The sequence below is a fragment of the Mandrillus leucophaeus genome, unplaced genomic scaffold (genome assembly GCF_000951045.1).
Source record: "Mandrillus leucophaeus isolate KB7577 unplaced genomic scaffold, Mleu.le_1.0 Scaffold150, whole genome shotgun sequence".
NCBI lineage: Eukaryota > Metazoa > Chordata > Mammalia > Primates > Cercopithecidae > Mandrillus > Mandrillus leucophaeus.
This window is the reverse complement of record NW_012101477.1, coordinates 3,647,335-3,784,765: the sequence shown is the minus strand read 5'-3', so window position 1 is coordinate 3,784,765 and position 137,431 is coordinate 3,647,335. Positions and strand designations below refer to the sequence as shown.

Genomic DNA, 137,431 nt, shown 5'->3' with positions numbered 1-137,431 from the left:
ATTACTAAAGCATATACTTTGGCAGAAGGAAAAGGGAAAGAAGAAAAACACTAAGTACAGAAAGTGTTCAAATATTGGTAAATCTAATTTCTGATTATATACATATTCAATTTTGTGATCATGGAACCAGAATTTTACACAATAACAAGGAAGTGCCCAGCCGGACACTTATTTTCTTTAACATCAGTTTTGTTAAAGTATAATTTACATGCAACATAATCACCAATTTAAGTGTATTATTCAATGAGTTTTGGTTAATATATACAATCATGTAATCACAACTAAAATCAGAAAAAGAATATTTTCCTCACCCAAAAACTTCCCTTGTGCCCTTTGCAGCTAATAATCCCCTTCTCCAGCCCCAGGTAACCATCGATCTGTTTTCTATCCATTAGTTTGCCTTTCCTTGAATTTCATATAAATGAAATCATACAGTATGTATTCTTTTGTGTCTGGCTTCTTTTTCTAAATGTAGTGACTTTTATTTTTTTTATTTTTTATTTCAATAAGTTATTGGGGAACAGGTGGTGTTTGGTTACATGAGTAAGCTCTTTAGTGGTGATTTCTGAGATTGTGGTGCACCCATCACCCGAGCAGTGTACACTGTACTGAATGTGTAGTCTTCTATCCCTTGCCACAGCCAACCCTTTCCCTGGAGTCTCCAAAGTCCAGTGTATCATTCTTACACCTTTGTAGCCTCATAGCTTAACTCTCACATAGGAGAACCTATGATGCTTGGTTTTCCATTCCTGAGTTGCTTCACTTAGAATACTCCTCTGCAATTCCATCCAGCTTGCTGTGAATGCCATTATTTCATTCCTTTTTATGGTATTCCATGGTATATATATACACCACATTTTCTTTATCCACTCATTGATTGATGGGCATTTGGGCTGGTTCCATATTTTTGTAATTGCAAATTATGTTGCTATAAGCATGTGTGTGTATCTTTTTCGTATGATAACTTCTTTTCCTCTGGGTAGATACTTAAGTAGTGGGATTGCTGGGTCAAATGGTAGATCTACTTTTAGTTCTTTAAGGAATCTCCACACTGTTTTCCGTAGTGGTTGTCCTAGTTTACATTCCCAAAAACAGTGCAAATGTTCCCTTTTCACCATATCCATGCCAACATCTATTTTATTTTTCATTTTTTTTAATTGTGGCCATTCTTGCAGGAGTGAGGTGGTATCACATTGTGGTTTCAATCTGCATTTCTCTGATCATTAGTGATGTTGAGCATTTTTCCATACGCTTGTTGGCTATTTGTTTATCTTCTTTTGAGAATTGTCTATTCATGTCCTTAGCCCACCTTTTCATGGGATTGTTTGTTTTTTTCTTGTTGATTTGTTTGAGTTCTTTGTACATTTGGGATATTAGTCCTTCATCAGATGTATAGATTGTGAAGATTTTCTCCCACTCTGTGGGTTGTCTGTGAACTCTGCTGATTATTTCTTTTGCCTTATAGTACAGTTTGAAGACGGGTAATGTGATGCCTCCAGATTTGTTCTTTTGCTTAGTCTTGCTTTGACTATGTGGGCTCTTTTTTGGTTCCATACGAATTTTAGGATTGTTTTTTCTAGTTCTGTGAAGAATGATGGTAGTATTTTGATGCGAATTGCATTAAATTTGTAGACTGCTTTTGGAAGTATAGTCATTTTCACAATATTGATTCTATCCATCCGTGAACATGCAGTGTGTTTCCATTGTTTGTGTTGTCTGTGATTTCTTTCAGCAGTGTTTTGTAGTTTTCCTTGTAGAGGTTTTTCATGTCCTTGGTTAGGTATTAACATATTCCAAAGTATTTTATTTTATTTTATTTTATTTTATTTTATTTTGCAGCTGTTGTGAAAGGGGTTGATTTCTTGATTTGATTCTCAGCTTGGTCGCTGTTGGTGTATTGCAGAGCTACTGATTTGTGTACGTTAATTTTGTATCCTGAAACTTTGATGAATTCATTTACCAGTTCTAGGAGCTTTTTGGATGAGTCTTTAGGGTTCTCTAGGTATACAAATCATATCGTCAGCAAACAGTGACAGTTTGATTTCCTCTTTACCAATTTGGATGCCTTTGATTTCTTTCTCTTGTCTAATTTCTCTGGCTAGGACTTCCAGTACTGTGTTGAATAGAAGTGGTGAAAATGGGCATCCTTGTTTTGTTCCAGTTCTTGGGGGAACCTTTCCCCATTCAGTATAATGTTGGCTATAGGTTGGCTGTAGATGACTTGTATTAACTTTTGCCCCTTCTATGCTAATTTTGCTGAGGGTTTTAGTCATAAAGGATGCTGGATTTTGTCAAATGCTTCTTCTGTGTCTATTGAGACGATCACGTGATTTTTGTTTTTCTGTTAATGTGGTTTATCACATTTATTGACTTATGTATGTTAGACCATCCCTGTATTCCTGGTAAGAAGCCCACTTGATAATGGTGGATTATCTTTTTGATATGCTGTTGGATTCAGTTCGCTAGTATTTTGTTGAGGTTTTTTGCATGTATGTTCATCAGTGTTATTGGTCTGTAGTTTTCTTTTTTTGTTTTGTCCTTCCCTAGTTTTTGGTATCAGGGTGTTACTGGCTTCATAGAATGATTTACGGAGGATTCCCTCATTCTCTATCTTTTGGAATAGTGTCAATACAATTGGTACCAATTCTTCTTTGAGTGTCTGACAGAATTCACCATGAATACATTTGGTCCTGAACTTCTTTTGTTGGCAATTTTTAAATTACCATTTCAATCTCCGTGCTTGTTATTGATCTGTTTAGAGATTCTATATCTTCCTGGTTTAATCAGGGAGGATTGTATGTTCAGGAATTTGTCCATCTCCTCTAGGTTTTCTTTGTCTTTTTTTCTTCTTCTTTTTTTTTTTTAGATGGAGTTTCGCTCTTGTTGCCTAGGCTGAGGTGCAATGGCAGAGTCTCAGCTCACTGCAACCTCCACCTCCCAGGTTCAAGTGATTCTTCTGCCTTGGTCTCCCAAGTAGCTGGGATTACATGCCCCCACCACTACGCCCAGCTAATTTTTGTATTTTTAGTAGAGACAGGGTTTCACCATGTTGGGCAGGCTGGTCTCGAACTCCAGACATCAGGTGATACATCCATCTCAGTCTCCCAAATCTCGGCCTCGACTGGGATTACAGGCATGAGCCACTGCGCCTGGCCTCCTCTAGGTTTTCTAGTTTACATGCGTAAAGGTGGTTATAGTAGCTTTGAATAATCTTTTGTATTTCTGTAGTATCAGTTGTAATATCTTCCATTTCATTTCTAATTAAGTTTATTTGGATCTTTTCTCTTCTTGGTTAATCTCGTTAATAGGCTATCAATTTTATTTATCATTTCAAAGAACCAGATTTTTGTTTCATTTATCTTTTGTATTTTTTTGTTTGTTTGAATTTCATTTAGTTCTGCTCTGATCTTTGTTATTTCTTTTCTTCTGCTGAGTTTGGGTTTGGATTGTTCTTGTTTCTCCTTAGATTATCTAGGAGACCTTATAATCTAAGTTGTGACCTTAGATTATCTATTTGTGCTTTTTTAGACTTTTTGATGTAGGCATTTAATGCTATGAACTTTCCTTTTAGCACTGCTTTCGCTGTATCCTAGAGGTTTTGATAGGTTGTGTCACTATTATCCTTTAGTTCAAAGAATTTTTTAAATTTCCATCTTGATTTCATTGTTGACCCAACGATCATTCAGGAGCAGGTTATTTAATTTCCATGTATTTGCATGGTTTTGAGAGTACTTGATATAACTTCGATTTTCTTAAATTTACTGAGACTTGTTTTGTGGTCTATCATATGATGTATCTGGGAGAATGTTCCATGTGCTAAAGAATAGAATGTATATTCTGTAGTTGTTGGGTAGAATGTTCTGTAAATATTAGTATCTGTTAAGTCCATTTGTTATAGGTGTCATGCGCGTCCATGTGAAGAGACCACCAAACAGGCTTTGTGTGAGCAACATGGCTGTTTATTTCACCTGGATGCAGGCGGGCTGAGTCCGAAAAGAGAGTCAGCAAAGGGAGATAAGTGTGGGGCCATTTTATAGGATTTGGGTAGATAAAGGAAAATTACAGTCAAAGGGGGGTTGTTCTCTGGAGGGCAGGAGTGTGGGTTACAAGGTGCTCGGTTGGGGAGCTTTTTGAGTCAGGATGAGCCAGGAAAAGGAATTTTACAAGATAATATCATTACAAGATAATATCGCTTAAGGCAAGGACCGGCCATTTTCACTTCTTTTGTGGTGGAATGCCATCAGTTAAGGTGAGGCAGGGCATTTGCACTACTTTTGTGATTCTTCAGTTACTTCAGGCCATCTGGGCGTATACCTGCAAGTCACAGGGGATGCAACGGCTTGGCTTGGGCTCAGAGGCCTGACAATAGGGTATAGTTTACAGTCCATTGTTTCTTTGTTGGCTTTCTGTCTTGATGACCTGTCTAGTGCTATCAGTGGAATATTAAAGTCTCCCACTATTATCATATTGCCATCTATCTCATTTCTTAGGTCTAGTAGTAATTGTTTTATAAATTTGGGAGTTCCAGTGTTAGGTACATATGTATTTATAATTGTGATATTTTCCTGTTGGACTAGTCCTTTTATCTATGTAACGTCTCTCTTTGTCTTTTTTAACTGCTGTTGCTTTAGAGTTTGTTTTGTCTGATATAAGAATAGTTACTCCTGCTTGCTTTTGGTGTCCATTTGCATGGAATATCTTTTTCCATCCCTTTACCTTAAGTTTATGTGAGACTTTATGTGTTAGATGAGTGTCTTGAAGACAGCAGAAACTCAGTTGGTGAATTCTTACCCATTCTGCCATTCTGTATCTTGGAAGTGGAGCATTTAGGCCATTTACATTCAATGCTAGTATTGAGATGTGAGGTACTATTCTATTCATCCTGTTATTTGTTGCCTAAATACCTTTTTCTTCATTGTGTTATTGTTATATAGGTCCTGTGAGATTTACGCTTTAAGGAGGTTCATTTTGGTGTATTTTGAGGATTCATTTCAAGATTTAGAGTTCCTTTAACAGTTCTTATAGTGCTGGCATGGTAGTGGCGACTTCTTTCAGCATTTGTTTGTCTGAAAAGGACTGTATCTTTCCTTCATTTATGACGTTTAGTTTTGCTGGATACAAAATTCTTGGCTGATAATTGTTTTCTTTAAGCAGGCTAAAAATAGGATCCCAATCCCTTTTAGTTTGTAGGGCTTCTGCTGAGAAATCTGCTGTTAATCTGACAGGTGTTCCTTTATAGATTACCTGATGCTTTTGTCTCACAGCTCTTAAGATCCTTTTCTTCATCTTGACTTTATATAACCCGATGACTATGTGCCTAGATGATGATCTTTTTGTGATAAACTTCCCAGGTGTTCTTTGAGCTTCTTATATTTAGATGTCTAGATCTCTAGCAAGGCTGGGGAAGTTTTCCTCAATTATTCCCTAAAATACGTTTTCCAAACCTTTAGATTTCTCTTCTTCCTCGGGAACACTAATTATTCTTAGGTTTGGATATTTAACATAGTCCCAAACTTCTTGGAGGCTTTGTTTTGAGGAAAGAGAGAGACCCTCTCATACTGTTTTATACTCAGTACCTGTTTTAAGAAAAAACAAGGAAGTGAAACCAAAGACAGGCAGCCTGGTGTCCGGTCCAAAACCGGGCCTGGGTCTGCCTGGCCTAAACCTCGTAGTTAAAAATCAACTCATGACTTAGAAACCAATGTTATCCATAGATTCCCGGCATTGTACAAAAGAACATTGTGAAACTCCCTGCTCTGTTCTGTTTCACTCTGACCACTGGTGCATGCAGCCCCTGTCATGTACCCCCTGCTCGCTCAAATCAATCACGACCCTTTCATGTGAAATCTTTAGTGTTGTGAGCCTTTAAAAGGGACAGAAATTGTGCACTCAGAGAGCTTGGATTTTAAGACAGTAGCTTGCCGATGCTCCCAGCTGAATGAAGCCCTTCCTTCTACAACTCGGTGTGTGAGAGGTTTCGTCTGCGGCTCACCCTGCTACAGTTTATTTTTTAAAATTCATTTTTCTTTGTTTTTGACAGATTGGGTTAATTTGAAAGTCTGGTCTTTGAGCTCTGAAGTTCTTTCTTTCTTCTGCTTGTTCAATTCTATTGCTGAGACTTTCCAGTGCATTTTGCATTTCTCTAGGTGTGTCTTCGATTTCCAGAAGTTGCGATTGTTTTTATTTATGCTATTTCACTGAAGATTTTTTCTTTCATTTCTTGTATCATGTTTTCGATTTCTTTAAGTTGGACTTCACATTTCTCTGGTGTCTCCTTGATAAGGTCAATAATCGACCTTGTGAATTCTTTTTCTGGGAATTCAGAGATTTCATCTTTGGTTTGGATCCATTGCTGGTGAGCTGGTATAATCTTTTGGGGGTGTGAAAGAACCTTGTTTTGTCACTTTACCAGAATTGTTTTTCTGGTTCCTTCTCATTTGGGTAGACTATGATCAGGGATTCAGGGGCTGCTGTTCAGACTCTGGTCTCACGGGATGCTCCCTTGATGTTGTGCTCTTCCCCTTCCCCTAGGGATGGGGCTTCCTGAGAGCCAAACTGTAGTGATTGCTTTTGCTTTTCTGGGTCTAGCCACCCAGTGGAGCTCCCAAGCTCTAGGCTGGTATTGGGAAGCATCTGCAAAGAGTCCTGTAATGTGATCCATCTTCAAGTGTCGCAGCCATGGATACCAGCACCTGCTCCTGTGAAGCTAGCAGGGGAATGAAGTGGGATCTGTGAGGGTCCTTGGTTGTGTTTTTATTTAGAGTGCTGGTTTTGAGTTGGTTGGCCTCCAGCCAAGATGTGGTGCTTTCAAGAGTGCATCAGCCACCGTCTACAGGGAGGAAGCAAACTTGCCCTAGAGACAACTGGTTAAGTATTCAGGATTCTCAGGCAGTGGGCAGGGCTGCAGAGCTCCCAAGAGATTATGACTTTTGTCTTCGGTTACTGGGGCAGGTAGAGAAAGACCACCAAGACGGGGTAGGGATAGGCATGTCTGAGTTCAGCTTCTCCTTGGGCAGGGCTTACTGAAGCTGCTGTGGGGGATGGGGGACTGTTTCCCAGTCCAGTGGAGTTATATTCCCAGGGGGATTATGGCTGCCTCTGCTGAGTCATACAGGTCATCAGGGAAATGGGGGAAAGCTGGCAGTCATGGGCCTTACCCACTCCTATGCAGCCTGCAGTCCTAAAGGCTGGTCTCACTCCCACGATGCCCCTCCAACAGCACTGAGTCTATTTCCAGGCAGCCGGTGACCAGGGCTGAGAACTTGCTCTAGACCCCGAGCCTCTCTGTTGAGAAAGCAAGTGGACTCATAGGTTTTTGGCATCTCAGGGAGCCTGCAGCAGTGATCCAGTTCCTTTAAAGGGTCTGTGGATTCTCTCGGCTTTCCTGGTATGTTCCTGTGGTAGTTCTTGGAGCAAAAGTTCACGATGTGAGTCTCCACTGGCTGCTCTGTCCATCTGAGCGGGAGCTGAAAGCTAGTCTGGCCTCCTATCTTTCATCTTAATCTCGTCAAATGTAGTGATTTTTACATTAATCCATATTACTGTGTATATCCATAGTTCATTCCTTTTTGGGTAGTATTCTGTTGTATGGTTATGTCACAATTTTTTAATCCATTCTTCTATTGATAGACATTTGAATTGTTTCCAGTTTGGGCTGTTATGTATAAATCTGCTATGAATATTCATATACAAGTCTTTGTGTGGACACGTTTTCATTTGTCCTGGGCAAACACCTAAGAGTAGGGTTGCTGGGTAGTATGGTAAGTATATGTTTAACTTTATAAAAAACTCCCAAACTGTTTTTCTAAGCAGGTATACCATTTTGCATTCCCATCTGCAATGTATGAGTTCCAGCTGGGGAGCAGAAGTTATTTTTAAAGCATGAACCCAATGCCGTCTTGACTGGAGGTGATGGCAGAAACACTTTAGAATAAAATGCTAGGAATGGTAATGAAGGCTCCAGGAGGGCACAGACTCCAAGCGTCCTGTTTCCTGCTGCATCCCCAATGACTAGCACAGGGCTTGGCTCCTGGCACCCACTCAATAAATGAATCAATGAATAAAAGATTTGCCTCTGACAGACATTAACAGCTTATACGGGTTGGGTCAAAGCTTGGACCTACTGTATCTTATTTAATCAAAGGAAGTTTTAGGGGCCCTGGTTTTTCCTTCCCCAAGTTTCACAAGACACTTAATTTTCAACTTGTTGGCATTTCTACCTGGTTACTACAATATCTGCTGACTCTAGCCTGGCTTTCCTTCACAGTCCAAGATGGCCACTCTGCCTGCCATCACTGAGTATGCACTTCAGCCAGCAGAAAGGAGGAAATGGGAAGAAAACACACCCTCTCTTTACGGAGACTTGGCTGAAGTTGCAGATCATTTCTGCTTATCTGTCATGGGTCAGAACTTGGTCACATGGCCACATCCAGCTGCAGGGGGAACTGGCCACATCCAGCTGCAGGGAAAACATGGCCTTTATTTGGATCAGCTGTGTGCCTAAATACCAGGACCCCATTGCTAAGAAGGGGAGGACAGACAATGGAACACTTCCATTGAATGAATGATAATAATGGCAGGCCCTATCCTGAGCCTGGCTTTGTCCAGAACTGCTGTAGGGACTTCGAGGTCAATATGCCATATTATTCAGAAAACATGTTTATTTCTCAACTCCAGGGAGAATCCTTTCAATTCATACACAAAAGAAAGCAAGGCTGGTGAGTACGGAAGGTGTCTCACTCAGCACTTCTCATCCCTGCCCCTGGCCACGCAGGCCAGCCACTTGGATTCCTCCTCAAGGTGGTCTGTTTCAGCTACAAGGGGCAGGGAGCATTTCAAGGATGGTACATTCAAAGAAGGGGGAGCTAGTGATGGGATGGGGACATGGACATATACCACTGGCCTCTCTGGGAACCAAATGGCTCCCTCTGAGTGACCTACCTTAAGAAGCTCTGGTGTGCTAAGCAGACCCCAGCTGGGCCACCATGGTCTACAGACACACTTGGTAAGGGAAGCAAGTGAGAGAGAGGAGGGGATCCAAGCAAGGGTAACTAGGATGTAGAAGGGGCTTGAGATATATCTGTGTCTTGTTTCCAGGATATCTTATCATGAGTTCCTCCAGAAGCAGGTACTGAGACGAAGATTTGACGGCAGGTAGTTCATTTGAGACCTAATTCCAGGAAGCACCAGTAGGGACATGGGGAAGGGAGACTGCGAAAGAGTGCAGGGTCAAGGAAGTTACACCACTGGGCCCAAGTGGGGCTCAGTCCTGTGGGAGCCAGTGTAGAACACACACCTTGAAGTTACCCAACCAAGAGGTTGGGTGTAAGAGTTTAAGAAAGAGGAAAGAAAGATGAAATGCGGCTCAACATTAAATTGGCCAGAAGCCCCTCTCAGGTTTATTTCTCTAAAATAAACCTGTCCTTGACTGTTGAGCCACATTTCCTGTTTCTTTTCTCTTTCTTTAACTCTTACGTTGGGGAGCTGAGATTTTTACACATCAGTTATTGGCTACAGGTTGCTCCCAAGACCTGCTTAATTCACCAGGACTTCTGGCCTGTCAAGCGTGGAGAGAGAAGGCCTTCCTTACCTGCAGAAAATCCTTAGGCAAAGAAATCAAATGTGGGGCAGCTGGAAGTTGGCTGGAGCACACTGAGGTGGTAAGCCCTGAGGGATGTGGAGTGGGCACTGGGTACTGTCTGCTACAAAGGATGAAGCCAACATCAATCACACATGCTCTTGCTCTCTGACACACACACACGCCCCTTGCACACCTTGTACACTGGCTTTTTTCCTCACACCGCTCCCTCTCAACACAGGACCTCTGCATATGCCATTCTGGATGTCTGAGCCACTCTTCTACTCTTTCTGTTCCCCCTTCCATGAGTTAAGTTCTACTCACTCTTCAGATCTTGGCTCAAATGCCCCTTCCTCTTGCCCCCTCCCACCCCAGGACAAGATCAGGTCCTCCTGTTGCATATTGTCTCAGTTCCCTGACCTGTAAGTGTGTCATTATAGGTAAGTTTAGGTGATTAATGCTGTCTCCACCATCAGACTGTGAGGAAAGGATTCTCCCTGTCTTGTTTACAGTGACACACAGTAGGAACTCAAAAAATGTATGTTGAATGAATGAAGGAATGCCAGCTTGATTGACTAAGGCCCCCTGTAGCTAGAGAGAAGAATTTACCAGCTAAAGATCCCAGGAAGAGGAGGCGGCTAATTAGCAATTCATTAGGATCCATTTTCACGTCTATAGTCAATGCTAATCACTTGTTTGTTTAAAACAGGAAGTTCTGCACTCATTAAATCCATTACTAAATGAAAATGTTTCTCATGGAAGTCTGGCCTCCCACACTAGAGTGTAAACTCAAGGACTGCACCCTCTCTTTTGGGTAGACTTCCCAGAAATCAGCAAAGCCGGTGCTTACAAGCTGGAAATACCCTGGGTTAGGACCCTAGTGCTTGCTGCCAGTGGGACCTTAGGAACCTGGCCCTTCAGCTCTGGCTGGGAGTGGCCTGGCAAGGGTGAGCTCTGCCCATCATCCCTCATCCACCCTATTCCACCCTGCAGAAAAGCCCCAGAGAAGAACTTCCCTATGGCAATGCTACCCACCCACTACTCACGCACCTATTGGGTGCCCACCAGATGTACAGCCCAGGCCAACCTCTCGGGTATTGAACAGACTGGCCTCCTTTCCTGAAGTTTCACCTTTTTCTTTATCTTCATTGCCCACTGCCCCCACATTACATCAACACAAGCAACACCTTAAATGTGTCGTTTGAGCCTTTGTACCTGCTGTTCCCTCTGTTCAGAGGGGACTTTCTCTGTGTGTACTTGATGGGCAAATACTGCAATGCCAGCTTGATGGTGTCTCCTCCATGAAGCCTCCCAGTTGCCTTTTGGTTCAACCTCTGTGCTGCCATTTATCCTCTTGAATATCATCATCTTCGTGGTGGCGACCAACTCTGATAGAGCACTTCCCAGGGGCCAGCCAGTCCCTGAGTCTATCACTCTATCACTCTGGTGTCCCATGCTCCCAGGGAGGTACTGTTTTTATTTTCATTTCGTCAAGGCTAAGAGTCCTGAAGAGACTTTTCCAAGACCACATGGCAGGGTCAGGATTCCAACCTAGGCCATCTTGTCTCCAGAGCCCATGAGCTTAACTGCCGCTCCCTACCTCCTCCCAATGCAGACTTTTATTGCTGTCTTCTCACACTAACTTGCCTTGTTTAGCTCTCCTGTAAGCCTAGCTCCTAAGAGGCAGTATACATGTCTTTTTATCTCTGGGGCTGGCATGTAGGAAGCCTCGAAAAATACTTGTTGAAGTTTCCAACCAGCAGATTTCAGATCCTGTTTCATAAACCCTGTTGTAACTGATCATGCAACTGATCAGTAGCCTCCCGTTAGAATCCTGTCTTTGCTCTTAATGCCTTTGGATCAGTCACTGGATATGTCAGTCATCATGACCATGAGATGAAGCAGCAAGTCATGACCCTGTCGTGTGCCTGTCAGGTGCTGAAGATGCAGAAAGGAATATGACTCCTACATGAGAAAAAGGCCGCAAGCCCCAGGCAGAGCTGTGGCGAGGGCTGCGGCAGAGGGCGGCATTGCAGTGGCCCGATTTCAGCATGGGTAGTCAGGAAAACCTCCGAGGCCTGATCTGCCTCTTTTGGGGTTCTGAGGGGGCTCATATGAGCTAGGGCATGGGCGGGAGATCATCTTCCTGTATGCCCACAGGGATACAATCCATCCCCTGAGAGGCATCCTCTCCAAGATTCCTTTGCTTATTTTTTTGCTTATTATTGCTTATTATTATTATTTTTTAGACGGAGTCTCATTCTGTCACCCAGGCTGGAGTGCAGTGGTGCGATCTCAAGCAATTCTCTGCCTCAGCCTCCTTAGTAGCTGGGATTACAGGCGCCATGCCCAGCTTTTTGTTTTGTATTTTTAGTAGAGACGGGGTTTCACCATCTTGGCCAGGCTGGTCTTGAACTTCTGACCTCGTGATCCACCCGCTTGGGCCTCCCAAAGTGCTGGGATTACAGGCGTGAGCCACCGCACCCAGCTGCTTATTTGGATTAAGCATTGATTTCCCTTCTTCCAGCCCTGGTTCCCCTTGAGAAACGCAAAGCACAAGCGAGGGGTCCAAGATGACGTTAGGCCCCTAACACCAAATGTGAGTTTGCCGTAGGATTATAGACCCATAAACACCTTCTATTTTGATAACTTTTTTTCGTGTGAGTGGATAAGATACACATTAATAGGGTTTAAAAATAATATCAAGGGTATATGGGGTACTTGTGAGAAGATTTCTCACCATTGATCCTGTTACCCTTCCTAGAAGCTAAAGGCTGCCACTTGGGTGTCCTTTAAGACAGATTCCACACATTAAGTATCCCCCTTCCCCATATGTAGCAGCATTGTTCTGTTTGTCGTTTTCTTTTTTTCTTTTGAGATGGAGTCTCGCTCTGTTGCCCATGCTGGAGTGTGATGGCACTATCTTGGTTCGCTGCAACCTCCGCCTCCTGGGTTCTAGCAATTTTCCTGCCTCGGCCTCCCGAGTAGCTGGGATTACAGGCGCCTGCTACCATGCCCAGATAATTTTTATATTTTTAGTAGAGACGGGATTTCGCCATGTTGGTCAGGCTGGTCTCGAACTCCTGACCTCAAGTGATCCACCCACCTCGGCCTCCCAAAGTGCTGGGATTACAGGTATGAGCCACAGAGCCCTGCCACTGGTTGTCTTTTTCTTTAATAATGTATCTTGAAGCTATACAGAGAACTACCTCATTATTTTGAAAGGCTACGAGGTACACTACCCGTGTTTATGAGGCACTTATTTAGCCAGTACTCTCTGGATGGACTTTTAGGTTGTTTCCAATCTTTCATTAATGCAAACAATGCATCAACAAACACTTTATTCATCATCTTTGCTCGTGGCAAGTAAATTCCTAAAAGCAGGATTGCTGAGTCAGAGGGTATGTGCATTTAAAACTCTGATAGCTATTGCTGTTTTATTTTTTATTCTTTTAAAGGGAGACTACCACATGTAGCACCTCATTTGAATGTGTCCGGAGCCTTGGAAACTTGACTACCCTATGTTCTCCTACAAATGGACCTTGAGAGCTTGTTTGAAGGTTCTAGCAGGGGGGCTCAGCTACTTATATATCCTTGACTGAAGACCAGTCTTCCTCTATTGGGGATGGTTGTCCTCTTCAACAGTGTGCAGCTTCAGGAGGGACACACATGGAGCAGAGAGGGAGGAAGGGGACACCTGCCTGGCCAGCCAGATCAGCCGAATCAATCCTGGCAATCAATGGGGTGACGGATGTTGCAGCCAGATCGCTCTCCCATCTGGTTTTATTCTTTTAAAGTGTTGCACAGTATTTTGTTATATGAATGTACCAGAGATCATTTAACTAGTCCATCCCTCCCTCCCTCCCTCCCCTGTTCTTTGTAATTTTCTTTGTCTTTTCTTTTTTTTTTTTTTTGAGATGGAGTTTCACTCTTGTTGCCCAGGCGGGAGTGCAATTCGATCTTGGCTCACCACAACCTCCACCTCCCAGGTTCAAGCGATTCTCCTGCCTCAGGCTCCCAAGTAGCTGGGATTACAGGCATGTGCCACCACGCCGGATTAATTTTGTATTGTTAGTAGAGACAGGGTTTCTCCATGATAGTCAGGCTAGTCTCGAACTCCTGACCTCAGGTGAACTGCCTGTCTCAGCCTCCCAAAGTGCTGGGATTACAGGCGTGAGCCACCACGCCTGGCCTCTTTTTAATTTTCTATTTACTTTGAGGAAATACTTAACAGTAACATTTCAAGACTTTGGAGTGCAGTGGCACAGTCAGCTCACCGCAGCCTCAATCTCCTGTGCTCCAGCAATCCTCCTGCCTCAGCCTCCCAACATGTCGAGATTACAGGCATGAGCCACCATGCCTGGCCTCATGACATTTGATGTATCACTCTTCAGTATAGCTCAGTAGAATTTCTGTGTCGTGGGAGGCATTTCAGTCTCTTCTGGATGAAGAGCTCAGCACTGTGATTAGGTTATTTCCTATATTTTGCTTCCAGTCTTTGGATACTGAGAAAAAGCATCAAGCATAAAGCCTGGCACATACTAGGCATTCAATATTTGCGACTTTTTAAAAATTTGGAACGATGTCACAGTGAACTGCCTACGCATGTACATCTTTGTGCACATGTGTGAGTAGGACATACTTAAGGGGCAGAATTACTGATCAAAAGGTGTGTCCATTCAAATTTGGTCGATACTGCCCAACTGACCTCCAAAGACCTTGTGCCAATGTACATGCCTGTCTCCCTATATACTTGCCAACATTATATTATCAAATTATAGATGCTGAGGAGGTGGAACAATGCTTGGAGACTGATTGGTTCAAACTCTTTACCTAGTAGATGGGGAGGCTGAGGCATAGGGAGGGGAAGAGCATGCCCAAGGTCACCCATGAGCTGTGGCACAGTTCGATTCCCTCCAGGGAACTGGGGCAGGGTCTGGGGTGAAACACGTGACTGCACCCTGTGGGGTCCATGAGACAATGAGAAGATGGGCTAACAAGAGGTGGGGTGCGCCGAGGCCTATTCCTCCCCCACACCTACGCCCGGGGAACGCAACATGTTTTATTTCATGAAGGAACTTCTGACTCTTCTCCACTACTTCTCCCTGCCTCCCCCCGCCCATCTTTTCCCTTGGAAACAGTCTCAGAGATTCTGAAAGGTGCTTCCCTTACTTCTGAGCCTGCCTGTGTGGGAGGAAGCTGAGGGTGGGAGGAAGCTGAGGACGTGAGGGTACTGATTGAGAGGGCAGGTTGAGACCCAGGAGCTGTTGTGCAAAAAGAATGGCAAATTATATAAGGAGGGGAAACGGAAGTGGGTGGTGGAGGCAGCCATTCATCAGTGTTTTTTAACTCTTTCCTGCTGCAAAAGCAGGCAGCCCCAGATGCCGGGATAGGGCCGCAGTGAGACAGACATTTTCATAAACGGCTGGTGCTGAAAGCTTTGAAGCGAGGAGGGCACTGCTCCCTCCTCGTCCTTTGCAGACTGGCTTTGTACTCTGGGTAAAACTGTCGGAAAAGGTAGAACAGCTCCTAATCTAGGAGATGATTCCTGTGGGAAATCAGGCTGCTTTTCAAGCGTAATTTGAAAAGCCGCAGCCTCCAAACTTCAGTGGTGGAGGAGGGGAGACTGGGGGGGAGATGGGGGAGCGCAGAGAGGAGAATGCCATTTATAAAGCAATCAACGCTTCCACAGAGTCCACCATCACTCAGAATTATTTTCTGAAATTTGGCCTCTATTCCTTACTCTGGAGGAAAGGCAATACGGGCACCTGGCTTCCAATCAAGCCCAACGCACAGGACTGGGTAAGCCACACAAAAGGAGAGGGACCCTGCATTGCTCATCACAGCTGGAGTTGTGGAAAATCATTTCTAGGGCTCCTCAAATCTCCGGAACCAGCCGGAGGAAGCCTCATCAGAGGTTCCATTCATCTGACTTCTTACTTTTAAACTTTAAAGCACATATTTATGTGCCTCAAGTTGCCCATGAACCACGGCATGTCAAACAGTTTGGGGTTGATGGAAGAGGTACATTTTCTCGTCCTGGGACTTTCAGAAATACAATTTCATTGCCAGTCTCTCTCCCTTCCAATTTCTCCCGTATGCTGCCACGAGATGAATATTCCTAACATCCTGCTTTCAATACATTATTCACCTGTTCAAGAACCTTCCAAGGCCACTTCTTGATCCCTTAAGGCCGGGATGCTCAGATTGGCATTCAAGGCCTTCCATAAATGTGGCCTCAGCGCCCACAACCTCCTTACACTCACTCTCCCAGACTGCCACACCATACGTGTCACAGGCCACAAATACAGGGTGGTGAGTGCCTGTCACATATGCCCTCCCCAATCCCAGCATCTCTCTTCCTGGTAACCAAATACAGTGCTTTCTTTTAGGGGAAACCACTCCACCTCAACTCTTTCTCCATATGGTGTGGGTGTCTCCAGACCTGTCCCCGAGAATGCTGCAGTTCAGGGGTTGGCAAACTAAGGTCAGAGGGCAAAGCAAAAACAAAAAAACCACCAATGAACAAAAAAACAAAGTCCACTGGCTTATTTTTTGTGAGGCCCTTGAGCTAAGAATTTTTCTGTTTTTTAAAAGATTGTGGCCCGGCATGGTGGTTCACACCTGTAATCCCAGCACTCTGGGAGGCTGAGGCGGGCTGATTACTTGAGTCCAGGAGTTTGAGACCAGCCTATTTCGCAATACAGCAAAACCATGTCTTTACTAAAACCACAAAAAATTAGCTGGGCATGGGGGTGTGCGCCTGTAATCCCAGATTACTTGGGAGGCTGAGGTGGGAGAATCACCTGAGCCTGAGAGGTTGAGGCTGCAGGGAGCTGAGATTATACCACTGCACTCCAGCCTGGGCTACCAGAGTAAGACCCTGTCTCAAAAAACAAAACAAAACAAAACACATTGTAAGAAAAAAAAAAGTCAAAGAAGATGCCACAGAGACCTTTATGTATGGCCTGTAAACCCTAATAGATTCACTCTGGCCCTTTACAGAGAAAGTCTGCAGACACCCATTGTAGATGACCAAGTTTGGTTTGAGGCTGGGCAAAGCACCGGCTGAGCCAATGAGAGCAAATCCTAGGATTTAGGCTGATGTGGGAGGATCTCTTGAGTTCGGGAGTTCCAGGTCAGCCTGGGCAACAGTGCAAGACCCCACCTCTAAAAATCCAACCCAATCCTAGGCCTTTGGCTGGAGCTGTTAGGAGGTGCCCATTCACTTGGGTGTGTGATGCTGAAGGAACAGGAGCCTGGAGTCAGAGTGGAGCCACCACTGGGGAAAGCAGCATCGGAACACAGAGACAGCCTGGGGGAGCTGTGCCAGCAGGGCCTCTTCGTTCTGTGTGCCAAGATATTTTTTTTTGCTCAAGCCAATTTTGAATTGGGTCTCCTGTCACTCTCAACTGAGTTATGATGTGTACAGATACTGGCAGGCATGCCCGCAGGTCTTTGGGCATGTTATTTTTCCTCTCTGCAATGCCCATTATTCTGTCTGCTGAAATCTACTTGTCCATTAGGAGGTCACCTCCTCCTAGAAGCCTTCTTTGATTCTCTCCCTCTACTGTGGTTCTATTTTAGTTTCTGGGTGGTACATGCTGAGACCTAACCATCCACTTCCTCAGCTGTAACCGTCAAGAGGTGTGTATTGCAGCCATAACAAAGAAAAGGGCAGCAGGGGAAAGACGTTGCTGGAGCCCCAGGCACAGTGCAAAGGCCTAGGATTGGGTTGGATTTTTAGAGACGGGGTCTTGCAGTGTTGCCCAGGCTGACCTGGAACTCCCGAGCTCAAGAGATCCTCCCACCTCAGCCTAAATCCTAGGATTTGCTCTCATTGGCTCAGCCGGTGCTTTGCCCAGCCCCAAACCAAACTTGGTCGTCTACAACAGGTATCTGCAGACTTTCTCTGTAAAGGGCCAGAGTGAATCTATTAGGGTTTACAGGCCATACATAAAGGTCTCTGTGGCATCTTCTTTGACTTTTTTTGGCTTTAGAAACACTACTGCATTCATCCCCTCTGATGCAGCTGCCTGAAGAGGCAGAGGCAACAGCTCTATTTCAGAGATGGGAAAATGCAGTTCAGAATTAAAATGACTTGGCCAAGGTCACACAGTTACAGAGAGGCGGAGTCAGAAATGAAGCCCAGCTCTGAGGAACTCCAAATCATCCATGCTCCTTCCGCAACACAGTGCCTCCTGAAGACCACAGCCACCCCCGTCCAGCCATCTCCAAGGATCCCCTGGGTCCAGGTCTACGCTTTCCTGCATCCTCCAGGAGCCTTCTACTGCCTGCAGATCATGACTCAAACATCTCAACCTGAAATTCGAGGCTTTGCAGTATCGACCTATCCATTCTGTACCAACTCCTAACCCCAGCCCAAACAATACTTGAAGTGCTGGTGCACCCTGAATGAAATAAGAAGCCCCTATTGCTCCACAAGTTTTAACAGGGGGAATGGAGTATTTTGCAAAGCTTATGTTAACAAGGACTAGACTGAGTCAGCTGGACAGGTTCAAAATTAAAGTTGCCTGAATATCATCATAACTGGAGATGCACTCTAATGAGATTTTTTTTTTTTTTTTAAATCAAGTGCAACAATCTGCCTGCAAGAATCTGAAAACAACTTGAGATAGCTTAACTCTTTGAGGGAAAAGTGGGTTTTCGGAGAGCCATGGTGTATCCTGTTATGCCGATTATCTCCTGGAGAGCTTTCCCAGAGCCCAAGTTTTTATCAGGATGCGTGTGCACATCTTCCTGGCCTCTCAGGACAGCATCGGGCTTGCCACACCCAGGTGCTCTGTGAAGACAAGCTACTTTAATCTCACCGGGAGAGCTAAGTAATGCTCGGCACGTCACGCCACCTCCCTGACCTGTTTTTCTCATTTGTCAGAATCTGGAGACTGAATTAGCCTGTCAATTTGGGTCCCCAGTGGAATTAGGAACAACGCTGTGAATCCTTTTACCATCTCCGCAATTAGAGGCATTTCCCTCCCTTTTTCCAAAGGAAATCATCCCAGAATTTTAAAGCTCAAAGAGAGTTTCAGTGATTATCTTGCTCTTTCAGGGGGTTCTTAGCTCCCCCTCTGGCCCAGTCCCTCCACTTTACAGGCTGCAGAACTGAAAAAAGTCCCAAGGGAAGGGTTCCCTGAGGGCTCAGGAGCCAGACCAGAGCCAGGCTGCTGCCACTGAGACTGGAGCTGGACATAACTCTGCCCTTGCAGGGTGGAGTGGAGATGGGAGTGAGTGGGAACTCTCCAGAGCTGGCTGCGGACCCTCACACCAATATGTTCCCATGCCAGGCGCCCTCTGGGCTTTTTAAGAGTTTGGGAATTATCTATGTCACTGGAATTGTGATCTAGCCGGTGCCTCACTATGCACCTGTGAGGAAGCATTCATCATCCCTGGGATCCTTCAGCACACGTTGGGGTGCTGGGGTGGGATGTGCGCCTGAATTTACATAATCTGTGTGTTTTAAATTTCTCACCTAGAAAAAAATCAAGTATTTATCTTGCTTTTTCTTTTGAGACAAAGTCTCGCTCTGTCATCCAGGCTGGAGTGCAATGGCACAATCTCGGCTCACTGCAACCTCCGCCTTCCTGGGTTCACGCCATTCTCCTGCCTCAGCCTCCCGAATAGCTGGGATTACAGGCAGGTGCCATCTTGCCTTTTCTATACAAACTGTACCAGTAGGTTACCAGATGGCTGATGAAGGGAAGATTCCCCTTACACAGGACTCTGGCTAAAATCAAGCCAGCATGGTGGAATTAGAACAGCATTACTCTGCAATCGCTAATGAGCGTGTGGATCCCAGTGAGATCACCATGGTTGCTAGCGACACAGTAAGAGATCAGACAAACACACCTCCCGATGGAAGTACATAACACCACCTATGGAGAAGTGCCAAAAACAAAGCTAGAAGACCCAGACCTGATCACGACTCTTACTCTGCCTCCCAACGGCCAGGAAACACAGGTGATAGGAGGTGCCCATGAAATGACCTCCATAGGGATGCAATCAATAAATCCAGATGGTGGGAAACGCTATAGGAGAAATGACCATGTTTCCCCACCAAAACACTTACAAGGAAAATGAGAGAGAGGTGGAGGGGGAATCTACATATTAAAAGAGATTTATTTTTTATTTTTTATTTTTGAGACGGAATTTTGCTCTTGTTGCCCCGGCTAGAGTGCAACGGCATGGTCTTGGCTCACCGCAATCTCTGCCTCCCAGATTCAAGCGATTCTCCTGCCTCAGCCTTCCTGAGTAGCTGGGATTACAGGCATGCACCACCATGCCCGGCTAATTTTGTATTTTTAGTAGAGACGGGGTTTCTCCATGTTGGTCAGGCCAGTCTTGAACTCCTGACCTCAGTTTATCTGCCCACCTCAGCCTCCCAAAGTGCTGGGATTACAGGCGTGAGCCACTGCGCCCGGCCTAAAAGAGATTTATTAGGGAACATACTGATACCAGCAACGTACATCACTTATTTGGATCCTGATCCAAACACACTGGGGAAATTTAGACACTGACAATATCTGACAATATTAAAGGGTCATTGTTAATTTGGTTAAGTGTGATAATGGTATTGTGGTTTACATTCAAAAAGTTTCAATGTAACATATGGGATTTGCTTCAAAAAAATACGGGGTGTGGAGAGAGAGGTACATGGGCGGGGCACAGAGGAAGCAAGCCTGGCCACATGCTGACTGCCGGGGAAGTCGGGTTCATGGGGACATGGGACTTCATTACACTATTACCCATAGTAAAAAGTTAAAAAAAATTAACCTCCTGCTTAAAAAGTATCCAAAACTTTGTTATGAGTGTTTGCCTTTGGAGAGAGAAACCAGACGGCTGGGAAATGGGGAGGGGAGATTTACTCTTTATTGTTTTCTGTTTTGTACTGCTTGGATTTGGATTTTACACCATGGTTCTATATTAACCATTCAAGAATATAAACTCATTTAAAAAAAAGAAAAACCACCCACCCAGTTTAAATAACAAACTTCAAAGTGAGCTCTTGATCATACTTTTCATCCAAGAAGTGTCTTTATTTCCGTTTGTTTCCCAAAGAACAGGTTAGGTACAACAAAATTAGTTCCATCTCATTATTTGAAGAGAGGGAGGTGTATGCAGACGGAGGGGAACTGACCTCTTGTGTGTGTCTGTGTGTGCATGTTACCTGTGAGGGAGCTGGGGCTATGGAGATGGTAGGCTAAGGAGTTAAACCCTTAGAGCCACCAGACAATGTCACTTGAAAACACAAGGTATGAAATATAAATAACAGTCAGCTACTTTCCTTCAATCCATTTCTAAGCAGTTGTGTGACTGATCAATTTACAAATCGATTGGCTGACTAATTCACCTTCTCTGCTGCCACTGCCACCGCCTATGGCCAGGGTGGGCTCAGCCCAACTTCTGGCTGGCAGGGGAGGAGGGATCGGTGGCCTCTGTAGTGGGGGAGCAGGGTCACTGCAGCTCTGTGAGCAGGTGGAGCACGTTGGCCGTGTACAGGTTTTGCTGCCCGCTGGCCCCGCGCAGCTGCACGGGGTGGAGGCTGGGGTGGGGAGGTGTGAACTGCATGGGGCAGTAAAGCTCGTTCAGGAGGAACCAGGTGGAGTCTGGGTCCACCTTCATCAAGTGGAGGAAGACGCTGTGGAGAGATGGAAAGGAGTGAGTAGAGGGTACAGGCAGGGAAGGTGGGGAGTGCTACAGCCCCAACCAGGAGGCTATTTACCGGGCTATTTGAGAAGAAACCGGTAACCATATCAAGTCACTTCAAATAGTAGAAATAACCCACTTGAATTCATAAGACAAGACCAGTAGGATGGTCCCAAAGCCCAACAGAAATACAGGTAACAGTTTCATATCCACTGACATACAGAAAACCAGTAATTAGTGTAAGCAGAACAATATTGACAGCAAACAAGCTCTTGGCAAAGAAAGAGGCTGAGTTCCAGAGTGTAAAGCAGGAGTTTTCATAAAGAAGAAAAATGACAGAGTGTACCCTTTCTTAAAGGCTTTGCTCAGCTCACAGGCCCAGCCCAGGGTCAGGGGCAGGCCCAGGGCAGGGTTCCCTGTCCTGCTCGGGGGCCCTGAGCAAGCCTCATTATTATGGTCCTCCAGCATGGTGCTGAACTTGGCAGTTGGAGCCTTTCTGGCTGAGAGCCATGGATACTTGGTGGTGCGAACAGACACTCATGGCTCCCGTGTGAGGAGCCCGTTTCCTCACATGGATCAGATCCACAGAATATGCCGCCTTTGGCAGGCTGGCAAAGGGCTCCTTTATTCTCCTGGGGCAGGACTGGCTGAGCCCTGCTCTGTAACCTTTGGCAGGGATAGAGCACTGATGTCCTCTGACACGTGACAGGGACAGAGCTCAAGGGCCCGCGCTACTGAACGCCACACAGCCACCAAGGGTGGTTTTTGCCTTAGTCTGAACTTTGGGGTCATGACCTGTGCCTCTTAGCTGCTCAAATACTATTTCTGAAAGATCAGTCATGTGCCCAGGGCCACTGTGTTGGGCAGTCCAAGTGTAAACTTCATACGCGGTGGCAATTCAGTCTGGCTTGGCAATCTCTGGAAGAATGGGGCCCTCCCACAGTGGGCGGGGCCTCCCAGCCAGTCTGCCCATCTCAGCTCACAATTGCCTGCTCAGAGGCTGGGCTCCCCATGCCATTTTGCCCATACCACTGTGCCCCAGTAAGGCTGCCCCTTACTTTTCTCTTTCGGGACACCTTTCCCAGCACATATTGACTATTGATCATCTCCCTTACAACACAAGCTCCCCGAGGGCAGGGACCAGCGACCACATCTGTTCTGTAGGTTGCTGTATTTCCGGCACCTGGAATGGCATGTGGTCAGCATCCAGTTAATGTTGACTGAACAGGTTCTCATTTCTCTTTTATCTTTTTTTCCCGTGCAATATGTCCATGTAACAATGAATGAGTTCTCATTTTAATGAGGACATGGTGAGTTACTACATTGCAGATGAATGACTTTAGACGACACCCCTCTCTAGAATACTTAAAATTCTACAAAAGGATCTGAAGGAGGGGTTAAACTCTCACCATCAAGGAAGGAACAAGGAAGATTATTAACAGGATTCAAATTATTGGAGGCATTACTAACCATGTGGCTTTGGGAAGTTATTCAACTTGCCCTGTTTCAGCCTCCCCATTTCAAAAATGGGGGATGTACTTCACTCAGGGTTTTGCTGAGGTTTAAAGCACAGATCAAGCCCTACACAGTCTAGCACATGTGACCCCTATTTACCAATTAACAATATGTAGTATCTATTTGATAAATTACATTTTATTCTTGGCAATTATTCTGAGGAGCCTCTTGCATACTGTTCGGCATTAAACAGGAACTTCAATGCCTGCTAAGTGGGAGTAAATTCTGGGTTTTAATTTCACTAATATGAAAGACCGGCACCCTCAGGGGATTTGGGTCTTACCATGAAGCCAGTCTTGATATCATCCTTAGGTGTAATGGACACACACTAAAGAGGCCAGGGAGGCAGTGGGGGAGTGGGGAGGGTGGACAAGGGCACTGAATTAGCTTTTTTTTTTTGAGACAAGAGTCTTACTCTGTTGCCCAGGCTGCAGTGCAGTGGTGCGATCTTGGCTCACTGCACCTCCACCTCTCAGGTTCAAGCCATTCTCCTGCCTCAGCCTCCCGAGTAGCTGAGATTACAGGCACCCATCACCATACCCGGCTAATTTTTGTATTTTCAGTAGAGACGGGGTCTCACCATGTTGGCCAGGCTGGTCTCGAACTCCTGACCTCAGGTGATCAACCCTCCTCAGCCTCCCAAAGTATAGGATTACAGGTGTGAGCACCGGGCCCAGCCTACTGAATTTTTTCCTGGCCTGTTCTGTGCCCAAACAATTTAAGTTTCCTTTGCTTAGGATAATTTTGTGTTTATAACCTCCACAGTGGTTGTTGGAGAAGTGATTAGAATATTCTAATTCATCGTTTCCACTTCACCGCAGAAAGGAGATGAGGCCTGCGTGGGAGACAATTTTTGTTTAAAAATAAAAATATCTTTGATAATTAGAGTGGCAAGGGAAATTATGAAAAAATGCACCAAAACCGGTGAGCAGATTTCTGTTTACACGTGACACAGTTGACAGTTTTCCCTGGTGCCAAAGACTGTTAGAATGCAAATGGTTTCATTTGATTTTTTTTCCCCTTTCAAGAGCTGGAACAATTTCTCAAGCTACAGCATGGCGCTCTCCCAGCTTCAAGGAATATTTTTATCTGGGCAACACCCAGCAAAGTGGTGCCACGCGACCCAGTTCAGTCATAGCTGCGCTCTGACTTACACAGCATGAAAACGCTGCAATGTTCATTTTCTGAGCTCTTTTTTAACATGCTAAATATGAATGTTGTATTCATTGGCAGGAAAGGAAAAGAAAATAAGCCACTCTCTTTGCCCTGCAAGATACCCACATAAAATATTAACAGAAAAGCAAAGGGAAAACATGTGCAAAGTTCACCTTCTTTTATTAAGCAAGAGCCAAACTCTTGGAAGGATTGTTTTGGGTCTCATTTCCTTGCTCTTAAAGGGGCAGATGCCCCAGAACGGCAGGAATGCACGTTCCGTCTCTCACCTCTGTGGCTTGGAGCAAGTTATTTTGCCTCATGAACCTGTTTCCTCTTTCTCCAAAGATGATCACACCTGGCCCACTCTCCTCACAGGTTTGTTCTGAAGCTCAGAGGAGAGGGGGTGCAGGACAACACTTTGAAGTATGTAACGAAAACAGTATTCCTTCTTTCCTTCCAGAGAGAGACAGAGAGAGAGAGAGAGAGGGAGACAGAGAGTCTGAGGTATAAGTATCACTACCAACCTTAGCAGCATCGCCATGCCATGGATAATTTTCAGACACCCTGAAAAGGGCAAAACATTTGTCTTTTGTTTCACTCGTAACTTTCTCCATACTGACTTGGTGGCAGGGCCGGGGGTGGGGGGGTCCCAGTTCTCAGTCAGTGGTGTTCTAATTTTCCCCATTATTTTCAGGAAGAAACAGATGCAATATACTCTGTCCTCTGCATGCCTGAGGTGGGGAGCAAATGCCATGCCATGCAACCAGGTGGCTGGCAGGCGTAGCTGTGCTCTCCTCCCTGAGAGGCATGTGGCCTGCTGAACTCTAAATGCGACAAATTCCAAACCTACACCCTTGTTGGCTTTAAGCCCCCGGGAGCTGAGCCTGAGGCCCAGGAGGTCTGATCTAAGTGCTTAGTACCAGGCTTTGTTCCAAACTCTGGTGCCACTTTGTCCTGGGGCCAGTTCCTGCCTAGCCTTAGCTGGGAAGAGGGACCCCCGAGAGTGAACAGCTGAAAGCCGAAGTTGTTGAAAACTCCTTTTGCATAAGCCAAAGCCAGAAGACAAAGACAGGACCTCTGCTTTGAAGTGACTGGGGTAACTGCCTGGAAAATGTTCCCAATACATCTTGCGATGCGCAGGGATGGCTCTTGAACACGCCAAATGGCCAGTTCCATCTTTTTTTCAAACCCAAAGAGAAACACTTTTTAAAAAATGTATGTACACCATTTAACTCCTGAACAAAAATTTCTTTCTCCTCCCCCAGGCCCAAATCAGTGGCTCCAGGGAGCACAGTTATCAAGAGATTATCTGGTCCCCAGAGTATCGGGAGGCACTCAGCTGTGCCGCATGCCTCCGAGTGTCCTGAGGCGAGTGATTATCTCTCAATAACCTGTAGGGCCATGTAGCTTAAATGATAACTTGACTTTAAAAAATTTAGAACTCGCTGTTAGGCAGTTTCTAAGCAACCTGTTTCCATGGCAAAGAAGCCTGGTGTTTATACTGATTTTTCACTTAAAATGCGGTTTTATTGAATTTCACTCCATGCAGGCAGCCATTTGCCTGCACTTCAGCCCTATCTACAACTGACGGCTATCAGTAAGTACCTAATAAACTCCAGATGCCAAACCAGAAGCGGCTCCTTCCTTCATGATCAATATGGGGGTGCTCCTAGTGAGCAAGCTGGGGGCAAGGAGGCGGGAATGGGGAGGGAGGAAACGTGCTCCTGGAATCTGGTCAGCTGGGTTTAAGTCTTATCTCTTCGTGGTTCATGAAACATTTACTAGAGCCTGGTCCAGCCCAGGCACTAACTGAGGTGCCTGTGGCACAAAGACAGAGGGACAAAAAAGGCTCTGCCCTCGGGGCTCCCTGTCTGCTGGGGTAGACAAGGGATCACAGAGGCCCATGGCGCACTGTGGCAAGGGCCATCCTAGAAGTGATGTGCGGGGTGGCACCAGGCATGGCTTCCTGAGAAGGGGCACAGCAAGTTGCTTCTCTGTAAAGAGCAGGTGGACCAGATCAGTTCTAAGATCCCTGGCAGCTCCAAGAGACCACGAGAGTTTTCAATCATGGGCACTGGATCATTATCCACCCCCACCCTCCCAACATGGCAAAACCAAAAAGAAACCCCTCTGCTCTGCTGCAGGAGCGAATATTAGAGTATGTTCTCACCATCTCTGTCTAGACAACATCTGCTCAAAGGGAGCTCTAGAAAACCGCCAGCCAATGAAGGCCCAGTGAAGCTAAATAAACTGTAACTGAAATGCGGGGCTTCCCGCACTCCTGGGTGACACGCTATTCTTCCTCTGTCAATTACTTGCTTGAGGGATCTGCTGTTCTCCGTCTCCTTCTGGATTTATAAAATGCTCTCATGAGCCGTCAGGGTAAATGCCAGTGGTAAAGAACATGTGGCTTTGTGATCTGTTTGTTTGCTTATTTATTTGGGGCTTCTAAAGAAGTTACTCAGAAATGTCTCCTTAGGAACACGACAGGCTCTCTCTATGTGGGCACCGCTAAATGCAGTGGGAAAGTAAGCTCACTTGTGGGAAAGCAGGCATATCCACTAAGTTATTTTGGTGTTCCCGTTGTTCCTTCTCTGGCAGCACAGCCTCCACACTCTCCTTCTCTCTGGCCATCTCTTCTCCCATCACTCTGTACATGCTGATGCTGCAGATGAGGCCGTGTGTTTCCTTTTAAACAAATGGATGCTCAGGGTGTCGATGCGTCCTAGCCAGCAAGCAGTGGGGCTATGTTTCTATACTCAGTAATTTACTCTAATGGGTCTTGGTTCATTGGTTAACCAGTATTTCAAGCCTGTCCTTTCTTGCTATTCCATTTAGCTATCTTCCCCTGCACGGAGGTCGTTTTTTGTTTCTAAATGTTAGAAATGGAGGATTATGACTTGAAGCAACGAGTTACTCTCCAAATAAATACTACCAATTACCTTTGCAGCTATACATGCTTGTTAGACTTAACTATATTTACCTGTTCAAAACCATTCATCTATCGATCTAACACCAATATGCGTACTCACACAGAGACTCATATCAAAAATATTTAAATGCAACAAGGGCAGGCTTGAAAACCATAAACACCAGTAGAAGCAAATGATGCTAACCATACCCCTGAAGTGCCACAAGATAAAGTATCATAAATGCAGAGGAATGACTCCATTGCTTTGTGCATATTTAAAAGGATATGGCACTGAGAGGCCCAATCTGTTATAGACAATTCAAAAATAAGCCAGAACCTAGGAGGCTTTAAATCCCACTAGGGCGAGATTTAAAAGTGGCCCTTTCCATCTGGCCAGTTCTCCTGCCTCCAGGAACCCTGCAAGCCTAGATCCCACGACAGTGCTGTTGGGCACAGATTTCAAAGTGGCATTCTGTGCTGAGCACTGTGAGGGCTGACTCAGACCTTTCCCCCAGCTGGCTGCACTCAGTTCCTGCCACATTCAGTTTCCTGCACCTCCCTGGAAGGTATGCACCCTTGAAGATAAAGACATCTTCGTAGCAGCCTACCTATCTTGCCCCCCTCCTGCCTGAACTGTTTTCCTGTAACCTGTGCTTTGGCACTAAGCCAGTAGTCTCCACTCACGGATGCCTTCGGAAACAGCTCTAGGAAATGTACTTCTGTATTTACTGCAAGGACGTTCAGGATATTACTCACGATAGTACCCAGTGTTCTTTTAAGATGACCCATGGAGAAATTTTCCTCAAGCCTCAGTAATAAGGAAATCCATGCTTCTTTCTGAAAAGCTTTCTTTCCTTTTCTTTTTAAAAACTCTTATTCAGGTACTTCCTGTACCATTTTCCTCTTTGCTGTCTGTCAGTATGCACACAGCCACTCTGAAAGCTCCTCTCTGGCAAGAGTGCAGGGCTCTAACTGGATTGTCTATATTAACCTCAACTGGGTCTCATCTTGCTTTTGCTGTTATTTTTCCGTTTAAAAAATTTCTTTGCTTCCTTCCTCATTTCTTTGTTGCAAACAATTTATAAGACGTTCCAAGTCATTTTTGGAATAAGAAATTTAAATAATGATTAACAAGTACTATTTAGTGACTTCTACTCTGTGGTGGTATTATGTGCTACCTGACTTTACTGAATCCTTGTCATCGTTGTAGTAGGTGAAATAAGCAAAATAATATATATGCTCTTTTCAGTCTTATGGATGAGAAAACAGAGACTTTGAGAAGTGAATTAATTTGTCCAAGGCTATCTTGCTATCGAACAACAATGTGAGGCCTTGGTAGTTACCTTTGAAAATCTTCAACTCTCAACACAGCACTTGGCTCATCATAAGAGACCTAATAAGAATCTTTTAAAATACACACATACAATAAGACAATAGAGATCATCTCCCTGGCTACTTTACTCAGTACTGAGACAACATTTACTTCCGCGCCTCTGAGGTGTTCGAGAGGGATGAGAGCCTGCAGAGTGAGGAAATGACTACCCTGTGGTCGACCACAGCCTCTGACGACCGAAACCCACTTTGTGCCGGCAGTGCTGCGACCAGGCTCTATCTGTCATCGAGAGTGTTCTGCTCCCAACCTGGCACGGCCTGCACTGTGCACACACACCCCATGCTTGGCTTTCCTACTGGGTGGTAAGATGGTTGACCCCGGCAGGTTATCAGTGACATGACAACACTAAGGAAGTAGGGACAGAATTGGCAGCATTGAATTTAAGTAGATTTAAGTAGCCCAGAGGTCCCTGCCTTCAGTTCTGAAACCCAGCAACCCACTTGGTTTGTAATCTGCCTGCCAGATGTCTCTTATCTTTGACACCATGAAATCAGGCCTATATATGCAGAGTGAACAGCTTCAGATCTGAGTGTATTTTTAGAACAATGGGACTCAGAAAGAAAAGCAGCAATGCCTGTCAAAAGATGGATAATACGAAAGCTAACTACTTGGGTTTGGATTTGTCAACTATTAATCAAGTGTCAAAAGGAAAAAATATTAGGTGTGCCCTCATTTCCATGCTGGGTGCAATCCAAGGGGGAACAGCTTTGCAGTCCAAGCTCAGCTAAACTGCCCACACCATTTAAGGCGATGAGCTACTAATTTCAAGCTCAGCTGAACTAATGGATCACCTCTGTGGCTCCTCATCCGTTCAAATATAATAGGCTCATGTGTGGGTAAAGAGAGGAGTTGGGGCTCTGACGGGGATGAAATGGATGAGCCTGTGCCAGTCTGTGTTCGTCCAGGGTTTGAAGGCACCAGCTGGTTCTTTGATGGGTTGGGATCCTACTGCTAGAAAGAGAGCAGGGAAGTCAGTCAGTAAATGAACCTTCAAACCTGGTCCTGACTTTTGCAAACCGTGGTGGCACAATTAACATGAAAAAGACCTTTCGAGGTGAAATCTCCAGTTCAGATTTTAGTAAAGATGAAGCAGGCTTACAACTAGAAATTCTGTGGCCAGTGTCTATGTGTCTATGTGTAACATATACATCATGCATCACCTATTTGGGAAATTTACATACAATGTACCCCACATAGGTGTGTACACAGATGTAAATATACCTTCAGAACATAAGCAGAGGGCAGAGGCCCCTATCTTGTTCTCTCTAATTCCAGTCCCTAGAATAGTACCTGGAGACTCCCTGAACATACTAATGTGATTCATCCACAAGGACCCTATGAGAATGAGGTTTTCATCTCCCCCAGTTTACAGAGGAAGAAAATGAAATGAAGCTAAATCATTTGCTCAAGGTCACATGGCCAGTAAGATCTCAACCTCAGTTTGTCCAAACCAAGACTGCTGCTTTTTCTCTCACACACAATGGCGAGGCAGAGGGAACTGGAATGGCAACCTCCCCAGCGCCCCATCAGGGGCTACAGCAATAAGAGCATCCAGGACTTGTGTGGCCAGAAGGTATACCAGCTGGTCACCACTTGCTGGCACCCTGCATCCCTATCTGGGCTCTGGGGTTAGCAGGTGGGGGTAAGACTAGGGGTGGAGGCCAAGCATCCTAAAAGCTTTGTTCCTGTATTATGAGACTTATTGGGCACTGTCTTCATCCTTTTTTCTTTTTCTTTGTTTTGAAACAGGGTCTCACTCTGTCACCCAGGCTGGAGTGCAGTGGTGTGATCACTGCTCACTATGGCCTCGACCTTCCAAGGCTCAGGTGAACCTCCTGCCTCAGCCTCCCAAGTAGCTGGGACAACAGGTGCACACCACTGCGCCCGGCTAATTTTTATATTTTCAGTAGAGACAGGGTTTCGCCATGTCACCCAGGCTGGTCTGGAGCTCCTGAGCCCAAGTGATTCTCCCACCTCAACTTCCCAAAGTGCTGGGATTACAAGTGTGAGCCTCATCACATGGCCTGACTTCATCTTTTCAAAAATAGGTGTTGTCTAGTTTTGTTTCCTTTTAGCCCAGGGTAAAAAGGTTCATTGGATGATGTAAAGCCTCACTGCAAAAGCCAGGGAATCTCAGAGTCTGCTAAGAGACTGGCCCAAGGAGTATGGTTTTAATAGAGTTCAACTAGGCTAAGTACATGCATGGACTTCAAGGAAAAACAAATTTGGGATGTATGCTCTCTTTTCAAATTCCTTTCATGTACAGGAGGGAAAAGCTACATGGCCAGAAAGGCACAGAACTGAGAAGGCCCAGGGCATGCCAGGAGACATCTTGGAGGCTGAGAATTTCAATCAGCAAAGTTTGCCACTGCAGTCGGCTGAGATGGGGGCGTGGCTGATCTGACCTGTTGTCTGTAATCCAATGCCTACCCTCAGGGACACTGTCTTATTTTTAGCTCCTGGTATGCTAAGCCCTCCTCCCACACCACAAAAATGATTGGCACATTTGTTACCCATTGAAGTTACTTAACTAGAGGGACTTTGGGGGAGCTGGCTTTTTTTTTTTTTTTTTTGCATTGCCAGTTAACAGTGACACCTGGTGGTAACACACAGCAAGGTCACACCCTGCCCTCACCTTCCTGCCCCTCCCCCATGCCTCCCCCAGTTGGAAGATTTATGACCCCTCCATACAAGGCACATTCACTAGATAAAAGCATTAAACTGGAATGGCATCTCTGTTCTTAGCATTTACAACCTCGGTTATATCAACCACCCCCTGATCAATTTCCATTTCTAGAGTTTATAGCCTGGATGTAAAAGCCTGCCACAAAGGCTATATTTAATATGACAAATTAAAAAAGCAAACACTGGTTTGGTCATTCTTTGGAGCCAGGAAAAGCAAACAGGAGCAAGGAAAAACCCAAGCGTGATGCACATAAAGAGGAACTCTCATGGGGCTGCTAAGTCTGCCTCCACCCAAACTCGATGAAGGCGCTCCCTTAGAGGTCCTAAGCCCACCTGCCAGAGGGGCCCACAGACATGGCTGCTCTGCAGGGCCAGTGCATATCCATCTCCTTCCAGAATGCATAAGGCCTTGCACCAGTCTCCTGCCCTGAGAGGTTCCCTCACCAGCCCTCTGGCAGACAGGAGAGCCATTTCCAAAGCAAGCTGGTCATCTGCCCAGGGTTGGAAACCCACTACCTCTGGTCTTCTCTGGCTTTTCTGAATACTAAGCCAAGGTTCCCGCTTGGGCCCTTGCAAAGAACACAGTTTTCTCTTCTCCCACAAGGGTAAGCATGTGTAAGTGTGTCATTCTGACTGCGGTATGGAGAACACCTAGAGGGGCAGGAATGGAAGTGGGACTGGTGGTGAGGTCTGTCGTTCTGGTGGGAGATGATGGTAGCCTGGCCTGACCTAGTGGCTTGGAGGTGTCGTTTTGAGAGAAGTCATTTTGAAAGCAATTTTCCAAGTGAGGTAGGCAGGCTTTACTTTTGGTCATGGATGTGGGGTGTGAAGGTCAGAGAAGAATTAAGAACAAACAACGGGATGGATGGCAGGGCCATGTGCTGAGATGGGGACTCCACCTCATGCAGGGGACTTGGTTCCTCAGTACCAGTAGGTATGACTTTTCTTTGAGATGGAGGCTCACTCTGTCGCCCAGGCTGGAGTACAGTGGCACGATCTCGGCTCACTGCAACGTCCGCCTCCCAGGTTCAAGCGATTCTCCTGCCTCAGCTTCCTGAGTAGCTGGAATTACAGGTGCCTGCCACCACGCCAAGCTAACTTTTTGTATTTTTAGTAGAGACAGGGTTTCACCACGTTGGCCAGGCTGGTCTTGAACTCCTGACCTCGTGATCTGCCTGCCTCGGGCTCCCATAGCGCTGGGATAACAGGCATGAGCCACCCACCGCACCCAACTGCCAGGTATGACTTTTCAATACTAAGTGGCCAGCCCACCCACCCACCCCTCTCTCCATGCGGTAATGAGGCTCACAGAGAGACCAGGCTTCCTATTGTCTCAAGCTTCTTCTCCCACTTAAAGAGCTTATTAATTTTGGATCAAGGACAAGACTGATTTTCTTCCCCCCGACTTCAAGATAAGTTTGCAGGTGATATGTGTGAAGCAATCCACCTAGCTCTTCCTCCCGCTCCCTGCCCGTCAGGAGGGAGGCCATCTGACTCAGCCGCTGACGGAATGTGCTGGAGCAAACAAAGGGAGCTGCAGTCAAGTGGTGGGGCTGTGTGTTCCTCCACCTGAGGCTCCCTGAACACCAGCTCAAGATTCAGCAAGGTCCAATTCCGGGTTTAATTGCTTTCAGTGGCAGAAAAGAGAATTAGAAATGAAAAGATAATGAATTGAGAATATTAGCTTATTTGATGGTTCTAAACTTGAAGGAAGGGATGGGGTGGGTATAGGAAAAGTAGAATGGAATGGGGAATGTGAAAATTAGACCTTTGTAACTCTTGGTTGTAATAGGCATCTAAAAGAATTTACTTCAAGATAAACTCATTATGTTCTTGAGTTGCACTTTAAATCACAGGACAATCAGCTCCAGGGGCACCGCCCAGGAGAACTATTTTCACCCTAAGTTGATTCTCTACGGAATAAAAATGCCTGGGGACAGAAGCTGGTTAGGATGCGCCCCTGTGCTCACGAAACTATGACTGATTCTGGGACTAAGGGATGTGACAGGAAAGGGACAGGAAGAAAAAAGGAAATGGGAAATCAAGAGCAAAAAACAGCAAAGGACAATAAATCAATTCAAGAAGATATTACCATCACTCCCAGGGAGTGCAAGGTTTATAATGGGCAAGCTGGCTCTCCTCACTGCACAGTCAGAGCAGCCTTTCCGCCCCTCAGGGAATGAGGTGACTCCTAACTCCCACCCCACTGAAGAGGATCAGGGATGTGCCTCGAGAAGCTAGGAAGAAGCAGGGATTCTGCTGCAGGCATGAAGCTGGTGAGGCTGGAGGAGCTGCAGGGCCCAGAGTGGCACACAGTGCCAGGCCCAGCTTTCGCCCCAGCAGCAGACATCCTGGGATGGCAGTTGCAGGGTGCAGGCTGCTCCCGCCTGGAAGTAAAGCTGGGAGAAGAGGGGCAGAGTAGATTTTGGGTCTCACGTCTGGGGAATGCTGTTGTGCTCAAAGAGTTTCAGCTCTTAGTCCTAAAGTAACCAGCAATAGCTTCTTCTCCTAGAGGTGATACAGCTTTTCTCAAATAAGCATGGTCAAACTCTTAGAAATTGGAATCACCTAGTTTCAGAACCAGAAAAGGCCCTTTAAGCCATTAGTCTGGCAGCTCTTAATGTTCTTTGGGTCACAGATTCCTATCAGAACCTACGAATGGTTCCTATTAGAAAAAGGCACATGTGCACCTGCCTGCACACAAACAATTTTGCATGGCACTTGTGAGGGTTCATGGCACCAATGCCCATCTAAGACCTGCTGTGGAGTCGATGTATGCCATATCAGGAACCCAGCACTTTCACTTTGCTGTTGAAGGAGCCAAGGCATGAAGAAGTGCCAGGCACCTGGTCTCCAGGCCTAGAAACAGATTCCCCTCCAACCAGGAGGGTGCTGAGTCTCTCTAGCACACCGTCTTTCTGCTTCTTGACCCTCTGGAATTGTTGCTGACTTTGCAGGAGAGGAAAAGGTTACCGGCAAAGAGAAACACATCTAGTAAAAATACCATCTCTAGTGCTGGCACAGTTAAAGAAATTATCTTAACCTGGCAGGGAGAGAGAGAAAACAGCAGAGATGCCTCAACTCTGCTTGCCATTAGCAAATCATCTGTAATTTAGAACAAACGTAAAGGGACGCGGGTGATCAGGCAGACGTACCTCCTGGCAGCCTCTTGTAATTTCACGGGCTGTTTGGCGCTGAGGTAAATCAAGCAGGCATCAGCCACTTTATTCAGGTCACCCTCACCTGCAGAAAAGACAAACAAAACAAGCGTCAGCCCTCACACTTCATTTGGGACAAGCAGTGACCAACTGTGTCTGGAGAAACTGCAACAGCTAGGCAAGATGCTCTGGGCTCTCTACTCCATCCCGCCAAAGAACACATCAAGATAAACAGACAAATGAGGCCAAAATAAGACGGAAGGAGGTACACGGGTGGCGGGGGGTGGGGCACATCTGAGCAGAGGGCATGATGGCAGGGGTGAGACAGATGCTGAGTGTGTGTCCAGCTGGAACTGCCTGGTACCCACCTAGGTCCAGTCTCTCACAGAGGGGGCCCAGGCCCTGTAGGACAGCCAGCTGCAACTTGAAGGCCAGTGTGTGCGAGTAAACTGGTCCAGCCCTGGCACTGATGGGGGCCTGGGTGACTAGGGAGCCAGCCAGCTTTGGCAGGACATCTTTGCAGAACCGGCTGCGTAGAAAGTCGCCACACTTGCTTCCCAGAGTACGTAAAACCTGCAGAAACAGCCCCCAACCTGGTGAGTGAACATCGTCAAGGCAGCAAGAGAACTAAAGAATGCTTGGTAATTCAATTTCATCTAGGTCTCTGCTTGGAAAAAAAATAGAATTACTGCTGTTAATTCCTTGCCCATGGTTTGTGATTCTGACAGTTATGAATTTGGAGGTCTCTGCTCCCAAGGCATGGTTGCTTCTATCCATAAATACAAATTACACAGCGAATAATTCAAAGGAATCTTGGGTTGGATGAATAATATGATTAATATCTTGATTTCCCTCCCATTTTTGTTAAAAAAAAAAAAAAAAGAGAAGAGCTTAAAGCAGTTCACATAGATCATTTCTTGAATCTTCCTAACATCCCTTGAGAAAATACATATGCTTTTAACTCTAGCTAGCTGAGCAACCACGAACACTATGGCCCAGCTGCTGCCACATGCAGGCATCAGGAGGTTGGTGACTAGGCTGAGGTCCCTGGGCTGAACCAAGGCAGGGTCCCTGAAGTTGCAGCCGACTTGGTGTTCCTTCTGTTCAGCTGTACAACCTCTTATGCACATCACCCTCATTCTATCTTTCAGAACAGATAGTTTCTTTGCATGTCTTGTTTTACACTTTCTCTAGCAGAACATATTGAAACGTTTTGCCCCGCTGCACAAGACTGAGTATACAGGATAATAGGAATTTCTTTAAAAATTGGTAAGCAAGGCATAACCAGCACAGAGTGTTTGCTGATTTTGCAGAGAACAAGGCTCTCATTTCAGGTCCCTCAGCTGAATGGCACAGCTTCTATAGACCTCGGTGTCATCACTGTGTCTGTGCAAGGGGAAAGCAGCCTCAGTTATCGTGCACACATCTTTATATTTTTTTCATTTTTCTTTGCTTGCTGTTATTTCAGACAACCCAGTCTCACCAACCCCTCTCACCCCCCAGTACATCTGGATAAGATTTAGCAATACCTACCTCCCTCCCCCTTAATCTTCCTCTTTTTTTGGCACACATACATACACAAGCACGCGTGTCATTTTGTGAATTTTGTTTTGGGAAAAAAACATTAATTTTTAATATTTTAATTTGGTCTAGTATATGCTGAAGAATTTACAGAAGATCAAACTACTTTGGCCAACTGTATCTGGTGCATTACCAGTTTCATTTTGTATCCCTACACATCTTTTCTCTCTGCTTCATCTTACGCACCTTCTTCTAATTTACGGTAGCTTGTTGTGGTATGTATCTCTGTAGGTTGCCTTAAGGGCTTTGAAGAACAAGAAAGGATATAAATAAGCTAAAATATCCATGCTAATGTAAGCTAAACTAAGTCAGGGAGAATAATATATATACATACATATAGGACTTACATATATATAGGACTGTTAGCTTTTCAAAGCATTTCACCAAACAGTCCCATTTTATCCCTGACAACACTATGAGAAAGGTGGGCTAGGTGTTCCTAAGCCCAACCCGAAAATGGGTGGTCCCGGGTTTTGCCAGCATCACTCAGCTGGGCAGAGGACACTCACTGCTAGAACCTCGCCCCTTCACCTTGACTCCTGTGCAGTGCAAAGAACATGGAGTGAACTCACTGCTCTGGGTTCCTATCACTAGCTGTTTGATTGTGAGAAAATTCCTTAACTTCTCTGAGCTTCTTTCTTCCTTCGCCAAAAGTAAAGACAATATACCTACCTTGCAAAGTGGTTTTAAGGAGACAAACTCCTGTGTGGAGGAGTGCTGAGCTTACAGCCTGGCCTTTTCATCTACTAGTTCATCTGCTTCAAATTCAAAAGGAGACTGTTACCTTCTTCTTTGTGCTTTTCTTATGTTTCTATACTTTCTTCACAGTATGTGACATTGCAATCAGGTGAAGAGAACCAATCCAAAAGGCCCCAGGGAGCTCTGCGCCTACTAACTCTACCCTCACAACAGACCATGGGGGATGCTGGTGCAGTACCTTGAAGGCTCTAAGCACTGCCAGGGGGGCATCCCGTGTGAGTCGGTGCACGAGTGAGGGCCAGGCCCGATGAGCCAAGGGAAGCAGCTGGTTCTTGTGGGACTGCAGAACAACCACACACAGATCCAGCACATCCAAGACCTGAAAGAGACATGATTTCAGCAGATGGTACAGGCTTGAAAACAGATACCTGGGATCAAGTCACCATTTTCAAAGAATAACGTTTAGAAATGTATCAATTGGATAATTGTTTTCTGAGTGCTGACTACATGCCAAGCACTAGCTATGTACTGAGGGGACACAGAGGGACAATATACACGTTTCCTTGCCTTCGCAGGGTTCATGGTCAGCTGGGGAAAGACCTTAATTAGATAACGCCTAAATGAAGTGATGATTAGCAATTGGGACAAGAAGGAAAGTCAAAGGTGAAATGCAAAGAAGCGAGGGGAAGGATCTAAACCACAGACTGTTGGGAAGTCTTCGCTGAAGAAGGAGCTTCTAAAAGAAGACACAAAGGATGAGTAGGAGTTAGTTCTGTGAAGATTCATGCAACTGGAAACCATGATGAGGAAGACTCAGAGGTGGAACAGAGCTTTCATAAGAAGTGAGAGAAGGGCAGCGTGGAGCGTTACAGAGAAGAGGTAAAATGGGGACCAACTACAAAGGGGTTTGTTAGGAATTTTTTTATTTTGTACTAAGTGCAGTGAGGAGCTGTCAAAGCGTTTTAAGCAGGAAAGTGACATGATACAATTCATGTTTTAGAAAGGTCATTCTGGCTGCTGAGTAGAGAGGAGACTTGAAGTGGGAGAGAGAAACAAAGAGGCCCTTTAGGATCCACATGAGAGGAGCAAAGTGATGTGGCCACATGATGGCGGCAGAGGAGAGAAGTCAAAGGACTGGAGATCTGTTTTGGAGATGACATGGCTTAAATTGCTGGAAGACTGGATACTGGGCAGGGGAAGTGAGGGTTTTAAAAGAGCTGCTTCGGTTCAGGGGTAGCAACTGAAGAGATGCACGTGCCATTGAATGAGATGGGGAGCATGCAGGAGGAGAAAGTTGAGTGGCTAGGGGAGACCGAGTTCTGTTACCACCACATGGAGAGGCCCAGCTGGCAGTTGAGGTACAGGCTAATCTCACCAGAAAGGGTTGGGCTACCCTGCACGTAAACTGAATATCAGTTACCTTCCTTGTTTCCTGATCTCTTACATCTCAAACTCACTGAAAAGAGACGGCCTGCATCAGTGTTGCAGCGGTCAGTACAACGGTCAGCGCAGGCTTCCCTCCCGCACAGACGGCCAACCTTCACAGGGCAACTTCTCGTTAGTCAGCAAGACAGAGCGAAGCCAGCCAACACGAAGCAGTAAACCCTACTGGGTGCCTACTATGTGCTGGTCCGCACTGAAACTGGAACAGAAGAGGCCCTGCCATTGAGGGTTGAATAGTTAGGCAAGGGAGTAAAAGAAAGCTCGGCTGCACAGCGGGGAGCAGGGGAGCAGAGTGGAAATGGCTGTGGTATCACGGACAAGCTTGGAATTTGAGCTCTGTTATTAATGGGACAAGTTACATGACATTTCATTCACTCAAAGATGCACGTTTCCCCTCTGCCTGGAATGTTCTCTTTGCATCTTTGCAGGGCAGGTTCCTTCTCAGCCTTGAGAAATGTTACCACCTCAGAGAGGCCTTCCCTGATGACCTCAGAAGGTAAATCAGAAGGTAAGCTAAATCAGAAGGTAAGCTCTGTCTTAGTCAGCAGGGTTTTGCACCGAGTAGGTTCCCAACACATACCTGCTGCATGGGTGAATTACTATTTTCTATCAAACAGAACCTGCCTCCTGGGCCTCTCCATGTAGTGGTAACAGAACTCGGTCTCCCCTAGCTGTTTAAGTTTCTCCTCCTGCGTGCTCCCTGACAGCCTTTCTCCAATATGTATGAATCTGTGTATTGCCTCTCTCCCCACAACAGACAGGGAGTTCCGTGAAGACGGGGATCGTGTCTGCATCATCCCCTCTACACACCCTCCACCTGACCTGCACTAGTCCTCAATAAGCATCTAGTACATGAATGAGTATATGTGTCTTTTTTAATGCTGTTTTATATTTATAATCAACAACTCTGTGAGGTAGGTACCATCATCTTCATTTTACAGATGAAGATGCTGAGGCTCAAAATAGTGAATTAAGTTACTCAAGGTCACATGGCTAATAAGAGGCAGAATCAGGATTTGAACTGACTCAGGTATGTAGGTCTGACTCCAACGCTGATGTTCTTAATAACTATGGTATGTATACAGCTGCTACAAATCCTCTACAAAAGGGAAGGTCTTGAAGGATATACAGGAGTATGTTGAATGCATCAACCAGGCACCCACATTAAAGCTGTGCAGGTAAAAGGTTAAGTGCTTGCTGAATGGAACAACAGATGAATGCTAAGAGCTGTCTCGGGAAGACTAAACAAACTCCACAAAACACAGACCCTGAGATTTGAGATAATCTGTGATCAGGGTTTCCTAGCCCATCACCCCTGAGCAAGGCAATGTACCCTCATCACTAACAGTGAGTCACCAAGGCAGTTGTGTTTCTTTTTTTTTTTTTTTTTGAGATAAAGTTTCGATCTTGTTGCTCAGGCTGGAGTGCAATGGCGAGATCTTGGTTCACCACAACCTCTGCCTCCTGGGATCAAGCGATTCTCCTGCCTCAGCGACCCAAGTAGCCGGGATTACAGGCATGCACCACCACGCCCGGCTAATTTTGTATTTTTAGTAGAGACGGGGTTTCTCCATGTTGGTCAGGCTGGTCTCGAACTCCCAACTCAGGTAATCTGCTTGCCTTGGCCTCCCAAAGTGCTGGGATCACAGGTGTGAGGCCCTGCGCTCGGCTGACAGTTGTGTTTCTCACTCCTGCCTGGGGGTAGGGAGGAATGCTGTTTCCCTTTGGGTGTAAGATCTTCTCCAGGGTGATTCGGAAAGCCCTGGCCCCCACTTCTACCCCACCCCACTGTCCTGTTATTGCAGTCACTACTGTATACTTCCAGCCCTTGCTGATGGGGGTGCTGCTTGGCAAACTGCCAGCAAGTCAGGCTATATTAGGAAGTGTTCAAGTTTTCCCTAGGATGAAAACAGAAAGAGAGATAAGGGCTAGTGTCAGGCTTGGAAGAATGATCTTTTAAAGTATTAAAACCTGCATCCTACATAGCTGAGAAAATAATATCCTTCCCAAAGCACATGGCTTTCTTTTCCTTGGAGATTCAGTGAATCCCCAAAACTTGTGGTTTTTAATGCAAGAGATTCAGCTCCCTTTGGCATCTGAGCAGACACAGAAAGATGTAAAACTGTCACCCCACAGACAAATTCCTTTGGATGCCTTCTCTTGGCCACCACACATGGAGTAGGACATAAGGGGAGCTACGTGCTCATCTGTGTAGCCACTGCCAACCAGGCCACATCTTAGTCCTACTGCTCTGAGAATGCAGAGAAGCAGCTGCGCACTGACCTTCAGGCGGATTTGCAGATTTTTATCTGACAACAAGTGGATGCAGCGTTCCATCACGTCCATGGCTATTTGGATCTGCAACGGCAGTGGTGGCTCCACATCTGGATGGGTGTCATTCTCGTCCACTTTGGGAGAGACTGACTGTTCCTCTGGAAAAAAAGCACAACTAGGGGCAGTGTTGTATGAGTGATAAAACAGAGATACCTAAATTTCTGTTCTTTATAAATTACTCAGTCTTAGGTATTTGGTTACAGCAGCACTGTAAATGGACTGAGACACCTCCATGCAAGGGGGAATGATGGGTACAGAAACCATGGTATAGCCATATAATGGCATTTTATGAGGTCCCTATTTTTTTTTTTAGAGACAAGGCCTTGCTGTGTCCATGCTGGAGTGCAGTGGTGTGAACACGGCCCCCTGCAATCTCAAACTCATGGGGTCAAGTGATCTTCCCACCTCAGCCTCCTGAGTGGCTAGGACTACAGGTGCGTGTTACCATGCCCGGTTAATTTTTAAATTCTTTTTACAGAAATAGGGGTCTCACTATGTTGCCCAGACTGGTCTCCAATTCCTGGGTTCAAGCAATCCCCCTGCCATGGCCTCTCAAAGTGCTGGGATTACAGGTATGAGCCACTACACCAGGCTTAGCATGGGTTTTAACGACAAGAGAAATGTTTATAAAATAATATTGTCTTAAAAAGACAAAAAGCACAACACAAAATTGCATATGCAGCATGAACACTACTACATATGTTTTTGCATGGGAGGAAGTACAGCAAAATATTAAAAGTGACAAGGTAATGAGACAACAGATGACTTAATTTTTTTCCCTATGCCTTTGGTCTTTTCTAAATTTCCATTAATGAATATTTAAGATAAAAACAAGATATCTGGGAGGTTGAGGCAGGTGGATCACCTGAGGTCAGCAGTTCGAGACCAGCCCGACCAACATGGCAAAACCACATCTGTACTAAATTACAAAAATTAGCCGGCCATAGTGGCAGGTGCCTGTAATCTCAGCTACTTGGGAGGGTGAGGCGGGAGAATCGCTTGAACCCAGGAGGCAGAGGTTGCAATAAACCGAGATCATGCCACTGCACTCCAGCCTGGGCAACAAGAGCAAAACTCCGTCTCAAAAAAAAAAAAAAAAAAAAAGATAGGGTTCTCCTGTGGAGCCTTGAAGCTGGGACGTTCCATGGCTGGCCTCTGCTCTGTCCTTCACTTTTTCATCTCCTCTTGGTTCATCCTTCGATTAAAAGGGGTGCACGTCTGTCTTCTCCACCAGGCTGTAAGAACTTCTGATGGCCAGAATCAAACCTTACTTATCTTTGTAGGTGAGGTAATAAGGGCAGCTTGGTGTAGTTCACAGGGCATGGAGTTTGGTTAGAGGAGGTTGGATCAAGTCTTGCCTCTACAACCTATTAGCAACTTCTTTCATCCTACATTACCTCATCTGGAAAAAAAAGGGATACAGCATGTATACCTCACATGCTACTGAAAGCACTAAATGAGATATTACCAGCCATTATCATTCTCACTGCTTAGAGTGCTGCGTTGCATGAGATAGATGTAAGTTTGTAAATGGAAACATCACAAGATTTGAGAATTGCATGAAACCCAGGCCAAAATCCCCACCCTGAAAAATTTTCCTGATCTACTTACAGCCCCAGCCTCATTCCAACCCTGATCACCAGCTGTGCTCATTTCCACTGAGCAGAGCACTGCTCCCTTAACTTTTTCCAATTTCAGTTCCCTCTGCTGGAAAGACAGACTCTTACAGTAGAGGATGCACCTGTCTCTAACAGATGCTGAAAAGATAAATGAAAATGCATTTGTAGAATGCTTGGATTTCTTGGAGAAAGGGACCTCAGATATACAAGGTGCTTTTATGTGCTTAAAACAAAAAACTCACGTCAAGCCAGCACTGAGGCAAACATTCCTTAGAATGCCAAGTGTGTGGTGTGTACTTGATGAATGATAAGCATAAAGATGATAGGCCTGTGCTTTTTTCCCCAAAGGGGAATTTGTTGTTTGAAATTCACCTATTGCAGAATGTTATTTGAGGGATGTGGATTTTCCTGGTATTGGAAGAAGGGTTTGACTCTTTCAGTCTGCTCTAAGTGAACACCAACTAACACTCGAAGATCCTAATCATGAAGGAATGGATTCACTGACAGTGCTCAAATTTTGAATAAGAATGGCAAATCTGGATTATGAGGGATCAGAATGCCTCCACTGCTTCAGCATTTCCAGGTTTGGGTGAAGGGTGCAGTTCACGAAAATGATTGGGTTGGCTCAAGAAACAAATCTGAGAAGAAAAAGCCTGATAGATTTCTGATCAGAAAACTCTGTTCTTGGGGAGAGCAATGACTCAACTCTGCATAAATCGTTATTTGGGTCCTGTGATGCTTCTCTGCTATTTAGAAGGCATTTGTTGCAGTGAGTTGTGTCGAGCTACTATTTCATGTTATTCTGCTGGAAGTACTGGCTTCAGTTCACCAGAATCTCACAGTGGAGATCACCAAAAGGAGGAAAAAAACAAAAAAAGGAAAAGAAAAGAAAAAGAAAAAGAAATCTGTTTTATTCCAACCTAACAAACTAATTTGGGACTCAGTTCGATTCAGGATGGTTCTGAGACCACCAAGCTCATTATGACTTGGCATTTTATATTTGCAGAGGAGATTCTAATAATTTATTAATCCTTCCGTGACCTGAAGCTCCAGATTGAGCTTGTGAATAAAACAACAGGCCAGAGCTTCAACTAGCCTGAACTCCCTTCTTTATCATATAAATTGGTAAGAAAAACACTGCAATCTCCTCCCACCAATAAACAAATGGACAAAGCATATGAATAGACAATGGGCATAAGGAAAAAACCTGTTAGGAAAGAAGCTTATAGAAAGATATTCAACCTTGTCGGTAATCAAAGAAATGCAAGGTAGATAACAAGAACCATTTTTCACCTATTAATTTAGGAAGAAGTAAAACTGGAAATAGCCAATGTTGGTAAGGCTGTGGTGAAACCAGTATTCATCCTGCACTGCCGAAGGAAAAGTATAAATTGACACAACCATTTTGAAAGGCAATTTGGCAAGCATTAAATTATGTTCACATCCTTGACCCAGAAATCCTACTTTTGGGAATTTAAAGAAATATGTTAAAAAAAAAAAAAAAGTCACATGCACAGAATCATCCACTGCAGCACTGTTTATTAGTGGTATTATTAAGCCAGAAGCAACCTAAATGTCCTACAGCAGAATGGACACTTAGTAACAGCTATTAAAGCATTAATTATCAAAATTCAACAGCAACAGAGTTGCTTATAACTAAACACAAACAGGGTACACAGCTGCAACCACGTAAAAACAGTTTTGCAACAGAAAAGAATGAAAAAAGATTACACAAAACAGGGGAACAGCTATGTTAGCCTGGTAAGGTTATGAGTGACTTTTCTTATTTCTACCCTTTCTGTAATGATGTTTCACCATTTTTACAATAATCTGTTTCAGAAAGAAAAAACCAGCTAAGCCAAAAAAACCAAGTTACCTTCTTCATTATCAAAATCTGAGACATTTCCATCTGCCACATCCTTCTCTTTGAGGTAGTTCAGCAAAAACTGTTCAATGTCTTCAGCTGTGGTGGTGCTCTTCTCAAGAGTTGCTGGTCTTTGGTTCAAATGACTTCCCTCCTCTCCTAAACTTTGCTCTTGGAGGTGCCCGAGATTACCTGTGTCTGGGAACCACTGGGCTGTAAATAAAGTGTTACAATGATCACCTTGGCTATTAACAGCAGGCATGAGTACTTCACACAGAATAAGCTCTTTGCCCTGGCCTGCACAGCCCCCACATGATTCAGTCCCTGCCTGGCTCTCCGGCCTCCCAGTTGACCATTAACCCATTATTTTCCAGTTCCCCCAATGCAGCAAGCATTTTCCTGTTTCAGAACTCTTGCATATGCTGTTCTGTCTGGAATTCCTCCCATCTACTTCACATCTGGTTAGCTCCAAGTCACATCTCAGAACACATAGAACTTGCCTGATAAGGCCCTCCCTTGACTACCCTGTTTAACTTAGGTCACTTACATGATATCTTATATAGCTCTCTGCTCTTTCCCTTCATATCAGTTCATCACAATATGTGATTATACATTTGCGTATCTATTTATTTGTGTGTCCTATTCAGTGTCTGAGTCTCCCATTAGACTCTATGTTCCATTGGTCACCACTGGAAATCCAATATGCCCAGTGTGGGATCCAGCATCTCTATTCCTTCAACCAACTCGGCTCTAACTGCAAATCATTTTTGTATGTCAGAGTTCCACAAAGGCTCTTAGGAGAGCAATTTGATACTCTCTCAAAAATTTAAACATAAACCCTTTAAACCAGCATTTTTTCCAGGAATTCATCCTATTGATATGCTGAGGCATGTCCAAAATGACCTACAAAGATATTGGGTGCTCAAAGTTTATGTAAAGGAAAAAATATACAAGACTGGCAAACACGTCCAAGTGACAAAATTCTGAGTACAGAATATACCACTCATTAGCAGAATACAGGCTTTACAGAACCTTAAGGATGGATGGTCTCACACTGTATTTCTGACATAAAATGCTTCAGAAAGCTGGCTGTTTTCTCTCCAAAGTCTTCCCTATTCGGTGATGCTCAAATACTTCTGATAAGTTACCACAGAATAAACTTCAAACATCACTGGGTCCCGTGGTTTTCAAATTGTGCCTTGAGGAGCCTTAGGGCTTCACAGAAATGTCTTATGGATCAACACAGGGAGGGCACCAAGAGACGGGGGGCTACGGGCATGGGTTCTAGGGTCTCTATTCCTTCAACCAACTCAGCTCGAATTTCAATCTTTTTTTTGTATATCAGGGTTCCCCAAAGGCTTCATTTCAAAAAAATCTCTCAATACTTAAAGAATAAAACAACAACAACAAATCCCACAGCCTGAAAATCACTGCTCTGGTCCAGTACCCTCCTTTTGCAGACAGCCGGGAAAAAGACTCTGATAACCTTTAGCACCTGCTAATCTTCTTTTTATCAAAGAGCATCTGCACAGAGCAAGAGCAGCAGCAGATGGGCGATGACAGGGCCAGGCAACTGGGAGTATCAGAGAGCAAATGCGTGAGGTGTGAGCCAGAGGTTCCTACACCCAGGGATCCATTATGACATTCTTCAAACCACATCCCCAGTTGTCTATCAGGTACTTAGTGCACTCTAAGGGACTGGTTCCCAAATAGTTAAAACCCGGACCCAGCATTTACACTGCTAAGACTAGACAGGCTGCAAAGATTATTTCTAGATTCAAGGCTGGTGCCAGACATTAAAATGTCTTTGCTCACAAATGGCTTTTAAACATATGAAAAGCAGCTCAATCTCACTTTTAATGCAAATTAAAACTATAATAAGGTGCTATTTTTCTCCTATTGGATTAGCAAAGATCAAAAGCTTGGTAATATACAGTGTGGGTGAGGGCGTGGCAAAACTGGCACTCTCATACATCGCTGATGGAGTTTAAATTGGTACAACCTCTTAGAGAGCAATTTGATACTCTCTCAAAAATTTAAACGTTATACCCTTAAACCAGCATTTTCAGAAATTCATCCTATTGATAGACGGAGACATGTCCAAAATGACCTACAAAGATATTCAATGCAGCATTTTTTTGTGGTGGCCAAAGACCGGAAATGACCAAAACATCTACCAAGAAAGGACTGGTTAAATACGCTACGGTGCAGACACATGATGGAATACTATGCACCCATAAAAAGAATGCAGCAGCCATGTATGGATGGACTTGCACATTCTCCAAGTTCTGTAGTATGTGACATAAACACTTATTTTCAAAGCTACCCTATTTTTTTCTTGTTATGAATAATCAGCCAACCAGCAGTTGGTATTCGCAGTAATTAACTGATGGTTCTTGCCCTTACCGTGGCATCTAATGCTTTTTTAGTCACTGCATATGACACACTATGTTAATGGTAACTCAATTTCCTAAAACTCTTACTGGGTTCTTCTAAGGCCTTTCCAAAGTTCTCTGAGAACACATTTCCACACCCATCTTAAAAGAGTGGCTGTCAGATAATTCGATGACAAACAGAAATGACAGCAAAAGGTGCTCCTCTGATTTATGAGTGACTATAACAACTCCACCTGAGCACTAATTCCTGTTCAAAAAGCAAGTGTATTCTGGGTTATTTCAAATCTTTCAGAAAAGCTAGCTCTAAGTTTGCTTCTGTTCCAAGGAAGCCCCACACTCAATGTGAACCATCCAATTTTCCTTTCTGCAAGGCAGACCCTCTCCCTCCACCGTATTTTTTTTTTTCTTTTTAAAGCACTACAAAGCTACACGAGTCTTGACATTCCTCTTTCAGAGATGATCGAAGACATCAGCAATCTAAGGCAATTCAATTCTGAAGGCCCAAATTCAGATACCTCTTGAGAGACATATTTCACAGGGCTTTTCTTAAACTACTTTATAGAAACTTCAAATTGAAACATAGCATAGGTCCCTAAAGCAGTACAGGTGGGATATACTTGGCCCATGGAAGCCAGCCTTAGTCTGCATAAGCAACCTGCCAGTCCTTATGAGGGCCTCCACAAGGGCAGGTCCAGGTGGGTCTTATTCATGGCTGACTCCCCAGTGACTAGCCCACTACACAGGCTTCCAAGTGGCTACAAAATAAAATCCAAACTCCTTCTCTCGGTCCATAAGGCCCTACCAGGATTTGTCCTTGCTCTTCTTTCCAACTTCATCTTGCAACACTCTCTACAATGGCCTCTTTTCCATTCTCCAAAGACCCATGCCCCTTCTTTCCTCTGGGCCTTCCCACCTGAATCTTTATTTCTATTTTTTTTAAGACAGTCTCACTCTGTCACCCAGGCTGGAGTGCAGTGGTGCAATCACGGCTCACTGCAGCCCTGACCTCCCTGGGCTCAGGTGATGCTTCTGCTTTTGCCTCCCAAGCAGCTGGAATTACAGGCATGTACCGTCACTCCCAACTCATTTTTTCCCATTTTTAGTAGAGACGAGGCCTTACTAGGTTGCCCAGGCTTGTCTTGAACTCCTGGGCTCAAGCAATCCACCCACCTCAGCCTCCCAAAGTGTTGGGATTACGGGTGTGAGCCATGGCACCCGGCCTGAATGTTCTTAAAAATAAAAAAAAAACAACGTGACAGCCCCGTATGTGTTGATGTGCCCTTCTCATCCTTCAGGTCTCGGCTTTAGTGTTGCTTCCTCAGAGAGGCCCTCCCTGACCACTGAACTTACAGAAGCCTGTGCCTGTTACATCGAGGTGTTTATTTCCTTCACAGTGTTTATCAGAATCTGCAGTGAGCTTGTCTAATAATTTGTTTACTTGTTTATCATCTCTCTTGCAGTGGCAGGGAAGTTCCATGAGTTTATTCATCTTGTTCTCTGCTCTATCTTCATTACCTAGCACAGTGTCTAACATATGGCAGGCACTCTTGAATGAATGAATGAATGAAAAAAGGAACATTTATGCTGAACGCAAATGCTCATGCATGAATAAACAAACACTGGAAATGGCATTAGCTACACGGCAGGGCACTGTCCCTGCCCCAGTCACCTTCCATGAGAATGCTTCTTACAAGGTCTTGGCTTTTTCAACTGACAAAATGAGGTCAGTGACCATTCCACCTGCCTCAGAGGCTATTAGCAATACTGAGATAAATACTGGAAATATGCTCTTTAAATAAAAGGGACCCAGCTATACAGCTTATTATTTTCTCATTGAAAGACTGACTATCCAGTTGAAAGATTCCTTTTCTTATAATTGAAGTCCAAAATTTTGCCCTTTTTTTTTTTTGAGATGGAGTCTTGCTCTGTTGCCCAGGTTGGAGTGCAGTGGCACAATCTTGGCTCACTGCAAGCTCCACCTCCCAGGTTCAAGCCATTCTCCTGCCTCAGCCTCCCAAGTAGCTGGGACTACAGGCGCCCGCCACCATGTCCAACTAATTTTTTTCTGTATTTTTTAGTAGAGATGGGGTTTCACTGTGTTAGCCAGGATAGTCTCAATCTCCTGACGTTGTGATCCGCCCGCCTTGGCCTCCCAAAGTGCTGGAATTACAAGCATGAGCCACTGTGCTCAGCCAATTTTGCCATTCTAATAGTGGCTAACATCTCTGGCAAGCACCCAATAGGATCAAAGGGAAGAAGAGAAACTCAAACCAACTCACATAATTAAAAGGTTAAAAGGAAGTTTCTAGACCTGCTCTGTCCAGTGTGGTAGTCGCTAGCTACATGTGGCTATTAAAATTAAGTAAAATATAGAATTCAGTTCCTCAGGTGCACGAACCACATGTGTAGAGTGGTAACTGTACTGGATAGAACAGATAAAGATTATTTCTACCATCACAGAAACTTCTCTTAGACAGTACTGTTCTAGACTATATGTGGACTGAATAATTCATGTTATATCTCTTCTTCATTAGCATAGATACTGCTAATGCTATGCATCATCAGAAGCAGTTTGATATACTGGAAAGAACAAAACTGTCATAAATCCTGATTTTTATCATTTATTAATTGTGTGACTCTGGCTAAGTAGGATGTCACTGACCCTTAGTTTTTCTTATTTATAAAATAGAAATAATATTTGCATTTAGTCTGCAGGGTTTATATCCCTGGCATAGAGCAGGAGCTCAATAAATGGTAGAGATTACTGAAAGTATAAAAGATAAACAGTGAAACTCCACCATAACCTATGGGACTGGAGAGACAATGATTCAAATGTCCCCCATAGCATCACTGCAAACAATGCAAAAAACAAGGCTAAGCAAACTAGGAGATTGAGTCCTGTCCCCCACACATCAGCATTAAAAAGGGCTCTCAATGTACCTAATGCTGCCATCAGAGCATGCAGAACACTGACAAAGGAAGCAGCTCTCTTATCGTAAAATTGGTCCAGGGTGGCCAAGACATCTTGAACCACATCTGCCACCAAAGGAAGCAGGTTAGCATCTGAGTTCCGCAGCATGACTTCCAAGACCTTTGGGGTATGAGGGTGCAGAGACAGATGACGCAGATTTAAAGAGATCCCATTCACTAAATAGTCTGAATTTTGGTTGATCAGGTGCTGCAGGGAGTTGTAGCCACAAGCATGGCAAATATTCATCATGGTGCTGGTAGCCACCTGACTGATGAGTAGGGTTTGGTCTCCAGCCTTCTCCATTACTGGATAAAGGACTGACATCAAGAGCAAACAGAAGTCTTTTCCTAGTGCATATGCAAACTGGCCAATTCCTTCCAACTGAATGCATATTTGCCAGATGTTGCTGTTCATGGAGCAAATAGTGGGACTTGGCTTTGAGAAGGCTAGAAAAGATGTAACTTGGCAGGTGTGTTCACCAGATGTGATGGCCTGGAGGCCTGGGTGTTCCATCATCAGCTCCTCTCCCATTTCCTCAGTTTCCAGATAGGTAACCAAATACCAATTTTCTTGACTTGTGTATTCTTCAAGTATAGATGTCACAATCTCTCTCAGTTCCTCTGGGTTTGTTTTAATATGTTTTTCGTGAAGATTCTCGACCTCTAGCCCAGCAGCCCCTGTAACCAGTTCATTAAGGATCATGGCAGCTTGCTTCCGGTAAACCACGGATTGACGGTAAAGTTCCATAAAGTGATCCACAAGCAAATAAAGATTCCCATAATAACCAAGTAGCTGACAAACCTGCCTCAAGAGCATGAAGATCCTCTCATCAGTGAAGAAGTGGAAATATCTCCTCTGGATATGGTTCCAAGGCTGTGTGGCTGAGGTCTTTGGAGAGGCATTCAGATCATCAGAGTTCCAACGCCGTTCCTCAACAATCTTGATGTCAGCCACGTCTAGCTCTAGAACTTGGATGAGTGCTTTGGAAAGGCGCTGGAGATGGGCCAGAGAGTTGAGAACAAAGTTTATTTTTGGACCCAAGAGTTTCAGGTAACCAAGTAACAAGGAAAGTGTAGAGAATTTGCCCTGGTCATCTTGGGAGTTCATTAGGCGAGGAAGAGATGTGGCAAGGGAATGCAGGCTTTCCGACAAGATGTCAGCAAGGGCTTTGCTGCCCACCACTACTCTTTGATCTGCAAAATGTCTCAGAACTTTATTGCACTGGGCTTGGACTTCAGAACTCTCATCATTTACTAGTCCCACTAAGGCCTTCAGAAGGGGACCAGCACATTCGACCAATGATTGACTGCACTTCAAAAGAAGGTCCTCCACAAGTTCTACCAGTTCCAGCCTCACCTTCCAGTGTGGGTGAACAGAAACACACTCAATTATCTTTTTAATAAGGATAGTCAGCTTGTTGCCAGTGTTTTTGACCCAATCTGCTTCCCTGTGAACCATCAGCTCTGCTACTCTGTGCTCAACTGCAGGTTTTGCATGGACTTTTGAGATTCTTTTGAGCTGTTCATCAGCCATAATGAAGCTCACTGTCTTGTAAAAGATCTTTAGGGAAGATACGACAATGCTGTGACCTTGTTTAAAGTCTCCTGTGATAACCCTGGTCAGTGCAGTTGAGATTCCAGGTAAAAAAGAGGCAAACAAATCCCCCAGCTGCTTTTGTTCAAGTTCATCCAACGACCTTGGATGGTCCTGACAATCACACTGCAAGAGTAGAACCTGTAAACATTTTAAGGCAGCAATTTTAATTTGCTTTGATTTCTCCTGTTCTGCAAGGCCTAACAGCAAAGATATGGCAAATCCTAAACGTGGCAGAATGGAGGGCTCATAAAAAGTCAGAATGATGTCCCCATAAGCTGAGTGCATTAATGTGCTAAGTCCCTGGATCACAGCCAATTTCAACTCCTCAGACACAGCCGCAGGTTTTTGGGAGCTGGGTGAATACAGACAAGCAGAGAGTTCTGAAAAGAGTTCCTGGAGAAGTTCTTGTTCTTTCACACATGTTGAAGAAAGGACAAATGTGAGGCATTCCACCACGCTCTGGATCAAACGCTCTCTTTTGGGACCTGGGGTCTTCAGGGTAAACCGCAGAGGGAAGAGGATGTACTGCTGAAGTTCCTGAAGGGCACTGTCACTCACAGCTTGTAGTCGAGTCTGCAGATGCTCCACATTCTCCACTGTCTGGGTCTTTGTGAGCTGAACACAGACTGGACGTAAGACACCAAAGGCCTCCTCAGGAGTATCAAAAACTGCCATTGTGCAGCAGCCTTCCCCTCACTGAGGAAACATCCTGCAGGCTGGAGGAAGGAAACTGTTCAGTAAAAACGTCAAGTTCAAAGCAAGTATAAAGTGAACTTGCATTCATTCATTCAACAGACATTTACCAAGGGTCTATGTGCCAGCCACTGCACTGGGCACCAGGGCTGCAAACAAACTGAGCCCCCTGTCTAGTGAGGGAAGTACATGTACAGTTACAATAAAGTATCTTCAGGATTAGGACAGGCCTAGGCTTCCAGTCCTGAGTGTGGAAGTCATATCCTGAGGAAGCCAGGATGGGTCTCACAAGAAAATTATGCTCGAGGCAAGACTTGAGGGAGGAAGGAATAGGAATCTGTGGACTATTTTCAGGAGTCTGGATTTTAACCTTCAGGATTTTGGATTTAAACCTTCAGGTTTTGGCCAGGTGTGGTGGCTCACACCTGTAATCCCAGCACTTTGGGAGGCCGAGGTGGGCGGATCATGAGTTCAGGAGATCGAGATCATCCTTGATCTTCCTCGATGGTGAAACTCCGTCTCTACTAAAAATACAAAAAAATTAGCCAGGCATGGTGGCGGGTGCCTGTAGTCCCAGCTACTTGGGAGGCTGAGGCAGGAGAATGGCATGAACCCGGGAGGCGGAGCTTGCAGTCAGCCGAGATCGCGCCACTGCACTCCAGCCTGGGAGACAGTGAGACTCCGTCTCAAAAAAAAAAAAAAAAAAAAAACCCTTCAGGTTTCATCTTTTTAAAACTGAGGTATACGTACAGTAAAATGCACTATCTTAACGTACAGCTCAGTGAATTTTTGCATAGGTATAGAACAATGTAACCACTACCCAAAGTAAGATACAGAATAATTCCAACAACCTAGAAGGCTCCCTCAGGTCCTTTTGCAGTCAATTCCTATTTCGCCTGCCTGGAGGTAACCACTCTTCTGACTTCTATCACTACAGACATGTTTTGTCTGTTCCTGTCATTAAGAGGTTTAAAGCAAGGGGTGATATGGTCAACTCTATGCACTGAAAAGATCCCCCAGGAGCCTGTAATACAGGAGAAGGATCAGAATTGGGTGAGACTGACAGCAACATAAAGCGAAAGGGGCTACCCAGAGAGATGGGAAAACTGGGAGCACATACTATCACAGAACACACAGGAGAAGACAGAGTCCAGCAGGATGGAAAGATGGACAGCAGGCAGGCAAGCAGGCAAAGGAGAAAGGATTACGGGAAAGCAAAGAGCAACTCAATATCCGAGAGTCTGTCTTTTGGGTCTGTCTTTTTTTTTGTGAAGAGAAATTCAAAGTCATCGGCTGACAGTGAACAAGGAGGAGGATAAACAGAGGGCTTGAGGAGAGAAATAAAAGTCTCAAATATTCCCTTTGGAGAAGCAGAGCATGCTGGGAAGACATAAAGTGTGGCCCAAGGGTACTGAGGACTGAGTTGAGTTGGAGACCATAAATGTGTATAACTGTAAAATGTCGGCATTGGATGGAGGCTTAGAGATCATCTAGTCTGGTGGTCTTGTGGTCTTTCTTTTTTCTCTACTTGCTGGGGGCTTTTGAAGAGGTAAGAAAGTGCTTGTGCTGCTTCTCTCTACCCCCAGTTCCATGAATGCTCCTGAACTCGGTGGCTATAGATTGGCAGGCAAGTTGTGCCCAGCAGGCATGAGCAAGGCCTGCTCAGTCCAGAGAGAGAAATAGATGGTGCCAAACTTCCCCTGGGAGGGGCCTCTGATACGCTGGAGAGTCTAAGCCTACTGAGCTCCCTGGAACCCTATGAGGACGGGCACTGTTCATCTCTGTGAGGCTTCGTGGGGCTGTATCTCATGCTCTCTGTGGCCCCAAGAAGCTAGAGAAAGGAAGAAGCTTGACTCTTCCCTATCTCAGGCTAGAAAAATGCCATGCATGGCAGCCACAAAGCTTGGCTGGGGACTAATGACATCCCAGGTGCACTGGCTCATACACTGATGAACCAGAGGCTGCTTTGCCACCTCCCTGCCTGAGATACTGGTAGTTGGATGAAGAAGTAGGAAGGAAGAGAACTGCTTAACGGGATCCAGCAGTCACGGGTAGAAAAAGCATTTCAGCACTCCTTGAGCTGGTGAATCTTAGATTAACAGAACCAGAAAAAGAGGCAGATAAGAATTTAAATAATAATAATAATAATAAGACCAAGTTCAATTATGACACCAAAGACGTCTCTTAGAATTAAAAGCATAATTTTCCACATGCAAAAAAGCTCCACTGATGAAATTTTTAAAAAGATAGTTAATTGCAGAAACCCAACTAGTGGCCTAGAAGATCAAGTAGACCTATCTTACCCAAAGCAGGGATGCAGAGATGCAAACCATGAGACTTGGAGGACAGATCTGGGAGAACCACCATGTAAGGGGTAATTTGAAAGGAGAAACATTTCCCTTAGCTGCAAAAAGATTTATCTGCAGACCTAAAACCCTGAAGGATACACACCTGACCACATTCTGGTAAAATCCCTTCACTCTAAATATGAAGAGAAAAATCACATATGCTTTGAGGAGGAAAGGACAAATAATATATAAAAGAAAAATAAATGGCTGTGAACTCCTCAATGGCAACAATGGATGCTAGAAGACAGTGGAATAGCACCTACTTACTGCAAATAAAGGATGTGGCCCCCAAATGCCGCTGAAGATGTTCTTCTGTCAAGATGGAAGAACAACATGCAGGAGAGGGTATCAGCCACATATCCTACCAGAAGAAGATACTTACACTGCTGAGGAGTGTTTTTTCTTTTAGTACGGGGAATTTTCTTCAAATACAATGTTTAAATGGAAGCCCAGTATACAAAACAGACAAAATCAGAAGGTGTCTTATAAAATACAGGGTGAAGGCAATGGCCTAGGGCTCTCTTATTTCACTGTAGGAGTTTCAAGAAGATAACCTGGGGTCTGCCCCTCAACAGGGTGGTGGTTCCTAAACTACATTCTCAGATTACATAACAAAAACCATAGTAGAGCTAATGAAATGGGAATACACAGTGTGTCTAACATTGACCTCATCACTTTCTGCCATATTCCCTTGGTGATTCATAGTCAAGCTAGAAACCACAGAATCTGTTTTCTTTCACCCCTTCTTAATCCCAGCATTCCCTACATTTCATCAATTCCACCCCTTTGACACCTTTCAAACCTGTTGATGACAACTGATGTGTTTAATATTGGGTCAACTCTCACAGTTTCCTCTCTGGCCCTTTGGCTTGTTTCTTGCCCTCTTTGAATTCACATCTCACAATGACACTTAAGTAATCTTTCTAAAAGAAAAATCTGATCGCAATTCTCTAGGCTTAATTCTTAAACTGTTCTCCATCCTGCATGAAGAGCAGATACTTCTAGGTAGAAACTATACCTAAGCATTACCATGGCATACAGGGTCCTCACCATCAGGCTTCTGCCTGTCTTGCCAACCTCATTTCTCACTGTTCTATCACTTGATCTCTAACCTGCAATCATGTAAAATTTATAAAACTTGCAATTTTCTAAACAGGTGGTGCTAGTTTACATTTGTCTCCTTTTTCCTACCCCTGTACACACTTCTATGACAGTATTTGGCAAGCTGTATTATTTATGTATATGTCTGTCCTACCTACTTTAGACTAGAGGCTCTGAGAGGGCAGGGACAATCCTATACCTAGAAGCCAGAAGAGCATCTGGCACACGGCAAGCCCTCAAAAACATCTGTACAGATTCCGCTTCCAAGTAGGCTCTAGTATGGTTTGGCAGGCTAATACTCCTGCCAATGTCTAGAAAAAGCCAAGTAAATTACAAAAATCATTTCTTAAAGCATCCAATACTTGTGGAAGCAACAAGGACTAGATGGACTAACAGACAGAATGTTCAGAGGGAATCAACAATCAATAGCTTGTGTGTAGGTGGGTGGGTGTGTGTGTGGGCATGCGTGCGTGAGCCTTCGGTGCATTTGTTGATCCTGGACGTGGGCTCGGGAATAGGGTGTGGTTATCACTGGGGAAAGAGAAACCACAATGCTTTTAATGGTCACCTGGGGCTGGAGAGACAAAACTGCAGCCTCGAGGGACCTGAAAATACCCAACTTCTGGAAGAAGGCTGCTGCTGGAGACAAGCCAGTAGAGATTTTGGTATTCGTCAAAGCTAGGGTAACAAAACTGGAGATCTGACGGACTTGAAATACTTACTTGGCTGGGGTCTTCCTCAAGACATTTAGTCAATTTTGAAATGATGTGAAGTAGTGATAGGCTAAATAACTAAGTTGAAAATCTTACGGGCAGAAGTGAACCTCCCAAAGGCTTTCATGTCTAAGGAGACAAACAGCCTATTAGGCTTTCAACTGAAAGCCCTGGAGGATCATACTCTAATAAGGATGAACCAAACTAAGTTTGAGGCTTACCAGGATTCCAACCCAACAGTGACCCAACTCAATCCCTGAAATATGTCAGATTAGACTGAAGTATTTAGTTAACAAAAGAAAGGGGCAAACCTTGATGGAAGATAAATGCAGCCACTATGATACTTTTATGTAATGTTTGGTATATAATAAGTTTTTTAAGCATGTGTGGAGGTAAATGCACATAGCTGGTAATCAGGAGAAAAAACAGACATTAGAAGCAGACCTGTGGATGGCCCAATTATTGAAGTTTAGTAGTCAAGCACTTTGAAATAACCAAGATTAATAAAGTCAAGAAATGGAGGAAAAGATGACCAAAGTAAAGGAAAGGATAAATAATTTTACCACGGAATTGGCTGAAATCTATTTAAAAAAATCAAATGGATACTTTAGAACTGAGAACTACAGTATCTATAATTAAGAATTCAATATAAGATATTAACAGTAAATTGGACTCAGCAGGAGACATGATTAATGATTTGGAAGACAGGTCAATAAAAAATATTCAAACTCAATTAGAAAAATGAATGGTAAACACAGATAAGAACATAAAAGACATGTGGAAGAAAAGACGTGAATAAATGAGTCTCAGAAGACAGCATAGAGCAGAAGCAATACTAAAATGTCCAAAACAAATTAAAGAGATCAACCCACAGATTTAAAAAACTCAGCAGCCCAATTATTTGGCCAATATAAAGAAAAGAACACACAGATACCATACTCAAACTGCTGAAAAACAAAAAGAGGAAAACCTTAAAAAGCAGTGAAGCAATAAAAATGACAGCTGACTTCTCAAAAGAAACGACACAATCCAGGAGTCAATAGAATGCTATCTTTAATGTACTGAAAGAAAATAACTCCCAACTTCGATTTTTTTTTTTTTTAAATCTATGGACTAGGGAACCAACTGTGAATTTTATAACCTATAAAAACCACCTCTTTCAATAAGGTAAGGCTGGGCCTGGGTGGCTCAGGCCTATAATCCCAGCACTTTGAGAAGCTGCAGTGGGTGGATCACTTGAGCCCAGGAGTTTGAAACCAACCTGAGCAACATGGTGAAACTCCATCTCTACAAAAAATACAAAAATTACAAAAATTAGCTAGGTGTGGTAGTGTGCACTTATAGTCCCAGCTGCTAGGGAGGCTCAGTTGGAAGGATCGATTGAGCCTGGGAGGTTGAGGCTGCAGTAAGCTGTAATCGTGCCACTGTACTCTAGCCTCGGTGACAGAGTGAGCCCGTCTAAAAAAAAAAAGAAGGTGAAATTAAGATATTTACGACAAACAAAACCTGAGGGAATTCATTGCTATCAGGCAGCACTAAAAGAAAAAACAATGTAAGAAAATAAACCTAGACAGAAGCATGGAACTGTAAGAGGGAATGAAGAAAATGAAATAGGTAAATATATAAAAAATGAACTGTACAAAACAATAACTATTATGTCTTCTGTAGTTTGTGCATATATAAAACTAAAATGCAAGACAACAATAATTCAAAAAGGTGGTGGGGGGGAAGGAGTTAGTGTCTAAGAGTCTAGTAGTATAATGAAGTGATAAAATAATCCGTATTAGACCGTAACATGTCAAGATGTTAAATGCATGTTGAAATCTGTAGAGTAAGCTCTAAAATAATTGTAAAAGAATACCTACCTAACAAGATTACAGGGCAGTAAAAAATGGGATACTATTTTTGATTAATCAAAGGGCAAAAATGCAAAAAAACAAAACAAAACTAGTGAGCAAAATTGAAAACAAAAAGTAAGATGGCAGAGAGAAGTCTGCAGTACAACTGAAACAGCGATTACATTTGTGCAGAGTTTGTCAACAGTAGCACTACTGACATTTTGGGTAGGATAATTACTTGTTGGTGGAGGGCTGTCTTGTGCATTGCAGGGCATTTAGCAGCATCCTTGGCCTCTGTATCTTGGCCATCCATCTATCTGCTGCCAGTAGCACTAGTCCAGGTGTAACAAACAAAAATGTCTCCAGACATTGCTAGATGTCCTGTCAAGGACAAAAATTGTCCCTGGATTTGGTACCATTGGTAGAGTCAGCATAATCCTAATCAAATCCCAGCAGGATTTTTGCAGAAACCTGAGTCTAAAACTGATAGAGAAATGCAAAGGACCTAAAATAGAAAAGACAATCTTCAAAAAGAAGAATGCAGTTAGAGAACTTATACTAACTGATTTCAAGTTTACTATAAAGATATAATAATTAAAGGACAGTGTATACTTGGCATAAAGAAAAATGAACAGAGTTCAGAAATAGACCACACATAGAATAGAGAGTCCAGCTATAGACCTACACACCTGACACAGGTGACAGTAAATGAAGGGGTGAAAATAATGGCCTTTTCAATTAAAGGTGCTATGTCACTTGGCTACTCATATGAAAAATATATATATATATATATATGTATATATATCTTGATTCCATCACATCATATTTAAATGTGAAATGTAAAACAATAAAGCTTTCCAAAGGAAACAGACAAAAACATCTTTGTGATCCTGGAGTAGGCAAAGATTTCTTAACTAGGACACATAAAGAAAAAAACTGATAAATTGGACCACCTTAAAATTTAAGAATTTCTGTTCATCAAAAGACACTATTAAAGAGTGAAAAGGCAATCCATAAAGTGATGTTAAGATACTTGCTACACATCTGACAAAACACTCATATCTATAATATACAAAAGATTTTTAAAAAATCATTTTAAAAAGGAAAGACAACCTAATAGAAACACAAAAAAGGACTTGTATAGACATATCACAAAAAAGGATAGCCAAATAGCCAATAAACATATGACAAGACTTTCAATATCATTAGTCAGGAAAATGCAATTTAAAACCACAATGCAATACCATTACACATCCATGAGAAGAACTAAATTGAAAAAAGGGAACATACTAGGTGCTGGCAAGGATACAAAGCAACTAAAACTCTCATTCGATGCTGGTGGGAGTATAAATCAGTGCAGCTAGTACAGAAAACTCATTGGCAGTATCTATTATTTCAAAGGTGAATACATATATGCTCTATGATCTAGCAATTCCATTCTTTGATATATACCCAATAGAAATGTATATATAAGCTTATCAAAAGATGTATTCTGGAATTCACTATACACAATCACCCTAAAATGAAAACTACCCCAATGCCTATCTATAGCAGAATGGATAAATAAACTGTAGTATATTCTCTCAATGAAATACTATACAGATGAAGATTTACCACAAGCAGAGATCTTCAAAAGACTGGGTTATAGGCTCAGAAATATATAAACCAGCTTTCTCTAAGGAAGACAGCATAACACATTGCTACTCTGACATGACTATAAAAGGCAATCATATAGCTTTATGGGATGGCCATGAAATCACAGTTGTGTGACAATATGTCAATTACAGAAAGAATTGTTTAGAGATTTAGAGCCTTAGGAATCCTAGATTCTATTCCTATAAAATGCACCCTGATTACTTAGAGTGGTGCTACACCAAAGTTTGATGTTTATAACCAATAGCAACAGGGGCATTCTGGTCCAGAAAGTTATACTGGGATGAGGCATTCAGAACAAACGGATTCTCTGGGTGAGCAGACAAAACCACCCAGAGCTCAGAGAGTGACTGAATAAACATGAATAAACATAAGCATGACTAAACAGTTCTTGACTGCTAATGGACATCTAAACCCTTTCTAGTTTAGTGGCCCTCCGCTGTGGTCCTGGAAAGTAGCTGGCAAGCAGCCACTGGAGAGGTAGGAGATGAGATCTGTGATTGGACAGCATAACTGAACTCACTGCCCCTGGCAAGCCTCTTCCCCTCCCCCCGACCTTTCTGCCTTGTAACAGGGGTGGGCTATATAAGATCCTTGGGCTATGGTGTAAAGATCGTGAAGACAAATGGAACAATCTGTACAGGACACGGTGTTATACTTTACAGATACTTAGATCCCAACGTACTTATTGTATCATACAATCAAGAAGGGAAAAGGGGAGGGAAAAAAGTGCAAAAGGAATTTGGAAACAGAATGAATACTAACAAGGAAGAGGGAGAAGGATCTGTGTTGGGCTAGGGCACTATACACTTTGGGCTGTGCGGGAAGGCTGCTCAAGGTTAAAGTCCTGTCACAAGCAAAGGCCTGAAGGGAGAAAAGCCATAGCACCTAATAAAGGCAGAGATGAGACAGAGATGCCATTGTGGCAGGTGAGCCAGGCCTCACACAGCAATTCAGATGAAATCATTTGTTCAGGGCCTTTGCACTTGCTGTCCTCTCCCCTATGTCCTCAGGGCTCGCCCCTTTACCACTTTCAGGGCTTTGTTCAAGTGAGGCCTGGTCTGATCACCCCTATTTAACACTGCTACCTATGCTTACTCCTCCTTATCTCCTTTCCTTGCCTTTAAATTTTTCATCCTTAGCACGTCACACCAGCTGTCAAACCAGATTATCTACCTATTTGTTTACTGTTTCTCTCCCTTCAATGGAATACTAGAATCAGTGATTTTTGACTGGTTTCTTAATTGCTTTTGGTACAAAGTAGGTATTCAATAAATGGGCGTTGAATTAGTGGTCATAATGCAAGATCTGGTTCTGTCATTTGTAGAGCGCTGGTATCAGCTATTCTGAACTGGATTCTAGATGAAACCTACCATGCTCTTCTCTTGGGGTGAGTTTTTCCTACATATAGTTGATCTAGTCTACACTGGGAAAGTGCTGCTAGATTTCATTCTCATGGGGTAATCACAGTTCTAGATTTGGCTGTACTCTAGCCCACTTTTAGGCTATTTCCAGAACTGGGACAGAGGGAACATGTATATACTCTCTCTATACATGCTTTCCCCCTTCTGAAGAATAAGTTGTAAGATGACATAGGTATTTGTTCAATAATCCATCTGGGTGCAGTGTTCAGAGTACACTGGAGGACTGATCTGGGTTCTATCCCTGACTTTTACAGTACCTGGCTGTGTGATTTCCATGAATTCTAGCTTCTTCAATATAAAATAAACTTCTGGATAAGACAATCTCCAAAATTTCCACCTTTGAATAACTAGCCTATGGAAAGAACGACTGGGTTTAGAGCCCAGAGATAGGAGTTCAGATGTAAAAATCATCAATACAAGTTCTTGAATAAGAGGAAAACATTTTTCTTTTGTTGTTGAAAAAAAACCCCATCATACATCAGGCAATGTGCTAGGTATTTAATGTATTCCTCATCCACAAGCTAAGCAGCACAAGGCTCAGGGAGGTTCAGTGATGTTCACACAGCAAGCAGGTGTCACACTTGGGCTTCATCTCGAGCCTGCCTGACTCCAAAGGCTGTATATACTCTTTCCACTATGCCAGAGGTTCCCAACCTGGCTGTTTAGCAGAATCAAGGAGGAACAATTTAAGTACAGATTCCTGGGCTCCACACCAGATCTACGGAATCAGAATCAATGTGGTGAGGGAGCAGGTATAATTGGGAATCCACAATTTTAAAACTTTGCAAGGTCAGCCCCATGGCCAGTGAGGTGTGGGAACCTTGCATTGTATATATTCTCTATGTGCTTTCCCTTCTGAAGGACAAATCATATGATGAAATAGGTACTTGTTCAATAATCCATCTGGTTGCAGTGTTCAGAGTACACTGGAGGACTACTATCTTGGGTTAAAATGATGAGTTTATTTGTCTCCCCAGCTGAACGGTATAGTGTTACAGCTTTACTTGTGGTTTCCCCAGCACCTGCTGGTGTCTGCCAAGCAGTTCCCACTCACTGTTTAATAAATAAGTAAAAGAAGCTGGATAAACATTAACCCTTCAGCATATTCTGAAGTTTTGTTGATTGCTACTCATCTTTCCCTCTATCTAGAAATGTTTCCTTAGCATATACTATTTGCCATACAGTGTGCTAAATTCTTGACAAGGGAAGAGATACAATGTTAACGAGAGAGGCTAACACTGTAAGGGAAGTGTACTGCAGAACAGGAAGAACATGCAGAGGAGGGGAATCAAGGAGACTTCCCATACATATTTCCGGAAATTACTCTAGGCTCACATAATGCTTAGTTTACAGCTGTCCCTTATAGAAAATATGTGAAGCTGTGTCTTGTATTACACTAATACTATGTGCCTGTTCCCTCCACTAGGCAGGACCTTTTTTGCTAGGCAGTACATTCTAAAAGAGGGATTCTTAACTTAGAAGAGAGTGTACATAGAATATATATATGAACGACCTCCTGCCCTCCCCCCACTTATTTATAAATATTAATATAAACAAAAATTCTGCTCTCACACACACATGAATATAAATAGAAAACTTAAGCGTCTGGGGAGATGGAGTAGGCATACATTTCCCTATTCCTTTTGTTAAATATAACTAAAACCCCTGGACATTATATATAAAGCAAACACAAGAAGAAAGCAGACTGGTTAGGGACCCCGGGACCTGGGGAGTGACACAGTGCTGAGTTCCCTAGGTTTTCTTTCTGCCTCATAGACCCAGGCCCTGGAGTTGAAGAAGCTGGCAACCGGGAAGCACCAACGGGCACAGACACAAAAACCCCAACCTGCTCTTTCTAGCCAAAGGAGTAGGAGAATGGGCACCCTCGCAAGACAAAAAACTTTTGGACAGCAAACGCTCTACTCCAGCCAAACACTACAGAAAATAAGGCAGCCTCCACCTGCCTTAAACTTCCACTCCTACTTGGCAGTAATGAGGGAGCATCAGAGGAGACCTAGTCAGGACCTTTCACCACTGCCCAGTGGTAATGATGCCACCTCCATCCACTCCAATGTTAGTGGAGACCAAGTGGGGAGTTGGGACCGCCACACCCAGCCAGCAGTATACCTCCACCCAGCAGTAATGGGGAGACCTTTTTCTTGGGTGTCAATGGAGGCTGAATGACAAACTTAGACTTCTACCTCCACCTGGCAGTGATGAGATACAGACCCCCTTCTCCTACCAGATTAGGAACGGTGTCAGAGAAAACCATCCTAAACATTAGACTAAACAGCCTAAACAGAAGACTAAACAGCCTCAACAGATGTCTCAGAACGTTATATAGAAATGTCCAGATCTCAATATAAAAATCACTCATCATACCAGGAACCAGGAGGAACTCAGAATGAAAAAAGACAATCGGTAGGCTGTGGTGGCTCACACCTGTAACCCCAGCACTTTGGGAGGCTGTGGCTGGTGGATCACCTGAGGTCGGGAGTTCAAGACCAGCCTGGCCAACATGGTGAAACCCTATCTCTACTAAAAATACAGAAATTAGCCAGGTATGGTGGCGCACGCCTGTAATCCCAGCTACTTGGGAGGCTGAGGCAGGAGAATCACTTGAACCCGGAAGGCGGAGGTTGCAGTAAGCCGAGATTGCGGCATGGCACTCCAGCCTGGGCAACAAGAGCAACACTCCATCTCAAAAAAAGAAAAAAGAGAAAAGAAACAAGACAATAAACACATGTCAACACCAAGATGATAGAGACAAAGATGTTAGAATTATCTAAGGAAGACATTAAAGCAGCATGATTAAAATGTATCGATAAGCAATTATGAATACACTTCAAACAAATGAAAGAATAGAAAGCCTCGACAAAGAAATAGAAGATATAAATAAACAAGTGAAAATTTTAGAACTGAAAATTTCAGTAACAAAGAAAAAGCTCAGTGGATGGGCTCAACAGCAGAATGGAGGGAAGAAAAAAATCTGTGAGCTGGAAGACGGAACAATAGAAATTACCCAATCTGAACAAAAGAGAAAAAACAGACTGAAAAATATATAAACAGAGCATCAGGGAACCTGTGGGACCAAGAGGGCAGGCTGAAAAAGTACTCGAAGAAATAATGGCTGAAAATGCCATAAAGTTGGCAAAGACAGAAATCTATATATCAAGAAGCTGAGTGAACCCCAAAGAAATTTATCCCAAGACTCTTCATAATTTCATTTCTGAAAACTAATAACAAAAAATATTGAAAGCATCCAGAGAAAAATTATACCTTGTTTACAGGGAAGAAACAATTTTTTTTTTTTTTTTTTTGGGACAGAGTCTCACTCTGTCACCCAGGCTGGAGTGCAACGGTGCCATATACATTCACTGCAACCTCCACCTGCCAGGTTTAAGCAATTCTCCTGGCTCTGTCTGGGTACCTGGAATTACAGGCGGGCACCAGCACTCCCAGCTAATTTTTGTATTTTTAGTAGAGATAAGGTTTTACCATGTTGGCCAGGCTGGTCTCAAACTCCTGGCCTCAAGTGATCCATCCACCTTAGCCTCCCAAAATGCTGGGATTACATGTGAGCCACCCTGCCCAGAAGGGAGAAAACAATTCTAATGACAATAGATTTCTCATCAGAAACCATGTAGGCCAGAAAGAAGTTACACAATAATTTTTGGGTGCTGAAACAAACAAACATCAATGCAGAACCATATACCCAGCAAAAAATGTTCATCAGGAATGAAGTGGAAATCAAGACTTCTGAGAAGAAGGAAAACAAAGAGAATTTGTCACCAGTCAACTTACTGTAAAAGAATGGCTAAAGAAAGTTCTCTAAACAGAAAGAAAATAAGAAAGAAAGAAAGAAAAAAAGAAGAAGAAAAGAAAAGCAATCCTGGAACATTAAGGAGGAAGAAAGGACATGGTATACAAAAATATGTGCAAATGCAATTTATAAGGGCTTTCCTTATCCTCTTGAGTTTTCAAAACCATGTTTGACAGTTGAAGCAAAAATTGTAATGCTGTCTGACGTGGTTCTAAATGTATGCAGAGAAAATGTTTAAGACATTTATATGATAAATGGGGAAAGTAAAGAGACATAAAACGAAATAAAGTTTCTATACTTTGCTAGGTAAAGATAAGTTATGTACACACAATGTAACACCTAGAAGGACCACTAAAAGTGCTACATACAAAGAGATACACTCAAAAACATCACAGATAAATCATACGGAATTCTAAAAAACATTCAAGTAATCCACAGTAAGCCTAGAAAAAGAAAGCAGATAAATGAAAAAGAGAATAAACAGAAAAAAATAAAACATAGTCATCTCTCAGTTTTCACCAGAGATTGGTTCCAAGACTCCCATGGATACCAAAATCAGACGATGTTCAAGTCCCTTATAGAAAATAGTGTAGTATTTGCATATAACCATGCATATCCTCCCATATATTTTAAACCAACTCTAGATTACTTACAAAACCTAACACAATGTAAATGTTATGTGAACAGTTGTTATACTATATTGTTTTTAAATCTGTATCATTTTTACTGTTGTATTGTTATCTTTTTTTATTTTTTTTCAAATACAGTTGACCCTTGAACAATGTGGGGGTTAGGAGTGCAAACCCCCTCAAGCAGTCAAAAATCTCTATAAATTTTGACTCCCCAAAAACTTAACTATTGACAGCCTGCTGTTGACTGGAAGCCTTACTGATAACACAAACAGTTGTTTAACATAATTTTACATACTGTGTGTATTATATGCTGTGTTCTTACAATAAAACAAGCTAGAGAAAAGAAAATGTTATTAAGAAAATCACAGGCTGGGCCCGGTGGCTCACGCCTGCAATCCCAGCACTTTGGGAGGCTGAAGTGTGCAGATCACATGAGGTCAGGAGTTCAAGACCAGCCTGGCCAACATGGTGAAACCCCATCTCTACAAAAGTCCAAAAATTAGCCAGACATGATGGCAGGTGCCTGCAGTCCCAGCTACTCAGGAAGCTGAGGCGGAAGAATCACTTGAACCCAGGAGGCAGAGGTTGCAGTGAGCCAAGATCGTACCACTGCATTCTAGCCTGGGTAACAGAGCAAGGCTCCATCTCAAAAAAAAAAAAAAAAAAAAAGAAAGAAAAAAAAGAAGATCACAATTACTATTCGAAGTATATCATTACACAGGTCTTTATCCTAGTCTTCACCTTGAGTAGGCTGAGGCGGCGGCGGGCTGGCAGAAAGGAAAGAAAATCTGCATATAAATAGACCACCACAGTTCAAATCTGTGTTGTTCAAGGGTCTACTGTGTTTACAATCCACAGTTGACTGAATGCACAGAAGCGGAACCCATGAATACAGAGGGTCAACTATAATTGTATTACGTATAAAAGGTCTAAATACATCAATTAAAAGACTGAGATTGTCAGAGTGGATTTAAAAACATGATCCGACTACATGCTGTCTTTAAGAAACTCACTATGCAGAAAGATAGAGGCAGGTTGAAAATCAAAGGATGGAAAAAGATATTATCATGCAAACATTAATCAAAGGAAAGTAAGATTAGCTATATTAGTACCAGATAAAGTATACTTCAGAGCAAAAGAAGAAAAAAATTACCAGAGACAGAGTACAATGAATAACAGGTATATCTACTAAGAACATATTGCAATCTTAAAATGCATATGCTGCAAAACGTGTGAAACAAAAATGTACAAAACTAAAAAGAGAAACACATTAATTCACAAGAATAGATGGTGGTGACTTCAATACTCCTCTCTCAACAATGGATAGAATAACCAGACCAAAAATCAGCAAGGATATAGAAAAACTTACCACCACCATCAACCAACAGGATCTATGACATTTATCGAACACTCTATCCTACAACAGCAGACTACACATTCTTTTGTTGTTGTTATTTGTTTTCTTAGACAGGGTCTCACTCTATTGCTCAGGCTGCAGTGCGGTGGCTCGATGATGGCTCACTGCAGCCTCAATTTTCCGAGCTCAAGCAGTCCTCCCACCTCAGCCTTTTGAGTGTCTGGGACTCCAGGTACATGCCACTATGCCCAGCTAATTTTTGGAATTTTGTAAAGACCGAGTTTTGCCATGTTGTCCAGGCTGGTCTTGAACTCCCAGGCTCAAGGGATCCTCCTGCCTTGGCCTCCCAAAGTGTTAAGATTACAGGCATGAGCTACCATGCCTGGCCTACATTCTTTTCAAGTGCTCATAGAACATATATTAAGAGAGATGATTATCCTGCCATGAAACAAACCTCAACAAATTTAAAAGAGCTGAAATCATACAGAGTGACATTCCCCAGCCACAATGAAATCAAGCTTGAAATCACTTAACAGAGAGATAACAGGAAAATCTCCAAATACTTGGAAACTAAACAACATGTTTCTAAATAATCCACGGAAGGGAAATTAGAAAAAAAAACATGGAAATGAATGAAAATGAAAATATAACACACCAAAATCTGTGGATACAGCTATAGCCATGCTGAGATGTAAATTAATAGTACTAAGTCACATGTTAGAAAAGGGGAAAAGTCTCAAATAAAAAAGGTAAACTCCTACCACAAGAACCTAGACAAAGTAGAGCGAAATAAAGCAAGCAGAAGAAGGAAATAATAAAGAGCAGAAACTGACGAAACAGAAAACAGAGAAGGACAATGAAATAAATAACTGGTTCTTTGAAAAGGCCAATAAAATTGACAAACTTCTAGCAAGATTGACAAGCGAGTGAGTGAGCGAGAGAAAGAGAGAGGAGAGAGAAGAGAAGAGACACTGATATTGGAAATTACCAATATCAGTAATGAAACGGGATAGTACTACAGACCCTGCAGACATCAAAAGGGTAATATGGGAATGCTATGGTTTGAATATCTGTCCCTTCCAAAACTCATGTAGAAATTTAATTCCCAATGTATTAGGAGGTGCAGTCCTTATAAGCCCTCATAAATGGATTAATGGGTTATCACGGGAACCGGCGGCTTTATAAGAGGAAGAGAGACCTGAGTTACCACACTCAGCCCCCTGGCCCTGTGATATCCCGCACTGCCTTGGGACTCTGCAGAGTCCCCACCAGCAAGAAGGTTTTTTATCCGATGTGGTCCCTTGACCTTGGATTTGTCAGCCTCCATAACTGTAAGAAATACATCCTTTTTCTTTATAAAGTACCTAGTTTCAGGTATTCTGTTATAAGCAACAGAAAACAAAGACAGGGAATATCACAAATAGCTTTACCCATATAAATTTGACAACTTTGATGAAGTGGTTAATTCCTCAAAAAACACAACCACAATATGAAAGAGATTATTTTAACAGCTTTATAACTTTTAAAGAAACTGAATTTGTCACTTAAAAACTCCAGAAAAAAAAGAAAGAAGCAAAGGAAGGGAGGGAGGGAGGAAGGAGGAGGGAGGGATGGAGGGAAGCGAGGAGTGAAGGAGGGAATCTCCAAGCCAAGATGGTTTCATTGGAGAATTCCACCAAACATTTAACGAAGAATTCACACCAATTCTGCACATACTCTTCCAGAAAAAGAAGAAACACTTTCCAATCCATTTTATGAAGCCAGTATTATCCTGATGCCAAACCAAAGGCAATACAAAAATTTAAATAATCTATAGACCAATTTCTCTCATGAATATAGATGCAAAAATCCTAAACAAAATATTAGGAAATTCAGCAGTATGTAGAATACACACACACACACACACCCCCCCCCCCACACCCACCCCATGATAAAGTGGGGTATATTTCAGAGATGAAAGGCTGGCTCAATATTTGAAAATCAATTAGAGTAGTTAATATTAACAAGATATTAACAAGCTTAAGAAAAATCACATAATCTTATCATCCTCATCTTTCAGACCTCTGTATATTGAAGTGTCCTAGGACTCAGTCTCTTTTTACACCTTATTCCCTGTTACGACTCTCGCATTTTTATCTCTAGCCCAGATCTCTCTTCCTTGAATTCTAGACCCATAAACCCAACTGGCCCTTAGACATCTATACTCAGGCATTTCCAAATGGACATGTCCAAATACAAATGCTTGCTCTTACTCCCCAAACCAACTCTTTGCTGTAATTCAGTAAATGGAAGCTCTATTCTTATAGTTGCTTAGGCCAAAACCCTTGGAGCTATCTGAACTCTTACATGTCTTTCACACCCCACATCCAATCTATCAGCAAATCCTGTTACCTCTTCCTCTAAAATATCCCAGAACTGTCCCTTACCACTTCCACGGATACAACCCTGGTTTGAGTTATCCTTTCACCGTTACTACAACAGCTGCCAGACTGGTTCTTCCTGCTTCTATCTTTGCACCCTTACTGTCTTATTTTCTACCTAATAGCCACAATGCTCCTTCTTTGTGCAAAACTGCCCAATGGACTTCATTTCATTCAGAGTAACATCTAAGTCTACGTTACCGCCAACAAGTCCCCATGTGATGCAGTCCCTTTCTACTTTTCTGAGTTAATTTCCAGCCACCCTTCTGGTTCATATCACTCCAGCTTTATTGTCCTCTCTGCTGTTCCTCCAAAATGCCAAAAATGGTATAACCTTGGTTTTCCCTCTTCCTGGAACCATGGCATATGGCTTGTTCTCTGAAACGTCACCTCATCAATTAAGCCTTCTCCGAGAAGCATAAGTAAAAGACTGCCCACCTACACATATACATTCCTTATCCTCCTTACCTTCTTGATTTTTATTGAAGTTACTTACCACTTTCTGACTTACTCTAAACTTGCATGTTTGGTTTTCTCTCTTTCTCAGTAGAAGGTAAGTTCCCGAGGACATGGATTTTGTCTGTTAGCTTAGAAAAGCGCTTTGGACATAGGTGGTGAAAAATTATTTGCTGAATGAATGAATAAACTATTGGTTCAGGAATCAAGAATTTGGGATCAGATATAAGACAAACCTAAGTTGACTCCTGCCTCTGCTATTTCCTAGCTATGTCCAAGTACATAGGGTACTTAACCATGCTTTATGTTTTCTAGTCTATCAAATAGTGATTGTAATAATAATCTCAACTCCTAAGACTGATGTAAGAATTAAATTTAAAAAGTATGTAATTTGCTTAACAGACAGTGACTTGGTATAAAAGCGCTCAGCATATGACACTGTTACTTAATATGGAAAGAAGACCTAAATGTTGACACAAAAGCCCTCAGTTATGACTAGATACTCACTGTATGATTTTAGATTATTCACCTCTTTTACACTAACTCACTTGATAAATCAGGAACTGCAGCCAAAAAGATGGCTAAGTTGCAGCCTCTTCCCTCAAATCTTAGTAAAGTGATCTTGGGTAAGTCACTTAACCTCTCTGAACCTAACCTCTCTTTACCTCTCCTAAGCTGTCAAAAGGGGGATAATATAATACCTCATAGCTTTGTTGTGAGGATTAAATGAGTTACTGTGTGGGAACTGTGTCTAGCACATTGTAACCTCTCACTGTGTTAGCTATGATTATGATTCTAGTCTGGAGGAGGGGTAAAAGCATGTAAGCAAAGAACTGCAATACAGTGCAATAAGAGCAAAAGCAGGCATCAATTAGAAGAACGTCTCCTAAACTAGCGTCTGCCCACAACTAGGAAGTTACACCACGATCACGAAATTTTAAAACTCTCTTACGTCTATAACTTAACTCCCTACCATCACCCCTGTGGCAGTAAGAAAGATATTTCTCTCCTGCTTTGATAACTGGGATTTAAACACTCAAAAAAAAAGGGTCAAGGTTTAGAGTCTCACAGAGTGTTTTGTTTTGTTTCAGACAAGGGTCTTGCTCCGTCGCCCAGGCTGGAGTACAGTGGCACGACCACAGCTCACTGTAACCTCTAACTCCTGGGCTCAAGGGATCCTCTCGCGTAGCTGGAACTACAGGTGAGCGTCACCATGCCTGGCTAATTTTCGCTATGTTACCCAGGATGGTCTTGAACCCCAGTCCTCAAGCTATCCTCTCGCCTCGGCCTCCCAAAGGGTTGGGATTACAAGCAAGAGCCATTGCGCCAGGCCTCAAATAGCGTGTCTTAACATGAGGTCAGCAGACACATTGGGAAGGGTAAGTTAGTTCCCTCCACCTTTTCCCTAAAGTTAACACCTCACTTAAGTTCGAAAAAGTCAACTGGACCCCCAGAAGGCAAGAGCAGCATGTAATAATACCCTGAGAACCCACTTAAGAGCTGAGAGCCCAAATGTGTTTCATGACGGCGCTGTTACAGACTAAAAGGTCAGAATCGGACATTAAAGGGTGCTCCGGAAGGCTGAGTAGGAGCTCACCAGGTGAGAAAGGGGATGTCACTTTAGGAATGAGAACGAGCGCCAGGGCCTGGAGGCGTGAAAAGGGCACGTGGGTGGCTTGGAAGAACCAAAACTAAGTGTTTTTGGGGACAGCCAGAGAACCGAACACGTACGGAGGAAAGGTGCGGCCTGGGGCCCGCCAGATTAGAAAGGAAACCCCCCTCCCATACCCAGATCATGATCTCTCAGCCTCAGTGTCCCCTCAGGATACCCCTCTACGGGCTCCCAGCTGTTGGGCTCCCTCTGGTTCCAGCCACTCTTCCCTTACCTCGTCTTCCAGCCTTTCCCTCACTCTCCCGCCTCCTCTGTCTCACCGGAAGTGACGCGCTAAGTAGCGCGCCGTACCGCGCCAGAAAGGTTCCGAGGGAGCGGGAAAAAGGGTTCCGGCGAGATCCACTGCGCAGGCGTGCGGGCTTGAGCGGTCAAAGCCCTTTCCGGGGGCCCGGGGAACTACGTTCCTTCCCTCGGTCTGTCTCCTTCGCAGTGGTCTGCAAGAGGTTCAGACAGGCCGTCGCCTTCAAAGGGACGGTTTTCTAGAGCTCCGACGCCTCTCGGTGCCCAGCTGCTCTGGCCCTTGCCCTTTGACCCCGCTCTCGCGGTAAGGTGAGAGGTCGCGTGGCCATCTTGTGGCGGCGGCGCGGGCGGCTGTTACTGCGGAGACCCATCCCCTCCCCCTCCTTGCCCCCCTGGCCGTCTGTCAGTCGGTAAAAAGTCCCGCAGCCTGTCAGGTGAGGTCCCGGCCTCGTGCCGTCGCTCTTCCCGCCGCACTGGGCGGCCCAGGCCGCTCCCTGCCGGGCCTCACTGCCGCCACCATGTCCTCGTTCTCTGAGTCGGCGCTGGAGAAGAAGCTCTCGGAGCTGAGCAACTCTCAGCAGAGCGTGCAGACCCTGTCCCTTTGGCTCATCCACCACCGCAAGCACGCGGGACCCATCGTCTCCGTGTGGCACCGCGAGCTCCGCAAAGGTAAACACCAACTCCCCACCCCTTGGACGGTCCCCGGGTTGTCCTCTCGCCCACCCACACGTTAGGCCCTTCGAAGCCTCTTCATTGAGCCTTGCTTTCCAGGCCTGATCGAGCTTCTGAGATGGGAGACAAGGTTAGCCCCATTTCTCGAAGAAGGAAACTGAGGTCCGGGAAGGTTTAAGGTACTTGTCTGAGGTTCCACGGACTGGGACTCAGGTGTCCAGACTTAGAGTTCATCAAGCCATTTTCCCTTCAGTTTCCGCCTGACATCTGTGGCTGTTATTATCTCGGCTGCATTCAGCGCCGCACTGGCCCTAGCATGTCAGGCCCAGTGCTGGGTATTTGGAGTAAAAGCCAGTGGGCTCCGGAGTTAGACTCCGCAGATCGACTGCTGGCTGGCTCAGCGACTTGCCAGCTGAATAATAGTGGGAGAGTTTCTTCATCTCCCTGTGTCTCTGTTTTCTCATCTGTAAGAGGGAGGCAAGGATAGCTACCCCCTACAAAGCCTTTACTCCATACCAGTCACTATCCTAAGACCTTTGTGTATATATATATATCCTCACACTCAGTCCTTAGAACAGCCCTGTGAAGTAGATAGTCTTTCCCGTCTTAGGTTAAGGAGCCACCCGACCCAGACCTTACCTCTCCTCTCCTCTCATGCAGCTGTCATTGATTTCAGGGCCTGCTCAGGTTCTGACAGACATTCATTGAACTCAGTCTGTTATGTGCCAGGCACTGGCTTGGACACTTACAGCGTGTTGCCTCTGCCAACTGCCTAGAATTTAAGTCTGACTTTGCCGCCTTACTGACCCCAGCAACTTAACCTGTCTGTCCCTTCATTTTCTTATCTACAGAATGGATAATTGATACTTACTATGTCTTTATTACATGCGAAGTGCAGTACTGATATCTTTACATACATTGCCATCAAAAAACATTATTGAAGCCCTATAAAGTGGGAACTTTGCAGAAGAGGAAAAATTGAGACTCATCTCGTGGTGAGAAGTAAACAGGATAATCCAAATGAACTTTTAGCACGGGGTCAGGCACATTGTAGGCATTCAACAGATTATGGTGAGATGAGACTTTTGATTACTCACTGTGAGGCATGGTCTTTGCCTTCAAGTTGCTTACGGTCTGGTGGGGAAAGATGGGCACCTGCACTCCCTGATGAGTTTCATAATGGAAGACTGAAGAAATGAAGCTCCGAGCTGCTCCGGACACCCTATATGTGGTAGGCCTTTATAGCAAAGGAAGTGGCTTTACAAGTATTCTCTACTATCGGTGAGTTGAGGACACCACAGATGTCCTGCTCTACAGGCGAGGAAACTGAAGTGGCTAAGTGGTATTTTCAAGGGTTTTGAACTGTTGAGGCTTAGACTACATCAGGCTGGCAAACACCAAAATCCCTGATTTTTTTTAGAAGACCCAGTTCTAGCCCTTTAGCAGGGACCCTCCAAGTATTGCGTACTGTACTAAGATAGGGATCCCTGCAGCCTTTCGGGCAGTTGCGGGGAGAGGTAGAGCCTGGAGTTTATGGGGCCTTCTTCATGTACCCCAGTGTGCCATTCAGAAATTATTTGTAGAGTCTGCTGAGATGTGAATTGCCACTGTATAGAATTCTATTGGGTGGGACCTCAAAAGGCAGTTAAAGTCCGTCTCAAGTGGATGTACGGGGTCTCGCTCTGTTGCCTGTGCTGGAGTGCAGTGGCACAGTCTCGGCTCACTGCGAGCTCCGCCTCCCGGGTTCATGCTGTTCTGCCTCGGTCTGCCCAGTAGCTGGGACTATAGGTGCCCGCCACCACGCCTGGCTAATTTTTTATATTTTTAGTAGACACGGGGTTTCACCGTGTTAGCCAGGATGGTCTCCATCTCCTGACCTCGTGATTCTCCCGCCTGGGCCTCCCAAAGTGCTGGTATTACAGGCGTGAGCCACCACGCGCAGCCAGGTGTCACTTCTTTTGTGACTCTTTCTTGATTCCTCACCTCACGCTAGTTGAGTTACTGAAAAAAAGCAAATTAGAGAGTGCATTTGAGTATGAAGCTCCGTTATCCCTAATCTTATATGGTAGAGCCTTATGTTGCAAGTAGGCCAGCATTATTATCCTCATTTTATAGATGAGACGATAAAGTTATAGAGAGATTAAATGCTTTGTCCAGAGACATATAGCTAGGGCATGAGCCCAGGGCTGCCTGATGCCAAAATGTGTTCTTTTTCAAGTACTCAGTGTCTCGGTGCATTTAATAAGTGAAGGTGGTCAGCTGACTCCAACCAAACTGTAGTGCTTTCATTTATTAGAATTAATGAGTGCCTTCCACCCCGTCATACCAGTTTAGCATTTGATTTGTTCCTACTAGCTGTTCATTTGAACTGGTTACGTCTTTGTCATTAGATTATGTTTTGAGGGAGAAACTAGACCTTCTTGTTTATTTGTAACACCACAAGATATAGCCTGGTGCCTGTTACATAGTTTAAAAATAGGAATTAAATCATGGTCTCTGATAGAATATTCATGATTGGGTAAAGGATCTAAACAGCGCTATCCAATACAACTTTCTATGATAACAGCGTAAAGGATCTAAACAGCGATATCTAATACAATCTTCTGTGATAATAGCAACATTTTCTATCTGTGCCATCCAACAGGTAGCCACTTGGCATATGTGCCTATGGAGCACTTAAAATGTGTGACTAAGGAACTAAAGTTTTAAGTAGATAGAATTGAAAATTTAGTTACCAATTTTTACCAGCTACAATTCAGGTGTTCCAGTAGCCACACGTGGCTAGTGGCTAACTTACTGGACAGTGCAGAGTTAAAAAAAGATGCTCTTCCAAGCATCAAGACCTAGCTTCCAAATATCCATGCTGCTTTCTTGAACTGAAAATGCCCCCACACTAAAGGAAAAGGATTCTGTGCCCTGATGTTCAGATTGATTAGCCCTGTAGGTTCTATCTAGGGTGAAGTCATTTTTCCTAGCTGAGATGCTCACAGACTGTCTCTGAGTTGCCTTCAAAATATATGAGATTTACAAAAATTAACTTTTTTTCTTGCTTAAATACTTCTATTCCTGATGTGTTATCTTTCCATTTTCTAGGAATAATTCTTAATTTATCCCATTTGAGCTCCGTTCTAAGTAGAATGTCTCCCCTTCTTTATGGAATAGTTTTGGTGTAAAGTGCTCCTAAATGAGTATTTTTAATGGTGTTTTGTATCTTGGCCTGAGTATAGGTAAATGGGCTTTTATCCCAGAATTACTTTAAGACTTTCTCTAGATGCCAAAACCAGTCAACAAGTAAAAAGTTTTGATTAACCAGTTGTTTAAATTTTACTCAACAACTAGTTTGACCAGTTTGGAGTGGGCATGGGTAGTGGGTGAAAGGACCTGTTTCTGTCATCTAGGAAATCTGAACAAGTGAGTTGTCCCCCAGGATTGGAATGGAGGGTGTGCATGTTGTGTGTATTGTGACTGTGTGCTCAGGAGCTCTAGGGTTTTGTCATATCACTTTGACACACATGGCGCTTATGTTGACTGTTGAGGATGTTGAATATATAAATAAATCCCCATTGTTAAGTTCTGGGGTGATGAAAATTAATTGGCATTGTAAACAGTGAAAACGTTGGCTCTCAAGGCCCTTAGATACCTTGTTTGTCTACTGAAAAGTATATCAGGTCTTGAATGTCCGCATTGACATTTTACAATATGGATTCTAGGTTTTTTAACATAAAATGTATGAAATTTTAAAGCTCCACTTAATGAAGTTTGCTTTGTTGAAGTTCTGTTTTGCTTTTGAATCAGCTAACTTGCATGGGATTACAGGTGTGGTAGTTTCACTTACATCAACTTTGCAGAGCAAGGTTTGCTTTAACGAAAAAGCGCGATTTGCCGTAATCATATCATACCTTTGTAGCAACAGTAGGTATTGTAACTACTGACACTTTCGTTCTGCTTTTGAATAATAATTAGAACAGTTGAAGAAAGCGCCAGGTTCCTAGTATTATCAGTTGGCCTTCTAAACTAGGCTATTACCAAAAGGTTAAAACAATTCAGGGTATCCATATTTAATTTTATGAGCATTTAAGACTTCAGTTTCATCAGTTTAAACTGTAATATGCCTTTAAAATCTTGTTTTTAACTTGGGTTATTCTTCTGTAGCTAATTTGTTTTTTTTTTTTTTTTTTTTTTTGAGACGGAGTCTCTTACTCTGTCGCCCAGGTGTACAGTGGCGCGATCTCGGCTCACTGCAGTCTCCGCCTCCCGGGTTCAAGTGATTTGTCCAGCTCAGCCTCCCGAGTTGCTAGGTTTACAGGCACCTGGCGCTACGCCCAGCTGATTTTTGTATTTTTTTTTTTTTGAAACGGAGTCTCACTCTGTCGCCCAGGCTGGAGTGCAGTGGTGTGATCTCGGCTCACTGCAAGCTCTGCCTCCCGGGTTCATGCCATTCTCCTGCCTCAGCCTCCTGAGTAGCTGGGACTACAGGTGGTCACCACCATGCCTGGCTAATTTTTTGTATTTTTAGTAGAGACAAGGTTTCACTGTGTTAGCCAGGATGGTCTCGAATCTTCTGACCTCAGGTGATCCACCTGCCTCGGCCTCCCAAAGTGCTGGAATTACAGGCGTGAGCCACTGTGCCCAGCCTCCTGTAGCTACGTTTTAAAATGTCAGATCTTATGCCTGCTATGTCAGACATATACATGATTTGTACATTTCAAAAACTGGTTTCAGAGAGAAATAGAGCAAGGACTACTCAGGTGTGTTAAGATTAATAAAGAGCTTGTGTTTTTCAGGTACTTTAGCGCTGGAGAAAACTCTGTGTTTTGAAACATCTAATTATGTTCTTCTTTATTTCTTTTAAAAGAAAACTGGGACCAAAAATCGTAGTGATGTACCTTTATAATTGAGAAATTATGTGCATAGAAGCCAGGAAATTCAGTAATGTTCCCCAAAGCAACTGTAACTCAGACGTGTTGCATGAGGTTTTTATGCTTTAACGTATGATACATATAAAGTAATAGTGAACATAACCACATTTCACATAAATAAGAGAGAATTACGGTTTTTGTGAAAGCCCTAATTTTGCATATCTAGATTTCACATGTGTGTAAATTTTCATTAAGAATGTAGTGTTAATGTATACTTGTATTTGAGCTAATATCTATTGGTGCACCTAGAGATTCTTCTGTATTATTGATTATGGTTATTGGAGTATCAGAGAAATTCTCAGTTTAGGAGCAAAATTGCAAGAAACCTTTTTTTTTTTTTTTTTTGAGATGGAGTTTCACTCTTGTTACCCAGGCTGGCGTGCAATGGCATGATATAGGCTCACCACAACCTCTACCACCTGGATTCAAGCGATTCTCCTGCCTCAGCCTTCTGAGTAGCTGGGATTACAGGCATGCGCCACCATGCCAGGCAAATTTTGTATTTTTAGTAGAGACGGGGTTTCTCCATGTTGGTCAGACTGGTCTCGAACTCCTGACCTCAGGTGATCCGTCCGCCTCGGCCTCCAAAAGTGCTGAGATGACAGGCATGAGCCACCACGCCCGGTGAAACCATTTTAAAATTGAAACCTAACTCAGTCTTTTTTTTTTTTTGAGACAAAGTGTTGCTCTGTCGCCCATGCTGGAGTGCAGTGGTGCAATCTCGGCTCACTGCAACCTCCATCTCCTGGATTCAAGCGATTCTCCTGCCTCAGCCTCCAGAGTAGCTGGGATTACAGGCACCCACCACCACACCCAGCTAATTTTTGTATATTTAGTAGAGGTAGGGTTTCACCATGTTGGCCAGGCTGATCTCAAACTCCTGACCTCAAACGATCTACCCATGTTGTCCTCCCAAAGTGCTGAGATTACAGGCATGAGCCACCACATCTGGCCAACTCAGTCTTTCATTCTGGAATATTTGATAATTAAAAGTGAGTTAGAAATTGCTCATTTTTGCAATAAATAAAAGCCTTAGTTTTAACATTAATATTGACTGCTTATCCTTTAGGAATTCTCTTTGGATTATCTTAATTTTTACTATCAATTAATTACCCTGGTTTAAACAACACAGAAATGAAGATGGCCCATTGTTTTTCTTTTTCTTTTCCAAAACGGTATTCCCAAACCTATTCCTTAGGTTGTCTTTTTAAACATATCTACTTGAGCCCACCAGGTAGAAAATACTTGTCTTAATGTTTTTTTTAGGAGCAGCCCAGCAAAAGAATTGTGAATTGAGAATTTCTTTGGTGTAAGTTAAATTCTTTTCTTTTCTTTTTTTCAGCCAAATCAAATAGAAAGCTTACTTTTCTGTATTTAGCGAATGATGTCATCCAGAACAGTAAAAGGAAAGGACCTGAATTCACTAGAGAATTTGAATCTGTCCTTGTGGATGCTTTTTCTCATGTTGCCAGGTATGTTGTCTGTTTTTGGATTTGTTTTTAAATTCATTACCTTTTCCACCTTTTTGGTTTTTTTTCTGTGATAGCCTTTGTAAATTGACAACTTCCTACTTTACAGAGAGTTGTGGAGGCCAAATTGTGGTTTTATGTTTTGTTGAGCCCTCAAGAACTATCGAGACATGTAAACACTCTGATACATTTAAGAGATTCAGCCTGGCATATGTTTTCTTCTAGATATATTCATTTTCATTTTTTGAATTTATTTCTTGGTTATGATATTCTCCTTGGTTCGGTTGAGTTGTCTCATTAGCTTATGATTAAAAAACAAAGCTAACTAGTAAGGGAACCTTTTAGTAATGTAATAGCAAGTGATTAATTGCCAAATGCCTTCCTTTTTATTTCCTTCTGGATTTCTAGATGTCTAGTTTACTAAAAATAGTAGTCATTACTGTAACTGCAATAATAGTAATTATTAGTGTGGAAAGTAGGTGTTTGATCTGGCTATTTTGTATTAAGCCTGATGCTATTGTGTTTTGTGGTGGAGAGGAGTGACACACACATAACTAATACCATAGAAAGCATACATTGGATTAAAAGTCTTATAAATTACTTCATATGAAAACAAAAGCTTTCTGTAGGCTCAAATTAGGTGCCCAGGAAAAGCAAAGAAAAGCTATCATTCATTAGAATATTATGTTTATAGGTAAATATATAAACATATTTGCAAAAGGAATTGGGAAACATGAATGGGGAGACTAGTAGGTTAAACATAAATTGTTATTAGGTCTAAAATATAGTGAAAGGCCTTAAATGAGAAATGAAGTCCTGCTTTCCTTACAGGATTTGAAAAGTTTGAAGGAATAAAATTAGAAATCCAAGAGAAAGAAATGACGCCTAGCTTTGTAGAGATGAAAAAGATGGTTTTTGTTGGTCAGCTACATAACTGACTCACCTTTTGATCAGCATGGACACTGAAGTAGGAAAATGTGTTATTGAAAAAAATACTGCATCTTCATAACAGAGTAAGCTTAGAACAGACTACTAGAGGAGCTGTCTGAAATAGACAGATTGTCTTGCTTTGTTGAGATTTAATTCACAGTTTCTTAGAAATTGATGGTAACTCTGCCTCAGACACTATGTGAGTGACCTGGGATGTGTTACTTAACTTTTGAACCCAAATTTCCTAACTGGCTAAAAGGGGGAGGGTACCACTTATCTCCTAAGAGTTGTTGGGAGGGTAAAGACAGACAGTATGTTTAAAAGTACATAGTACAATGCCTGTTCCACATTCTTTGCTCATTCATTAGATCATATGTTTTTTCCTATATTCCAGGCACCTAGTAAAGTGTCTGGCACAGAGCTGCTTAGTTATGTAGCTTGAAGGAATACCATTTATATAGCCTCCACGTAAATGGTGTCCCAGGAGCTGAGCAACAGTATGGTCTGCCCTGACACAGAGTAGGCGTTCAGTAAATATTTGTTAAATGAGTTAATTAATGTTAACTCATTATGGAAGAGGTTTGGTATAGGGAATTGGCTGGAATGATTTCTTGTAGCGATAGTAAACATAACAGTTTTATTTATAAATTTCAGCGTGGGCAGCATAGTGAGACCCTGTGTCTACAAAAAACTTTTTAAAAATTAGCCAGGCATGGTGGTATGCACCTGTAGTCCTAGCTACTTGGGAGGCCGAGGCAGGAGGATTGCTTGAGTCCAGGAGTTCAAAGCTGTAGTAAGCTATAATTATACCACTGTACTCCAGGTTTGGTAACAGAGCAAGACCCTGTCTCTAAATTACAAACAGACAAACAAACAATCTATAATCTTTAGCTGTTCTGAAACCAAAAAGTAAATAGAAAGGGATGGAAAAGGGGGTGGGCAATACCAGGGTTAAAAATTCCTTTTCACTTGGGAACACCTTAAAAACTAGCCAGGTTTTAGGTGTCTTGGCAGATTCAGTGGCAGTGCGGGGAAGATAAACCTGGTCCTTCTCAATAAAATAGCCCAAATTCCTTTCTGTTTGCTTTCTTCTGGTTCTTTTAAGATCCTGCTTGGATATTATATTCAGGATACCCATGTTTCCAATCTCCTTTCTTATACCCCATTATTAGGACAGAAAGTCCAACATCTCTGCTTCAACCGTGATGCAGCTTGTCCACAGTAGGAGTAGCCTAATTAACATATACTTTCTGTATGCTTTTTTTTGTGGCCAGTTGATGAACAAAGATAGTTGACCCGTCACTATTGACTAAATTGATGAGGGATATCTTTATGATAAAAGATACCTCCATCCCCAACAAATAGTAAAAAAAACTCTCAAGTCTGACAAAGCTGCCAAGTTCATAGGATAGATTTGATTTGAATAGCAATTTAATTAACCAGACTGCAAACTTTTTTTCATGCAAGTGCCTTGTTTTCTTCCCAGTGAGGAGACAGCTGTCCATGTCATTTTTCATTCAATATGTATTGGAGTGCCTTCTATATGCCAAGTATGAATCCAGACACTGGGGGAGCAGCAATGAACAAGGCAGGCAAAGACAAGTAAATGAGCAAGATACTTTCAGAGCAGGATAATACAGACATAGTAAAATAGAGTGATGTTCTAGAGTAGGATCTCTCGCTGGCAGTGTGGTTCAGGAAGGCCTCTAAGGAAATGACATTTGAGGTAATCGTGCAAAGCAGGGGCAGCTATTAAGAAAAACTTAAGGCAGAAATAATCTTGGCCTGCTAAGAGAAACAGAATGAAGGCTGGTGTGGTTAGAACATAGTGTGCAAAGGAAAAGTGGCATCCAGATGAGGTCTGAGAGGTGGACAGGCACCAGTCACGTACACCCTGTAAGACTTGGGAGTTAGGATTTTTTTCTGATGGGATGTCATTGAAGAGTTTTAAGCAGGAGAATGATATATTCCAACATACATTTTTAAAAGATCCCTCTTTAAAAGTGGCTTAGTGTGGAGGGATGGATTGTAAAAGCCAAGGGAGGGGCGAGGACGTGAGTTTGGAGGATATTGCTGTGGTGCAGGCTAGAGGTGACATTGGCTAGGACCCAGAAGCAATGGGAAGATACTAATAGCTTCCATTTATTGAATGCTTCATTTGTGGGAGGATCCCCACCTCTCCAGTGTGAAACTGATAGGATTTATAGGTGTTGAGTGGGAGCTGGTAGTGAAAAGAGAAATCGAAGACAATTTCTAGCTTTTGACATAAGTGAATGACTGATGGTGCCCTTTACCGAAGTGAAGATTGGGGAAAAGATTTGGTGGAGGAAATCACGAGTTTTGTTTTGACCAGGCCGAGTGTGAGATGGCTAGTGAATATTCCAAGGAGTGATGCCAGATAGGTAGGTGGATAAAATAGTCTGAAGCTCAGTAGAGAATTGATTTCTGGAGACATAAATTTGGGAGTTACCCACATGATGTTTATTTATTGTTGTGGGCCCCAAGACCACTCCCAGGTTTGGTGATTCCCTAGAAGGTCTCACAGGACTCATCATGTAGTCATAGTCATGGCAGTGATTCATTACAGCTAAAGGATCCAAAGCAGCAGCAGCAGAGGGTGATGTGCATGCAGTGCCTGCAGCAGACTGGAGCACTCTAGGTGTAAGCTTCTGAGTCTCCTCTCAGTGCGATTACACAAACACACTTAATTCCTCCAGCACTGAGTTGTGATGTGTATGACGTGTAACCTACCAGGAAAGCTCATTAAAGACTCCGTGCCCAGAGTTTTTATCGGATTGGTCATGTAGACACCCTCTGCCAAAATTCTAGGCTTCCAGAAATAAATCAGGTGTTCATTAAGAACTGTATTGCTTGCACAAACAATTTAGGCCCAGTAAACCACCCTTACCAGTTAGGAAATGGTAGGGACACTCTGAAATCCCAAGTTCCCAGACGCTAGCCAAGCACTTCCCTAAGGGTGGCAGTCTGGCCTTCTATGTTAACTCTTTTCTGAACCAGCTTTACATGAGGTACTGTTGGAAGTGTAGGGAATACTTAGAATTCCTGCCCTTAGTAGGCCTACCATAGGCCTGCTGTGCATGGGATAAGACAGAGTTGTACAAATTACTGTGGTTGTACTGAAAAAGTGCCGTAGAACTGTGGAGGAAGAAAAGGCCCCCAAGGCTGGCTTAGCACGGCCTCAGGTGTCCAGCTGAGACGTCAAGCAGCAATTCTGTTTGTGTGTGTCATACACATTTTTCACTCTCAAAGGTCAGTTTTGCTGTCTATATTGAAAAATGAAGGGATTGAATTTTAATTAATCAGAATTAAAATACTAAGTGTTCAGTGTAATAAGTTGTGTATGTAATTATTGCCATCTTCCACTTTATTCATAGATTGATGGCAAAGATGGTTTAGTCTTTTTTTCCATTTAAAGATTTCTAAGTTTAGATTGGAGTTATTGTATACTGTATACAGTATACTGAAAATACTGCTCTTTCTGTTATATAATGGCTTTATTACCTTGGTTGTGTCTGATTCCAGATGCCAAAGTGACTTCCATTTCACTGGAGCTACTTCCTTCAAAACCTAATCAGTAGAAAGATTTCTTGAATATTTTATTTATAACTTTGAAACTTATCTAGCAAAACCTTGATTTGCCACAATGCTCAAGGAAATATCTGTCCTGGTTAGTTACATTCACTAATTAAACTGGAACCCCCTTTTGGCCTTTAGTAGTAAAAGCCTTTTGAAAATGTTTTGCGTTTATAACAGGTTTGAACATCATTTTCCATTGTGCCTGAAACTGTACACAAAACCAGTCTTAGCCTGAATGGAGTCCCAAGTGTCCCCAGGAATGGTGGATAGTGTGTGTGTGTTGTGATACCCACCTATTTTTTAACTAAATCCTTGATAAGAATTTGTTCTCATGATAATGGTTTCTCCTTGTTTTAAGTGAATAGAGAATCTGCAGCAAACAGATTGTATGTTAAAAGTACCAGCTAGTTCGTTAACTAAGTTCTGATTAGTTGCAATTTGGTTTTATTAATTATAATGACTTTATTTTTCTAAGCTATACATTTGATCACATCAGGGACCTCTCGTTGCCTGCAGGCCACATGCTTTAATATGGCATTCGGGGCTTCCAGATTCTTCTGTCGTTTCCCCACATTCCCCCATGTACTTCAGCTACCTGAATTACTCCTTTCCCTTTGCCTTATTCGATTTTGGCGGTTCTATTTGAAGAAGTGATAGCATGAACAAAGGCACATACATGCACATGAGAGAACAAATTCTGAGTAGCAAATACGTACGGGTGGGTGTTGCTGGAATGCAAAGTTCCAGGTCGGGTAGGGAAAGGAGACTAAACAGGTCTGAGGGGTTGCTGAGTCGAGCCCTAGAGGTCAGGACCCAGGCCTTCTTATTCTTTGTATTCTGTAAACCTTCATTGATGGAGCCGAGGAGTGCTTAGTTGATTTCTGACATGACCTTGATACAGTAAGATGATTGTTGAAAGTTGAGTAACTGTATAACTTACTGAAACCCATATACATTTTTTTGAAAAAGATTACAATTTAACAGATATTTATCGTGCTTGTTCAAGGGCATATAGCAATGGGAGAGAATGACAAATCTCCACCCCTGTGGAAATTACGTTCAAATGGAAAGCATGTAAACAAAAAGTAAACTATTGAATATACAACATACCAGAAAAGTTGTATGGAAAAAAATTGAGTAGGGGCAGGGAGTGTCATTTTCAACGTGGAGATTAGGGAATGACAAGCCGAAGGTGGTGTGACTAAACATCCGCCTGAAGGAGTAGAGGGATGGAGCTTTGTGGCCACATGGGGAATGTAGTTTCAGGCAAAGCAAACTTTTCTAGTGCTAAGGCTCTGAGGCCGCGCTAGAGTAGCTGTTGAGGCAGGAGGTTGCAGGATGGGGGTGGGGAAGAGTGGGTAGGAGATGAGGCCAGGGAAATAACAGCTGGGTTGGGAAAGGCCTTGGAGTCTTTATAAGGACTTTTATTCTGAGGGATACTGGGAAGAAATGTTGGCAATTTTGAACAAAGGAGTGACGTGGTCTGCCTTAGTACAGCAGCTAAAATGATATTTTGAAAATTCGAGAGTAGATTGTAAGAGGACAAGGGTGGAAGCGGGGAGACCAGTAATGAGGCTACTGTAGTAGTCCAGGCAAGAGATGATAGTGCCTTGGGCCAGGTTGATAGCAGAGGAAAAGATGAGAAGTAACTCATTTCTGGATATATTTTGAAGGTGGAGTAAAAGTGTTTTATCACAAATATCAAGTAATTGGGTCATATTTTTAAGCTTTTTAAACTTAGCAGTAGAAATGTTTTCCTCTTTTTTTTAACCAGACCCTCACTTCTGACTTTAAAAAGTTTAACAAAAAAAGAATTAATTGTTATGTACCCTGATTGAGTCCTTTAGTCAGTGAAATTGACCACCTGTAATTCATAAGAAAGATGCTCTGACCGGGTGAGGCTGAAACCTCCGTTTGCCTTGAGTTTACTAAAGTGTTGTCATGGTTGGGTGTGAATAGAGTTCCCATTTCAGTTGAATTTGGCATGGTTTCTTTTTGAAGTTCCTACTAAAAGCCATTTAACTTAGATACTAAGATGTCGAGGTATCCCTTCTTGTTTAAAGTCATTCAATATAAGATCGTTGCTATTTAAACCCCCTCACAAAACAGAACAATTCACGGTAACAGTGGGTGGTGACTGAATTCCCTTTGCTTTCAGAAAGTCTAACCCAATCTTCTGCTTGCTGTCTGACATTTTATTGTAGGCAATTGGTTCTCAGTGAGTGCTAGTTATAGTCCTTTATGTCCTGTTTCAGGAGTTAACATGTCAAGGGAAAACATTTTATCCTTTGATATAAATTATGAAGGACTGCATTATTAAGTGTGTCCTGAGATTATCAGATACCTTTGTGTGAACCTGGACTATGGACTTAGCCTACAATTAAAATGATTATGAAGTGGTTAGAACTGGAATGAGTCTTAACATATACATGTATATGATTGTGTTTATACATGTAGAGGTGTTGGTGTGTTAGGATTGATGGGTTGCAGTGAATTTATTTCCTGTTTTAAACATCTGGTTTTTTAAAATCAGTTTTCTGTCTGTAAGAGTTCTGATCCACTTTTAATTTCCAGCAGAATGTCTGGCAGCACATTTTAATTAATGTCATCTTTAAAAAGCAAGCTATCACAATTGATAAGATGGAGTTTTGATAATTTTCTGTCTAAAAATTGGCCATTGACTTTTGGTCCTATTTGATTTCGATTATGGCATGATCCCTCCCACTACAGGAAGAATGTAGTCTGTGGTCAGGTTTTGGGTATCCAAGTTTTAGAATATGTACCTTATTCTTTTGCTTTTAAATGTGTAAATCATTTAGTCAGTTGTTGATTTCTTTTTTTTTTTTTTTAAGTAGATCTGTCCTAATTAAAAACAAAATCTTAAGCTTATATATATCTTTTCATCTTTTCTGGGCAGAGAGGCAGATGAAGGCTGTAAAAAACCTTTAGAAAGATTGCTGAACATCTGGCAAGAACGAAGTGTGTATGGCGGCGAGTTCATACAGCAGCTGAAGCTGTCTATGGAGGACTCCAAGAGCCCTCCCCCCAAAGGTAGAAACATCACCACATGTTTACAGCTCTTGGTCTTTGCCTACTTTCGAATCACATATGAAAAGCTGCAGTGGGGTTTGCTGTGAACCACCAGCGATTTTATGATTCTTCAGAGAGATGATCATGAACGATGGTGAGAATTTATGTAGTGCTCACAGCGTGTAAGCCTGGTTCTAGTATTCATGCTGTTCATCCTCTCACACCCTGACTTTTGCTCTCTGTTCTCCTTGGCTTGCTTCTGTCTTTCAGAGACTTTCCTTGCACGGGGAAAGGAACAATGAAGTTATTCAGAGTTGTGGTGAACTAGGAAGTAGCCTGGACTAAGATTTTGTCCTTGCTCTGCCATTAACTACAATAGGACCTTGGATAAGTTTCTTAGCTTTTTAAGAACTTGGTTTAATTAAATGTAGATGTGCGTTTGAAACATATCCTTATGATTGTCAGCATGGTGTCTGTCTAAAATTGATTGATTGATTGTTTTGGAGACAGAGTCTCACCCTGTCATCCAGGCTGGAGTGCAGTGGTGTGATCTTGGCTCACTGCAACATCTGCCTCCTGGGTTCAAGCCATTCTCCTGCCTCAGCCTCCCTTGTAGCTGAGATTCAGGCACCCGCCACAACACCCAGCTAGTTTTTGTATTTTTAGTAGAGATGGGGTTTCACCATGTTTGCCAGACTGGTCTCAAATTCCTGGCCTCAAGTGATCTGCCCGCCTCGGCCTCCCAAAGTGCTGGATTACAGGTGTGAGTCACCGCGCCTGGCTGAAAATTGATTTTGATCTTTATTGAACCCAGGGTATCTTTAGGAAGTGCGTCTGTGTGTGAATTTTGCAAAGCCCTTAATAAGAGCTTATATTCTTTTTCTTTTTTCTTTTTTTTGCTCTGTCGCCCAGGCTGGAGTGCAGTGGGGTGGTCTCGGCTCACTGCAACCTCCACCTCCCGGATTCAAGCAGTTCTTTGCCTCAGCCTGCTGAGTAGCTGGGATTACAGGCACCTGCCACCATGCCCAGCTAATTTTTGTATTTTTGATAGAGACAGGCTTTCACCATCTTGGCCAGGCTGGTCTTGAACTCCTGACCTCGTGATCCATCTGCCTCGGCCTTCCAAAGTGCTGGGATTACAGGCATGAGCCACCGCACCCGGCCTATTTTTTTCTTTAAAGAGTAAGATCACGTGGTGTTTAGTTGCTTGGCTTCTGGTTAGTTGTGGTTTAATTCTAGTTGGCATGACATGTTTCTAAGCTACAGGTCTGGTCTGCCTGCATACATACTTGTTTCCTGGAGGATCAAGTCCAAGTACTGATAGTATTGAAGATCCTTTCTATCTGAACTAGCCTGTTTTTCCAGATTCTTCTCCTGCCGCTTCCTCACTTAACACTGTATTCTTTGGCCAAACTGAATTGTCAACAGTTTCCCCTCTGGATGCTCTGTTGGCACTGCTTCCTTTGCATCTGCTGTTACCTCTGCTTGATGTCCTTCTACTGCTTTCACTGTGTGGTGAACTCATTCTCCAAGAATGCAACTCTCATTCTGACATCTTCCTTGGCTTGTCAGGGCTCATGTGGTCATTCCCTCCTTGTTCTCTGGTACTTTGTACATGGATCTGCTATAGAACCTAGTCACGATTAGCATGTGTGACAGTATCCTTCACTGAGCAACCATTTTGTGTACCCTTGGTGATCCTTTCCAGGTCTGAAATTATTTGCATTTTACAGTGGGTAACTTTCCTGTGAAACCAAAGGTTAGAGGCTTTCTGTGAATGACATAAGTGCTTTCAGACTGCAGGTCATTGTTGTTTTACTTGGTTTACATGTTGCTAGAAGATAATTTTAGGATCACTCAGGTAGGTAGGTAGCTTCTGAAAAGCAAGATGCTTCCTGCTTTGGATTCTGGTGTTTGTATTGTGTCCTTTGGAGGTCTTCAGTACAGCTTTGGGGAATGGCTCAGCATTCTTTACTCTGCCTTAGAGTTCATTGGTAAACAGTGCTGATTTTTAAAAACACCTTTGGGCAAGTAGGAGAGCCTTGAAAGAGGATGTTTGAAGCTAATGTTGAATTTCAATTTAATGTACATTTGCTGGACACACACTTTGAGTAAACAGCTATACTAGATGCTATAGGAAAGAGGGAGAGAAGAGTGAGGAATAGTTTTGCATTCTGGGAATGTGTGGAATTTGTGGCAGTGATAGTATTGGAAATAGCTTTGTTGGGTTTCTGATTTTTTTTTTTAGAGTGTAGACAGACATTAACAATAACAGAGGCAGTTTCCTCTAGGTAGAGGATAATGCTGATCTAAAGATAATTTCTCTTTCTCTATTCTATAAAGATGAAAACACACATCAAAAGATTTCAGCATATGTGTTAGTCCCAGCCGACTCACTCTGTCTTCACTCTCTTCTCTGGACCTGAGTTATCAGAATATTTTACCAGAGTCCTTTCAAATATTGATGAGTTCTCGAGAAGTTTATTTCCAGATTTGAGTAGTCCTTTTATATTCCAGCTTTGATTCATGGGTAATTCTTTGTCTTCAGGCAACTTCATAAAGTTTACCTCTGAAATAAAAATTTTTCTGTGGAACTTTGACAGTTCTTACAACATTGGAGAATGCATGAACTTAGGAATTCTGTTGTAGAACTGGGTATTAAGTTTATAAACCTGTCTCTCGAGGTGTTCTAAAGGTGTCTCAACGTCACACTGTACCCCATAAATATATACAATTATTATTTGTCAGTTAAAAACAAAATTTTTAAAGTAAGAAAAGGAGAGAAGTTCTCTACTCTTGAGAATACTCAAGGTGTTGCTTGACTGAATGGAACTTTTTTATTTGAGCCACATGTGACTCATGTAGTATATGGTTGTAGGAGGATTTAGAGAGAGAGGGTAGATACAAAGGAACTAGCATTTATTGAGCATCCGTTATGTACCAGCCTCTGCTGGTTACTTTTCACGTTAATTTGTTTTAGATCCTTATAACTACTCTGTGAATTTGGTACTATTTTCATACTTTAGATGAGGACACTGGCTCAAAAAGGTATAGTAATTTTATTCCGAGAGAAATAATTGATAAGTGGTGAATTCCCAGGCCTATGTGACTTTAAAGCTGATATTCTTCACACTGTCGTATTTCCTGAAAGCACATGATTTCAATATAGACTTGAATTTTGATAGGAATTTGTGAGTAGGTTACCCAGCTTTCCTGGATCTTAATATAGTTTAGCTATTCAGGCTTCCACACTATGAATCCTAGCTGTCATTCTTTTTCTTTTTTTTTTGGAGACGAATTCTTGTTCTGTCACCCAGGCTGGAGTGCAACCTCGGCTCATCGCAACCTCTGCCTCCTGGGTTCAAGTGATTCTCCTGCCTCAGCCTTCCAAGTAGCTGGGATTACAGCCATGTGCCATCACGCCTCGCTAATTTTGTATTTTTGGTAGAGACGGGGTTTCTCCATGTTGGTCAGGCTGGTCCTGAACTCCCAACCTCAGGTGATCCGCCCACCTCGACCTCCCAGAGTGCCAGGATTACAGGCGTGAGCCACCGCACCTGTCCCCTAGCTGTCATTTCTAAAGTTCTGTGACCTTGGCCATGGCATTTGATCTCTCTGAAGCTCAGATCCTCACTGTACAATGTGGCTATTAATGGTAATACCTTATAGGGTTATGATAAGGATTACTTGAGATAATGCAGGTAAGATATTATCAGTGGGGTGATGATACGAGTTTTGTTTGCCCTGCCAGTGCTCCACCAGTTCTAGTATCTAATATGCTGAGTTTCTATATATGAACTGGTAGCAAAAATAAGAAGAGGTTTTTAATATTTTCAGTCCCCCAGACTTTGTGCAAGGCTGGAGAACATGTTAGCTAAGAGTATGAGTTCTAGGCACAACTTCCCTGGGTTTATGCCTGGATTTGGCTACTCAGTTCAGTGAGATGATAAGGGTAGACAGCTGGTAGAACTGTGCCTCAAGTGTTAGACCTTTATTTGTTGCAGGTTCTTTTCTTTCCACAAGTAAAGTTTAATGTACCTTATTAAAATGTCCTTTATTATGCAGGGATGGAGCAAAGAATGAGGGAGCTGTTGCAAACAATATTTCCTGATCCTTTTCTCATTATAAAAGTAATATAAAATACATAGGTGTGTTTTTTGTTATTGTTGTTAACTAGTAAATTGAAGCAGTGGGAGTAGAGAAGGAACAAAAAAGCCTGTAACTGATTGTAGTCGATTAGTTGTAAACACCGCTGCATTCAGACAGGGTGTTTTGATTTGTTTTTTAAATCACAGAAAATTTCAAGTGGATCCTCTAGAAGATCCAGCTTTACGGTAGATGGCTACATATTATAATGTGATTTGTGGGAGCCTGCAGGCCAGCTTTTTGCCTTAAGATTAGTTTCACAGTCTGCCACAGTGTCTGAAATTCTCCCACAATCAGGTTGTAAGAGGCATACTCCAAACCCTTAGGTAACGAGGATTACTTAAGGTTAGCTGAGTACAAGGCCTGCTGGAGACACAGGGACAGGTTGGAGGGTAGAATAGAAGGTACCCAGTATGACGACAGAAGGACTTTGGCTACCCCTCCGGTTTGTCCTGCCTGTAAACAGAGTGGTCAAGTGAGTAAAAAAGGGAGTGTAAATGTATACCGTGGTAGAAGCTGAATTGATAGTGGAAGGCTTACCTTGAATTCAGATGTAGAAATGGGACTGATAAATATTCTAGTTTTTAAAATAATTTTAATTTTTAAAACAATGGATGACTTTTGCTAAAGGAAACCTGGAAATCCTAAGTTATTTTTAATGGCTGTCTGACTAGACTGACAATACTGGGCACCATAACTGCTGACTTCGTAGCAGCGATAGTCATTTCTGGCCTAGCACTAGCGTTTTCCAAGCTCTGTGACTCCTCCCTTCAAGCGGTTTCAAACTCTGACCTGTCAGCCCTTTCCTAGGTACTGTAGGGATGTAGAGGAATAAGACACTAAGTGCTCCTGTCAGAGAAGAACGCTTGCCAGTGGCCAGAGTAGCAAGGCCAGGTGCTTTAAGAGAAGCCCAAGAGCTGTGGGAGTTGGAGACCATTGCCATGATTAGGCTTTGAACTTAGGAGGAATCTGTAAAATCATTAGAAGCCCCTTAAGGTTTATGAGTAAGGACACGATGGAGTGGGCACTCCACTTTAGGAAGATTAATTTAAAAACAGAATACAGTCTTCCATATTTACAGGTTCCACATCTACAAATGCAACCAACTGCATTTTGAATTTATGTTGGGGAAAAATAATACATATTTTAAAAATGAAACAGTGTGACAATTATTTACATATCATGTACATTGTATTAGGTACTGTAATCTAGACATAAAATATATTGGAGGATGTGTGCGTAAGTTATATGTAAATACTATGCCATTTTGTAATGGGATCTTCAGTATCCCTAGATTTTGGTATCCATGGCGGTCCTGGAACCAATCCCCCATGGATACTGAGGGACAACTGTATAGTCTAACTTGGGAAAGGGGCAACTAGAGGTGGGGAGACAGTGGTCTCAACCAGCTGTGACAAAGGACAGATTGCTGGTAAGAGGCTGTGTAGGGGAAGGAGGAGAGAGAGGGAGTATGTAAGGCATCCTTCTGAGGTATGGAACCTGCTAGAAGTTGGGACCTTGGGATAGATTCTGATGGTTTCTAAGGCCTTGTACCTGGAAGACGGGACAGTGAAAGTGTTTGTAATGGAAATAGGTAGCTCAGGGAATGAGGAGCCCTGTGGGGGAAATGATTAGTGATTCATGTCCAGAAATCTTAGGTTTGTAGCACCAATAGGTCCTCCAAATGGAAAGAGGAGGAAACTGGAAAAGTAGGATAACGGTTAACACCTATTGTGTCCTCTGCCATTAGGATGGCAAAGGACATAAGTGGTCCTAAAATGATTTCTTATTTTAAGTCTTGTAATGCTGTTCGTGAGCAGCAATGTGAAGTGGCAAAGAGAACTCCAGGCAAGGAGGCTTTGATCTGTAGCACCCAGATTTACACTAACAAACTCTCTGACTTTGGGCAAACTGCAACTTGTGGACCTAGATATTTTCATGAAAATTTGAGTTGGGAGAAACAAAGGCATAGGTCTGTCTAAGTCCTCCCAGTGCCAAAATTCAGGAATTCTAAGTGTCTTGAGGTAGTGTTTGGTTTTTATATGTAATAATTTCTGTGTGAGAGTTTGAAAACGGAAGGATTTCAAGTTTTATAATTTTTTTCTGCTTTCTTTGGTGTATCTAATAGTTACTTACTGAGCACTTCTCTAGGTGCTTGAAAGCAAACACAACAGTATAAAAATTTTGAAGTTTGTACTTAGCTACTAATGGCCACTCCTTCCATGTGACCGTTTTGATGCCATAGTGGCTAAATGTCTGCATGGGTCATAGCACACAGTAATTAGGCAGCTGCTATGTACAAAGTACTGTTAGGTGTTTCTTATGTAAATTATATCCTAATAAGATTTTTCATATTAAAAATATAGCAATCTTTGCTTTGCATAGTAGTGCAGGACTATAACCATGACTGTGCAGGCTGAACCCAGGCAAAGCAATCTTTATAATCAGTGGGGAAAATTATGATTGTTCTGTGACTTTTACAACTTTTTTATCAAAGAATTAAGAACTTCCTGTTGATTCCAAATGTGTAGGGAAACAAAAGAGATAGTAAACTAATAGTTATTTAATATGCTGTAACAACAAATTAGAAACATTGAGAATTCAAGTGTGTTTTCTTTGTAACAAACTTATCAAGAGTAGTTTGAACAAGGGTTGCCTTCTTCTGGTATAATTTATACATATATATATATATACAGAGCAAACATCTTTTCTGTGGCTTTGCACATTGTCATACTGTATTTTGTTTGAATCAGCTTCCAACATTTTATCTATTATGCTTTCAGTGTTGTAAAATACCTCTCAGTTTCTTTAGCATGCAGTTTTTTTTGTTAGCATCTCTTCCTCTAGGACGTTGTCATTCTTTTCATCACTCCCACTTTCTTCATTGCTAAGTTGGCCTCTACAAGTTCCTCTGGCCATGGATCTAGGCTCCCTCTGATGCTGGCAGTGGCAGCATCCTGCAACCTGCTGTTTCTTCTGTATCTCCACTGATGTGCCATTGGGATTTCAGTTCCAGCATTAGCTTTTGTTTAAGTTTCTTTGTTCCACGTTCATCTTTATGATCAATACCCTCTTCTGATCATTCATTTTTATAAAATGTCGTTGGTCTTATCACTGGGAGATAAGGAGACAGCCCAGTGAAGCGCTTTGCTGTCTTTGTGTGACCTGCATGACAGGTGTGCAGTGACCAATCACTGATAGACTTGAAGAATGATGTGATTGGTCACTGATCATGATTTGGGGGCTGAAGTTAATAGCAAAATTTGTACTTCATGCAGTTACTCAAGTTAATATGCCATGGTAACTGAAGTTCGAACTTGTTTTATTGAGGGACTGGTGTCATTTAACGAAGCAATGATAACAAATCTGTGTATAATAGAATGCGCAAAGTGAGGGGAGGACGTCCTGTATTGCAGATGTTGCTGTCTCCTTTTTTTGTAATAGACAAAAACATTAAGAAAAAATGAAACTTGGCCAGGCGTGGTGGCACACACCTGTAATCCCAGGATTTTGGGAGGCCAAGGCAAGTGGGTCACTGGAGGCCAGGAGTTCAAGACCAGCCTGGCCAACATGGTGAATGAAACCCTGTCTCCACCAAAAATACAAAAATTAGCCAGGCGTGTTGGCAGGTGCCTGTAATCCCAGCTACTCGGGAGGCTGAGGTGGGAGAATTGCTGGAACCCAGGAGGCGGAAGTTGCAATGAGCTGAGAACCTGCCACTGCATTCCAGCCTGGGCAAGAAAGCAAAAACTCCATCTAAAAAAAATAAAATAAAAATAAAACTCATAATATTGACCTGGCTTTCACTTCAAACATAAGTTTGGTCAGTTAGTATATAATGTATATAATGTAGAGAACAGGCTTGGTTCTACATGGCTTGGTTCCAGAAGAAAATGTATAAGCAAAACGTGTATATATCTGAGGCAGGTGCCTGGTGTCCCCCTTTTTTTGCTAAATGAGAGGGTACCTGTATGGTGCTAAGTAATTTGAGTGCAGTGGAAGGAGGACAGGTTTTGGAGTCATACCATAAGTGTGTCATTTAACCTCCCTGGCCTTTGTTTTCTCACCTGTCAGATGGAGATGCTGTATCTTAAAATTGTTGGAAAGATTAAAAGGAAACTTGCAATGCCAGGCACAGGCTGGGTCCAATATTTCTTTACTTTCTAAACTAGAATTTATCATTTAGATTTATTTCCCACAGTTGTTTGGCATTTATTTTGTATTGTCTAATTTGATGCAAAAAGAATGATTTTGGAATTAACACATCTATCGTAACAATGTAAAAACATACGGTGCAAATAGATAATAAATAATGTAACCTGTCAGCCTCAAAAGTGGTTAAATTTAAAATGGTAACTTAAGTAATTTTTCTCAGGAGTATCAATCATATGTCTCAGTAATGGTTATTTTAATTTTAAGGTAAATTAGATTTATTTTGTTTTTAGGGGAATAGTGTAAAGAATATTTGCGTTTGGAATTTTTGACAAAATTTTATTGATAAAATTTTCTCTCCTGTTTTCTGACATGATCCCTGGAAAGCATAACATATCCCGTTTTATACGCAATATGTTCTCTATGTTCTCTGTAAACCCTAGCACACGTTGGTTTGCTTCATTGTATTGTCCCATGAGTTTCTTACTCAAGTGTGATAGTTGGGTAAGTTTCACTTTAGATGCCTGTTTTCCATAGTATTTTACCAGCGAATCAGTCCGGGATGATGGACAAAGATTTGACTCTTTTCAGTAATGTAGGGAACTACAATCAATTTAAAATAACTAGCATAAAGGTTATTATTAAGCCATTCCGAAAATGTGCACCCCTTCAGCCCTGTTTTTACATGTGGCCCATTGTGCATAGCATGTGACTCTTATTACTACAGGATATGTGGCTCAAATTTATCCCTTTTACCTTTCCTCTAGCAACAGAAGAGAAGAAATCTCTGAAACGAACTTTTCAGCAAATTCAAGAGGAGGAGGATGACGACTACCCTGGCAGCTACTCTCCTCAGGATCCTTCTGCAGGACCCCTCTTGGTAGGTCTTGACCCCAGAGAGTAGGGAAGAGTGGCTTAAAGTGACCTCTAGTTGAAGACTATGGCCACAAGGTGGCGCCAGTGACCACCAGTATGGCATCTTCAGAGGGCACCTCTCAGGGGCCCTGTGCATCATTCTGCCCAGAGGAGTTTGCCGGATGGCAGGTGTCACTGTTTCTTTGCGTGCCATGACTCTGGGATGGGCTTGTGTTTTATAAGGTACTTGGACTTGGTTTTTTCAATCCTAGAAATTAAGAGTATTCTTTAAAAATAGATTTTGGAGAAAGGGATAGATAATATTACAAAGACATTCAAAAGTCTTCTAGCATGGCCTGTCTCCAGTAGCATGGTAGTTTTATAAAGTAAATAACTCATTAATATCTAAAGACAGTCTATGTGTCAGTAGCAAATTCGCTGCACTACAGCCTATTAAATATTAAAACAGGGAGTTAGTCTTTAACCATGTGTTCGTGTTATTTGGCTATACAGGTTAGCTTATGAAATCTGTCTTGGTTCATTTTATCTATTTACAGTCAAGAGAATTTAGGTGCAAGGTGACGGTTTAAGTAACTTGACCAGTGTCTTAATTTAAATCCAGGTGTGTCTGACTTCAGCGCCCATGCTCTTTTCAAGGGGCGCTTCATCTTACTTTGCCTAAAACAGCTTTATTACACATGGTCATGCTTAAAGCCTATGTAAATAGGAAGCATGTCTAGTTTGCGTTATGTTACAATGTTGAGTTAGGCTAGGGATTAAATGACAGCAGTGTTAGGTCATGTATCTTTGCATTTAAACACTTTAAAGACGACAGCCTAGATTATTACCTTTGGGGTAATCTAACTACCGTTTACGGAGCTAGCTACTCCTTGGTCATTATGGAGTGGCCTGTTAGCATTTTTTGTTTTCTGACAGTTTAAGAAACTCCTTTTTGATATATATAGAAAGTGCATCCTTGGTTTACTTTTCTTGTTTTTTCCCCCATTTGTTTATAATAAGTTCCACGCATTTAATTTTGGGAGTGACATTCATTTTGTCAAGAAAATCCAAGAAAGACTTGAAGTAGGTTGATCAGTCAACATATAATTTTTTCCTTCTTCTTCTGGAGACAGGATCTTGCTCTGTTACCCAGGCCGGCGTGCAGTAGCATGATCACAGTTCACTGCAAACTCAACCTCCTGGGCTCAAGTGATACTCCTACCTCAGCCTCCCAAGAAGCTGGGACTATAGACACATGCCGCCATGCCTGGCTAATTATTTTATTTTTATTTTTTTCTAGAGACAGGGTCTCGCTATATTGTCCAGGCTGGTCTTGAACTCCTGGGCTCAAGTGATCCTCCTGCCTTGGCTTCCCAAAGTGCTAGGATTACAGGTGTGAGCCACCACACCTGGCCACAACACACAACTGTTAACATCTGATATTTATACCTTTATTCTATACTGGAAATGATACATCATTTGAAATTAAGCAATACAAACTTCATTGTTCTGAATTGCCAAAAACATGTTCTTTTAGAATTTAAAAAAAATAATAATTATTCAGAATTTCATTCATGTCCTGCCATGGACTTAGATAACTAATTTTGTAGATTTTCTTAGAATCCATGACATTAACTTGCTTGTAAGCTCTGGGGCTAAGAACAGTTTTTTTTAAGAAATGGCAGGAATGACTGTTTTTAGAATTTGCCTCCACCTCATTTAACTCCAACTAATTTTCTTTAAACCCCATGTCTTAATGGATAGTGTTGTTTGTGTTTTCATTTTACAGACTGAGGAACTAATCAAAGCTTTGCAGGATCTGGAAAATGCCGCATCAGGGGATGCTACTGTCCGACAGAAAATTGCTTCTCTGCCCCAGGAAGTGCAAGATGTTTCTCTATTGGAAAAAATAACAGGTGAGAAGGTAGAGTTTGGGTGAAAGGTGAGGAAAGAGTGACATAACTAATGCAACTAACCCTAGGCCATACTTATGTCTGCGGGTATAGACTACTTTCCATGTTGTGTTGGATGCTCTACCATCTTGGGATTTGCAAACATAACTCACATGGTGAACAAAGAAACTTGAAATAGTCAGAGCTTGAATAGTGATTCTAGGAATTATTGCAAAAATGCTGGTGTACCACAACCTGTGGCTCTCTAAATAAGGTCTGTTAAAAACATAGTACAAATTGTGTGCGTGTGGGGTGGGTGGGGGGAGATTAGGTATTATTCTGTCTATTAGACTCATAACCCTCTTACTAAAAGAAAAAAAAAATATGATTCAGGGCTGTGTGATTTGTACCCAGCTCTCTGACAAGCCCTGCAGATGATAGTGCCTTCAATGCCAGGAATTTCAGGTGTGTGTTAGACATGTCATTTTGCCCTAATCGTGACCTCCCTAGTTAAACAGGGAGGGGCAGTTGACACGATTCCTGCTTTCTGTGTGAGAAACTGAAAGGAAGGAATGAAGCAAGAACTAATCTTGACAGTATGCTTTGCACCCGTACTTCTGTTCTTTGTGATAGTCTTTGGAGATGACTGAATGTGTGTCTCCATATTGCATAGGACATTGAGGCTTTGAGAAGATAGGTGTCTTGGCCAAGGTCATACAAGTAGTGGATCTTGGGATTCTAACCTAGGCTGAAAAGCCTATGTTCCTCCCCTTACAAAAACTCAGACCTTTCATTCCACTGTCTTTTGAATCCTAAGCTTTATCTCAGGCCACCATTTTCCCACTTCAGTCCCTTGACTTGGCTGCTTCTCTAACTTATTCCATATCTATCTAAAGGAAATAAAGGTCACTGATGAAATATTTCCCTCAACAAATATTTGAGGCCCACCTATATCCCCTCAAGTGAAGTGTCAAGAAGAAGAATAAAGCAGGGTGGTGGGAGCGGAGAATGATTGAGGGCGATATTAATAGTATTTTAAAGGTACTTGGGGAAAGCCTTTCTGATGAGATGACCTTGAGCAGAGACCCGAAAAATTAGGAAGCAAGCCATGAGGATATCCAAGGGAAGGAAGCGCCACCAGGCAGAGGAAGCAGCACAGGGAAAGACCTCAGGCAGTGGGTGTACTGGGTTGGAGAACACTGCTCGGAGGCCTTCTGAGTCACGCAAGAAGCATCTTAGCTCCTCACTCTGCTTCCCTCCCCCGGCAATTCACCCCACTGGGACCTGCAGTCTCTTGATCCCCCCTACCTCTTGCTGGCCCTCAACTCCTCATTTTCTTCTTTACTCAGATTAGAGTGGTCTTCACTTCCTCACGCACACCTTCAACCCATTTTCTTCTCTTTCTCCCTTCAGTGTAGTTTCCTGGCAACATACCTAAACAGGTTAAATCACATTTTAAAAATACTTATTACTAAAAGGACTACTTCATTTATTCTTACTATCAAAATCATAATCTGCAAAAATTGCAGGCAAGTTAATGTAAAGCTAGCCATGTATGTAATTTCATTTCTCTATTTCACTGACCTAAAGGCCTCATGTAGCTTCCTTTTAAAATATTTGTTTTATTTTGATTTTTAATTGTGGTAAATTACATACAAAATAAACTACATATAAAATGGTAAGCTACATATAACATAAAGGTGTGCAGTTTAGTTGTGCTGAGTATTCTCACATTGTTATACAACCAGTTTCCAGAATTCTTTTCATCTTGCCAAACTGAAACTCTATACCCATTAAACAGTAACTCATCATTTTTCACTTCCTGTATCACCTGGCAACCACCATTCATAAATTTAGCTTTTTGTCTCTTCCTTTCCCGTACCTGTGCAGTGGAATGTGGCTGGGGAAAAATAACATGTCTGAGTTGACTTTTCCTCCTATTTCTCTGCATGGACATGCTGTTTTCTAAACCCGCCTCTCTGTGTATTAGATCTGCTCCTTCTCATCTAGCCAAGGCCATTGCTCCAACAGTGCTCCCCTTTTCTCCTGCATTTTTCATTTTTTACTCTTTACTGGATCATTCTCAATAGCATAAAAACATGAAAGTTTCCCCCACATGGGAAGATGTTTTTCTTGACCCCATATCTTCCTCTAGCTACTGCCTCATTTCTCTGTTCTTTTTAGCCAAACCACCTGAATGGATTGCCTGTGCTCTCTCTCCACTTCCCGTCCTCCCAGTTGCTGATGACTTCCTTGTTGCTAGACTCAGTGGTGGATTCTCTGCCCCCATCTTAACTTCACCCCAGTAGTATTTGGCCCAGTAGATTATTTCTTCTTCCTGAAAATACTTTCTTCACTTGGTGTAGTAGTTGGAATAATGCCTCCTGACTCCCTACCCCGCAAATGTCCATGTTTTAATCCACAGAACCTGTGTGTATGTAATCTTATATGGCCAAGGGACTTTGCAGATGTGATTAAATATCTTGAGATGGGGAGATTACCCTGGATTATTTATAAGAGGGCCCAGTGTAATCACAGGGTCCTTGTAAGAGGAAGGTGGTAGAGGGGGAATGAGAAGGGAGTATTACCGTGGAACCAGAGGTTGGAGCAGTGTGCTTTGAAGGTGGAGGAAGCAGCCGTGATAAGGCATAAGATAATTAATTGGTGATATTCTAAGCTACTAAATTTGTGGTAATTTGCTACAGTAGCAGTAGGAACTAGGACCCTACATTGTTCTAGCTTTCCTCCTCTCTGTGTCTTTTCAGCCTCCTTGCTGGTTTCTTCACTCTTCCTTGACCTCTTCTTATTAGCCCCCTTCTTTAGCTGGTTTCACTGGCAGCCATTCTCACCCAATTTCATGACTATAAATAAGAGTTTTTCTGCTGATGATTTCCTAATTTACATCTCTAGCGTTGACCCTTCCACCTTGAACTTGAGACCCATATATCCAACCTCCTACTCGGTTTTATTAGTTGGATATCTTGATAGGCATTTCAGGCTTACTCTGCCCCAAACTGAACTTCTGACTTTTCCTCTAAAACTTGTTTCACTCATGGTCTTCCCCATCTCAGTAAATGGCCCTCATCATTCCTGTTGATTGGGACCAAAACCAGCATCTGATACCTTGTCACCGCCTCTACCACTGCTCCCTGGTCCAGGTCTCTGCCATGTTCAGTTGATTTATTGCAGTAGCCTCCCAGTTGGTCGTGCTGCGTCATTGTTCCTCTTGCTCAGCCATCATTCTACTGTCAACATAGTAACCAGAGTGATCCTCTTCAGTAGAAGTCAGATCATGTCTCCTGCTCCACACAACACCCCCATGACTCTCCCCATCACCAAAGTAAAAGCCAGAGCCTTTTTTTTTTTTTTTTTTTTTTTTTTTTTTGAGATAAGAGTCTCATTCTGTCACCCAGGCTGGAGTGCAACGGCCTGATCATAGCTCATTGTAACCTCAAACTCCTGGGCTCAAGCAATCTTCCTATCCTAGCCTCCCAAAACACTGGGATTACAGAAATGAGCCCCCTGCCTAGCTTTAAAGCCAGTCTTTCACTGGCCTCTGTTACCACATAGACTTTTACTATTTTCCCCTCACTCACTGCTCAAGTCATATGGGTTCCTCGCCAGTCACTCTTTCCTCTTAGGGCCTTTGTACTTGTCCCCTGTCTGAAATGTTTCTCCCAGATAGTTACAAAGCTGGTTCTCGTTTTCTTAGGCCTTTGTTTACGTATCACCTTAGCGAAGCTTACCCTGGCCACCTTTTTGAAAATGTTGATCCCCCTCCGCTTTCAGTGCCCTACTCTTTCTCCTCTGCCTTATTTTTCTCTGTAGTTCTCTTCAGCTGATAAGTAAGCATAATATTGTATATTGATTCTCTTCCTACCTGATAATATAAATTTGAGGGCAGAAAGTTTTTGTCCTTTTTATTCTCTACCATTTCTAAGAGCCTAGTTATAAGAACTCAGATTTGTTAAACTAATTGGAAGGTTTTGAGCAGAGGATTGGTGGGCATAAAGCCCAGTTGGAGTGGGCTCAGGAGGAGAGCAGGTGGCTACACTTCTCTGAAAAGAGTTTAGCTCCAAGGGGGAGCAGGGAAGCAGGTCAGTAGTGGGATAGTGGTATGTGAGTGGAATACATGGCAGCAGGTTTGTGTGCTGCTGGTGTTCTTCAGGAGGGAGAGAGAGAATTTGCTGAGGTAGGGAAGACATGGGACGGCTGCAGAAGTTGAGTCTTTGAGGAAACTAGAGGAAATGGGATGAGAGGAAATGGGATGCGCATGCCACTTGGAGGACTGGCTGAAAGAGGCACTTGCCACTCTGATGGGTGAAGGAGAGCAGGGAGCGTGCGGACAACGTGGGTAGGTCCCGTGAAGTGAGCATCTGGCTTCTGCATTTTCACTGCATATTTTGTGTAACTCACTAAATTATTATAAGTTACTTTTCTGGGTTGTAATTATTTGTGTAAATGAATTATTTCCTTTGTAAAAGTTTTTGAGGCTGCGAATTGATTTTCTTTTTAATCTTAAAAATTAGTATTTGCCATTTTTTGCCACAGGCACCTAAACATCTTAGTGAATTAACCATTTTTAAAAAATGATCAGTCAAGCAATAACAAAACTAAAACCAACCTAACCACCCCAGGAGCTTGCTCATGGAATGAGCCACTGAGCTGGGAGAAGTTTGGTGGTCCTTTATCCTCTGTGAATGAGGTGATCTCTTTCCTTTGTGCTCCATTCGGCTCACTTCTTCCCTTTCACCAAGGACATTCTTTTGTTTCCCATCGCTGAGGAGGGTAGAGGTGCCTAATCTTTGGCATCACACCCAATCTGGAATCCTTCAGCAGTTCCTCTTGCAATGTTCACATTAAGAAAGCATCTAAAAGCCACATGGCTGTTTGCTAGAGCTACTGTGTTGGGAATTCTGAAATCCTAGTTCCCCAGGAGAATGCGAGCTCTCCCCTCTGACAGCCTGTATCCATAGGGAGTGTCATGGAACTGTCCCATGGTACTGCGGGAGTCTCTGGTGCCCTTTGTTTCAAAGCACCAACCTACTGTTTTGATCCATTTAGGCCTTTTAAAAATGAGGTATACATATTTAAAATTCTAATCTCACCACCACCCACAGGTAATTAATTATGTCAATTCTTTGTAAATGCAGATCCTCCTTTGTTCATCACTTCTTCCCAGTAATACCCTTTCTTAACGTTTTTCCGTCCCCAAACATGAGTTACAACCCATTAATTGGATATGAAATCAGTCTGGTAGCTAATGACCAACAGTTTTTAAAAAATGGAATAAAGCCATCCTGGCTAACAGAGAAACCTCGTCTCTACTAAAAATACAAAAAAATTAGATGGGCGTGGTGGCGGGCGCCCATAGTCCCAGCTACTCGGGAGGTGTAGGCAGGAGAATGGCTTGAACCTGGGAGGTGCAGCTTGCAGTGAGCCAAGATCATGCCACTGCACTCCAACCTGGGCAACAGAGCAAGACGCCGTCTCAAAAAAAAAAAAAAAGGAAAAGGAATAAAATAGAAGATAGAGCACACATAGTAAGAATGGGTATATGGGTATTTTATGAAACACTGCTTTCATTTTTCTTTGTGTTTACATAAGTGTATTTCTGCTGTGAGTCATGTTCAGAAACATTTACAGACCTTCTTCTTATCAGACTTTACATTTTGCTGCATGTAGGAAGAAATTCATCCCCAGGTCCAAGGCTTACATAGTTTAAGAGATAGAGTACTATAGATCATTTTAGAGATCTGGCTTCGAGTCCCAGCATCTTAGCTGACTGCGTATTGAAACCTGTCATGTAGGGGTTTTTTTTGGCGGGGAGGAGGTCTTAGTTCCCACACCCAAGAAATAAAGTGCACGCTATTTTTTATTCCAGTGGAAAGTAAAAAGACTACTTAATGAAATACGGTTGTCCCTCCATATCCATGGGGGTTTGGTTCCAAGACCTTCTGAGAATACCAAAATCCAAGGTTGCTCACAGCCCTTAAATAAAATGGTGTCGGATTTGTCTATAACCAACGAACATCTTCCCATATACTTTAAATACTCTCTAGATTACTTATCATAGCTAATGCAATGTAAATGCTGTGTTAATAGTTGTTATTCTGTATTTTTTAAATTGTGGGTTTTTAATTGTTATTTTTATTCGTTTGTGGGGTTCTTTGGTCTGAGTATTTTCCATTTATGGTTGGTTAATCCACAGATACAGAACCCACAGATATAGGGGGCCAACTGTAATATAAATGAAAGCACTTGAAATTCTCAGAGGCAAGGAACGATTTTTTCACGGATGATCTTCAGTATCTCTTTCTGCTTGTTTTGTCTGGAGAGCTTTTGCAGGAACAGGCATTTAGAAAGCCTTTGCCAGATTCCTCCCCTGTACCACTTCCTTACCTCGGGTAATTGAGTAGTGTCCTGTCTTGTTGACAGAGTGAATACCTTTGGATTTCTTGATCAGTCAACTCATTGTTTGTCCACAGGTTCTGGCTTATTCTTAGACTCTGTATATTGGGAGAGAAACCGTTAACCTCCCCCAGAAATGTTTGTAATCATACCTATGTGATTTGTATATTTTCTCTATTTTTTGATCTCATTTGTACTTAGACAAAGAGGCAGCTGAACGTCTTTCAAAAACAGTAGATGAAGCATGTCTGTTACTAGCAGAATATAACGGGCGCCTGGCGGCAGAGCTGGAGGACCGTCGCCAGCTGGCTCGGATGTTGGTGGAGTATACGCAGAATCAGAAAGATGTTTTGTCCGAGAAGGAGAAAAAGCTGGAGGTGAGTCCATTAAAAGGCAGACCCAGACTGCCCACATTTCCCTTCCTGTAGCCCACATTAGGAGGTTTTTATTATGCTTTAATTAACAACATTTTTATCATTTAAAAATTCATGATGTGAATTCTGAATATCCATCAGATACTGTAGTTATTTGAGCACAGTTAAAAATTGAAGTCATGTTCTTATATGTCCAGGACAGAACAAACTGGATTGTAGGAAACAAACAGTGAACTCTTAATCACAGCCTTAGGATCTTAATACTGCTTTTGTTTGAACTCATGTTTAAAAAAATTATAAATTGAGGTACAAAAACAATAGCGAATCAGTGAAAACCAAAGAGTATGTTTGATGGTAGTTGGGAAGTGCTGAAAAACATTTCTTTTAAGTCATTTGGAAGGTTTTTTTTGTTTTTGTTTTGTTTTTTGTGTGTGTGTGGTTTTTTTTTTTTGAGATGGAGTCTCGCTGTCGCCCAGGCTGGAGTGCAGTGGTACGATCTTGGCTCACTGCCACCTCCACCTCCCGGGTTCACGCCATTCTCCTGCCTCAGTCTCCTGAGTAGCTGGGACTACAGGCATCCACCACCACGCCTGGCTAATTTTTTGTATTTTTAGTAGAGACGGGATTTCACCATGTTAGCCAGGATGGTCTCGATCTCCTGACCTCGTGATCCGCCCATCTCAGCCCAGAATGCTGGGATTACAGGTGTGAGCCACTGCGCCCGGCCATTTGGAGGTTTATTTCTGACTTGTATCCATGCTGTGGCTGAGAAGTTGTCTGCCTCCAAGATCTATCTGTAGTCAGCTCTTAAATTTCACAGTAGTATTTATATAGCACAGTTCTCAAACTGTAGAGGAAGAACTCATTTCTACCCTGGGTTGAGGACATTAGTCCGAGTGACCTTGGGGAGGGAGTTCAGAAACATTTCCTCCCCATATACTTGTTTGGCTTCGTAGTTAAGTACATGGTGGTTTACCCTCAGTGCTTGGTCCCGTGGGATAACAGAGCCAGCAGTGTGAATGTTTGGGAACTTTTGCTGCCCCGGGCTGCTGCACTTCTTTTTCAGGAATGTCTGCTCTTCTTTTTTCAAGAGATATGGAAAAGAGTTGCAGCCAGTGGTTTTGTAAAGGAGGACACTTCTGAGTTAGAGAGCCGGTCATGTTGTATTTCAAGAAATACTTCTTAAATCCCTCTCAGAGTAGACAAGGGACAGGGAGAGCCATGTCACCTCCATGCTCAGGAAACATGCTCTGGCACAGAAGGAGGGAACATTGAGCTAGCTCTGAGGCTGAGATCATTGTATTTGCCTTTCAGCACGGTCATCTGACTTGAGGGGAAATGAGTGGCAGGCACTTTTTACCGTATCCTTACCTGCAGTGATTCTGGGAACTGTGTTGCATAGTGGTAGCAGGAACTTCACATTCGTAGCCTGCTTGAATGTGGAAGATGCGAAAGGGCTGTCAACATCCTACGGCTTAGATTTAGACATCGGCACTGACCAGAGATCCTAAAGGGAGTTTCACAGGCAGTACCAGACGGTCATTTATCTGAAATGCTCATCTTTCACTGAGGAAGCATTTTCAGCACTGTGCCCCGGGACTAATAAGAGAGTGTAATTAATGATTCTGGTTGTAAGTCACCATGCCATCTGTTGAACTGCCCCTTGGCGACACATTAAGGGCTTTTCTGATCTGTCAGACATTGATTATCATGAGCAGCTGTTGTTGGGTGGAACGTGGCAAGCAACCATAGAGGGCAGAGTCTTTGAGGAGATCAGGTTGGTAGAGCTGGTTAACTCTTTGTTCTGTTTTCCCTCCCCACAGTTGCACTTTCCTCTGTGTATTGTTGGGGAATCATTCTGGTTTTTGTAGAACTAGTGGTTTGCTGGACACCACGAGAGGGCATTAAGGTGGAGAAACAGATTAGAGCTTTGGATGCGTCCTGTAACTTTCTAGTCTGTGTTGCTCTGCCTGGTTCATTCAGTGGAATGGTGTTGGCATTCCATTGCCGAAGAAGCGGAACAGGAAGGCCCCACCACTGGAACCAAAGTACAGAGTCTGAACTGAAGGTTCTTATCTCAAACCATGTCTCCCAGGCACATGAGCAGAACCATTTATTGTAAAAATAGAGCCGATTTGCTGCATTAAAGAAAGCAAATGACTAGATACAATATAAGGTTTTTTCCTGAGATGGAGTCTTGCTCTGTCACTCAGGTTGGAGTGCAGTGACGCGATCTCAGCCCACTGCAACCTCCACCTCCCAGTCTCAACCAATCCCCCGTCTCAGCCTCCTGGGTAGCTGGGATTGTAGGCATGTACTACTACGCCCGGCTAATTTTTTTGTTTTTTATTTTTAGCAGAGACAGGGATTCACCATATTGGCCAGGCTGGTCTGGAACTCCTGACCTCAAGTGATCAGCCCACCTCACAATATAAGATTTGAGAGATGGTTTTAGTTCTTTTCTTTATCCACGTTTGCGAAAAATGTAAGCAGTCTGCTCTCCTGAACCTAAGATTTTTCTCACATTCTGTAATAGACTGGTCCTGTCCCATCACATCCCTGTGGTGGTGGCCCAACTTGATAAATGTATGCCACTTGAAAGATGCATGAATACTGTGAATTCCTTCAAATTGTCCAAAAGTCTGTCTGTGTGATGGGGCAGTACATAAAGTATACCCACTTTTTTAGCATTCATTTTTGTAACACAGCCAGTCCATTTTAAAACTGCCAAATCAGAATGCTAATTAAATATTTTATTTTTTAATCCTTTCATTGCCTTCAGTGTATACATACATGGAATTCTCAGAAGTCTTTGGAGAAGTGGTTATTTGCTTGGGAGTCTGTTTTCTTCCCAAAGCTCTAATATACTTAGGTTTCTTTGTGCTTTCCTTTTTAACTTTGTATCTTACTTTATGTAATAAGCATCTTTTTCTCTTTCACTTGGGAATTTTACATCAGTGGTTCCTACATGTCAGGATAGGGCGTGTGATGATTCAGAGCCTAGGATGTAAAAGAGGGAATTACGACTCAAAGTAGGAGGTTGTGTTTCTTCCCTCCAGGAAATCATATTCTGGCATAAACAGCACAGGTGAACATAAAACCAAACCACTTGATTGTACATAATGTAGATTAAGGAGGCAGTTGGTGGTTCTGTTTGTGGTTTAAGTAAGTCCAAACTTCCCGTCAGGCAATAAAACCTTTTTGTAAAAGGAACTAGCAGTTGAAGAAGAGAAGCGTGTTTATAAATGGGGAGCAGTTAGACTGGACCAGACGGTATCTGAAGAAGGACAAAGGCAGATGTGGGAAGGAGGTGCTGGAGACCACCAGGGGGAGATTAAGGTCTGTGCTCTTTAGGAAGCTATGTATTCATTCAGGGAGCTATGTATTCATTCAGGGAGTCAGCAAAGTCTGTGCCAACCAGTTTTACAAAGATGGGCAAAGTGCACTTCTCCCCTCAAGGAGCTTATGCTCGAGTCAGGGAAACAGCAGCAAACAAGGGGTTAAGGTAGAATTCAAGAAAGGTTGTCAGTAAGGAAAATATTCTCACTTGTGTCTACACTGAAATAGACCAAGAAAAAAATGAAGATGCTAATAGTAATTTGATCAGATGCTTATTAAAAATGTGAGACTTACCAAATCATGGACAGTTTGTGAAACTATAATGCCTTCAGCAGGTCTCCCGAAGTTTGCTAGACTGTGTGCTCTTTGAGTGCTCTCGCAGTGCCAGGAACATATTTGTTCTTCAATAAATATTTGTTCTTTGACTGAAATCCATCACTTGATGTAACCTTTTTCTATGGAGAAAAGGGTTTTTTTTTAGTTTGCATTAAAAGTGACTTAACAAATCTGATTTAATGATTGGTTGTAAAGAATATGTTAGTTCGGAAAGGTAACCATTTTTAGAAATTTCTGTAGGTTTTCTCCTTTGTGCTACTTTTCTTTTTTCCTTTAAGTAGAATTATGCTTTGTTTTGATATAATCATCTTTTTTTGTTTGTTTGTTTTTGACTTTTGCTTCTGGGTGTCATGATTGACTTTGGCCTGTGATGTTGGCCCTTAAACACCAGGCAAGGGTAGAAGGAATGCTGCTGAAAATCTGTTGCTAATGTTTTTGTCATGAGCATAAGAAAACCTGGAAATGGTAAAGAAGGCATGTGGAAGGAAGCACAAATAAATAGCAGCCCAAAGAGGAGGTCAGAGAATGTGGAGAGTATAGAAGAAAGCCCATTCAAAAAGGCAGAGGCCAAAGGTACCAGAAAAGCCTTCCAGCTTCACTTCCAGAGCAAAGAGAAGCTTTGTTTGTGGTTCACAGAGGTGACTGCATTACTCCCAGATGTCTGCTCAAAGCTCATAAGACATAGTCTGAGTGGGTTGGATAGCGTTCCTGTCTTGTCAGTGTGAATAAAGCATAATATGGACATGTTCCATTAGCATGATCAATGCATGGGGAAGAGTGTCTGTGTGTGTGAGAAAGAAACCTATTTGTACAAGTATTAAGGAAATAAAAAATGTCAGGAACCTGCAGTTTTACCTTCTTAACTGTGATTTGTGTTTGTTTGTTTGTTTTTTGTTTTTTGTTTTTTGAGACAGACTCTTGCTCTGTTGCCCAGGGCTGGAGTGCAGTAGAGCAATCGCAGCACACTGCCTCCCAGGCCTCAACCTCCCTAGTAGCTGAGACTACAGGTGCACGCCACCACACCCAGCTAGTTTTTGTATTTTTAGTAGAGATGGGGTTTTGCCATGTTGGCCAGGCTGGTCTCAAACTCCTGGTCTCAGGCGATCCACCTGCCTTGGCCTTCCAAAGTGTTGGAATTACAGGCATGCACCTCCTTGTCTGGCCTTAACTGCGATTTTTATTCAGATTGTGGTGTCTGACTGTCAGTGATCTAGAACTGAAAGGAGATAGTCCTGTGTTGACACACGTGCCACATGGTGCACACGCAAAGATGATATGCCACACAGGGAAGAGCTCTTGAGAAATTTGTTACAAGCTGCAGATTTTAGTTAAGATGAAATTCATATAACATAAATTAACCATACACTTCAAAGTGCACAGATTTTTGTTGGCATTTAGTACATTCACAGTATTGTAGCAAGTTCCACAACATAATTGTGTCTGGCTTCATTCACTTAGCATGATGTTTTCAAGATTCATCCCATGTTGTAGCATGTATCAGTACTTCATCTCTTTTATGGTAGAACACTAATCTATTGTATGGATGTGACACAGTTTATAACCTGTCTATGGACATTTGAGTTGTTTCCACCTTTTGGCTCTTATGAATAGTGTTGCTATAAACAGTCACGTGGAGGTTTTTTTGTGGCCATATCTTTTTGTTTCTCTTGGGTATGTATAGATCTAGGAGTGGAATTGCTGGGTCATGTGGTAATTCTATGTTTAACATTTTGAGGAACCATCAGACTGTTTTCCACAGCAGCTACACCATTTTACATCCCCACCAGCAATGTGCATGGGTTCCAGTTTCTCCACATCCTCATCAACATTTGTTGTTGTCTGTCTTTTTATTCTAGATGACCTAAATGTGCAGGTTTATCTCATTGTGGTTTTGATTTGCATTTTGCTAATTAGTATCGATACTGATCATCTTTCAGTATGCTTGTCAGCTGTTGATGTATTTTTGGAGAAATGTGTATTCAATTCCTTTGCCCATTTTCAAATTAGGTTGTTTGCTTTTTTTGAGTTGTAAGAGTTCTTTATTCTGGATAATATACCTTGATCACATATATATTTTATCCTATAACTTGTCTTTTCACTTTCTAGATAATATCCTTTGATGTGCAAAAGTTTTTTATTTTTATGAGTTCCAATTCATCTATTTTCGTTGTTGTTGTTGCTCATGCTTTTAATGTCACATCTAATAATCTGTTGCCAATCCTAGGTCATGATAATTTTTTTCTGTATTTTCTTCTAGGAGTTTTATAATTTTATCTCTTAAATTTAGGTTCTTAATCTGTTTGGAATTAGTTTTTGTATGTGGTGTGATGTAGGGGGGGACCAACTTCATTCTTTTGCCTATAGATATCCGTTTGTCCCAGCACCATTTGTTGAAAAGACTACTCTTTCCTCCATTTGAATGCCCGGTACCCTTGTCAAAAATCAATTGGCCATAGATGTATTGATTTATTTCTGGATTCTCAATTCTATTCCATTAATGTATATGTCTTTCCTATGCTGATCCCACACTATCTCCATCACTGTAGTTTTGTAGTAAGTTTTAAAATCAGGAAGTATGAGTTCTCAGAGTCCTTTTTCAGTATTGTTTTGGCTATTTAGGATTGCTTGCAATTCCCTGTGAATTTAACAATCACCTTTTCCATTTCTGCAAAAAAGGTAATTGAAGTTTTACTAGGGAATGCATTGAGTCTGCAGGTCACTTTGGGCAGTATTGCCATTTTAGCAGTGTCTCAACTCATAAACAGGGGATGTCTTCACATTTATTTAAGTCTTTAATTTCTGCTGCAGAATTTTAAAACACTCTTGGAGAGTGTCATTTACTGATGCATTGGATATTATAGGCCCTCTCTAGGTATCAGGACCACAGATGGGGGGCAGTGATATCACCTTTCAATAGTGTTAACCCCCACCTCTAGAAGATATGAGTATTTCTTGTATGGACTCAACGAAGTCACCAGGGCACAGTCACAACAGCAGCTTTACAAAGTAAAGTGACACATAGAGACCTGGATATCTAGGTAAAGTGATTAGCAGGATTATTGAGCCGGACAGAACCTTAGAGATCATATAATCAGACTTCTGAATTGGTGAAGAAACAGAGAGAGAGAGAGTTAGCTGCAGACCAGGATAGAGTCCAAGGCAGACATGGTAGCTTCATCAGATTTGTACTTTTGTTTTTGATTTCAGAATTTTGATTCTGCAACATCAACAGCAGGAAGACATCTTACACAGAATAGTAGCCAAAGTTTAATCATTTAAACAATTTCCAAGATTCTTGTTGTAGAGAAATGACATTTTATATGGGGTCATAAAATGATTGCATGAAAGCATTCTAAGTGTGAAGGAACCTACTCTGCCACCGAGGTTCTAAGTACCTCCCTTGCTGTACCCATGCTCATGCTCTTGCTCTGATAGGAGGGGAGAAATTGGCTCATGAACTTAAAACTGCTGGTGTTTCTCCTCACTTGGCACCTCCCCCTTGGCTGTAATGACTACTCAGGAGTAGAGCCTCTAACTTCAGGCAACACAGCTGGGAAGGGGGAAATGGTTCAGACTCCAACATTGCCTTATGACTCTTCATATTTCTGTTTGATTGTGGTTATAACAACTTGAGAAATTCTTTGGCTACAGTTGAGGGAGCGCTAAACCAAAACGATGGCAGATTGTTGTTTTTGGCAGCACCTCCCTGCAGGGTGCAGATGGTTAGAAGCTTTTGTTTCAATATTAGGCTAGGCAGTAGGGGGAGATAGAGAGCTCCTTTTTTGTGAACTTTGGAGTAAATTCGTCTACCCTGTGATGATCAAAGCCAGTAACTCAGTGTCCTATTACGGTAAGGACAGATGGGAGCAGGTGATGTAATCGTCATTTTAGGTAAGAGCCCTTGGGTTTATATGAGCAGTTCAGGGTCACAGAGGAAGCCAGTGAGGACCAGGATCTTCTGACTCCTAACTACAGTGATCATCCACTGTGTTCCCCTGGGATCTGAGAGGCCCTGCCTAGTGCTGGCCCCCTCCTCTCAGTCCTCTAAACTCACTGCCCTTCCATAGTATTCAACTCTGTCCTCTCTAGGCTAGCAGCTCTGTCAGCACCCAGGTTGTTAGAATAGTTGTTGAAACAGGTCAGTCTGCTGCCAAGTGATTATGGGGCCTTGCACTCAGTCCCTTCCCACGAAGCGGGCCGTAGTGTGCTCACTGCTCTCCCTTGCCTTTTCATCCCCTACTTTGATATGGGAGCCTTTTTTTTTTAGTTGATGCGTGGGCTTCTGTGAGCGATTTGGAGTTCCTTGGATTTCTTTTATTCATTTTAGTCTGCTGACCCTATTGCTCAGGCCCAATTTATAGCTGGAGCTTTTATCTCGGGTGTGTGTGTGTTTCTTTATTACAGTGTGAAACCTATGATTTTTTCACCCCAGGAAAGTAATGCTGCATTATAATGTACTTCATATACTTAGTGACCTAAGAACATGATTTGCTAACATTTGAGACTTTGAGACTTTACATTGAAAAAGTGACACGGTTTTAAAGCTTTCCCAGCAAGAATTCATGCTTTTAGCCATAGTACCATTTTCATATTTGTAGCCCAACTTTTGTAGGCAGTGTAACCCCTGCTTGATGGAACTGAGTTTCAGCTGGTGTATGTGGCACTCATTTTTTGTATTTATGAAATGCATATACATATGAAGTTAAAACAGCACCTGGGCCTCTTATTACTCCTGCCTGCCAGAACGTTCACTCGCATTCAACTAGTACTCAGGGTTTGTTTTTTTTTTTTAATAAAAATAATACATCAGAGGAAACTTAGCAAATAAGTATAAAGAATAAAATTAGTCTCATTACCCAGAGATAACTGTTTTTAATTTTTGCATATTTCCTTTTCCTCTTAGTTTAAAATTAAACTGAATGATAACGTGCAGATAGTTTTCTGTCATGCTTTTTTCTTAACATGATTATTTTCCCTTGTAAATAAAAACTTTATAAACATTGTAAATGATTGCTTGAATACCTGTGGTTGGATAGTTAATGATTATTTGTATTAGCACTTGTATGTTTCTGTCTCTGTCTCTTAGCTTTAGGCTAACTTTCAGTATTTGGATTATTTTCTTCCTGTAGATTTCTAGAAGTGGTTCTATGTATATGTGCAGATGTCTGCTTGTCTTTTAAGTACACTGAAGGTCATATACATTTCACGGTCTCTGCCACCAGAATGCGTTCCTGCTGTAGGAGTTCCTGTCTTTTCCAAAGCAACTTAACCAATCTAGGACTTCGTTGAGCTTATTTTGTATAAACCTCTATACAAGTTAAGGATTAGTCTTTTGTTTTATGAAGGAGTAAACATGGAATAGTTTAATTAGACTAATGGAGCTCTCTTCTGGCTTTTAAATGATCTTGTTTACATTTGAGACAGCTGTGTGAAAATAGCACAGACTTCTATAACATTGACTTAAGTGAGCATAATTTTGAGAGCAAGGTTCAGATTGCAGAAATTTGAGCTGCCTATTTGACCTAGTGGACGCATGTTATTTTGAGCAAGATTCTATTTTAGTCTTTATAAGTGTTCCTACTACCGTTAAGGTGGGCTTTCTACTGCCACTTAAAATTGGGATTTTGAAGAAAGTTAAAATTGGATTGTGGCATCCTTTACAATCTTGGAAGTGAATCTCTGACTTTTTCTGTCTCTAAAATGTTAGACTTGAAATAGATCAGAAAGAGTCATTTTCTGAGATCAGGCAAAGTATTCTGGTTATAATCAGGAGTCAAGTGAAACCTTTGCAGATGAAAGCCATGAGCCCCAAAGATATGACATGCTTTATGTGAAGAGGGTGGTACTAGCCAGCTGTCATGATGGCTGTGCAAGCCTCCTTATTTGTTTTTTTCCTTATTCAGGTCCTTTATCTTTAAACATCTGTAGGAAGAAGTATGGTCAGCTCTCTTTGCTTAATTCAACCAGTAGCTACTTTGAGAATTTCAAGCACAATAACTTAGCAAACTTCAACCCAACAAAAATTAACCAGCAGCCTTTCTGAGAATTCTTGGGGTTGGAACAGTAATTATGAATGGACACATCCCACTTTTACTCATGATATTCTTTTCCCAGTCCTTTCCTTTTGCTCACAGTATGTCTGTTCTGCGGGGCATAGACTCAGTAGGAATTGTTCCCTTTAAGATACCATTACCCCAATTATGGTATAGTGATGATGATCTGCTTTGCATATTCCAGGTTCTTTCTGGCTTTTTCTATTGAAGCCAGTTGTACTCCCAGCCTTTTTTCTTTGATGTGGCTTTTCATTGATAAAGTAACAATTTACCTTCCTGGGACAGCAGATTCCAACACCTTAACTAATCTGAAGTTGTTAGCTTCTGCCTTCCCTTGTCACATGGGACCTTTAGGGCCAATTTATTTTCCTGTCCGCGTGAGAAGTCTCCAGTAAACGAGCCGAAGGTCCTCAGCATGTAGCATGCTTTGTCTCTCCAGTGTTTAAAAGAAATCATCACATTCACATGAGCATACCCTCTGCACCACCCTCCCTTTATAACTGCCACCATATCCACTTCCCTTGCTGCCTCTGCTTCTCAGCCTGTTGAAGCTTGGCGTGCATGTCTACATGCCACCCAAGTGGCTGTCTTCAGAATTTCCCTCTTCCCCCCCACCCCCGCCCCCAGTGGTCTAATCTCAAAACTCAAAAGGTACTTCCTAGTCTCTGCCTCTTGGCTCCCTTTCTCTTTTTGGCCCTCTCTGCAGTATTTAATACTACTGTATTACAATGTGTTTGCCTTTTCTGGTTTCTGTGTACCACCCTCTGCTGGTTCTTCTGCTTTTTCATCTTTCAATAAGCTTTTCTCCATGCCTGTATTGTAAATGTTGCCATTCCTTTAGCCTTTTCTCATTCTGGACCTTTTTTTTTCTTTTTTTTGAGATGGAGTCTTGCTCTGTCGCCCAGGCTGGAGTGTAGTGGTGCAATCTCGGCTCACTGCAGCCTCCACCTCCTGAGTTCAACCAGTTCTCCTGCCTCAGCCTCCTGAGTAGCTGGGATTATGGGTGCACGCTACCACGCCCGGCTAATTTTTGTATTTTTAGTAGAGACGGGGTTTCACCATGTTGACCAGGCTAGTCTTGAACTCCTGAGTGAGGAAATACTATTTGATATGAGATACAAATGGTGAATGGGAATTAACTAGGTAAAGATAACTGATGGAAAGTAAACAAGGGGAAGTGTGTCCTGGGCAGAGAGTGGCAACAGCATATGTAAAGCCTGAGATCAAAGGCCGAGTGCAGACAAAATGCCATGGGACACAACAAGAGATGTGGCTGAGGAGGTCAGCAGGGGTCAAGTCATGGGGACCAGGAAGGGGCCAGGCCACCAGCTGGGCCCACAGTCTTTTTTTTGTTTTTTTGAGACAGCCTGCACTCTGTCGCCCAGGCTGAAGTGCAGTGGCACGATCAAGGCTCATTGCAGCCTTGGCCTCCTGGGCTCAAGTGATCCTCCTGCCTCAGCCTCCCCAGTAGCTGGGCATGAACCACCATGCCCAGCTAATTTTTAAATTTTTGATAGAGACGGGGTTTTGCCATGTCGCTCAGGATGGTCTCAAACTCCCGAACTCAAGCAATCTGCCTGCCTCAGCCTCCCAAAGTGCTGAGATTGCAGGCATGAGCCACTGCACCTGGCCACTGGGCCCATATTCCAAGAACTAGGAATAATGAGAAGCTATTTAAATGTTTAAACAGGGGAATGACATGCTCAGAGCTGCATTTTGAACACATCACAGGGCTGCCTTGTGAAGAATGGATTCTAGGGCGTAAGAGCAGATGTAGATGATCAGTAATGAGGCTACTGCAAGAATCCAGGGGAGAGGTGATGGCAGAGTGGACTAAGGTGATGGAAGTGGAGACAAAGACACAGAGAAGGGAGGCAGATTCACGAAAAATTGAGAGGGAGCAAAAACCACGCTGGCGTGGCGCCTGCTCAGCTATGGAAGATGGTGGTGGGAGGTCAACCTGGCAGAGGCATAGGAGAGGAACTGAAGGAGAGGCTGCGACAGGGAGGCCAAAGCAACAGATCTGAGCACTGAAAAAAATCAGGATAAACCCTAGATGAGGCCTAGTGTCTGATTTTGATGGATGGCGCTGCCACTCTCCAAGCCAAGGAAAGAGAAGGAAAGGAGAGGTGACCAAGTTTTAAAATTCTGTGATTTTTTTTTTCCCCAGTATTCCAGGTAGACTTTTAAGGAAAAAGAGGTGCCCTTGGTCAAAGACCCTTTCCTTTTCTCAAGGCAGCTTCTAGTAAATATGCTAAATTTTAAGGATATAGTCAACTGGTTTCTGGGAGAAAGGATCTTGCATCCCATTAATTCTTTTTCTTCAACTCTGCATGTCTTTTCCTGACGTATTATAAATCAGGAAGATTAAGTATTGCTCATAAAATAATAGAATATGGGAGGGGTGAGAATTTCAAGCACAGTAACTTTGCAAACTTCAACCCAACAAAAATTTACCAGCAGCCTTTCTGAGAATTCTTGGGGTTGGGACAGTAATTATGAATGGACACATCCCACTTTTACTCAAGATATTCTTTTCCCAGTCCTTCCCTTTTGCTCACAGTATGTCTGTTCTGCGGGGCATAGACTCAGTAGGAATTGTTCCCTTTAAGATACCATTACCCCAATTATGGTATAGTGATGATGATCTGCTTTCTCCATCAGATCTGTTGATTTAAATGGAACAGTTTAGCAAGTGCCTGTTCTCACCCAAGCTTCCCCCATGCCATAGGCATTGTTTCATTCCCATCTCATATATAGGAGCCCAGTGAGTTTGTCACATGTTATATCCTAGGCACATGGAAGTGTAGGATATGAACTTGGATTTTCTTTTTTTTTTTTTCTTTCCAACTTTTATTTATTTTTTTTATTCAAGGGGTACATGTTCAGGTTTGTTACATGGGTAAATTGTGTGTCACAGGTATTTGGTGTACAGATAATTTTGTCATCCAGGTAATTGGCGTTGTACCTGATAGGTAGTTTTTCAGTCCTCGCCCTCCTCCCATCCTCCACCGTCAAGTAGTCCCGGGTGTCTTATTTTTCCCTTCTTTGTGTTCATGTGTACTCAGTGTTTAGCTCCCAACTTGTAAGTGAGAACATGCAATATTTGGTTTGCTTCATCCATGTTGCTGCAGAGGACATGATCTCATTCTTTTTTATGGCTGCATAGTATTCCATGGTATATATGTACCACATTTTCTTTATCCAGTCTACTGTGGATGGGCATCTAGGTTGATTCCATGTCTTGCTATTGTGAATAGTGCTGTGTTGGAACATAGGCATGCGTGTGTCTTTATGGTAGAATAATTTATATTCCCTTGGTTATATACCCAGTACTGGGATTGCTGGGTTGAATGGTTGTTCTGTTTTAAGTTCTTTGAGAAATCTCCAGACTGCTTTCCACAGTAGCTGAACTAATTTGCATTCTAACCTGTCCTTTATAAGTGTTCCTTTTTCCTCACAACCTCCCCAGCATCTGTTATTTCTTGACTTTTTAATGGCCATTCTGATTGGTATGAGATGGTATCTCATTGTGGTTTTGATTTGCATTTATCTAATTATTAGTGATATTGAGCTTTTTTAATATGCTTGTTGGCTGCATGTAGTCTTCTTTTGAAAAGTGTCAGTTCATGTCCTTTGCCTATTTTTAATGGAGTTTTTTGTTACTTGCTCATTGACTTGTTTAAGTTCCTCACAGATTGTGGATATTAGGCCTTTGATGGTGGCATAGTTTGCAAATATTTTCTCCCATTCTGTAAGTTGTCTTTTTGCTCTGTTGATAGTTTCTTTTGCTGTGCAGAAGCTCTTTAGTTTAATTAGATTCTACTTGTCAATTTTTTTTTGTTGCAATTACTTTGGGAGTCTTTGCCAGGGCCAATGTCCAGCATGGTATTTCCTAGGTTTTCTCCTAGGGTCTTTGTAGTTGGAGGTTTTACGTTAAGTCTGTAATCCACTTTGAGTTGGTTTTTATATATGGTAAAAGAAATGGGTCCAGTTTTAATCTTCTGCATATTCTGCATATGGATAGCCAGCTATCCCAGTACCATTTATTGGATAGGAAATACTTTCCCCATTGCTTGTTATCATCAGCTTTGTCAAAGATCAGATGCTTGTAGGTGTACAGCTTTATTTCTTTTTTTTTTTTTTTTTTTTTTGAGACTTTGGTCTCGCTTTGTCCACCGGGCTAGAGTGCAGTGGAGTGATCTCGGCTTGCTGCAACCTCCGCCTCCCAGGTTTGAGCAGTTCTCCTGCCTCAGCCTCCTGGGTAGCTGGGATTACAGGCACACGTCACCACGCCCGGCTTATTTTGTATTTTTAGTAGAGATGGGGTTTCTCCCATGTTGACCAGGCTGGTCTCGAACTCCTGACCTCAGGTGCTCTGCCTGCCTCAGCCTCCCAAAGTGCTGGGATTACAGGCATGAGCCACTGCACCTGGCTGGTGTACAGCTTTATTTCTGAGTTCTCTACCTTGTTCCATTGGTCTTTGAATCTGTTTTTGTACCATTTCCATGCTGTTTTAGTTACTGTAACCTTACAGTATAATTTGAAGTTGGGTAATATGATGTCCTGGGCTTTGTTCTTTTTGCTTAGGATTGCTTTGGCTATTTGGGCTTTTTATTGGGTCAAGGTCAGTTTTGGAATATTGTTTTATCTTTGTTTTGTTTTTACTTTTGTTAGTAGATGCTGTGCATGCAAGAATTTTTTTTTTCCTGATTCTGCGAAGAATGTCATTGGTAGTTTGATAGGAATAGCCTTGAATCTGTACTTTGCTTTGGGTAGTATGGCCGTTTTAACAATATTGATTTTTCCTATCCATGAGCATAGAATGTTTCTCCATTTGTTTATGTTGTCTCTGACTTCTTTGAGCAGTGTTTTGTAATTTCTTGTTGTAGAGATTTTTCACCTCCCTGATTAGTTGTATTTTATTCTTTTTGTGGCTGTTGTGAATGAAATTGTGTTCTTGATTGGGCTGTCAGCTTGGACATTGTTGGTGTATAGAAATGCTACTGGTTTTTTATATTGATTTTGTATCCTGAAGCTTTGCTGACGTTATCAGAACTAGGAGCCTTTGGGCAGATATTATGGGGTTTTCTAGCTATGGAATCATAATATAGCCTGCAATGAGAGAGAGTTTGACCTCCTCTCTTCCTATTTGGATGCTTTTTATTTCTTTCTCTTGCTTGATTGCTCTGGCTAGGACTTGCAGTACTAGTTGAACGGGAGTGGCAAGAGTGGGCATCCTTGTCTTATTCTGGTTCTCAAGGGAAATGCTTCCAGCTTTTGCCTGTTGAGTATGGTGTTTGCTATGGGTTTATCATAGATGGCTCTTATTATTTTGAGGTATGATCATTCAATGCGTGGTTTGTTGAGGGCTGTTAACGTGAAGGGATGTTGAATTGTATCGAAAGCCTTTTTTGCAGCTATTGAAATTTGAAATGATGATGAGGTTTTTTAGTTCTGTTTATGTGATGGATCACATTTGTTGATTTGCATATGTGGAACCAACCTTGATTCAAGGAATAAAGCCTACTTGATCATGGTGGATTAGCTTTTTGATGTGCTACTGGATTTGGTTTGCTAGTATTTCATTTATTTTTACATCTGTGTGCATCGGGGATATTGGCCTGAAGTTTTCTTTCTTCATTGTGTCTTTGCCAGGTTTTGGTATCAGAATGATGCTGGCTTCATAGAATGAGTTAGGGAGGACTCCCTCCTTGATTTTTTGGGAATACTTTCAGTAGTACGATTGGTACCAGCTCTTCTTTAATGTCTGGTGGATTTTGGCTGTGAATCCATCTGGTTCACGGCCTTTTTTGGTTGGTAGGTTTTTAAATTACTGATTCAATTTTGGAACTCGTTATAGGTCTGTCCAGGGTTTCAATTTTTTTCCTGGTTCAATCTCGGCAGATTCTGTGTTTCTAGGAACTTATCCATGACTTCTAGGTTTTCTAGTTGTGTGTGCGTAGAGGTTGAACTTGTATTTTCTGACTTCTGCCACAGCCATCTCCCTCCAGTAGAAGAGATGTGACATACTCCCAGTGATTTGGAGGTGCTAGGAAACATAACCTTCTTGTTTGTTTGCTAATGGAAAGGAATTGAGTTTTTCGTTGTTGTTGTTGCTTATAGAGAGAGCTGTATTCCAATGTAGTACAGTAACCTACAGACTGTCTTACCCTGGGCAGACCTGCCAGCACTTAAAATTACAATAAACGTTGCTTAAAAGAATTGTATGTGATACAACCAAATACACAAGTACAAAAAAAAATTTTTGTGTGTTTGTGTTTTTCCTTTCTACCCTTTGTTTCTCAGCTGTCCTCCAGGAATGCTTGACTCCACCAGTATTTGACTTAAAATGAGAAACCTTTGTCTATCCTTTTGATGTTTGTGTGCACAAAAATCAATAACCTGGCTTTCCATTAAAATAGTCCTTAAAGAAGCTAGTTTGTGGAGTCTTTGTTACTTGTGTAAAGCATACATTTTTGATGGTTTACTTTTAAAAGAACTAAATGGTTTCTCTTATACTTTAGTATTTTAGTTTTGCTAGTTTTATGTAATGAGGGACCCCATTCCATAAATGTAAGGATTTGTGAAGGATCTAGGTCCATTTATTAATCCGTATCTTTTTGAAGCATTTTATGAGCATCTGTTAAATTGAAAATATTTAGCTTTATGATTATATTAAGGCTCGAAAATTGTCCAATCCTAAAATGTATTTTCCTTTTTTAGTTTTTTTTTTTAATTTAATTAGTGTAGACACTGACTTTTCATTCTCCCCTTGGTGCTGCATGTCGCTGTGCGATCGGGGTTTTGTTGTGGCAGTAGAAGCTCCCTTATCACCTTTTGTGTAGAGGAGCCTCTGGGGAGAAAGCAGCGCCCTGAAAATGCTTTCTGGTGCAATTTCAGGTTTAAGAAGCTCGCTCCCATTTGGCTTTTCCTGTGGATGGCTGGACTGCTCCAAGAACATTCCTCCAGTTAGAGCCATTTTGTCGTTTTTCCTTTTGGGAAATACTTTGTGTGTACCTTTGTTATGGGTTTTGATGGTGGAGCTGAGAGGCCCCAAGTTTTGGGATTGGAGCCACAGTTTCTTCTCTTACTTGTATCTTCCCCAGCGTCTTACTCAGCAGCTCCCACTGTGCTGTGACACCCTAGAATATATCATTTCGAAATGTCACAGCTGCCACTAGGTCATATGGGAACGTGGAGCTGGCTGGGGGAGAGGTGCAGGTCAGTGGTGGTGTTTTGTTCCCGCATTGGATCTTTGAAGAAAATGTAAAAGTGGCACTCTTATTTTCAATCCAAATATTCATATATTGTATTTTCCAAAAGCATAATGAGTGAATGAAATTGTGGTTTAAGAGGCTGTGCTTTTCAAGTGTAGGTCCTGTGGCCTTAGTAGCAAGGGGTAAGCCTCCTGGCAGGATGAGGGGTGTGTTAAATATTGGTGGGGTGTGGGTCAGCTTCCCGTTTGGACTTGGCTCTCTCAACCTCCATACTATGAAACAGTCCTTTGACTTAAATTCAGTGTGGCAGGTCACCTTTAAAACTGGGGCCTTCGTACACTGCCTCAATAACCCTTTATGACTCTTAATTGGGGGTAGCCAGGCAGTGCGTAATTTTGATATACCATATGTCCTGTAGCACAACAGGGCAAGATGATGGAGATTTCCAGGAGTCTTCTACTGGAAATCTTGTCTTACCAAGTCAAGCCCCTGCCCATGGCGTTATTTCTTACATATTTTTTTCTTACGTAAGTACTTCTTAGCAAGAAAGAAAATAGGTTTAATAATGTTTACATTTTGATCATTGTTTCTTACATGTGTTGCCAGAGGAACACATGCTTATAGTTTTGTTTTGAAAATGAAATTCCTGTGGAAAGGGCATTACAATGCCAGCCCCTGTCATTTCTAGCCCTCTTATCCCCAAGCTCATCTGCAGTGTGTCAGGTCTGGCTTCTCTAACCAAAAAAGGCAAAGAATGTGTAAGCCCTGCTCCCTTCAGCAGATTGTCTGGGTGCTCCGTGATGGGTGGAGTTCATGGTGTCAGCTGGATCCACAGGAAGCAGGGAAATGTTATAGACACGTTTTCTCCTGCAAGTTTAGAGAGTCTGCACAGCAAGATTCCAAAGCTTTGCCAGGAGCATAAATCCTAGGCTTTATCTCAGAACTACACATTGGGCCTTACCCTCTACATTGTAAACATTTCTCGACAGTCAAATAAACCCAGGCAGTTTCTCGAAGGTGCCTGCCACCTTCTCCACCTCCCCTTCTTGAGGATCCAGACACAGGTTTGCTGCAGCAAGTCAGATATGATTCTTCCCTATTCAGGGCCCCCCACCACCCCACGGCTCTTCTGGGCTGGAGCAAGGTTGCCACAGTAGATACTTGCCGCTGAATGGAAGTCCCACCTCAGTCCCCCACCTCTCAGTATAAATAATGCATGCACTGGAGAGGAATAGCAACGAGACTGCCTGGGCTTGTCTTGTCTTCTCTTGCATAAGATTGGTCATGGAGGAAAGGCACCCTCTGAAGGTGAGAGTACTGGAGAGAGCCTTGTGCGCTGTGGTTGAGAAGAGTGCGCTGGTCGGGAGAGGAGACTGATGGGCAGGAACGCTACAGTAGGGTCATCCTGCAGCTGTAAATGGCACAGGACTGGAGCTCTTGAATTCCAGTTCTAGGCAAGGAGCGTGGGTGTTGGATGAAAGGCTTAGTCCTGTGTTACATACGAGAATAAAGTATCTGAAACAAGAAGCATGTGACCACCTGGGCACATCATTTTTCTCCCTGAGTGGTACTTGGTGGACTAAAGAGATCATGGGTGCAGCACACTTAGACGAGGTAGAAGAATCTGAGTGGGTTTCGTCACGTTGGAGTTGGTTTTTGTGGGATGTGGAAAAGAGGCCCGGATTTCTTCTGAGAGCAGGAGTAGCTCAGGAGCCCTCTGGCAGCAGAGCTCGTGAACTGCACTTGTGTGAGAAGGCAAGCTGGTAAATTGAGACACGAGATTCTTGGATTTTCCTGAGACCTTTCTCCTTCATCTCTCGAGACCCGAAGAGAATAACCTGAAAAGGCAGCTAGTGAGGATCTGCAAGACCCAACTGAGAGAGCTTAAGAACCGGAGAATTCAGAGGCAGGTGAAGGCTGGAGTTGTGTTTGGGGAAGTTTTGTTTGGAATCACTCCTTTGGCTCACTGCAGTCTCCGCCTCCTGGACTCAAGCAATCTTCCCACCTCAGCCTCCGGAGTAGCTGGAACTTATAAGCGTGTGCCACCACGCTTGGCTAATTTAGCATTTTTTGTAGAGATGGGATTTTGCCATGTTACCCAGACAGGTCTTGGACTCCTGGGCACAAGTGATCCACCTGCCTCAGCCTCCCAAAGTATTGGGATTACAGGCGTGAACCACCTTGTCTAGCCCGGAGTCACTGTTAATTTCTTTTGTTGGTCCATGGCAAGGTTTGCAGATGACTTTGTTTGGAAAGCCTGAATCTGTTTGTAAAAACAGGGGTGGGGAGTGGGAAATCACAGTGTTACTACTTGAGTCTATTTAGTGGACTATAAAAATTACTATAGCCTTAGTGTAACCTAATGAGAGCTTGCCATGAATTCCAGCCTGCTTGCCTCTCTTCAGGAAATTAATCTGGGTCATTTGACTGTCCCAGTTAAAGAGGTACATGTTTTAACAGTTTAAAAGGCAGTTGCTACCTGTATTTGGTTATTCCGAGTATATACCCAGTTGTCCTTGCCGATACATTTAAACCTCTTAGCCTACAGATCTTTTCTTTGTACCAGCCTCAGTGTTTTGTGTTTTTTATTTTTTTGTGGAGACAGGGTCTCACTGTATTTCCCCGGCTGGTCTCGAACTCCTGGCCTCAAGCAGTCCTTCTGCCTCAGCCTCTAAAAGCACTGGGATTAAAGGCATGAGCCACCGTGCCCAGGCCAGCCTTGATGTTTATTAATCCTTTTCAGTGACAGTCTCACTGTCACTCTTGCTTTTCTCTAGTGATTCCTTCCTCCTACGCCTGCTCTTACAATAGGCGTCCCTACAAGAAGAGTCACCCAGTGGCATGTAGAGCTCTGGGCAGGATCCGTCCACTTCCAGAGTGGCCTGAAGACTGGAACACATTTCTTTTTAGTTAAATGAGTTTCTTTGGTAATGTCCGGAATATAATATCAGCCTAAGCATGATATATAGGAATCCCCTGTACCCCACCCTATACCCCCTTCCAAACAGAAAAGCGTTTTTTGGGGTTTTTTTTTTTTTTTTTGACACGGAGTCTCGCTGTTGCCCAGGCTGGAGTGCAATGGCGCAATCTCAGCTCACTGCAACCTCTGCCTCCCAGGTTCAAGCAATTTCTCCTGCCTCAGCCTCCTGAGTAGCTGGGATTAACAGGCACCCGCCACCCCACCCAGCTAACTTTTGTAGTTTTTCGTAGAGACGAAGTTTCGCCATATTGGCCAGGCTGGTCTTGAACTCCTGACCTCAGGGGATCTTGCCCGCCTCGGCCTCCCGAAGTGTTGGGATTACAGGTGTGAGCCACCGCGTCTGGCCACAACTGGGATTTTTAAGAAATTCCCTAGGAGAAAGTTAGTTGAACTTAAGGTGGTGTCTAATTAGATCAAAGTGCCTTCCATTTTAGCTTCAGTGAACTTGCCAGGTTGGTCTGATGATAACTCAAGAGTAAGGAGTCTTGGATTCTGATCCCAGCTCAGCTTCTAGAGACTCGGTGGTTTTCAAACTGTTCTTGAGAGACTCTGTTCAACTGAAGGGCTCCCTAGTTGCCAAGAGTGGTTGGCTCTGAGTCGAGGTGGCTTTGATTTGTCAGCTTTGGTCAGAGAATTCAGGTGGGGAAAGGAAGTCCCTGTTGTGTAGTTGTTTTGCCATTTTACCCTTTTTGTACCTTCAGTTCAGGAGAAGTTTATTAGATGAATCCATGTCCAGAAATAGAGAATTAGTCACCTTCATCCTATATATTAATTTCCCTTGAAGTATAAACAGCCAAAGAAGAAAAGTACTTGTGGGAGAAAGGGGGTTCAGATCCTCAAATCTGAAAATAGTTTTCAACTTCAAGAGTGTGAAAGGCGACTGTTAACCGAAGTCTTAGTCTCAGGAGTTACTTCATGTGGCATGCTTATGCCTGATGTTATGTTTTAGATATGGCTCATTCATTCGGCACATGTGCTGGATGCCTACTGTTTGCTGGACACTGCAGAGCCTGGTGGATGCTGGGGGAAGCAGATGGGTCTCGTCCTGGCCTCCAGGAGCTTACTAGTTAAATGTGGGAGTCATTGCTAATCATTTACTTAAGTCATTGTTTAATTTTAGTTGTAGTAAGTTTACAAAAGAAAGAAACGGGCTGCTAGGAGAGCTCACTCTCTACCGTTTTCTGTTCCTTTGTGGACTGCGTGAGGAGCTGTCATTGTGGATGGGAGACCGATTGCCTGCAGTAATGGGGAGAGGATATGCCTGGTTCCCTCCTCTCACTCCTTGCTTGGACTTTGGTCTTTACAACTTGAACTAAGTATTCTTCATTTGACCTTTTTCCTGCCTCATTATTCTTCCCATTCTTTAGCTTCTACTTTCTGCCTCTTCAGGTGTGCATCAGGGATCTGGTATCAAGGAATTTAGAAGTTGAAAAGAAGTGTTATGGTCCAGTTCCCTCACTTTCAGATATGGAAAAAGGGAACACATCCACGGTCACACAGCAGGCTAGAGGTAGAACCAGGACTAAATCTAGGTCTCTGCCTCTCAGCCCAGTGCTGCTTGTTATATTCCTGCAGGAAGGGCTTCCTAAGTCAGCAAGGGCCCAGCCTCAGGGACCTATTTACCCTTGCAGAGACACCAAGAGGACAAAAAATAAGCCCAAGGGGGCCAACAGCCCCAGACTTCACATGGCCTAGGGTTGTTTTCTGTGTATCTTGGCAGATGTATCAAGAGTACCTTTTTCTGGGAGCTGAGGAAAGAGAAAAAAAATGCCCCATTCCTATCATGAGGGGATTCGTATTCTAGAGGAACATAGAAGTCTCTCATGTGTGGAGAGAGCATAGAGCAGCTTGCTAGGGGCTCAGGTACACTCCCTGTGTGAGGGGGAGCTCTGGAGCAGGAGGAGATGGGGAGTCGTTTCCTGGGTGCAGAGCAAGGATTTTCCTAGAGAGGTGAAGTCCAGATAGTCCGAGGAGCAGAGGAGTGGAGGCCAGGCTTTCCTAGGGCTAGGAGAAGAGAGAGACCCCCTCCAGGCTCGCAGGGAGTCCTGAAAAAATGGTCCACACAAAGAGGGTTAGGAGGTTGTGAGAAACACCTTGGCAGGGGCTGATTTTGCAAGACCTTGAGCTCTGCTCTGAAGGACCAGATCACGGAGCTAGTGGGTGCCGTGCCTCACTTTCTCAAGGGAGTGGTTTCATGAAAGCTGGGCTTTCGGGAGAGAAGTCTGATGGCATTTTAGGAGCCCTAGGGGTCAGGAGGCCTCACCAGGGATTTACTGCAGTGACTCAGTCATGGAATGAGGAGGCCCTGGTCACAGGGAGTAGCAGTGGGGTATTTTGAGCTTCCATAGTGTTTGTTTGCAAAACAAGATAAATTTAGGTTAATCTCCAACCTTTGACATAGAAAGTATAACTTCACTGTGTTTTTTCTAGCCGTGTCTAGGTGGAGTCCGCAAAGAAACTGTGAGGCTCAGGTGTCTGTATTTTATTGTATAAGGCATTTTGAAACTTTTAAGAATGGACAAAAAGACTGCAAATACTAAGTGTCACTTCTTTTTACTTCCAAATCTCAACCCTAAGTTGAATACCATTTAATTCACTGTTGCCAATATTGTACTCTACGTTCCTTTTTTGATAGAAAGTTTTGCCTTTTGAGCATTTGAAGCCCTAGCTTTGTGATATAGCTGAACAGGGTGGGCAGGCTGGTTGGGACAAGGAAGAACATGAGGATGAGAGTAACTGCCCCAGCTCCAGCAGCACCCAGGCCCTCGGCACGCACAGACTTAACGGTATTGTCTTCTCTTTGTCTCCTTAGGAATACAAACAGAAGCTTGCGCGAGTAACCCAGGTCCGCAAGGAACTGAAATCCCATATTCAGAGCTTGCCAGACCTCTCACTGCTGCCCAACGTCACAGGGGGCTTAGCCCCCCTGCCCTCTGCTGGGGACCTCTTTTCAACTGACTAGGATGGGTGTCATGTCCCAGATTTCTGTTTGTACCAGCAGAAAGAAGAGGTCAAGTCATGGTTGGAAATAACCTTCTAGCCCCTGGTTCTATCCCTTCTTCCGCCCAGCCCCCCAGCCTCAAGAAAGAACCTCAGACTCTGATTCTCCTCTTCAGCCTCTCATCTTGAGCACAGTTCAGGACAGTGGCGACTGGAATCTGGTTTATATTCATATTTGCAAAGACTACAGACTTTTTCTCCCACTTCATATTTTCATGCGCCCCTGTTGGTTTTCCATTCTTAACTCTCTCCTTATACCTAAGAAGTTAGGAAGATCATGTGTACTTCTGGAAGCTTTCAAAAGAATCTTGTCCCTCATGACAGCATTTTGTCATGAAAGCAGCTTCTCCTTTCTGAGCTGGGCTTGTTCAGGTTCGGTGTGGGCTTCCACTAAGGCACTTGTCCTGGAGATGTTGGCTCTCCCAGCTACATCTGCCCCAAAAGGTTGGAGGCACAGCTGTCGTAGCATTGCCATAAAGAGTTTGCCAAATCTCTGATCCTCCCTTTCCATTACTTCTGCTAGTGATGCACAAAGATTAGGTGCATTTATTTTGTAAACAGGTTGGAGAATCTAGCAATAAGATTCAAAGCTAATCTGGAGCATAAAGGCACAGTTCAGAGACAGAGTAACAGGGAACACAAGCATGAATTAAAAGTAATTTATTTGCTTCAAGTTCCTAGATACAACCTTCCCACACCGCACTGCTCCACTGTCGGAGCACGTTCTGAAAAACAGGATGCCTTGATCCCTGGTGGGTGCGAAGGCAGTTGTTAGGGGTGGCAGACATTGGTGGGCTCCAAAAGATGAAGGCCCCACACACAGGTGTGCTGCATTTGGGCTCTGTGTGGGTGTTACTTGGACCCTTTCTTCTGGGAGTAGGGTACACACTAACGTTTAATCCACTGTCTGGGTGCATGTCCACAGTATGGTGACTAAACTCGAGTATCACTGCAAATAGGACGCTGAGCAGGTCCGTCTGTCAGGTCACACCACTGCACAGGTCCTTGTCCCCACACGATGGGGAGTACTTGCATCAGATGTTATTGAATAGCTCGGGCAGGGGAAGCAGGGAGTTGGGGATATTAATTGGGGGTTTTAATTCTATTATCATGTCAGCTGACATTATGACTATATAATGTAGTTAGAGACGATTTTTATCTTGCTTATAGTAAAGGTTCAGCCTGCCAATTGTAAATCATTCTAATTTGGCAGGCTTATTTTTGACATTGGAAAGGGCAGAAAGCGATTTGCCCCAGTAGTGTAATAGGAGTTATAGACCAGAGGCTGAAACCCAAACTATATGAAAAGGAATTCTGTGGAGGGGGCTTTGTAATCTCCATTAATTTGTGTTGCTATCTCCAGGATCACCAAAAATTACATGTAATTTTACATGTTAAACACATTGAAACATAATCTATGTTTATAAAGCGTAACGGGCTTCCCTTCCAGAAGCTCTCATGCTTGTCATGAAGTGAGAACAATGAAAAGTCGTAGCAGATATTCAGTTTAACTCTGTGTAGAACCTAGTAGTGTTTGAGCTGTTATTCCAATTTGAATTCAGACTGTGTGTTGTTTGCTTATTGACACTGCCGTTGTTCTGTCACTGTTAAATTAATGAGTCTATAAGGTTTTTCTTCCAGAGGCCATAGGTGACATCACTAAAATTGCAAGATCAATTGTAATCTTTGCTGCTGCTGCACTCCCCAACCTCTCCCCCGCCCCCTGTGGTGTGCTGCTTTCTAGATGAGCGTGTTTCGGAGCAGGCCCATCTTGGACACTCTATGCTTTCACCAAGGAAGTGAGATCTGACCAGCCACAATCCAGCCGAAAGAGGATCATAGATATTTGCTCTGATCAGCTAGATGAAAATGTAACAGAATGGATTTAGCCCACTGCTCTGTTTTATCCAACTGAGTCTCTGACCAGCAATTGGTGCATAATTATTACAGCAAAAGTAAGAAATGAAACTAGCAATTATGTAAATGAATGTGTTGGCCTCTTAATACCTGTTACTAGTGAACTTCCTGTGAGGAAGTTAGTTTTTTGTTTTGATGAAATGCTTTGGTTTTTTAAATCTTAATTCTGCTGTCCACATCCTCCCAAAGTGTGCTTACTTCATTTGTTTAATTTAAATGAACCTTCCTCCTTGTATGTATGAGGTGACTTGGTGGGTGGGGTGGGTGGTTTTTGTTTTTGTGTTTTTTCTTTCTTAGGGCATCTGTAGGCCTCAAAGGACCTTTCCTTTAGGTCATATTCCTCAGAAAGTCTTCAATCTTCCCTTGTTTTTGTTTGTTTGTTTTTCTTAAAGAATATTTTCAAAGCTTAAATTTGTATATTAATTTAGGACTATTTAGAAGTATAGGCTGTCATTGGCGGCAGCAGTATATTCTGAAATGTCTCATAGATATATATTTTTGAATAAAGATGGTGTTGTTGAACAACATTGTGTGATTTTTTTTTTTAACCTACCCTGTTACTGAAAACAGTGCCTTTCTTTGTCAGCAGTGGTTGATTAGTAATCACCAATAGAGAATGTGCTGTCTGCACAGAATATTGTCCCTTGGGAGTTTTTGTGTCTGTTAGTGGCACATAAATACTCAGCACTTACATAGTATTTTCTGGTTCTTTCCAGGGGCTTAATTAGCTTTAATTAGGCAATCCACACAGTACCCATGAGAGGTGCCGCCATAGTTTTACCCCTGTTGTACAGAAGTGGGAACTGGTGGAGAGAGGTTCAATGACTCTTCCCCCGTACTTCACAGCCAATCTCTGACAGATTAAAACTTGGAAGTTCTTTGATTTTCGCGCCTTTGTTCACACCAGTAGGCCTCCTGAGAGCGATTTGATTTTGGCAGTGCAGGGAAAGCCACTCTGAACAGTAAAAAGACAAAAAATGAGATAATTGCGAACCCAAGTGGTGTGTCTCCTAAAAACAGTCATAGCTCTCGTTTGTCCTTTTCACTGGTACATGGAGTGAAAGCATATTGACTCTGTATTGCTGGTTAAAGCCCTCAAAATAACAAAAAATGGTTTGAATTAGGTCCTTTTGAAGCAAGCGATATGTTTGAAAGGATCATAAACCTGTCCACTGGGTAATGGCAGCATCTGCCAGAAGAAATGGGTTTATCTGTTTGTCTTACGGTGCAAAAACCTTTGTAGTAAGTGTGGTTCAAGACTGCAACCCAAATAAGTCCAGTATTAGGAAAATTGAGACTGCATTACCCAAGTTCTGTCTTAAAATATGAAAGTTGGATGTTATATGTGAACCTCAAGAGACAAGATCTCCTTCTGTGTCCCCAGGTTTCATGGCCTAATTTCTTCACTTCTGGCTATAAATAGTAAGTCCATGATTCTTCTGGTTTAATTAGCACTTCAGGCTACAAAATGACTTTGAGGTCTCAGAGCTGAAGACAGAGCTACCGGAGAGTCCATGAATCTGTCAAAATGCTTATCCTTTGTGATTAGAGCCATTAACTCTGTGACTTTCCTGGGCAAGGTATTTTCCTCTCTGGGCCTCAGTTTTCTTTTCTTTTTTTTTTCTTTTTTCTTTTTGAGACAAGATCTAACTCTTGCCCATGGTGGTGCAGCCTTAACTCACTGCAGCCTCAATCTGCTCGGCTCAAGCTATCCTCCTACCTCAGCCTCTCAAGTAGCTAGGACTACAGGCATCTACCACCACGCCTGGCCAATTGTTTTCTTTTCTTGACTTTTCTTTTTTAGAGATAAGGTCTCGCTATGTTGTCTAGGCTTGTCTCGAATTCTTGGGCTCAAGCAATCCCCCTGCCTTGACCTCCCAAAGTGCTGGGATTACAGGCATGAGCTACCACAGCCAGCCTCAGCTTTCTTATCTGTGAAATGTAGTATTGGACTAAATTATTTCTAGGCTTGCTGCGAGCCCTAAAGGCATATGATTGTTGTGCGGCATAAGAAGCATACGGGACCAAAGTCTCTGAGAACTCTGGATGGCATATCCTGGGCGCGCAGTACTATTTGTTAAAGAAATGAATAGTATCACCATTGTGCTGTGTATACATAGGAAACCCTGGAGACCATAGTCTGTAAAGATCAGGACACAGGAGACAGTGCCACGACCAGGAAGATGGGAGTAAACACAGTAGTTCACTGCACAAAATTTGTGTTTGGTTTATTTGGGATCTTTAAGAAAAAGCCATTTGCTAGCATGGTTTCCTCTTTTACTTTCTCCTGGAATAATTCATCTGGCTAAAGCTCATCTCTCACTGCTACCTCTGTAGGATTTTCCATTTAAAAATCATGCTTCCGCTCTGAGGCACAGATTCAATTAAGAATCCATTATTCTCCTGTACAGTAGGTTGGGATTCATACAGCTTTATGTAGTATTGAAAGCCCAGTGTGTTCCATTTGTTTAGACTCTGAAATAGTTATTTTGCATTAAAACTTCATTTTCACCATTGGTTTGATAAATATTAAAATTAGCAGGAACCCATTTATCTAGTATTTTTTGTGAATAAGAAGCAGCTGTGGTGAGTGATAACTCATATCTTCTCATCTCCTCTCACTGTGACGACCTTGGGCAAGTCACTCAGCCCTTGGGGACCTCAGCTGCTGCTGACAGGAAATGAGTGGGGTTGATGACATAACCTCTGAAGTCCTTTCCAGATCTGAAGTCCTGTGACTAGGTTTTCAGAATATTTCTTCCCACAGAGAATCTTAAACTCAGTACCTGAATAATGTACTCCATAGATTTTAAAATACTATCTATACAAATTCTTAGTTATGAAATAGATAAAGTAGTTACGAACATACTTGATAATAACTTGAGATGTTTGTAAAAAGGGCCTAGTGCTTTGGTACAAATTAGGGACTCAGTGGTGGCTGTTACTATGTTAAATAACGAATGCAGGTATTTATAAACACATGTAACAAGATTAAAATAGATGTTTGCTGGAAGGAGTAATAGAGACCACATGGCTAGACCATCTGCAGCATTTACAACAGAGCGGTCAAAAACCTGTCATTCTCAACCCCCCTCACCCACATTAAGGGTGTGAAGAGTCAGGAGTTAAGATAAAGGAAGAGGATTTGGGGTGAGAATTATTTGAAAAGAGCCATTGGCATGTTTGGCGTCTCCCTGGTGGGAGCAGTGGGTGCCACCTACACTTCATCTCAAGGCTAGGGAAAAGGGCCTCCGCGGAGCTTAGTATGTATCCCTGATCTGATGGATTAAACAGACCCCTACCTGGAAAAGTCTAAAGGATGAGATGCCAGTGCTGGCTAAGTTTGATGACGAACAAAGGGAGAGTCTGGGTGCAGTCTCCACTCCTAGAGTTTGTCAGGGCAGAGCACGCATGTAGAACTGGCCTGCATCCTGGGGTGATAGAGCCTGGGCAAGAGGCTAGGGGTTTCAAGGAGACAAACTTCAGATTCGCAGTGCTGAGGAAGGAGTAGAGAGCAAAGAGCCAGGGAGAAAGCCTCACCCCAAGAGACCCCAGGTGATGGGAGATGAGAATGGGAGACTGGGGGAAGGGAGGAGAGGAACCACTGCAAGGAGCATCTGAGGAGCCTGTGGGGGAAGGAAGCTGTTAAACTTTTGCCCAGCGGCGCCCAGTCACCACCACCACACCTTAAGTAAGGACTGTCTCTTGCTACTTCTTCACTCCCACTGCTCTGTCCTTAAACAAGGGAGGCCTCGCTTCCCGGATGCTGGCCTCCTGCCCCCAGCACACCCAGAGGAGTCACCTTCACATGATAGGCTATTTTGATTATAATGGGATTGCACATTTGCATCTCTGAAATGAGACTGTTTGCACTTTAAGTGTGACTACAGGAATTTTTTAAAATAAAAATGACTAGAGAAGTTATGGAGGCCTGGGTTTGACTTTGAGAGTTAGACTATACATGAGCACCACGAACTGGATTTCAAGGGACATTAGGAGACAAAGTTGCTTTGCGATTGCAGTTCCCCAATCCTGCTTGTGTACTGTGCTGGTTACACACATATGATTCATTTTAAGACCTTTAATTCTTGGTTCACCGTTCCATTTTTGTTACTTAAAAAGTTCATTTCCACAACCTCAGTTTGTTCATTAAATTGTGAGTTCATAATCCTATGTATATGTGAACATATTTTTCAAAATTGTGGTAAAATACGTATAACATAAATTTACTATTTTAGCCGGGCCCGATGGCTCATGCCTGTAATCCCAGCACTTTGGGAGACTGAGGAAGGTGGATCACCTGAGGTCAGGAGTTCAAGACCAGCCTGGCCAACATGGTGAAACCCCGTCTCTAATAAAAAAAAATACAAAACTTAGCCAGATGTGGTGGTGCACGCCTATAATCCCAGCTACTCAGGAGGCTGAGGCAGGAGAATCACTTGAACCTGGGAGATGGGAGATGGAGTGACCCAAGATTGCGCCATTGCACTCCAGCCTGGGTGACAAGAGCGAAACTCCATCTCAAAAAATAAATTACTATTTTAAAGTGTACAATTTAGTGGCATTTAGCACATCTGTGATGTGCAACTGTCACCACGATCTAGTTCCAGAACATTCTCATCCCCCTAATAGGAAACCCTGTACACATTAAGCTTACTCCTATTATCCCCTACTCCCAGGCCCTGGCAACTACTAACCTGCTTTCTATCCCTATGAAATTGCCTATTTGGATATTTAATATAAATGGAATCACACAATATATGACCTTTTGTGCCTGGCTGCTTTCATTTAGCATAATGTTTTTAAGGTTGGTTCATCTATGTTGTAGCATATATCAGAATTTCATTCCTTGTTATGGTTGAGTAATATTCTATTGTATGGATATGCCACAGTTTATTTATCCATTAGTTGGTGCACAATTGGGTTGTTTCTACCTCTTCGCAACAGCCAATCGGGCTGCTGAAAACATTCACTTACAAGTTTTGGGTTGAACACCTGTTTTCAGTTCTGTCGGGTATACACCTAAGAGTGCCATTGCTGGGTCGCGTGGTAATTCTACGTTTAGCTTACTGAGGAACCCCCAAATGGTCTTCCAGAGTGGCTGCACCATTTTCCATTTCCACCAACGATGTATGAGCCTTCCAGTTTCTCCACATCCTCACTGTATTAGTCAGGGTTCTCTAGAAAAACATACATCAAGAAAGGGAAAAAATTATTTTAAGGAATTGGCTCACACAATTGTGGAGGTTTGGCAAATCCCAAATCTGTTGGGGTAGTCTGGCAGCTGGAGACCTAGGGAAGAGTTGCAGTTCAAAGGAAATCTGCTGGCAAAATTCCTTCTTGCTTAGGGGGAGGGGAGGTCAGTCTTTGTTCTATTAAAGCCTTCAGCTAATTGGCCGAGGCCCTCTCAGGTTAGGGAAGATAATTTGCTTTACTCTAGATCCAACAAGTTAAATGTTAATCTCATCCCAAAAACATCTTCACAGAAACATCCAGAATAACATTTGACCAAATGTCTGAGCTCCATGGCCCAGCCAAGTAGACAAGTAAAATTTAAAAACAAACAAAACAAACAAACAAAAAAAACACTACTCTTGCCAAAACTTGTTATTTTTCATTTAAAAATTATAGCTGTATTAGTGTCCGAGGGCTCCATAAAAAAACCTCACCAACTGGGTAGTTTAAAACAACAGAAGTTTATTGTCTCACAGTTCTGGAAACTAGAAATCCAGAATCAAGGTGTTTTCAGGGCCATGCTTCCCCTGAAGCCTCTAGAAGAGGATTTTTTTTTTTTTTGCCTTCTTCAGTTCCTGGTAGCTCCAAGCATTTCTTGGCTTGTGGCAACATAACTATAACCTCTGCCGCCGTCTCCCTAAATGGCCATCTTCCCTAGTTTCTGTGTCCAAATTTCCCTTCTTTTAAGGACACCAGTCATTGGATTAAGGCCTACCTTAATAACCTCATCTTGATTAAGTCTGCGAAGACCCTATTTCCGAATAAGGTCACATTTACAAATGCTGGGGGTTAGGACTCCAATATATTTTTTGCTTTTTGCCGGGTTGTTGGGGGGGTGGAGTGGGGGAGGAAAACACAATTGAAGCCGTAACAATAGCCATCCTAATAGGCATGAAGTGGTGTGAAGTGGTTTCGATTTGTATTTTTCTAATGACGTTGAGCATCTTGTCATGTTGGCCATAACAACATGGCCAAATGGCTTGTTGGCCATTTGTGTGTCTTCTTTGGAGAAATGTCTGTTCAAGTCCTCTGCCCATTGTTGAGCTGAGTTACCTTTTCTGTTGTTGAGTTGGAAACATTCTTTAAATATTCTGGATACTAGACCCTTAATCAGATACATGATTTTCAAATATTTTCTCCCACCCTGTGTGTTGTCCTTTTACTCTCTTGATAGTGTCCTTTGATACACATAAGGTTTTAATTTTGATGAATTCCAATTTATTTTTTCTTTTGCCTGTTTTGGGGTCATATCTAAGTAAACACTGCCAAATCCAAGATCATGAAGATTTAGTCCTAGGATTTATACTTTTAGCTCTTACATTTAGGTCTTTGATCCATTATGAGTTAATTTGTATAATTCCACTACTCATCAGCATGGGAGTCTTGACCTGCTCCATTTCTGACCTGGGCTGGTTTACCCCTCCTTAGGCAACCTGATGGTCCCCCAATCCCAAGAGTTTGCCATATTAAAGCCAAACTTATTGCAGGCACCCAAACAGCATAGCCCAGAACTCCTGGGCTCAAGTGATCCTCCCACCTCAGACTCCGGAGTAGGTGGGACTACGAGTGTGCACCACCATGTCCAGCCAAACACAATTTTCTTAGAAGCCTCTGCCAATCTTTAATAAAGTCATCATCTATTAGTTAAATGATATTCTGAAGTACAAATCAATAATGAAAACAACTAAGTTAGAGACTTTCATTCCTACCTATGAAGGATTAAATTCTGTGGGAATTGCCCTCTACTATAAACAACTATAAAAGCAGACAAAATATATAAAACAAGTGTTTCAGGCATTGGACAATAGATTTACAGAACTGTAAATCCCTGAGAGAAGGAAAACAGATAGAAGGCTATGATTGCCCACCTTACTTATTCAGGGCACTTCCAGTGTGCAGCACAAAGATAGGGAACCAGAGATCCATCGTATCACTGAATTGAGGAGACAGAAATTAGAGTTCAGGAAGGCTAAGGTGGCTTGAACTTGCAGGGAAAAATAACAGGAAGTCTCTGAACAGAAACAGAGATCAGGAACTCTGTAGATGGTCCCCTGACCCTTAAGTGAGTCAGGAAGGCTGAGGTGGCTGGAACTTGCAGGGAAAAATAATAGGAAGTATCTGAACAGACACAGAGCTCAGGAGCTCTGCAGAGGATCCTCTGACCCTTAAGAGAGTTCCAATCAGTACATGTGTGGGATGAAACACCATGAGATCAAACAGAAAGAACAAACAGAAAGCAATAGACCAGATAATTCCCAGAACTCAAAAAAGTCTGGGAATAGTTAAGGTTTACACTAACTAGAATGGGGAGAGACCTTGTAATACAGACAGCATTGGTAGAATCCTCAAAAAGATTATGCTTTTGTAGTAGGGCTAAATTATCCCTAGAGTAAAAGCTGCTCACAGCTTGCCATAAAAGAATAGCTTAACAGTAGACCTTAAATAGATCCACAGGTAACTTAACTGCATGGCAGGACAAAGCCTAACCCTATTTAAAGAAATACAACAGAACCTAGCACTCAGCAATGTAAAATTCACTGTGTTTATCATCCAAAAAAAAGTCACCAGGCATGCAGAAAAGTAGAAAACTATGGCCCAGAGCTAGGAGAAAAATAAATTAGTAGACCCAGAATGACACAGATTATTGAATTAGCTGACAAAAGTCTTAAGATAGCTATTAATGTTACAAGTACTCAAGGAGATAAAGGAAAACATGAACATAATGAGGAAAGACATGGGATGTATATGACTTAAATCCAAAGCAAATTCTTAGAGATGAAGAATGTTTGAAATTAATCTCAATGAGATTAACAGCAGATTGGACATTGCAAAAGAAAAGATTAGTATAACATTAAAGACATGTAAATAGAAATTATTCAAAATAAAGCACAGAGAGAAAAGTCTGGACAAAGACTAACTGGAGGAAAGAGGGAAAGATACAGAAAACATTTTTGAAGAAATGTCAAAGAAATTTGGTGAAAATTATAAAGCCATAGATCCAAGAAGCTCAGTAAACCTCAAAAAGAATAAACATGAGAAAACTACACACATTAAAACCCATCATAGTTGAATTGCTGAACCAGTGGTAATTGGGTAAAAAGAAGCATTATATACAGAAGAACAAGGATAAGAATGACGTCAGACTTCTTAGAAACTACGTAAGCCAGAAAAAATACCATAACATCTTTAAAGTGCTGAAAGAAACAAAGCAAAGCAAAACAAAACAACATTGGTCTACAATTCTATACTTAGCAAAAATTTCTTTCAAAAATGAAAGTGAAATAAAGGCTATCACAGCAACAAAAACTGAAAGAATTCATCACCACTGGACTTGAACAATAAGAAATGTCTTTTCAGACAGAAGAAAAATCATACCAGATGGAGATCTGAATCTACACAAAGTGCACTGAAAATGGTAACTACATAGGAAAGTATATAATATTTACCTGATTTAAATCTCTTTAAAAGACAATTGACTAAGCAAAAATAATAATACATTTGGGAAAAATAGTGAAATGTACAACAGCAACATAAAGGTCAGAAGGGGATAAATGGAATTATACTCTTGTGAAGTTCTTATAGTATTTGTGAAGCGTTATATCACTTGAAAGTACAATGTGGCCGGCCGCGGTGGCTCAAGCGTGTAATCCCAGCACTTTGGGAGGCCAAGACGGGCAGATCACGAAGTCAGGAGATCGAGACCATCCTGGCTAACACGGTGAAACCCCGTCTCTACTAAAAAATACAAAAAACTAGCCAGGCGAGGAGGCGGGCGCCTGTAGTCCCAGCTACTTGGGAGGCTGAGGCAGGAGAATAGCGTGAACCCGGGAGGTGGAGCTTGCAGTGAGCTGAGATCCGGCCACTGCACTCCAGCCTGGGCGACAGAGGGAGATTCCGTCTCAAAAAAAAAAAAAAAAAGAAAAGAAAAAGAAAGTACAATGTAATAAGGTAACAAGTACACTAAAAGCCTAAA

The 137,431-nt window shown here is 42.7% G+C and overlaps 2 protein-coding genes across 3 annotated transcripts; one reads left to right on the top strand and one right to left on the bottom strand.

Annotated features, from left to right (window-relative positions):
• Window positions 1-20,593: 20,593 nt before the first annotated feature.
• TTI1 (TELO2 interacting protein 1) lies at window positions 20,594-70,970 on the bottom strand. The gene is made up of 8 exons (XM_011974980.1): window positions 70,906-70,970; window positions 48,935-51,277; window positions 43,611-43,811; window positions 40,065-40,213; window positions 36,577-36,717; window positions 34,427-34,631; window positions 34,056-34,143; window positions 20,594-21,233 (listed from the first exon to the last, which is right to left on the bottom strand). Exons 2-8 carry the CDS (start codon window positions 51,234-51,236, stop codon window positions 21,050-21,052), a joined length of 3,270 nt encoding a protein of 1,089 aa, XP_011830370.1. The 5' UTR covers window positions 51,237-51,277; window positions 70,906-70,970; the 3' UTR covers window positions 20,594-21,049.
• Window positions 70,970-128,748, top strand: RPRD1B (regulation of nuclear pre-mRNA domain containing 1B). Of its 2 annotated transcripts, XM_011974983.1 has the most exons (8): window positions 70,970-71,600; window positions 77,865-77,994; window positions 85,436-85,534; window positions 87,587-87,602; window positions 94,625-94,726; window positions 96,497-96,617; window positions 103,206-103,381; window positions 126,119-128,748. In XM_011974983.1, the coding sequence occupies exons 1-8, from the start codon at window positions 71,450-71,452 to the stop codon at window positions 126,266-126,268; spliced, it is 945 nt and encodes a 314-aa protein (XP_011830373.1). In that variant the 5' UTR covers window positions 70,970-71,449; the 3' UTR covers window positions 126,269-128,748. The 2 variants fall into 2 exon arrangements, with proteins under 2 accessions (XP_011830373.1, XP_011830372.1); XM_011974982.1 differs by lacking the exon at window positions 87,587-87,602 and having other exon boundaries at window positions 85,436-85,569; window positions 94,614-94,726; window positions 96,491-96,617.
• The last annotated feature ends 8,683 nt before the right edge of the window (window positions 128,749-137,431 follow it).

Bases quoted from the DNA above. Each gene is read 5' to 3' on its own strand.
- RPRD1B (XM_011974982.1), top strand. From the start codon at position 71,450: ATGTCCTCGTTCTCTGAGTCGGCGCTGGAGAAGAAGCTCTCGGAGCTG. The intron at 77,995-85,435 runs GTATGTTGTCTG...TTTTCTGGGCAG, and splicing joins GCTTTTTCTCATGTTGCCAG to AGAGGCAGATGAAGGCTGTA. The intron at 94,727-96,490 runs GTAGGTCTTGAC...TTCATTTTACAG, and splicing joins CTTCTGCAGGACCCCTCTTG to ACTGAGGAACTAATCAAAGC.
- TTI1 (XM_011974980.1), bottom strand. From the start codon at position 51,236: ATGGCAGTTTTTGATACTCCTGAGGAGGCCTTTGGTGTCTTACGTCCA. The intron at 43,812-48,934 runs GTACATTGAGAG...CTTTATTTACAG, and splicing joins TGCTCTGATGGCAGCATTAG to CCCAGTGGTTCCCAGACACA. The intron at 40,214-43,610 runs GTAACTTGGTTT...CTTTTTTTCCAG, and splicing joins AGATTTTGATAATGAAGAAG to AGGAACAGTCAGTCTCTCCC.